This window comes from Oryx dammah, unplaced genomic scaffold (assembly GCF_014754425.2).
Source record: "Oryx dammah isolate SB20612 unplaced genomic scaffold, SCBI_Odam_1.1 HiC_scaffold_29, whole genome shotgun sequence".
NCBI lineage: Eukaryota > Metazoa > Chordata > Mammalia > Artiodactyla > Bovidae > Oryx > Oryx dammah.
This window is the reverse complement of record NW_024070213.1, coordinates 69,931,161-70,075,339: the sequence shown is the minus strand read 5'-3', so window position 1 is coordinate 70,075,339 and position 144,179 is coordinate 69,931,161. Positions and strand designations below refer to the sequence as shown.

The 144,179-nt window shown below is 41.0% G+C and overlaps 3 protein-coding genes, 1 long non-coding RNA gene and 1 other non-coding gene across 7 annotated transcripts; 3 read left to right on the top strand and 2 right to left on the bottom strand.

Annotated features, from left to right (window-relative positions):
- Positions 1-1,046: 1,046 nt before the first annotated feature.
- On the top strand, positions 1,047-1,119 carry TRNAE-UUC. The gene has a single exon. It is a non-coding gene; the product is annotated as a tRNA-Glu (tRNA).
- A 34,681-nt stretch (positions 1,120-35,800) lies between these two features.
- On the bottom strand, positions 35,801-40,043 carry LOC120857702. Its single transcript, XR_005719717.1, has 2 exons — positions 36,682-40,043; positions 35,801-36,546 (listed from the first exon to the last, which is right to left on the bottom strand). It is a non-coding gene; the product is annotated as an uncharacterized LOC120857702 (long non-coding RNA).
- Positions 40,044-40,656: 613 nt separating this feature from the next.
- On the bottom strand, positions 40,657-97,199 carry IRAK3 (interleukin 1 receptor associated kinase 3). The gene is made up of 12 exons (XM_040233392.1): positions 96,899-97,199; positions 79,309-79,491; positions 72,562-72,626; positions 71,755-71,809; positions 70,166-70,317; positions 66,904-66,968; positions 62,174-62,288; positions 61,227-61,345; positions 45,608-45,806; positions 44,303-44,365; positions 44,044-44,208; positions 40,657-41,623 (listed from the first exon to the last, which is right to left on the bottom strand). The coding sequence occupies exons 1-12, from the start codon at positions 97,047-97,049 to the stop codon at positions 41,096-41,098; spliced, it is 1,860 nt and encodes a 619-aa protein (XP_040089326.1). The 5' UTR covers positions 97,050-97,199; the 3' UTR covers positions 40,657-41,095.
- A 17,449-nt stretch (positions 97,200-114,648) lies between these two features.
- On the top strand, positions 114,649-130,567 carry TMBIM4 (transmembrane BAX inhibitor motif containing 4). 3 transcript variants are annotated; one of them, XR_005719716.1, is made up of 8 exons: positions 114,691-114,874; positions 115,788-115,961; positions 120,710-120,818; positions 121,778-121,883; positions 124,025-124,058; positions 125,929-126,046; positions 128,240-128,285; positions 128,798-129,065. XR_005719716.1 is itself a non-coding variant. In XM_040233391.1 (7 exons), the coding sequence occupies exons 1-7, from the start codon at positions 114,778-114,780 to the stop codon at positions 129,002-129,004; spliced, it is 717 nt and encodes a 238-aa protein (XP_040089325.1). In that variant the 5' UTR covers positions 114,649-114,777; the 3' UTR covers positions 129,005-130,567. The 3 variants fall into 3 exon arrangements, 1 of the variants encoding a protein (XP_040089325.1); XM_040233391.1 differs by lacking the exon at positions 115,788-115,961 and having other exon boundaries at positions 114,649-114,874; positions 128,798-130,567; XR_005719715.1 differs by lacking the exons at positions 114,691-114,874; positions 115,788-115,961 and adding an exon at positions 114,877-115,235 and having other exon boundaries at positions 128,798-130,567.
- Positions 130,568-136,128: 5,561 nt separating this feature from the next.
- LLPH (LLP homolog, long-term synaptic facilitation factor) lies at positions 136,129-141,959 on the top strand. Its single transcript, XM_040233390.1, has 3 exons — positions 136,129-136,255; positions 138,101-138,312; positions 141,596-141,959. The coding sequence occupies exons 2-3, from the start codon at positions 138,108-138,110 to the stop codon at positions 141,772-141,774; spliced, it is 384 nt and encodes a 127-aa protein (XP_040089324.1). The 5' UTR covers positions 136,129-136,255; positions 138,101-138,107; the 3' UTR covers positions 141,775-141,959.
- Positions 141,960-144,179: the final 2,220 nt, after the last annotated feature.

Below are 144,179 nucleotides of genomic sequence, written 5' to 3'. Positions count from 1 at the left end.
GATCAAACTGGTTAGTTTTCTGTGATTGTGATTTTCATTCTGTCAGGCATCAGCTTTTCAAGGGCACATAGTGTCTCCATCACATAGTTCCTCTTTTCCCCTTCTTCCCTCTCATCCCCATCCCCTTCCTTTTTTCTTTATTTTCTTCTTTAAAAAAACCTTTTTAAATGTAAAAACTATTCTTAGCTCTAGGGCTGCACAACAACAGGCCATAACATGCACACACTCAGTCTGGCATTTGGGACATTTTACAAGACAACTGACCTGGATTTTCAAAAAAAAATCAGTGGGAAAAGGGCAGGAAAGAGCTAAATGGATCCAGGATTAACAGGGACTGTTAGCTGAAGTCAAGAGTAAGGGGAGAGGGTAGGAGATGAGGCCAGAGAGAGCTGGGCTGGAGCTAGGACTTGCAGCACTTTGGGAGGCCATAGTGAGAAATTTAACCATTTTCTTCTGAAAACATGGCTACTCGTCTCACAAAAACCAAGCTCTCATTTCAATATCCCCTTGAAATCCAGGCAATGTTTGTTAAAAAATCAATTAACCTGCGTCATCAAGCAAAGGATTTCAGCATCTGATTCATATCACTTCTCACGTGCAAGGCTTTTTTAAGTTACCCAGGATGTGTTTTCTGGTTACATTGGAAATCCATTTGTTTTAGTGTGCCTGGATGGTATTAAGGCAGCTAACACACTGTGAAGTTGTCATTAATAAAACCTAAAGATTTTACTAGGAGAGTAGGGAGGGAATAAGGTTTAGTGACCTGTTTAATTAACATGATGAGGTAAAGCATGCAGTTAAGATGTAGTCATGATAATGATGGTTTCACAGTTATGGGAAAGCACTTCAAATTAATTTATCCAGGTGAATGTTTAAATTAGCATTTTGTCTGTTTTGTTTATTAAATTGGGGCCCAAAGGGGAAGAGCAGAATTAAGAAATGAATTAAATAATAGGATTACCAAAGAAATTGATAATTATATACAGAGCAGAAATCCTAATTTAAAATGTGCTAGATTTCATTCAGTCAGGAGATATGCAGGGAACTCCCTGGTGGTCCAGTGGTTAGGACTTTGTTCTTTCAATGCCAAGGGTGTGGGTTCAATCCCTGCTTGGGAAACTAAGATCCTGCAAGCTTCTGGGTGCAGCCAAAACAAAACAAAACGAGAAATGTATCTGTGTGGCAGGAAGTATTACTGTCCACTAATACCTCATTCCCCTCTCTTTCCAAGCACTCAGCAGGGCTGTACTTCACCTATTTGGAGTTGATTGAAACTATCTAACTTGCTTTGACCAATAAAATGATAGCAACACACACTTTAGGGTGGAACCATTTAACTTGAGGTCTCAACTCTCCTTGCTTTGGTGATGGTGAGGGTGTGAAGTGCAACAAAGAGCCATTGTCTAATGAACAGCTGCTCTGGACAGATCCATGGACCTGCTGTAGGGCCTGAATAAATGAGAAGAAATCTTTGTTGTGTTAATCCCCTAAGACAGTGGAGCTCTTTCTTCAGTCAGCAGAACCTAGCCTATCCTTCCTGACATGATACCCAGCACATCCTAGATGATGTGTTTGGTGAGTACAGCAAGAGCCATAAGAAAATAATAATGGTCCTTACCAAAAGCTTCTATTATTTAATTCAGGTATGCAGATTTGCAGCTAATGGGACACAGAGCTGGAACACCATTTTGGGAGACGGATCCAAAGGAGTTTGGAAAGCTGAAGCATTGTGATGGTATTGTGCAGTCCCAAAATGGATTTAAAGAAGCAAAAGGGGAATCATACTCAATATTTTATAATAACCTATAAGGGAAAAGAATATGAAAAAGTATGCATGCATGCTTAGTCACTCAGGCATGTCCAATTCTTTGCAACCCTATGGACTGCTGCCCACCAGACTCCTCTGTCTGTAGGATTCTTCTGGCAAGAATACTGGAGTGGGTTTCCATTTTCCTCCTCCAGGGGATCTTCCCAACCTAGGGATTGAACCTGTGTCTCCTGCTTTGCAGGTAGATTCTTTACCCGCTGAGCCATCAAGGAAGCCCGTGTGTGTGTGTGTGAATCACTTTTCTGTACACTTGAAACAACCACAACATTGTAAATCAGCTACACTTTAATAAACAAGAAACAAAAAGACTCACAATGAGCTGACATCTAGTTCCATAGTTCTCTGATCAGAAATCCAGACTCCTGGTAGGTAAGTGGTGATATGCCAGAAATGAACAAAAAGACTCAAGAGAAAAAGCTCTGGGGAAAAAAGTCTTTTTGACATGTCCAGTTGTCTCACAAAATATTAGTTGATACACTGTTCTAATATTTTTAAAAAGTAATGGTGCACTATATAGAATGAAATTTTGGCATCTATTTTTGAAGTAAAAGATAAAACTTAAGAGTAACGTCACCTTTTTGGGGACAGATTGTGCAATACCTCAAGATCCCATAAGGCATCTAAACCCTGTTCTTTGCCTTATGGGCATTTCAGTAGAAATGCTGATGAAGTTGACTGAATTTGACATTAAACCCTTGTCTCTAAACTCTACAAAGAAATGGCCCCAGTCACCCCAATTCCAATTCAATTTTGTTTGTATTATTACATAAGATTTTGCTGAAGCTAAAATATTTGTAGGGCTAAATCTATACCCTTCTATTTCTGTTTCAGTATATGAGATTTTAAGTTGTAGGAGAAAATGTTGATAAAAAGTTATTGCCTCCTTAGAAGCTCCTTTCCAAACAAACACACACTGAGTAAGGTAAGCACCAAAGCAAAAGCGTTCAGCTCTGTTACCACAGGAAGGTGCTGCTGGGAGGCCAGCCCTAGCCAGTTATATCGGTCTTCATTTGTGAGCCTTTTTATGAAAATTATGGATCTAATCTTGTACAATAAGTGAAATAAAAACAGCAAATTTGGGGGAGTATTCGTAAAAAGATTACAACTCATTTATTCAGTAGATATAGATTTCAGGACCGTTATTGTTCTGGGTGGGCTCCCCAGTGACTCAGTGTAAAGAATCCACCTGCCAATGCAGGAGACTCAGGTTCGATCCCTGGGTCAGGGAGATCCCCTGGAGGAGGGCATGGCAACCCATTCTAGTATTCCTGCCTGGAGAATTTTATGGATGGAGGAGCCAGGCAGGCTACAGTCCATGGGGTCTGACAAAGAGTCAGACGCAAGTGAGCATGCACACATGCACTGTTCTGGGTACTAGAGAAGAACAGTGGGCAAAACAGACCAAGCCTCTCTATTCTAGTGAGAGGAGACAGTCCAAGAGTAAGCGAATATAAATATCAAGAGATGATGAGAACCAGGAGCAAAATAAGAGTAAGAGGATAGAGAATGTCTAGAGTGGTACTTCCCTGGTGGCTAAGGCTACATGCTCCCAATGCAGAAGGCCTGGGTTCAATTCCTAGTCTGGGAACTAGTTCCACATGGTGCAGCTAAAGGTCTCACATGCTACATCTAAGACCCAGCACAGCCAAATAGATAAATAAATATTAGAGTGGAGGCTTGTTGTTTCAGACATGGATTGACAGAAATAGAGGCACAAATATTAAATTGACATTGATAAGACAGTGTTATATTGGCTATGGGATGAATTACCGAACAAAATGAAAGCAAATCAGGGAACAAGTAAAAAGCACTATGCCCATGCAATTCATAATCAGCAATAGAAGATTGACTTCACAGGTTAGAAATATATTTGAATATTCCATAGGTGCCACCTTGTTTAAGAAATCAAGCTGCCTTCAGATTAGCAGGTGTGTTTTCCTGGGTTTATTTTAAATGGCTGGAAAATTTCCTCCATTCGTAAGGTGAATTCACATACAACATGTACCTCTGCCCAAGGACAAAAAAACCCATAAGCTTATAAAGCACAAGAGAAAAGTAAGATATAAAGAACTAGGTTGCAATGATAAGGCACAAAAAAAGGAAGGAATGTCTGAAAGACAAACAAGGAGTAAGATGCAGAAAGGGAATTCAGTTCAGTTGCTCAGTCATGTCCAACTCTTTGCAACCCCATGGACTGCAGCACTCCAGGCCTCCCTGTCCATCACCAACTCCTGGAGCTTTCTCAAACTCTTGTCCATTGAGTCGGTGATGCCATCCAACCAACTCATCCTCTGTCATCCCCTTTCCTCCTGCCTTCAATCTTTCCCAGCATCAGGGTCTTTTCCAGTGTGTCAGTTCTTCGCATCACATGGCTAAAGTACTGGAGCTTGAGCTTTAGCATCAGTGCTTCCAATGAATATTCAGGACTGATTTCCTTTAGGATGGACTGGTTGGATCTCCTTGCAGTCCAAGGGACTCTCGAGAGTCTTCTCCAACACCACCGTTCAAAAGCATCAATTCTTCGGTGCTCAGCTTTCTTTATAGTCCAACTCTCACATCCATACATGACAACTGGAAAACCATAACTTTGACTAGACAGATCAAACTCAGGATAAAGGAAGCAGATGCAGAACAGGAAAGAAAAGAATTTTCAAATTCTCTTTTAAGAACAAGTCATGGGAGATCCTCTACATAGAAAACACTAAAGACTCTACCAGAAAATTACTAGAGCTAATTAATGAATATAGTAAAGTTGCAGGATATAAAATCAACACACAGAAATCCCTTGCATTCCTATACACTAACAATGAGAAAGTAGAAGAAGAAATTAAGGAAACAATTCCATTCACCATTGCAACAAAAAGAATAAAATACTTAGGAATATATCTACCTAAAGAAACTAAAGACCTATATACAGAAAACTATAAAACACTGATGAAAGAAATCAAAGAGGACACTAATAGATGGAGAAATATACCATGCTCATGGATCGGAAGAATCAATATAGTGAAAATGAGTATATTACCCAAAGCAATTTACAAATTCAATGCAATCCCTATCAAGATACCGGCGATATTTTTCACAGAACTACAACAAATAATTTCAAGATTTGTATGGAAATACAAAAAACCACGAATAGCCAAAGCAATCTTGAGAAAGAAGAATGGAACTGGAGGAATCAATCTGCCTGACTTCAGGCTCTACTACAAAGCCACAGTCATCAAGACAGTATGGTATTGGCACAAAGACAGACATATAGATCAATGGAACAAAATAGAAAGCCCAGAGATAAATCCACATACATATGGACACCTTATCTTTGACAAAGGAGGCAAGAATATACAATGGAGTAAAGACAATCTCTTTAACAAGTGGTGCTGGGAAAACTGGTCAACCACTTGTAAAAGAATGAAACTAGATCACTTTCTAACACCGCACACAAAGATAAACTCAAAATGGATTAAAGATCTAAATGTAAGACCAGAAACTATAAAACTCTTAGAGGAGAATATAGGCAAAACACTCTCCGACATAAATCACAGCAGGATCCTCTATGAGCCACCTCCCAGAATTCTGGAAATAAAAGCAAAAATAAACAAATGGGATCTAATTAAAATTAAAAGCTTCTGCACAACAAAGGAAAACATAAGCAAAGTGAAAAGACAGCCTTCTGAATGGGAGAAAATAATAGCAAATGAAGCAACTGACAAACAACTAATCTCAAAAATATACAAGCAACTCCTGCAGCTCAATTCCAGAAAAATAAACGACCCAATCAAAAAATGGACCAAAGAACTAAATAGACATTTCTCCAAAGAAGACATACGGATGGCTAACAAACACATGAAAAGATGCTCAACATCACTCATTATTAGAGAAATGCAAATCAAAACCACAATGAGGTACCACTTCACACCAGTCAGAATGTCTGCAATCCAAAAATCTGCAAGCAATAAATGCTGGAGAGGGTGTGGAGAGAAGGGAACCCTCCTACACTGTTGGTGGGAATGCAAACTAGTACAGCCACTATGGAGAACAGTGTGGAGATTCCTTAAAAAATTGCAAATAGAAATGCCTTATGACCCAGCAATCCCATTGTTGGGCATACACACAGAGGAAACCAGAATTGAAAGAGACACATGTACCCCAATGTTCATTGCAGCACTGTTTATAATAGCCAGGACATGGAAACAACCTAGATGTCCATCAGTAGATGAATGGATAAGAAAGCTGTGGTACATATACACAATGGAGTATTACTCAGCCATTAAAAAGAATACATTTGAATCAGTTCTGATGAGATGGATGAAACTGGAGCCGATTATACAGAGTGAAGTGAGCCAGAAAGAAAAACACCAATACAGTATACTAACACATATATATGGAATTTAGGAAGATGGCAATGATGACCCTGTATGCAGGACAGCAAAAAAGACACAGATGTGTATAGCGGACTTTTGGACTCAGAGGGAGAGGGTGTGATGATTTGGGAGAATGGCATTGAAACATGTATAATATCATGTAAGAATCGAAATGCCAGTCTATGTCTGATGCAGGATATGACATGCTTGGGGCTGACGCGCGGGGATGACCCAGAGAGATGTTGTGGGGAGGGGGGTGGGAGGGGGGTTCATGTTTGGGAACGCATGTACACCTGTGGTGGATTCATGTCAATCTATGCCAAAACCAATACAGAATTGTAAAGTAAAAATTAAAAATAAATAAATTAATTAATTTAAAAAAAATGAAGTACTTGTAAAAAAAATAAAAAAAAAAAAAAAAAAAAAAACGACACCTTAAAAAAAAAAAAAAAAAAAGAACAAGTCATGGGGACTTCCCTAGTGGTCCAGTTGTTATGAACTGCCTGCCAATACAGGGGACACTGGTTTGATTCCCAGTTAAGGAACTAAGATCCCCCATGCCCTGGGGCAACTAAGCCTGTGCTCCATGGCTACTGAAGTCTGGGTACTATAGAGCCCATGCTCCGCAACAAGAAAAGCCAACGATGAGAAGCCCAAGCACTGCAGCGAAGAGTAGTCCCCGCTCGCTGAAACTAGAGAAAGCCTACACATGGCAACAAAGACTCAGCACAGCCAAAAATAATTAATTTTAGAAAACAGAGCAAGTCATACTATTGTAATACCACCTCATTTTCTCAATGGCAGATTTCATAAAGGATATAAAATCTCCAAAAGACCATTTTTGATGGAAAAAAAAAAAAGAGAGAGAATGTGGAGAATGCAAATAAAATTCTTTCAAACTTAAAAAGCAGAACACTTATGTATTTTTATCTTTCTTTAATGATAAACAATAACAATGGCTAATCCTGAGTGTTTATGATGTGTCAACCACAAAGTGCTTTTTGTGAATTAGCTCATTTACTCTTCATGACAGCCCTATGAAGTGGTAACATGAAAATGTCCATTTCATTTTGTAGTTGTATTAGGATTTAAAATCTTGCGTTAAAAATCTCAAATAGACCATATGAATTATGAGGAAAGTGCTCCTGAGAGGTAAAATGACTTGACTAAAGTCAAAAGTGGCCAAGCCAGGATTGGATCCAGGAACTCTAGTGCTCATGCTCTTTGCTGCTATGTGTTCAGGCACAGCTCTGGGTTCTCAACTTCTGTGCACATACCAGGATGCTCTGGGATTCTATGCAGACTCACACTGCAGCAGGATAAAACTCCTTGATTTGTTGCCTCTCTTTTGTTTGAGATTTGTAAAATGTACACATACTTCTCTGAGATTTCAGAGTAGATTTAAAACTTTATAATAGATACCTACAGCCTGATGTCATCAGTAAGTGATAAATAACTCAGATTGCATGGAGGTTACTTATTTTTCACATAGCTTACTGGATTAAGCTGTAAGAATTCTATACTCAGGGGTCTAAGATTAATAGTACATGTGGGAGAAAGTAAATGCTCCTGACTGCTTTTCTGGATGGCTTTGTTTTGGAGAGATCATTGTTGGCTGACACCTTCCCCATAATAGTTGACCATGACCTCACATTTTGAGAAAAACGACTTTCTCACATCTCGCACAATGGTCTTCAGAAATCTCCACCTGTTATTTGCTTAACCATACAACTGTGAAATGATGGGGGTAAGCACAAAACTGAGGTTTAAAAACAGCACAATTTAGTCTCACTCATTTCAGCTGAAGCTCCAATGCTCTGGCCACCTGATGCGAAAAAGTGACTCACTGGAAAAGACCCTGATGCTGGGAAAGATTGAAGGCAGGAAGAGAAGGGGACAACAGAGGATAAGATGGTTAAGTGGCATCACCAACTCAACGGACACAAGTTTGAGCAAGCTCCTGAAGTCAGTGATGGACAGGGAAGCCCGGCATGCTGCAGTCCGTGGAGTCACAGAGTCGGATACAACTGAGCAACTGAACTGAAGTCCAAAATGGGTGATCAGGACTGATTTCCTTTGGGAGACTCGAGAGGACAGCTCATTTCTTACACATCACTCCAACCTTTGCCTCCATCATCATGTATGTTTCTCTGCCTCCACCTCTGACCCTCTGCCTCCTTTTATAAGGACACTGTGATTACATTAAGGCTATCTTTCCATTTCAAGGTCCTTAACAAAATCACATCAACATGTAAGGTAACATATTCAGGGTTCTGGGATTAGGATGTGAATATCCTTACAGGGAGGTGGGGGTGGGGTGTGGTGGCGGTGCTATTTCTCAGGCTTCTTGTTGTTTAGTTGCTAAGTCGTGTCTGACTCTTTGTGACCCTCATGGACTGCAGCACACCAGGCTTCCTTGCTCGTCACTATCTCCCAGAGTTGACTCAAACTCATGTGCATTGAGTCGGTGATGCCATCCAACCAACCTCATCCTCTGTGGTCCCCTTCTCCTCCTGGCCTCAATCTTTCCCAGCATCAGGGTCTTTTCTGCTCAGTTCTCAGTTGCCTTTTCACCTGACCTATTAGGTGCACTTGATCTCTCCTGCCTTGATAAATTTTTGTCCTTTGGTTCTGGGGACATCACAACCTCTTGAGTGTCTACCTCTGTTGTGGCTGCTGCTTCTGAGTTGTCTCCCTTGCTGGTCTCCCCTATTCTCCCTGACCACTTGCTCTTTGGTCTTCTCTCTGTTTAGACTCCATCCAAGTCTTTAAATATCACCTATATGCTGTGATTAAATCTCAGCACCTCCATTTAGGTCTCTGGACTTCCCTGGTGGCTCAGATGGTAAAGTGTCTGTTTACAATGTGGGAGACCTGGGTTCAAGCCCTGGGTCGGGAAGATCCACTGGAGAAGGAAATGGCAATCCACTCCAGTGCTATTGCCTGGAAACTCCCATGGACAGAGGAGCCTGATAGGTTACAGTCCATGGGGTCGCAAAGAGTCAGACAGGACTGAGCGACTTCACTTTCACTTTCACTTTTAGACATTTGTAACTTAACATGCCCAAATGTGAATTCCTGATCTTTCTCCCTGCTTGAATCTGTTCCAACTTCAGACTTTCCCACCTTGGTTGTTGGCAGCTGCGTCCTTTGGTTGCTCTAGCCAAACTCTATGGATTCATCTCCAACTCCTGTCTGTCTCCAAATACCCCACACCCCACCCATCAGCAAATCCCATTGGCTCCACTTACAACACACACCTAAAATCCAGCACATTGCCACTGCTTTCATCCTGCTCCCTCCTCTGCCCTCTTTTTTCTGCCCAAGCTTACTGCAAACACCTCTAGCCTCCTGCTTCCAGTTTTGCTCCCTGTAGGCTTTTCTCAACACAGCAGCCACAGTGACCCTTTTATAAAAGGTCTTGGTGTATCACTCCTTTGCTTAGAAACCTGCAATGGCTCCAAGTCACCCTCATGATGAGAGTGAAACCCTGGAAGTTCCTCCATGCCCTGCCCATCAATCTTGCTGACATTCTCTCCTCTTAGGCTCTCCTCTGATCATTCTGCTTCAGCTGCATTGACCTCTTTCTTGTTCCTTGAACACATCAGATGAGTTTTACCCTTAGAGTCCTTGAACTGTCTCTTCTCTCTGTCTGGAGTTGTCTTTCCCAGGGATCTGTGTGACAAATTCTTTTACCATCTTTAAGTTTTTGCTCATTTAACGTCTTCTCAATGGGACTTTCCCTGTCCACCCTGCCAGAGGCCTTTCAGGGGAATGTGAATTTGAAAGTAACTGCAGAGTGTCTATTAAAATCCATAGCTGCATCCTTTAGTACAGCCATTCCACTGGGAGCATCTCTCCCATTGAAATAGAAAGCACAGAAGCACCACTGTGTAAGTATCCATTTATAAGGATAGTTATTGCACCATTTTTCATAGGCTAAAAAGCAGCTGGAGCAATCTAATTGCTCATCAATAGAAAAATGGTTGAATTAATTATGGTAAATCATATTAAAGAACATTATGCAGCTATTAAAAAGAATGAAGTTAGATATATTGTTACTAAGCTGAAGGATGGCAATGCTGCATAATTAAGCCAAAGCAGCGTGTTGCAGAGTAACGTGTAAAGTATTACTACATTTTTGAAAAACAGAAACAAAAATCCAAGTAACTGCTTTAAGACCATGGGAAAAGTGTAGCTGAATACACATGAAGCTGTTAGCATCAGTTATCTAAAGGATATAAGAATGGAGCAGGAAAAAAACTGACCTTGTCTTGAGACATTTCCACATTGTTTCATTCAATAAAATGGGCACATAACAATTCGGTAATTACAATGAAAAAATTTAAACTGCAAACCACTCAGTAATACCTTGCTTACCAGGACCACTCTGTCCATTTTCACTCACTTAAGTAACAGCTGATCACTTGCTGTGTGTCAGGCACCAAACTGCATGCAAAGCCACAGGAAGAATAAAGGATGACGGGGGGGTGGGGGGGACAGGGTGTGCTTGTTTTCCATCCAATATTTGGGATTTTTTAAAAAATTAAGTTATTTGCTCCAATTTAAAAATCAGAATATTTCATTTACAAGTGTTGACCTCTCCTAAATTGAGAACATATGTCAACACTGGGACTGTATCCCCTTGTGGTGAAAATCTGCTTATACTAAGTTGTCTGCGGTCTTCTTTAAATGAGGCCTGTTGTCTCCAGCTGATCCCAGTCCTCACTGTCCTGCTACTGGCATGTGTCCTATCTCATGTGCTTCTCTCCTGGAGACATTTTAACCTTTGTCTCCTGGTCTAGACTAAGGCTGGGGTCGTGTGGCTGAGAGGATGTGATGAGTAAAGAAACGTTAAGGGGGCAGATATGAGAGGGCTTGGTGACCAATTAGTGAGGGGGAGAGGGACCAGGAGACTGGTAAGTATGATGAGGTCACTACCTAAGACATGAAACACAGGAAGAGAGGATCCAGTTTGTGGGGGAATGATGGAAGAGATGAGGTTTCAGTTTTGGACTAATTATCTGTAGACCATCTGGGAAAAGATATTCCGATAACAGCTGAAAACATAGAGTCCAGGAAGATGATCAGAACTAAAGATAAATATTTGTGAATCAAAGAGGTGGTTTTTAGGGTAACTGCAACACTGGTAGTTGATTGACTGTTCAGGGAGGGAAGGTGAGGGAGTGAACTTTCAGGAACATTCCTTTTTGGAGAAGGCAATGGCACCCCACTCCAGTACTCTTGCCTGGAAAATCCCATGGATGGAGGAGCCTGGTGGGCTGCAGTCCATGGGGTCGCTAAGAGTCGGACACGACTGAGCGACTTCACTTTCACTTTTCACTTTCATGCACTGGAGAAGGAAACGGCAACCCACTCCAGTGTTCTTACCTGGAGAATCCCAGGGACGGGGGTGCCTGGTGGGCTGCCGCCTATGGGGTCGCACAGAGTCAGACATGACTGAAGTGACTTAGCAGCAGCAGAGGAAGAGTATCAGGAAAGGGAGGAGACAGTTAAGGGGGGAAATGGTCACAGAAGACAAGACCTACAAAAGTCTCCTAGGGAAAATGTAGTTACTAGTGAAACATCTCCGAGCCTCATATCTAGTCCTTCAGAACCTAATCTTAGACATATCCAGGAGACTTGGACTCACATCCCAACCCTGGCACAAGCTTAGTGTACCATCTTATACAAGTCTTTAAACTCTGGGCCTTGGGTATCATATTTGTAAGTAAGAAGGTTGGATCACATGATTGATCCCTTTGAAGTACTGACATCCTAGGATTCTTAAAAGCCGCCTCCTCCAGTGGGTTATCACTATTGCCCATTCTTCCTGAAACCATGCAGCAGTGTGTGTGGGGGTGGGGGGTCGGGGGTGGGGGGGGATGTATTTCTATCACTTCTATATCCAGAATAATAACTAGGCTAGATTTTGTCAGTTCTTCCTACATCAAAAGAAGAAGCAAACAACTGCTCTCTGAGAAATGAAGGAACTTAAAGAAGACCCTACTGTTACCTTGCCCAATTTCATGGATCACTTGTAACATACTCATGAATTCTCTTACTCTGAGGTTACACTTCCAAAAGTAAATTTAGAGGAACATGGGAACAGTGATTTTCAAAGGGGCCAGTTGTTCTCTGGCAACCAGGATCAATCACTTCTCAGAGCGAGGATTTCCCCTCTGGTTTCTAATGTTATATTTCCTTAACTAGATTATGAGGTTCTTAATGATGAAAATTTTCCTACACAGTCAGCTCTCAATAAATGTGTATTGAAATGAACATCTTGAATTATTCAATGTTTTCATGTTTAACAATTGGATTAAGAATGGATGTCTCCACTTTAATTAGAGTAAGATACACTTAAGAAGTCACATTTCAGGAGAGGCCAAAAAAAGAAAATGAGTCTTAGGGGAGAGGAAATGTCATAGGAAAAAATATGTGGAAAATGGCAGATTCTGAAATATAAGAGAATTGGATAGTTATGCACGGTAAGAGACCACAAGGTCAAAAGGGAAGGTGAACGGATACAAGTTACCACCGTCACACTACGTGGGGTTAAACAATTATTACTCAGTCTATGCCCACAAATGAAGATGTTGCACATCCTCTTTCAACTGTTACCATCTTTTTCCATCACAAAGCAGGCAGGGACAGAGGAAAGGCCTGTCACCCTGATCACTCCAGGTACAGTCTTTTTTTAATACTGGCTGACCTCGAATTAGCCAATCCTCGTGTGATGAGCATGTCCATTTGACCTTGGTAAGCTCACCAACACTTTTCCCATCCAATTCCTCCTGAAAGATTCCTACTAAGGACCAAGGTCATATCTTGAGCATCAATTTAGTTCACATTCAATGGCACTTAACAGAGTTGCCAGATGAAATACAGGACACCCAGATAAACTGAATTTCACATGAACAATGAATACTTTTAAAATATAAGTATTCTCAGAGGTTCTGTATTTTTATTTGCTAAATCTAACAACGCTGCACTTTGTATTCCTTAACATTTCTGTTTCTGAGGTTTCTGACTTTGACTTGGTTGCAACACTTCAACCATCCCCTCTGGGGTGCTTTTTGTACCTCTAATGGTCACAGTTGGTCACTGGCACCAGAGGGACAAGCAAAGTACCTTAAGTCTAAAAGAAGGCTGAGGGACAGTGGATCAGCTTGTTCATTCAGCAAACAGTCATGGAGCATAATCTTACTTTATTCCAGGTACTGTGCTAAGCTAGGTAACAATTCCACACCCCCAAGGAACTCCCAGGCTAGAAGATGAAAGTGATCTGTACAGAGAGCATACTGGGTTTTAAAATCTATCACTGACAAGCTATGCAACTCTGAATTCACTGAGGATTTGGAGGCTTCTGTTTTCTCATCAAAATAGAATGTAGACAGTAGGAAGGAAAATTTTTACTGTTTGAAAAGTGTAGCAGACTTCATCTGGGAGAGTGAACAGCTTTGGGGAAATTCTTGGCTAAGCAAAGCTTAGCAAGAATCAGAAATATTAAACATAAGTAGGTAAAACTACTGCAGATCAAATGGAAAAGGGCATCGTCCTTGGAGGCCTTCTTTGGATAAGTGGTTTGGAAAGGGGCTGGGAACAAAGGGTTGGGTTCCTAAAGAATGGGGAAGAGATGGGAGACGCATTGTACGTGAGAGCACAGTAGCAATATGGCAGATGGCAAGGTCCTGGAGGTGCACCAGTAAGGCCAACAGTGTGAAGGAAATGTCTGGTTTTCTGAACCTGAAGTTTTTTATTTTGCTGAGTAAATCTGCTCTATATCCTTCAGTCCTTAATAAAGGAAGTTGCAGACAACAGTGCTAGGCTCACAGGGTCTTAGAAATAGAAATCTGGGGTTGTGTGGCCAAATTAAAATGAAGTGCATTTGTTTACTTAACAAATATTTATTGAATGCTTATTTTGCGCCAGACATGGCTGGATAATGGTGAGTAAAGTTATACCTGGAGCTCCAGCTGAGTCTGAAAGTCAGTGATTAATCAAATAATTACCAGTATTTAGTTAAACAAGGAAAACATTACATTGAGGGGATTCTCATGCCATGGCAGACTACAAAAACAAAAATCTAAGCTAGAAACGCCTCAGTATAAAAAATTGAAACATAATGACAAACCAACACAAATAGCCAACTAGGCCTTATACTATAGCTAATCGATAACTTCCATAGTTTCAGTTCAGTTCAGTCGCTCAGTCGTGTCCAGCTCTTTGCGACCCCATGAATCGCAGCACACCAAGCCTCCCTGTCCATCACCATCTCCTAGAGTTCACTCAAACTCATGTCCATCGAGTCGGTGATGCCATCCAGCCATCTCATCCTCTGTCGTCCCCTTCTCCTCCTGCCCCCAATCCCTCCCAGCATCAGAGTCTTTTCCAATGAGTCAACTCTTCGCATGAGGTGGCCAAAGTACTGGAGTTTCAGCTTCAGCATCAGTCCTTCCAAAGAACACTCAGGACTGATCTCCTTTAGAATGGACTGGTTGGATCTCCTTGCAGTCCAAGGGACTCTCAAGAGTCTTCTCCAACACCACAGTTCAAAAGCATCAATTCTTCGGCACTCAGCTTTCTTCACAGTCCAACTCTCACATCCATACATGACCACAGGAAAAACCATTGCCTTGACTAGACGGACCTTTGTTGGCAATGTAATGTCTCTGCATTACAATATGCTGTCTAGATTGGTCATAACTTTTCTTCCAAGGAGTAAGCATCTTTTAATTTCATGGCTGCAGTCACCATCTGCAGTGAATTTGGAGCCCCAAAAAATAAAGTCTGACACTGTTGCCACTGTTTCCCCCCATCTATCTGCCATGAAGTGATGGGACCAGATGCCATGACCTTTGTTTTCTGAACGTTGAGCTTTAAGCCAACTTTTTCACTCTCCTCTTTCACTTTCATCAAGAGGCTTTTTAGTTCCTCTTCACTTTCTGCCATAAGGGTGGTGTCATCTGCATATCTGAGGTGATTGATATTTCTCCCAGCATTGTGGATTCCAGCTTGTGCTTCTTCCAGCCCATACTTTGCTTCTACCTTTTCTCTTAAAAAATCTCTACCTACTGTAGGTGGAGCTCTCCTAGCCACTTCCAGTTTGTGGCTGCCTGATTCTAACCAATTTTTCCTTGAGGAAACTCTTAAAATGTTTAATATGCCTCAGTTTATCTTTGAACATGAGGAAAGTAATGCAAAACTTCAACAGTGATAAGGGCTGCAAAAGAGAAGTATTTAGAGCTAACAGAGAACATTTGAAAACAGAAGTTGGACCTAATCCAAGGGGTCAACCCTTCTGTTAATGTTCAGGGGAAGAAGAGTTCATTTCATTGTAAGCACGTAGGGCATTCCAGGCAGAGGACACAGCAATGTCTTCCCATTACTTCAGAAAATGCATGGATTGGGGAACTGGAGTAGAGCTTGCCAGAAGCATTCATGCAGGTCAGGGTACTCCAAGAATTCTTTCCAAAATCAGCTCATGAATGGGCTTCCCTGGTGGTTCAGCAGTAAGGAATCTGCCTGCCAATGCAGGAGACATGGGGTCTGGGAAGATCCCACGTGCTAGCAGAGCGGCTGAGCCCGTGCACCACAACTACTAAAACTGTGCTCTCAGTTCAGTTCAGTCGCTCAGTCGTGTCCGACTCTTTGCGACCCCATGAATCGCAGCACGCCAGGCCTCTCTGTCCATCACCAACTCCCGGAGTTCACTCAGACTCACGTCCATCGAGTCCATGATGCCATCCAGCCATCTCATCCTCGGTCATCCCCTTCTCCTCCTGCCCCCAATCCCTCCCAGCATCAGAGTCTTTTCCAATGAGTCAACTCTTCTCATGACGTGGCCAAAGTACTGGAGTTTCAGCTTTAGCATCATTCCTTCCAAAGAAATCCCAGGGCTGATCTCCTTCAGAATGGACTGGTTGGATCACCTTGCAGTCCAAGGGACTCTCAAGAGTCTTCTCCAACACCACACTTCAAAAGCATCAATTCTTCAGCACTCAGCCTTCTTCACAGTCCAACTCTCACATCCATACATGACCACAGGAAAAACCATAGCCTTGACTAGACAGAACTTAGTCAGCAAAGTAATGTCTCTGCTTTTGAATATGCTATCTAGGTTGGTCATAACTTTTCTTAAAAGGAGTAAGTGTCTTTTAATTTCATGGCTGCAGTCACCATCTGCAGTGATTTTGGAGCCCCCAAAAATAAAGTCTGACACTGTTTCCATTGTTTGCCCATCTATTTGCCATGAAGTGATGGGACCGGATGCCATGATCTTCATTTTCTGAATGTTGAGCTTTAAGCCAAATTTTTCACTCTCCACTTTCACTTTCATCAAGAGGCTTTTTAGTTCCTCTTCACTTTCTGCCATAAGGGTGGTGTCATCTGCATATCTGAGGTGATTGATATTTCTCCAGGCAATCTTGATTCCAGCTTGTGTTTCCTCCAGTCCAGTGTTTCTCATGATGTACCCTGCAGAGAAGTTAAATAAGCAGGATGACAATATACAGCCTTGACGTACTCCTTTTCCTATTTGGAACCAGTCTGTTGTTCCATGTCCAGTACTAACTACTGCTTCCTGACCTGCATACAGGTTTCTCAAGAGGCAGATCAGGTGGTCTGGTATTCCCATCTCTTTCAGAATTTTCCACAGTTTATTGTGATCCACACAGTCAAAGGCTTTGGCATAGTCAATAAAGCAGAAATAGATGTTTTTCTGGAACTCTCTTGCTTTTTCCATGATCCAGCGGATGTTGGCAATTTGATCTCTGGTTTCTCTGCCTTTTCTAAAACCAGCTTGAACATCAGGAAGTTCACTGTTCACGTATTGCTGAAGCCTGGCTTGGAGAATTTTGAGCATTACTTTACTAGAATGTGAGATTAATGTAATTATGCAGTAGTTTGAGCATTCTTTGGCATTGCCTTTCTTTGGGATTGGAATGAAAACTGACCTTTTCCAGTCTTGTGGCCACTGCTGAGTTTTCCAAATTTGCTGGCATATTGAGTGCAGCACTTTCAAAAAGATATTGAATGGTTAGCCTTGGAAACGAACAGAGATCATTCTGTCGTTTTTGAGATTGCATCCAAGTACTGCATTTTGACTCTTTTGTTGACCATGATGGCTACTCCATTTCTTCTGAGGGATTCCTGCCCGCAGTAGTAGATATAATGGTCATCTGACTTAAATTCACCCATTCCAGTCCATTTTAGTTCGCTGATTCCTAGAATGCCAACGTTCACTCTTGCCATCTCTTGTTTGACCACTTCCAATTTGCCTTGATTCATGGACCTGACATTCCACGTTCCTATGCAATATTGCTCTTTACAGCATCGGATCTTGCTTCTATCACCAGTCACATCCACAGCTGGGTATTGTTTTTGCTTTGGCTCCATCCCTTCATTCTTTCTGGAGTTATTTCTCCACTGATCTCCAGTAGTGTGTTGGGCACCTACTGACCTGGGGAGTTCCTCTTCCAGTATCCTATCATTTTGCCTTTTCATACTGTTCATAGGGTTCTCAAGGCAAGAATACTGAAGTTGCTTGCCATTCCCTTCTCCAGTGGACCACATTCTGTCAGACCTCTCCACCATGACCCGCCCATCTTGGATTCCCCGCGGGCATGGCTTAGTTTCATTGAGTTAGACAAGGCTGTGGTCCATGTGATCAGATTGACTAGTTTTCTGTGAGTATGGTTTCAGTGTGTCTGCCCTCTGACGCCCTCTTGCAACACCTACCATCTTACTTGGGTTTCTCTTACCTTGGGCGTGGGGTATCTCTTCACGGCTGCTCCAGCAAAGCGCGCCCACTGCTCCTTACCTTGGACGAAGGGTATCCCCTCACTGCCGTCCTTCCTGACCTTCAACGTGGGATAGCTCCTCTAGGTCCTCCTGTGCCCGCACAGCCACCGCTCCTTGGACGTGGGGTTGCTCCTCCTGGCCGCCCCTGACCTCGGACGCGAGGCAGCTCCTCTTGGCCGCCCCTGGCCTCAGACACGGGGTAGCACCTCTCGGCCGTTCCTGCACCGTCGCAGCCTGGCACTCTCAGCCGCTGCCCCTGACCTCAGACGTGGGGTAACTCCTCTTGGCTGCCGCCCTTCGGGCATGGAGTCCTCCAGGCTTCTGCCCCTGACCTCGGACGTGGGGCAGCTCCTCTCAGCCACGCTTAGTGCGCCAGTTGCCGAACCTGTGCTCTAGAGCCCAGAAAATGCAACTACTGAAGCCCAGGCACCGAGAGGCTGTGCCCCAATAAGAGAAGCCACCACAATGAGAAGTCTGTGAAATGCAACCAAGAGTAGTCCCTGCTTGCCACAACTAGAGAAAAGCCTGCATAGTAACAAAGACGCAGCACACAGCCAAAAAGAAATAAATGAAAGAAACTGTATGTGTATATATGTGTGTATATATATATAAACAAATTGATATGACCATTCCCGAAATGAATAAGCACACCCTATGAAATGTACTTATACACATGTTACATTTACTTAATGTATTGAGAGGATAGTTTCCCTGACAGTATGGAGAAATAACCCACATCCATATGTAGTCATTAGAGAAGGAAACTTCTGTTAGCGGATGAAGACATTTCATGAAATTTCCCCAAGCTAACCAGAAATACTCCTTGCAGTCCTTCCTGTTATATCAAGCAACCATCCTTCCGCTAATTCCTCCCCTGTGATCCATCAGTGCTGTGGTCAATACAACCACCTCATGGTAATCATTTGTTGATGCTTCTGTGTACTAGAAAGTTGACAGTCAATATAAATTCAATGTTTGACCAAGAGCTGTGATATTACATTTGCAGAGCTGCTAAGAACAATATTTTCCATTAAGAACAAAATCTTGATACCAGGGCTCTTTTGGAGGCCAGTCAAGTATAATATTAATATATTTGAGAGTAACTAAAATATTAAAGCATTATATGTATGATAAGTGTATTTGCACTGTATTCAAGTGGCTCTTAACTGCTAGTAAAATCAGTTTCTCTCTCTTTTGCTTCCCTTGTTAAAATCTCTATGGTATGAAGCAGATCGAGATAATCAGTAGGAATATGCCATTAATATTGCAACTGAGATCAGATGAGAATAAGTCTGGTAAAGAAATAAAGGTTTAGAAGAACAGGCTTTTGAGATAATCTATAAAAAAACATATTGAAATGAACTATCTAAATATTAACCTTATCCAAGGATATTAACCTAAAAATATGGAAGAAACTCTTATATAAATTCAGTGATCTGAATTTTTAATATGCAAAATTAAATGCCATGTTCAATTTTGTTTTTTATACAAACATGAATATTGACATTATCCATACAACCAGAAAGAGCTGGCCTTCGTACAGTGCTTCAAGGCTTGTACATGGCAGAGTTTCAGTTTCCATTAAATAAACAACAAATGACTTTTAAAATTTAAACACAAAGCTGAATTTTTCATAGAGAATTGATTTACTAAGTGCTTGCCCTGTTTCTTCCTAAAATGTACAGAAAGTGACCCCTAGTGGGATTTTGAGGAAGCATTTCTCCAATGTTTTTCATGGATCTCTTTTATCTCTGTATACTCAGATGGTAAAGAATCCATCTGCAATGGGGGAGACCCTGGATTGGGAAGATCCTCTGGAGGAGGGCAGGGCAATCCACTCCAGTACTCTTGCCTGGAGAATCCCCATGGACAGAGGAGCCTGGCAAGCTATAGTCCATCGGGTCACAAAGAGTCAGACATGACTGAGCGACTAAGCATAACACAGCATAGATGCTATGCTGCTGTGTGCCGGGCATCAAGCTAGGCTCTGGGGAAAAAACATGATTGAAAGTGAAGTTCAACGTGGCTGAGAGAGGCAGACATTTCTAGAACCAACCAGAGCTGCGTCCAGATAGACAAAGTGGAAACAGCTAATTTGGCAAGGGGCTGGGGAGAGAGTCAGGTCGTACAGAGGAGTGTAGAAATGGAGACAAGCTACTCGAATGGAGAAGCTGGAGCACTATGGTAGCTTCTGGAAACTGTCAGTGGTTCCATTTGGTGAAGCATGAGCTCTTATAGCAGAGTGGATAAAGTAGAAAAGTAGGCCAGGACCAGGCCTTTATCCTGTTGGATAGGGTCCCCCACACTGTGCTTGATGGGTACAAACAGAGCTGTAACAAATAATGTACCAAAAAACATCAAGAATGTCAGTATTAACTAGGCCTTACATAGTATGGGAGACTATGGGGTTTTAAAAACAGGCTTTTTAAATTCTGCAGCCCACAGAAAGACCAAGTCAGAGAGGAGATTATTCAAGTCAGGAAGTCAAGATAGAGCACCCCTCTCTTTGTGGGTTAGACATGAGAAGAAGCAGAGAGCAGGCAGCAGCTCCAGATGTTGTGATTACAGACAAAAAGAGGTGCCATTGGGCAAAAGAAGTGTTCACGGTCTCTTCAGTGGGAGAGAGCAGGTGTGGGTGAATCTTACAAACACCCAGCAAGGCTTGAATAACAGTTACCCTTAAATAGCATCACCATTAGCAATAGCAGCGTCACTGGCATTTATTGAGTCATTTATATGTGCCAGGAACTGTGTTGTTTCTGCATTATTTGAATCCTCACAATAAGCCCTTAAAGAATTACTCATCTTATCGTACAAATGAGGAAGTTGAGACTTACAGAGATTAACCGATTTGCTCCCAGTCCATTCAGCTGGTCCGAGGAGTGACTGATCAATGTTGAATCTGCTGTGCTACTTCGGTGCAGTGGGCCTGGAGCCTGGCACTGTGGGCTCACCCGAAAATGGAGAGTGGTTACAGCCAGGAGAGCAAGTGAATTCATCAAGGGACGCTGTGACAGGAGAAAAGAAGGGTGGAGGTGGAAGCCCAGAGGATGGGAAACCTGAGGGAAAGGAGGGTGTCTTTTTATTTTTCCATCTGAAGTAGGGAGGAGGGGGAAAGAGAAGAAGAAAGGAAAGAAGAGAGGGATGAGTCAAAATGGTAGAAATATAACCAGGAGAGAAGGGGAGAGAGACAGAGGGAGAGTGAGAGAGTGAGCCCTTCCAGAAGGAAGTAGAATTTGGCAATGTCGGACGCTGCAGAGGAATCAGAGGAGTGGTGAAGACTAACTGTTGATTGCCCTTAGAAGGTAACTGTCTGAGAGAAATTTTCATGCAATGGAGGGCAAACCCTTTCTTCAAGGAGCCGAGGAACAAACAGGAAGTAAAGGAAGGGAGTGAGCCAGTGCTCTCTCCTTTATTAAAGAGCCTGGCTGAGAAAAATAGGAAGTTAGATAAGACATGATAAAGAAGGGGTTTCCCTCCTAAACACGGGGAAAATCTACCTAATCACGTTTCTATGTTGAGGAGAAGCAGACATGGGAAATAAGAGCCTGATGGTAAAGTCCAAAGACTAGCTGACCAAATGCAGGAGAGACAGGAGGTCTAGAGCCCAGAAAGAAAAGGCCAAGAAGATCCACGAAGAGCAGAGGGTACGCGGGCTGTCCGTCAGGAGAAGACGGAGGCAGAGGCAAGCCCACTGTCGGCTTTTTCCTTCTGAAGTAGGAACTGAGGACAGTGGTTCAGAGTCAGAGGATAGAAAGGGGAGGGAGCTTGGAGAAAAGCCTTCCAACAAGTGCTGTTAGGTCGACCTGAGACCCCTAAACCGGGCGGAGCTACAGCAAAGGAGCCGGAGCGGAGGCGGCGGGCGCGCGCCTGCGCGGTGCTGCCCTGGCCCTTCCCCTGCACACCTGGGTACGGGTGCAGAGAAAGCCCGTCACAGGGAACTGCTGAGGAGCTGGGCAGTGTGTCACAGACCAGACACTTTGCAGATCAAATATGGCAGAAAAGAATGAAAATGCTGCCAAGATTTTTTAAGAGAAGTGAAGTCTGGGGATGAGCGCAGGTATCATAAGAAACTGGACAGAAAAGGGGGAAGTTGAGAGTCAGGAATTCTTAGTGTTGGAGGCCAGAAGGATAGGAAGGTGTGATCCCAGAGGAAGATGCTAGCCATTCCTTGTGAACACCCATGTCCCAGGCACCATGCCAAGTGCATTGTTTATGTTATTTTAATTTAACCTTACAGCAAAACTATGAAGTTAATAGCACTCTCCTTATTTTACAGGTGAGGCCACTGGGGCTCAAATACAGCAGCTAATGTGTTCAATGTCATGCAGCTGATTGATCTGCCCCAGAGTTTATGGATTAAATCAGGACTCCGAGGTTGAGACGGGGAGCAGTTGGATAACGCAAAGGAGGATGGACTGCAGCAGCAAATCCCTCTCCTAGACTGGCCTTAAGCGTGTAGATGGGTCCACACAGTAGTAATAGATTACCACACCATGATGGCTAGCAGTGGGGATAAAGAAGCTAGCCAAGGAAGCGAACTGTGTGAATAGAAGCCAGAGTATTGAGGAGAAAGGGTGAAATAGCCAGACTGTACAAGCCCTAAAAGTGCTGACCATTTTGTATGCAGCTCAGCAGGGCTATGTAATTTGTAGGGGCCAGTACAAAATGAAAATGTGGGAACTTTTGTTCAAATACACTGATGTTCAGTTCAGTTCAGTTCGGTTCAGTCGCTCTGTCGTGTTAAGAGTACTGAAATATTAAAAACTCACCTTTCTGTAGTCGCTCTCTCTTGACCAGTCATGTTGCTTTTATTTACTATTTCATGCCTTACTCCCTTGGCCACAGGGAATACCTGCAGAGTGGGTGCAGACCCTCACAAATGCCCAGTGGCTGCTCTGTCCCATGACTCAGGGCATGGTCCACTAGCTTTGGAATTCCACTTGAGATGCTGCATTCCAGCTGGAGGCAAAAAAAAAAAATCAGTCTCCCCTTCCCTCAGCCCCCTGTCCATGGGATTCTCCAGGCAAGAGACTGGGGTGGGGGTAGCCATTTCCTTCTCCAAGGGATCTTCCTAACCGTGGTGGACTACAGTCCATGGAGTTACAAAGAGTCAGACACGATTGAGAGACTAACACTTTCACTTTACTTTTTCACCTTCCCTCAGCCCAACACCCCACCCCAGAGCAGAAGGACAACCCCATCCTTGGTGCCTGGGTTTGCATGGGCAAGAGATTCAAACACACACTGTGGCCCTGCCAGTCTAGAGAGAGGTGTGTTTCCACCCTCCTTGAAGATGGCACAAGGCAATGTTCCCCCAGCCCCACCCTGCCTGCGCCTGCATCCTGTCCATCACCATGGGTGGGTTTCTTCGGCTGACATGACCCAGTCACTGTCCTGGGGAGAAGACAGAAAAGGGAAGGTGGGATCCAGGGTGCTGGGAGTCACGGAAGGGGAGACTGGGAGGCAAGAAGCTAACCAGGGAAGGTGTGGAGGCAGTGGAAGGTGAAACCCCATGTGAGCCAAGGTTCTGAGCCCCTGATATAGGCTTCCCTGTTCCATCAGACCTCACTTATAAAATACAAATTAAAAGGTGAAACTGTTAAGTTAGTTTGCTAAGGTTGCTATAACAGAGAACTATCAACTGAATGGTTTGAACAACTGACATATTATCATGTTTCTGGGGGCTAGATGTTTGAGATCAAGATACTGGCAGGTTTAGTTTATCTTGAAGACCCTCTTCTTGGCTTGGAGATGGCCATTTTCTCCCTGTGTCTTTATGAAGTCTTTGTGTCTGCGTCCTTATCTCCTCTTCTTTTAATGAATCTTGTAAGATTAGGAATCTCCTTTTCTTGCCAATCATACTGGATTAGGGCCTACCCCAATGACCTCATTAAAGGGTCCTATTTTCAAACACAGGCACATTGTTGAGATACTAAGGATTAGGATTTCAAAATAAAAATTGGAGGGAAGTAAAATTCACTCGTAACAATTGTTAAGAATTTCAAGATGACCCCAAGCCTGGGACATTTCTGTGCCTAGGGGCCCGATCAGGTCACACTGCACATAAAGCTATGAAGACCTCTTGGGCTGAGAGCTGCAGTGAGCAGCTGGAAGGGTGGGGCCTCCTCCTCCCAGGCCTGGAGGTGTCAGGTTCATGGAAGAATGAGCATCCTTCCCTGGACCAAACTGTAAAAGAAGCAGAGCAGTATTCTTTGTGAGAGCCAGGTTTTGTGAAGATAATGGGAAGGGTGACAATATCTTGAGCAGGCTGAGAATAAAAAGACGTTTCTTTGCAAGCAAATGAACATTCCATCAGAAAGAAGTGGGGCTGTCTGGGAGGGAGGTGGGCAGTGAGCAAACAGACCTTGGAGGGAAGATGAGTATAGGAGGATGAGAGAGAAGAGAATCAGAGGACTTTACATTTTATTACCTTTAATTATGCTGGTTTTAAATCCTCTGAATTCAGAAATTGAATTAAATTTTAATTGAATTATGATGAAATGTTAACATTCCTTGATCCAACTGCTGCTGCACTTCACCTACAAACTGAGCATGACTGATGGATCAGTGGGAGGATATTTCATCTGGTCTATCCAGGGTTCTCCTGTGGTCTCCCTTCCAATCAAGCAATATTTGCGGGGGATGGTCGAGGAAGAAGTACATTCTGCAGCTTTCATAGACAATCTACTATCTCCACATTAGAAAAAAAATGTTATCACATCACTGTAGTACTGTAACAAATTCAGCTAAGTCCCTTGACTATTTGCTTGGGGGTCATTATCCTCACTATCTTTTAATAGTTTTTCCTAGAGAACAACAACAACAAAAGACTTGTCTGCATTTATACAGATAGAAATACAGGCAATTAATAAGTTTAAAGAGCTTCACCAGTGGAATATCACTACAGGAAATTAATAACATGTGAAGTAGAAAGATAAAAGCAACTTTCTTACATAGAAAGCTACATAATAAAAATATTGATATATTGTTGCATATGGTTTGCTTTTCTGTTCAAATCCCATCAAATAAGATTATAAAAATTAATTTTCAACTACTTAATAATGGCAATCATTTGAAAAATTAAAGTAATACATATGCATTGTAGAAAAAATTTTTTTAAAAATGGAGAACCATCATTATAATCCTACCCATGTTCTTTTAGTACTTTTGTTCGTTTTCTTCTAGTCCTTTTTCTACAATTATGTATGCATATAGTTTCTTTTTGCAAAAAATAGGATCCTGAGACTTCCCTGACAGTCCAGTGGTTAGGACTCCATGCTTCCAATGCAGGGGGTATGGGTTCAATCCCTGGTTGGAGAACTAAGAGCCCACATGCTGCAGGGCACAGTCAAAACATTTATTTAAAAAAAAAAAAAAAGTAGGATCCTGTTTTATATAGTATTGAGTAATCTGCCTTTTCCCACTTAACATTGTAAGATGAACATTCTTTATAAAAATGTTAATAACTAATGTTGCTCAGTTGCTCAGTCATGTCTGATTCTTTGTGACCCCATGAACTGCAGAACCCCAGGCTTTTCCTGTCCTTCACCATCTCCCGGAGATGTTGCTCAAACTCACCTCCATTGAGTCGGTGATGCCATCCAACCATCTCATCCTCTGTCGTCCCCTTCTCTGCCTGCCTTCAATCTTTCCCAGCATCAGGGTCTTTTATAATTTATTTCACAAATTTCCTGCCGTTGAACATTTAGGTTCTTTTCAGCTACTTACTATTGTAAACCACGTGGCAATGAACATCCTTCTAGTTATAATGCTTGCACCTCCATGAGATATGATTTCCAGAGAAATCACAGAAGTGTCAATCATGTGTCAGAGTTTTTAAGCCTTTCAAAAAACTATGTGTTTAATCAGGTGAAAAAAGGCTAAGAACTAGGCCTGCTTGCATAATTACTGGGGATTTCCACATGAAAAGAATAATAGAAAGCATAAAGATTAGAGCCACAACACCAGGGATGAATGTCTGCCTCGTCCACTGACAAGTTCTAAGACCTTGATTAGTCACTCAGCCTTTTTAGGTCTTGCTGTCATTAAACAGGGTTGCCAATGAGGTGAAAATATAGTTGTCCATAGAGTTAAATTAGTTAATTCTGTATACAATAAATATGAACAGGAACAAACCAAGAGAGTACCCATGATTATATAAATGGGAAGAATGGAAACTCAAATACAAACAGAACCTTGTCATCAGACATTTAATGAAATTTCTTTAAGACCTGTCTGGGCCAAGAAATGTTGGTTGACCACAGCTGCACAGGAAATAAGAGTTAGCAGACAAGTTGAAGGGGATCACCCAGGCCCTGCCCAGGGGATGGCAGTCTTGGTTAAGCATGAAGTTTTGTTGGCGAGACTATTTCTCTAGTGCATGAGATAGTCTCAAGCTTGCTTCATTGAGAAACACTTAAGATCAACAAATTCCCCTGGGCCATATCATATTGCTGTAAATATAACTCGCCTGCAGGGAGACAATGCACTAATAGGTTGCCTTGAGAATTTCAGTTCTCTATACAGTTATATTTTTTCATTAGAAAGTAGAGAAGGATTATGCTGATTTTTATAAACCTCCATGAACCTGGTCAATGCAGTTCTGCCACTGAGAGTAAGTCCACTCCAAAGAGACTGATGAATTCAGGTCTCTGAGATGTCAAGGCTAAGATAAATCCCAAAAAACTCACCATGGTCAGTGCCAACCTTGGTGAAGTCAGTCCTATTGAGGGTGACCTGCTTTCTTTAAATTGCAACAAATACTGAACTAAATATTTCATTATGTTTTTAATTTATTCAGTAAATAGCAATGAGCACCTAACTTCATACCTGGAGGAGGTCACCATCTTAACACTGAAAAGAGTGGCTATGATTATAAACAATAAGCAAAAGTTGAAAGTGGAAAAATTTAAATTACTGAAGGAGACCAGAGGAGTAGGTAATGAATCACTCAGGACAGTTTGAGAACAATTCAAGGGAAAGTGATTTAGCTAAGTTATGAATGGTATATAAAGATGCGCCAAGCTGGAGGTGGGGTGGAGAGAGGAGGGCATTCCAGATAGCTGGAATGCATGTGCTCAGACATGGAGATGAGAAGGGATGTGGTATGCTTCAGGAATCATAACAAATTAAGTGGGACTAGAACAAAAGATATAAAGTCTATAGAAAGGAGACAGCAAGCAGGTAGTGATGAGATATAAATGATGGAAAAACAGTATGGGACAAGTTTGTAAGTTCCTCTTGTTCTATTTAAAGGACTTTGGATCATATCTTGCATTCAAGATGGAGAGGTATATTTTTAAATATGACATGAAATCAGAGTTGGTTGACTTTATTCCTAGTTTTTAAAAATTATGGACAGATGGGCTTCCCTGGCAGTCCAGTGTTTAAGACCCCATGCTTCCATTGCAGGGAGCATGGATTTGATCCCTGGTCAGATAAGTTCTGCTTGCCATGTGGTGTGGCCAAAAAAAAAAAAATACTGGAAAGACATTTGTTGCTGTTCAGTCGTGTCTGACTCTCTGCGACCCCATGGACTGCAGCACCCTAGGCTTCCCTGTCCTTCACCATCTCCCAGAGCTTGCTCAAACTCATGTCCATAGAGTCGGTGATGCCATCCAGCCATCTCATCCTCTGTCATTCCCTTCTCCTCCTGCCCTCAATCTTTCCCAGCATCAGGGTCTTTTCAAGAGTTGGCTCTTCATATCAGGTGGCCAAAGAACTGGATCTTCAGCTTCAGCATCAGTTCCTCCAATGAATATTTAGGGTTGATTTCCTTTAGGATTGACTGGTTTGATCTCCTTGTAGTCCAAGTGACTCTAAACAGTCTTCTCAAACACCACCGTTAAAAAGCATCAATTCTTCGGCACTCAGCCTTCTTTATGGTCCAACTCTCACATCCATACACGACTACTGGAAAAACCATAGCTTTGACTCTACAGACCTTTGTCAGCAAAGTAATGTCACTGCTTTTTAATACACTGTCTAGATTTGGTGGTTCAGACAGTAAAGAATCTGACCGCTATGAAGGAGACACTCCCCCAGGTGGCTAAGTGGTGAAGAATCTGCCAGCCAATGCAAGAGACACCGGTTCGATTCCGGGGTTGGGAATATCCCCTAGGGAAGGGAATGCAACCCACTCCAGTATTCTTGCCTGGAGGGTTCCATGGACAGAGGAGCCTGGCGGGCTACAGTCCACGGGGTCACAAAGAGTCAGACATAACTAAGTGACTAACACAGTAGGTTTGTCATAGCTTTTCTTCCAAGCAGCAAGCATCTTTCAATTTCATGGCTTCAGTAACCATCTGCAGTGATTTTGGAGCCCAAGAAAATAAAGTCTGTCACTGTTTTCATATCTATTTGCCATGAAGTGATGGGACCAGATGCCATGATCTTTTTGGATGTTGAGTTTTAAGCCATTAACCCCAAAGAAAGTACTTGGTGGAGTGCCACGTGGTTCTGAAATTGGCCTTATCCGGTAGAGCACTTTTGATCAACAGTTTTTGAAAAGAGAAAGCAATCTCATCAAACTGGCCAATGATACAAGTCTGAAAGGAACTTAAAGGTTGGCTAATCAAACTAAAAATTATAAGACAACTATTATGTGGGATCTTCCTCAGCAATCAATGCAAAGAAATAGAGGAAAACAATAGAGTGGGAAAGACTAGAGATCTCCAAGAAAATCAGAGATACCAAGGAAACATTTCATCCAAAGATGGGCTCAATAAAGGACAGAAATTGTATGGACCTAACAGAAGCAGAAGATATTAAGAAGAGGTGGCAAGAATACACAGAAGAACTGTACAAAAAAGATCTTCATTTCCCAGATAATCACAAAGGTGTGATCATTCCCACTCACCTGTGGACTGTGAAGTCAGGTGGGCCTTAGGAAGCATCCTTATGAACAAAGCTAGTGGAGATGATGAAATTCCAGTTGAGCTATTTCAAATTTTAAAAGATGATGTTGTGAAAGTGCTGCACTCAATATGTCAGCAAATTTGAAAAACTCAGCAGTGGCCACAGGACTGGAAAAGGTTAGTTTTCATTCCAATCCCAAAGAAAAGTAATGCCAAAAAATGCTCAAACTACCACACAATTGCACTCATCTCACACACTAGTAAAGTAATGCTCAAAATTCTCCAAGCCAGGTTTCAGCAACATGTGAACCATGAACTTCCAGATGTTCAAGCTGGTTTTAGAAAAGGCAGAGGAACCGGAGATCAAATTGCCAACATCCGCTGGATCATGGAAAAAGCAAGAGAGTTCCAGAAAATCATCTATTTCTGCTTTATTGACTATGCCAAAGCCTTTGACTGTGTGGAGCACAATAAACTGTGGAAAATTCTGAAAGAGATGGGAATACCAGACCACCTGACCTGCCTCTTGAGAAACCTGTATGCAGGTCAGGAAGCAACAGTTAGAACTGGACATGGAACAACAGACTTGTTCCAAATGGGAAAAGGAGTACGTCAAGGCTGTATATTGTCACCCTGCTTATTTAACTTCTATGCAGAGTACATCATGAGAAACGCTAGGCTGGAAGAAGCACAAGCTGGAATTAAGATTGCCAGGAGAAATATCAATAACCTCAGATATGCAGATGATACCACTCTTATGGCAGAAAGTGAAGAGGAACTAAAGATGAAAGTGAAAGAGGAGAGTGAAAAAGTTGGCTTAAAGCTCAACGTTCAGAAAACTAAGATCATGGCATCCGGTCCCATCACTTCATGGCAAATAGATGCGAAAACAGTGGAAACAGTGTCAGACTTTATTTTTCTGGGCTCCAAAATCACTGTGAATGGTGATTGCAGCCAAGAAATTAAAAGACGCTTACTACTTGGAAGTAGTTATGACCAACCTAGACAGCATATTAAAAAGCAGAGACATTACTTTGCCAACAGAGGTCCGTCTAGTTGAGGCTATGGTTTTTCCAGTAGTCATGTATGGATGTGAGAGTTGGACTATAAAGAAAGCTGAGTGCAGAAGAATTGATGCTTTTTAACGGTGGTGTTGGAGAAGACTCTTGAGAGTTCCTTGGACTGCAAGGAGATCCAACCAGTCCAACCTAAGGGAGATCAGTCCTGGATGTTGATTGGAGGGACTGATGTTGAAGCGGAAACTCCAGTACTTTGGCCACATGATGCAGAGAGCTGACTCATTTGAAAAGACCCTGATGCTGGGAAAGATTGAGGGTGGGAGGAGAAGGGGACGACAGAGGATGAGATGGCTGGATGGCATCACCCACACAATGGACATGGGTTTGTGTGGACTCCGGGAGTTCGTGTTGGACAGGGAGGCCTGGCATACTACAGTTTATGGGGTCGCAAAGAGTCAGACACGACTGAGTGACTGAACTGAACTGAACTGAAGAAATAAGGCAAATGAATTTATTTATAAAATAAAAACAGACGCACAGACATAAAAAACAAATTTGTGGCTACCAATGGAGGTAGGAACAAATTAGTGGGATTAGCAAATACAGATTACTATATATAGCTTAAACAACAAGGTCCTGCTATATAGCACAAGAAACTATAGTCAATATCTTGAGATAAACTATAATGGAAAAGAATCTGTGTGTGTGTGTATATATATATGTATATATATATATATATGTATATATAACTGAGTCACTTTGCTGTATACCTGAAACTAACACAATATTGTAAATCAACCAATTTCTTTAAAGAAAATTCTTGTATTTAAAAAATGTTTATGGAGCATCTGCAATGTTATAGGAAATTTTCTAAGGTGGTAGGAATCTAGGTGTGAACTCTGACTTCCTGGATTTTATACTCTAGAGAAACCTGATGATAAACAAATAAATATATAATATAGTGCCATGCACTGACAAATATATTGAAGAAAACAGACACAATGTAAAAGGTAATAGAAAGTAGTTACAGAGGGAGAAATTCTGGGGAGAGAGTTCCAGGCAGGGGAACTACTAGGGTAAAAGTCCTGCAGGGGAATGAGCCTTGCGTGCTAAAAGGCTAGAAAGGCTGGAGTCAATGCTGAAAGGGGGCGTGATGAGAACTGAGAGTGAGAAGAAATGGAACGTTAGTCAGGAGCTTCTTCAAAAGGTGAAATCAATAAATCAAACAAACAAGATGGCACTGAAGCACGATGCTATGAAGTCATTTACAAATGGTTGGAGAGGGTTATAAAAATACAAACGTAATACACTTTGGGTTTTATTTCATAAAAATCAATTACACAGGGAAAGGATGAAGGAGAAATGTGCTGTCAGTAGTTTATGAGAAAAACACGTCAAGCCCTTCATAGATCCACAGGCTCAGTAAGAGCTGCTATAAAATGATGAATCTGAGACACACACACACACATACTCCAGACAAGCACATAGACACATGTGTATGTGCACGCATTTACCTATACTTAACACAGCTTTCAGTGGTAAAGAATGTGTCTACCAATACAGGAGAGGCAAGTTTAATCCCTGGGTCGGGAAGATTCCCTGGAGAAGCAAATGGCAACCCACTCCAGTGTTCTTGCCTGGGAAATCCCATGGACAGAGAAGCCTGGCAAGTGGATTCTTTACCACTGAAAGTTGTGTTAAGTGTGAGTAAATGCATGCACATATGCACGTGTATGTGCTTGTTTGTGGGGTGGGGGGTGTGTGTCTCAAATTCATTTCATACTGGCTCTCAGTGAGCTTGTGGATCTACCGCTGCCGTGAGGTGTTTTTCACATGGGGTTGCAAGAGTCAGATGTGACTTATCCACTAAACAACAGCACGACCTTAGACAAAATGAACAGTACATACCCAAATTAAATGACAGAATAAACTAATATTCTTTTTACCCACTGCATTGAACATATTACATTTAACTTGATGATACATTTTAAGTTATTGACGATTAAATTTTTTTCCATTTTCAATGACCAGAATGCTGTGAAAAATAAAAATACCCACTCACATATGTTTTTGGCTTTCCATCCATTCTTTCAAGACTCTGAGCTCTGCTAATTTAAAGGTCCTAGATCTCAAGTGAGAAATGATCCCATGTGGATACAACCATGGTTTCACTGAATTGGAATTTGAGGGACTGGCTTTTGGGGCTTTCTTCCACTGAACCAAAAAGAAAGAAGTAGATTATTATACTGTTTCTGGGTACTGATTGCAGGTATCAAGGGGAATCAGATTGGTGAGCACAAGGGCAGGGAGGTCTGAGTAGGGAATCCAGGAAGCTGTGTGTGCTAACAGTTCCATATCCAGGAGTAAAAGTACACGTGCAGTCATCACACACTAATAAAGGCAGGGCTGGTGAAGACTGACACCCTTCAGGAATGAAGGTTTGGTGCACACCCTCAAGGAAGGAAACCCAGATCACCAGGGTGCTGGCTGAGGGCAAAGGGAGCGTGGAGGGAGACTTTTTTAAAAATAAAGCATATTATACACACAAATTGCAGACTTGTGACAAATAATAGAAACAAAAACCATAGCAGCCAAGCATATTTCCTTGGTTTTGTATTTATCTGTGTCTTATTTATCAATTTTTATTTCCCCTCTCTTTTCTCCTATGTAAGAAATGTTGGGGATGATTGCCTGTATAGTCAGAAAATCCAGGTGGAAGAAAAATTAAGATCACCTAGAGACAGAAATGATGACTGATGAGACCTTGGGTCTCTTCTTTGGGGAGAACGACAGCATCTTGGATTATTTATGTGTTATTTGTATGATACTGTCTTTGTCAATGCAAAGTTAAATATAGGGTACGCAGGCGAGGATAAATGCTGAATGACTGAAGAATAGGATTTGTCTGTTGGCTTTTAGCTCCATGCTTGTCCTTCTGTGCTTTCCACTATAGTTCAGACAAAACTGTACATCCTAGATGCCCTTGGCAGCTAACTTCTCATTACGGGATGTGGAAGAAATGGAGAAACTTTTTCTCTCCCTGCTTCTTACCGGGCCCCTGGCAGTGGCAGTAGCCAAGGGTCATGTCCAAGTTCCTGCTTTTCTCCTTGGCAACACTATTCCAGAAGCATCAATAGCAAGTTCTCAGCAGCCTCAGAGGTCAGTGGTCATGAGCTCTTAATTATACATTTTCCTTTTTTTCTCTCTTTCATCTGTAAGAGTGAGAATGGCTTCCTGTAGTATTACTCTCTGGATAACTTCACATTTTTCTCTTTCTGCACTTCTAGGCTTTCCAACTCTTTGATCGCCAATTCCCAGTATTAAACTCCATCTGTTTGAAATAGCTAGTAGGAGAGTAATACTACAGGAAGCCATTCTCACTTTTACAGATGAAAGAGAAAAAAAGGGAAAATGTATAATCATTTAAGTTAAATGTAATACGCTCAGTGTGGTGGGTAAAAAGTAGAGATTCTATTTCTCCGCAAGCACAATCACTGATTACAGATGAACCCATGGCCCAGCCTATGCAAAGAAAAAACTTGGAGTAGATTGGAAGAGGAAGGGAATGGTCACAGACAGGCAGGACAACCTGGAGAGATCGGATAAAGTCTATGAACTCAAGGACAACATACTGTGATTCTCTGGTGCCTGGCAGCTTCGGGGGTTATAGGGTCCAGCATGTGGCCTTGGGAATAGTGGCTGAAGGGGAGTTTAAGTGTGGCTTCAGTCTAATCAATGAGTTCTTTTAACTGTGATGCAGCGATGTTACCTCGTTCACTCACATGACCATAGAAATCAAGACGAAAAAATGCCAGCATACGAAATGAGAAGAAAGACGAACACGTGTCAGACCATGCCTCCTAAAATACGGTGCTGATGTTTTATTAAGGAAATACATTTTAGTGGCCAAAACAGGATACTGATAATCACATGAACTATTTCTCCTTCTTCAAACTGCCAGACAAATGCATAATGAAAGTGTCAGAGAGTGCTCTGCCTACCACAGCAAGAGCCTTAGAGCTGCAGGCAGTGAGTTAACATAAACATGCGTATCTGGGTTTATAAGCATACTGGAAAATAAGCACGCATTTTTCTCCAGGTATATAAAATACAAACAATAAAAGGTCACTGATTAATATGTGCCCTTGGCTGAAGTCATTGCAGCCCTTTTAAAAGTCATATGATATAAACATTCAAAACCCCCACAAGATCCAGTGCTTAATGGTCCTGCAAGTACATTATAATTCACCTGTACACTTTCAGAAGGACATGAAATCATCATCAGTAAATAGTGGGACTAAGAAGACTGCCAGAAAATTATACCTCACTCTAGTGAGCTGTTCAGAATGATTCCATTTTACACTGTATTTACGTATTGGTTTCCTTTTTTTTTGTTGAAATTTTTGTAGTGATGGTGCCATTGGTGTTGCCTGGCATTTCTCTTCTAGGAAACACAAGAATAGCACCAACACATTAATTTGGTATAAAAGACCAAAATTTGTGGCTGTGTTATGCTCTTAAGAAGTCAACACTCATTTATCTTATAGCTAGATTTACTAAGGAAGTTTTTTTTTTATCATATTCATATACTCTGTAACTTCCTTATGTCCACAACTGTCCCAAACAGAAATCACTAGAATTGGTATTTTACCCTGGAGTATATTTTGCTTTTTCCCTTTATGATGAATACATTGCTGTGGATCCCATTAGACTTGTTTCATAACCTCCATGTCTACCTGCTGGAGCACAGCTCTGTGTTCATTCTTACTCTGCACTCTTGCGAGTTTTATTTTCAGTTGGTAACTACAATTAGAGTCTACCAAGTTCAGCAGGTTAAAATGTTTATGTAGGCTAAAAATGGATAGTGGGGCACCAGACTAGGATATGGATACTTTAGGGTGAAAAATTTACCTCCCCAAAGATCTTTAACTGTAGGTTGTTTCTTGAAGTAAGCATAGATGTTAAAAGTAACTTTTAAAGATTTTACCAAAATCAACTAATATTTGATTACAGATATTCTCAGTTGTATACTGTGATCTCTTCTCCATTCTTCCGTATTTCTGCTCATCTGGTTTTCGCTTCTTGGGCTGCCTTTTGCCTTTAAAAACTTGTTACTCTGAGGATACCAGACAAATCTGTATGGAAGTGTCCATATCATGGAGGTTGGAAGACAAAAAAAAGTAAAGGGCATTGGAATAAAAGCAAGATTACCAGTTGCCAGTTGCTATCAAGGACACAGCTGAGCAAAGAGTCAGACAAAGGTAGAAATGTAGAGAATATTTTCTCCAAAATAAAAATAGCTTTATTGTTTTCTGATAATATAAGTGATACATGCTCATTATAAAAATTTCAAATACATAAAAGTCTAACAAAAGTAATGATCACCCAAATACCGCAGCCCGGAAAGAAACCATTACTAACATTTTAACAAAGATTTCTCTATGAAACATATATTATTTAAAAATATCTAGTATTATAAATGGGCTCATATTAAACATGCTATTCTGTGGTCTGCTTTTTCATTCACTAACATTTCAAGGACAAATTTTCCATAGCAGTAAACATAGATCTAAACAATTTTAAATTAGGCAGATGCAGATAATTCCATTATAGACTTGAGCTATAATTTATTTAACCTGTCTTCTATTGAAGGATATGTATGCTGTTTCCAGTATTTTAATATCATAAACATTAAAAAGTACCTATTTCCCCTCATGTTTATACCCTTGTGAAGTTTTTATTCATTAGGATTAATTCCTACACAAATGTCTGGGTAAAAGCAATGGGTAAACAGAACCATTTAAAGTTTTGATACAAACTGCCTTCTAGAAAGGCAAATCTCCACTCCCACGAACAGCGTAGGAGGGTTCCCTTTCCTCCACACCCTCTCCAGCATTTGTTGTCTGTGGATTTTTTGATGATACCAGTTGATACCAGTCATTCTGTCTGGTATGAGGTGGTATATCATTGTAGTTTTGATTCGCATTTCTCTAATATGTTATTCCTCTTCAGAGCAGATATGTCCTGGGCTTAAATAATTTTCACTTTGTATCCCCAGTCCATAATCAGTGTTACTTAGGATGAGAGTCAAGTTCTTTGAACCTCATTTTCCTTGATCTTATAGTAACAGAACACAGCTCAATAGTTTAGATGACATGTGACTGCAGCTCGCACACCGAAATATTAACTGAGTCCGACCCTCCTTCAAGTACACTCTTCCTACTTTCTTATTCTCCATCCCAATTAACGTTAGTCTGCAAGAAAATTTCAAAATTAAGGAGTCACTGAAAAACAACGGAGATGTTCAAATTATTATATTTATAGAAATGACCATAAAAAATTGCAGTAAGGCAGATGACATCAATAAGAAGGTTCTTAAGTGAAAGTCTGGTGAGCAATGAAGGTTTGGGAGGCATCTTCAGAATAAAAGTGCTTCCCAATAAAATACTTGCAATCCAATGGACCATTAATATATCTAAATAAGCTGAGACATAAAGATGGAAGCAAATACAACAAACATCAGCTTCTCTGTCAAAATTCAAAATGTTGGCTTATCATTGCCTAGACATGATTCCCACTCCAGTACTCTCGCCTGGAAAATCCCATGGACGGAGGAGCCCGGTAGGCTGCAGTCCACAGGGTCGCAAAGGGTCGGATACGACTGAGCAACTTCACTCTCACTTTTCACTTTCATGTATTGGAGAAGGAAATGGCAACCCACTCCAGTATTCTTGCCTGGAGAATCCCAGGGATGGGGGAGCCTGTTGGTTGGGCTGCCGTCTATGGGGTCGCACAGAGACACGACTGACGCGACTTAGCAGCAGCAGCAGCAGACATGATTTAGGAATGTTTTTCACCATGAGGCAAATTTATAAGCCGTGTACACAATTTTTAATTCTTCTTTTCAACAATGCCTCAGATATTAATATTTGAAATTAGACTTTCAACCAAGAATGATGAAGTGGAACTATTTAAACAAATGATTGATGGCAGTGTAGATATTAGAAAGACAGACTTTGGGTGCAAACTAAATGCCAGTGTTGAGATACTAGATACCGATGAGTCTGAAGAGGTTTGAAGGACTGATTATTCGAGTCAGTCATTCATTTGGTGGGCCATATTGTGTGTCAGGTACTGTGCTAGCCATTAAGGATACCAAAAAGGGCAGGGTATAGCCTCTACCCCCAGGGAAGTTTCCGTTTTATGGAGCAGAGAGAAGTCAACAGGCAGTTCCAGTGTGGGGTGATGGTGTGGTGGCGCATGTGTAGATGCTTCAGATTTCTTACTGGAAGCCTGCTGAAGATGGCATCGGTACTAGTAATCTCTGCCTCCTCCTTACTCTTTCAGCCCTTACTTTCAGGTCCAAAAGTTTGTGGCTCAAATAACAGATGTTATAAAAGAACAGTTAACTTGGGCAGAAGCCTTTTCATCCTTAATAAAATGTTTGCTCCTTACCAGGTACTCTAGTAGCTAACACAATACCTTGATTCTGGCAGATGCTTCACAAATGCTTCTCATGTAACTTTCACTTCCTAGACTCACTCTATCTCCGGTCATAAAAGCTGTTTTACACAAGCTGTTCTACCATCCCATGAAACTCCACAATGACGCAGTGGGTCACAGATCATTACAACAATTCTCCAGAAGCCAATAAAATTGACTAGGCTAGAAATCCCATAGCTAACTTCAAAAACAAGAAAACACTTTCTTCATGTGTTGGGGGCTATAAAATGGGACAAAAATCTATCAAGTAAATAGGATCTACCTGGAAGATAGCCCATGGTACATTACAAAGATGAAGGTGAATGAAATTCTTTACAAATTTATCTTTACTGATCATAGGGAACACTTGGGGGCTCATTCTTGGTTTCTTCATGTGTCTTAGTCTTTATATCATGAGGCCACTAAAGTATCCTCTTGTTGCCTATAGCAGGATGGGAGATTTAATTCCTATCAGTTAACACTTACTAACAAACACATTAGAAGGCAAATCTAGTAAGGAGGACTGGGTCACTCAATAGAAAATTCTGGTTATTTCTAACCACAGTAGTATCTGCTTACCATATTGTTAATTAGGTTATTGCCAGTTAATCTGAGTTGGTTTTTAAGATGTCCAAAATAGTCACACCCAAGCAAGGTGATAAGCAAACTTCTATGCAATAGACTGGGAGCTAGCAATCTGTGTTTTTAACAAGCCTTCCATCTCATTTTGTTGCACACTAAAGTTTGACAAACGCTGCTTTAAGTCAATTAAGCAAGTTCCAATCAACATCATACCAACAGATTACACATGTGCTGAATAATGGTGTGGGCCTGGTGTCAATCAGAACTTCCTAATGATTTCTCTTTGAAGGTACTGGGGGATTCAGATTCAAAGTGAAGAGCAGTTTAACAAAGAGTCAGTTCTTTATTATCTTGATTACCTCGTTTGAATTATTAGTGGCAACTTCATGCGATTCCAAGCTTATTTGCCCGATTCAGCCAAAATACATTCAGCCTACATGAGACAAGCTAAATTGACCTCAGAAAGGCTAGCTATTTATAAAACCAAATGTCAAAGACTTTCACAGCTTCCTGTGATTAACAAGGAATCAACAGTTGGGTATAATCAAAAGAGTTTTCAAACTAGGCCAGGTCATCACAGGAAGCAAGATCAATGAAGTCTAGTGCAACCCATTCCCCCGACAGTCTCAGCATAGGGGCAGTTTGGGAGCACTGTGAACATACTTCATGCTCAGATGGGGAAGACAGCAATGGGCAGTCAGGATGTGTCAGACAGCCCTCGGAGATGGCCTCTCCCAGCTGCTTGCCTGGGGCTTTTATTTGACTTGTCAATCAGGCTACAGCTTATTGTGGTTTGAACCTCACTTCCTGCCGTAAGATCCTTTTTCCCAGAACCATAGCTCCAGGTTTGGACCTTGGTCTGTTAACCTGACCCTGATTTCTGATGACTTCCTTCTTTGAATAATTGCTCTTGAATCTGGACTCCAATCTGACGATCATTAACCCAACTGTATTGATTCATCAAAAAAAAAAAAAAAAAGGGCCTATTCCTTTGATACAGAGAAAACTAGAAGTCTGCCCTTACATAGTAAACATCCTGGAGAGGGAGATTCTGTAAATCCTCTGGAAATGGTTTTCATGAGTGTTTCTGTCCATCATCATAAAGACACTCATTATCCCTACTTGGTTAATTTACTCAGGAATGTTTACTATAGCTGAATTTTTGATTATGTGGGTTCACAGAGATAATGGCACTCAATTTAACATATAAGGAAACACCTGCTCTGTATAGGATAACATGCTAGGCCCAGAAGAGATGGACCCTACATGGTCAGGGAGTATGATACACAGAGTAATGGTCCCAAAGACGTCCGAGTCCTAATCCTAAAGTTTCTCCTGAACTTTATAGGAGAAATGGGACACTGCAGGTGTGATTAAACAAAGGATCTTAAGATACAGAGATTTTCCTGGATTACCTGAGTGGGCCCAATGCAATCACAAAGATCTTTCGGAGGGCCAAGTAAGAGGAAGAGGTGATGAAGAAGAGATCAGAAAGACAGAAAGAGAGATCTAGATTTAAAGATGTGACAGATACTGGCTTTGAGGATGGAGGAAGAAGGCATGAACCAAAGAATGCAAATAGCATTTTGAAGCTAGAAAAGGCAAAGGAACGAACTCTCCCCTAGATCCTCCAGAAGGAATGCCAAGGACTTCTGACCTCCAGAGCTGTATAATAATTAATTTATGTTGTTTTAACCCGCTAACCTACTGTTGTGATAGCAGTAGGAAACTAATACAGGGAGTTTATCATCTAGTAAGAGAGAAAAGATAACATAGGTAACTTTGATATGATTCAGAAAGTGACAGGTGTAAAACAGAAAGGCAAAGAAATTGTCACAGATGATACAAATAAACTTATTTACAAGGTATAAACAGACCTGCAGACACAGAAAACAAACATTGTTATTAAACAGGAAAGGAGGTTTAGGAGTTTGGGATTAGCAAATACAAACCATGATATATAAAACATAAACAACAAGGTCCTACTATATAGGCCTGGAGGAGGGCATGGCAACCCACTCCAGTATTCTTGCCTGGAGAATCCCATGGACAGAGGAGCCTGGCAGGCTACAGTGCATAGGGTCACAGAGAGTCAGACACGACTGAAGCAACTTAGCATACATGTACCTACTGTATGGCACAGGGAAGCATATTCAATATCTTGTAGTGAACCATAGTGGGAAAGAATATGTATATATATATACGTATAACTGAACCACTTTGCCGTACTCCAGAAGCTAACGTTGTAAATCAACAATAATTCAGTAAAAAAATCTTTAAAAATGGGGGAAAAAAAGAGAGATTGCTGTGGAAATGCTGATAAAGTAAGTAATATTGGCTGGAAAGATTAGGAAAGCTTCCTGTAGGAGGCAATTATGGTGAGCCCTGAAAGACTGGCTAGAATTTCAAAAGGGAGAGATCTGGTAAACACTAGGAGTAAAGGCATAGAGTTGGAATCAAACAAAAAGCTGACTGAGGCCCTTATGACCAGCCAGTTTCTTAGGAACAAGAATTATTTGATTAAAATTTCATCGTCTACTCAGGATATAATAGTCTCTAAGTATGTAAAAAATTATAATACTAGTCAACAACTATATTATATGAAATAAACTAAGAGTTTAAATACAGAAATACAGATCTTGGGCATGTAATGACCAAGGGTGAAACTGGTTCATTTTCACATATGCAGACTTAACAGGGATGAAAGAAACATACGAAGATTCAATCAAAATAAGCAAAAAGATTTCTATTAACATTTACAAATTAGACATTTCCTGCAACCTCTGCAGGCAGGCTAAACCAAAACAACGGAATCCAACTGAACTGAACGTACTTGGAAGATTGGAGGCTCTAAGGACTCACATGGATGTGACAGGGAAGACACTGTAATCCAGACCCTTTCTAGTAGGTTTTGACTGCTCTGTTTGTCTGAAGTCATAGTCCACAATCTTAAGTAATTCTGAATGGTTTTAATTTAGCCCAGGTTGGATCATGAGGCAATGATCCTACTAAAACAAACTTTTAAGCCACTCTGTTCTGCAAGTTGGAAGGGAAGGAGTGGAATGGCATTGGTCGCACTGTTGATGGGCATCAGCCAAATGTATCATCCCTTATCCTCCAGCGCTACTGATGAAGACAGTGGCTTCCGCAGATAAGACCTTACTCAGTGCCTGAGCAATTCTTGCTTTCTTCTTTATCCCTGGCAGAAACTGATGCCTTTTTGTACTGTTCGCATTCATTCCAGGAAAATACGGAGGAACAGCTAGTCTCCACTGGCCTGCTCCTATAGGAATGGCCTGGCGCTTCTGCAGAAGGGTCCGTATGCACACTGGGAGCTCTCAAGTCCAGGGATGGAGTTGCACACTTTGGAGACCAGCTTTCCTCAAAAGGAGACCCAGACCCACTGGGAGAGTCCTCATTCCCCCTACTCCCCGTGTTTTTGTCAAAGCCCAGGAATGTGACCTCAGACTGGCTGCATTCAAAGGGAGTCTTCTGAGTCATTCTATCTTTTCTCAAACTTTGATCATGAGGTGGCGATGGATTATTCTGGCTTTCATCATCTTCCACTGGAATGCTTGGAACATTATCGAAGAACAGAGGAGAAGGACTCCTGAAGGACTTGAGGGATGTGGGAGGATCTTCCGCAAAATACAAGCTGGCTTGAGTACTTTCAAGAATATTTAGGACCTGAATAACCAAGAAACAAACACACACTGAATGAAGTCTCAATAACCTCTCCCTTAACCTTTTTTTCTGTCTACCTATTAAGGAATATTCTCTTTTTTTCATGAGATAAGTTTAACTAATGTGGGAGACCTGGATTTTATCCCTAAGTTGGGAAGATTCCCCTGGAAAAGGGAATGGCAACCCACTCCAGTATTCTTGCCTGGAGAATCTCATAGATAGAGGCTACAGTCCATGGGGTTGCAAAGAGTCGGACACAACTTAGCAACTAACACATTGTCTTTATAGCATTTGAAATGAGAAGGAATTAAAGATTAGCTAAAATTCTTCACGTTAATAACTAAATTAAGTGACTTGAAGTAAAGCAGAAAAGCCACTGAACTGAATTCAACATCAGGAGATCTGGAGTGTCTTGCTGCTCCAGTGGTTAGGAGTCCGCTAGCCAATGAGGGGGAAACGGGTTTGATGCCTGGTCCAGGAAGATATAACATGCTGCGGGGCAACTAAGCCTGTGTACCACAACTACTGAAGCTCGCACACTCTAGAGCCTACGCTCTGCAACAAGAGAAGCCACCGCAGAGAGAAACCTAAGCACTGCGACTAGAGAGAGAGTAGCCCCTGCTTGCTGAAACTAGAGAAAGTCCAAGGGCAGAAATGAAGACCCAGTCCAGCCAAAAATGATAAACAAGTAAATAAATAAAAAATTTTTTTAAAAAAGAGGAGAAGTGACTTTAGGCCAAGATTTGCCACTAACTACTTTGTGACCTTGGACAAATCTCTGATTATTTTTTATTTCAACCTTAATATGTGAAAGATTGGAAGGGGTCAGGGAAGAGTGAACCCAATCCATAGTTCTCAAATACTAGAACTACCTAGGGAAGCTCTCTTAAAATACCTTAAAAACTCTCTCTTAAAGATCCCTTAGACTGACCTAAAGATGCTCATTAAAAAAAAAATGGAGAAATAAAAGGTGGTGGAAAAAAAAAAAAAGGAGATAGGAGCCCAGGAATCTGTATTTTTAAAGCTTCCCAGTTGATTTGGATGTGCAGCTAAATTGAGAACAATTAACCTGATATAAAATAACATACCATCACACATACATGTAATCTTAAAAATACATATAAAGAGCTTTATAATTTACAAAGTGTTTTCACACACATGACCTCATTTAATCTACACAAACATAATTATCCTCACTTTATAGATGATAAGGCTGAGTCCCTTTCAGAAAAGGAAATCACTATCATAAGCCAGTAAGGAGTAGACCTGTGGCTTAACCCCACGTCTCCTGGCTCCCAATTTCATGTTCTCTCCACAATGTATTCAGAGCTCAAAACTGCTAGTTACATAGCTCTTACTGGTGGTGTCAGGTCTAGAACACAGCTCTCCTGATTCCCAGGCCAATGGTCTTTATATTCTGATTATGTCAACTCCTTGTTTAACAGATTCAGAATGGAATCCAAATTCCTAGAATGGAATTCATGTCCCTCGATCACCTGGAACCTCCTATTATTTTAAAACAGTCCAGCATTTCCCTCTCTGTCATCGTACTTCCATGAGGCAGGATTATCTGCAGTCTTGGTGCCATGGAATCCACTGCACCTCTGAGCCTTTGCAGGCATAGAGTCTCTCTGCCTGGAATATCCCTCCATCCTAAGGCCACCTAAATCCAACCTATTCTTCAGATTATAGCTCAGTTATCTCCTCCATCAAGAAACTTGCTCGCTGGGACATATTCTGACCCTATGCTCCGATACTGGCCTGTGTTCTCATCTATCATGATGCCTATCTTCTTGCACTGAAATTCCATGTTTATCAGTCTTGACTCTGCATTTGGACTGTGAGCAGCAATTCAGTATCCTGATCACTGTTGCATCACCAGCACCTAGTCCAAAGTCTGGCACATGAAAGCAGGTACTAAATAAATATTTGTTTATTATAAACAAATACCTGGATGATTAAATTGATGGGCAGATGAATAAGTTTAAAAATCAACAAGAGAAATACATGCTGCATTTAAAAAAAAAATTGGCCACACCATGTGGCATGTAGGATCTTAGTTCCCCAACCAGGGACTGAACCCAGGCCCTGGCAGTGAATGTGCCTGAGTCCTAACCACTAAACCACCAGGGGATTCCCATTTTATTGGACCAGATCTCTTAATGCATGTTGAATAAAATATTCTCTCCAAATAATTCACTTATGTCTTTTCATCAGTTTTTTGTGGTTGCCCTGGTTCTATCAAATGAGGCCCTTTCTCAGAGTACCAAACGTTCTGATTTAGAAAAGCTATCTATTAGGCGAGAAGACTCTGTTGGGGGCTGCATTTGTCACACTGATATTCACTTAGATACACAGTTTATCCAGTTTAGATTTTCCATGGTTCCACAGACTGTTTTTAACAAAATCACATGTATACGCACTTCATCCATCGATGGTCTTAATTTCGCCCGTGTTGCAGCACACTGGCCTGCCAAAGAGAACAGCTTGGCGGAAAAATTCTGTGGACAGGGAGGTACTTTCTTATCTAGAAAGGAGATACATGAATCGAGGCCTCTTTTCTCCATCAATTCTATAAGAAGATCCCGCTAGGAAGAAAAGAAGACAAGCTCATCATTTAGAACTCAGAATCGATCAGAAAAGTGACCAAGAGGTAGGGGCAGAGGTGGAGACAACTCTTACCAGCTGGATATGCTTTGGCTCATCTAACACCACTTTACAACCTGTCAGAACTTCCATTATTACCTACAAGGAATATATAGAAAGTCAGCTACATAATATTAATAATATACACAATAATTATTATATTATTATAAATATTATAAAAAGTGAAGTTGCTCAGTCCTGTAGACTACAGGCTCCTCCATCCATGGGATTTTCCAGGCAAGAATACTGGAGTGAGTTGCCATCTCCTTCTCCAGTCTTCCCGACCCAAGGATTGAACTCAGGTCTCCCACATTGTAGGCAGATGCTTTACCATCTGAGCCATACTCGTAATTAGTTGTGGCTCTTTTTAAAAAATTTTAATTGAGGGATAATTACAATATTGTGTTGGTTCTGCCATGTATCAATATGAATCAGCCATAGATACACATAAGTCCTCTCCCTCTTGAACCCCCCTCCCACCTCCTACCCCATCCCACCTCTAGGTTGTCACAGAGCATTGAATTTGTGTTCCCTGAGTCATACAGCAAATTCCCACTGGCTATTTTGCATCCTGGAAAGGGGAATGGCAACCCACTCCAGTATTCTTGCCTGGAGAATTCTATGGACAGAGGAGCCTGGCAGGCTACAGTACATGGGGTCATGAAGAGTCGGACACGACTGAGTGACTAACACACACACACACACACACACACACACACACACCTATTTTACATATGGTAATGTGTATGTTTCAATGTTATTCTCTTAAATCATCCCGTCCTTCCTTCCCCCACTGTGTCCAAAAGTCTGTTCTCTATGTCTGTGTCTCCTTCGCTGCCTTGCAAATAGGTTCATTAGAACCATCTTTCTAGATTTCATATATATGCATTAATATATGTTTGTTTTTCTCTTTCTGACTTACTTCACTCTGTATAATAGGCTCTAGGTTCATCCACCTCATTGGAACTGACTCAAATATATTCTTTTTTTATTGCTGAGTAATATTCCATTACACTAACATTCCATACGTACCACATCTTTATCCATTCATTTGTCAACGGACACGTAGGTTGCTTACATGTCCTAGCTATTGTAAACAGTGCTGTGATGAACCCTGGGTACATGTGTCTTTTTTCAGTTAACCTCAATACTGAATATAGCTCATTCTAATTAATTACTTTATGTTTTACTGTTTGATTACATAAAATTAATGTACTGATATAAGACAATGAGTAACAGGAAATCAATAGGTCTAAAAGTTAAAGTCTTTAAAACAGTTCTTAGAATTTAGAGCATTCTTGGTGATAAACTCTTCTTCATTAACTGGTAGTTGGTACTTACAATTCCAAAGCTGTAGATGTCTGTTTTAATGGAAAGTTTGCCTTGTCTGATATACTCTTCTGGCATGTACCACACATGCTTACTGCTGCTGCTGGTCATGCTTATGGCAGAGCTTTGAGGTTCTAGGTGAGGTCGGAAGTGTGCCATGGCAAAATCAGTTAGTTTGGGTTGAAACTGATCATCCAGAAGTATGTTTGCGCTGAAATTGTGATTGTAGGCAAACAAGACAAAAACATCATAAAGGTATTCCGGTGGAAAACAACAGGACAAGCTCGCTTTCATATTTGATAAATTCCAAATAGTCATACATTACTTTCCATGAACTTTCTAGAGGAGATTTTCTCATTTTTTCTCAAAGTATAAATCCAAGCATTATATAAAACCTAAAACAAAAACCTGACCTAGGGACAGCAGGTATTTCAAATTTACAGGTCTATATATGGAGTTGGTGGATGAAGTTGATGCTTTGTCAATAGGAGAAACTAAAGTTAACCAAAGCAGCTTTCCTTGTGTTCTACTTACATGTAATAAGAACATTAAATGAGTTTTAATCAGGTAGTAATTAAGTATGTGATATGCACAGGGCTGTGCTGTGGAATGCTTGGCTTAGAACCACCAAGCCAATACATTAGAGCCAGATCCTATCTTTGCTCTAGCTCTAGATTAGAACAAACATGTAGTTCTTAATGACTTCTTCCCCAGATGTACACTTCACTTATTCAGATCAAAGCTGGGGCTTCTGGAGATGCCCTGATCACTGGGTACCTAAAGCAGGAATCTGCCACATGTGCCAGGAGGTAAGGTGGGCAGAGAGGTTCATTAACTCTCATTATCAGGACCCAAGCTTCTACCCCTCCAACTTCTGCCACTCTGAGAGTCTGGCTCTCTTCTGTACCCCTTGCCTTACCTCTGCCCCCCACTTTATTTCAGCAATAAGAGGAGGAATGCAAAGATCGAGTGCCAGATTTTCAATGTCAAGCATCTCATCCTCCCTTCTTTTTCCACCCCAGCTTTAAAGAACCTAAACTTAACTTAAACCATAACTTAAAAGAGAATGCAAAAAGCTGAATTTGTGAAACACTTAGAATCCGTAAAGAACAGGTCTTTTCCAAGTACAAAAGGGGAAAGAAGCAGCAACAACACTCATAATCTAATCCATTCATTTGATCCTCAGAAAAACTGGGGAAGTTTGCAGCAGCTGGTGACTCATACTTCTGTTAAGAGTTAGGCAGAGGGGAGCTGAGTAACCACAGCATGTTACACAATAAAACCCACAGATGACTTTGGGTCAGTGAAAGGCCATCAATAAGAATGCGAAATTGTTCCAGGGCACTGCATTCACACTTTGAATAATGGTATTTGGTGAAAAGACAAGTTGTTTACCAGCAGACTTTAGTGTATAACATAAATTTTAAGTTCAGTGATTTACTCTGTTCTAAATAAAGGTTAATGGCAGCTGAGGAAGAAGGATGTTCTGTTTTAGGAAAGTGGGAATTCCAAAAGGCCCTTCAACAATCAATTCTACTCAAACTCTTTCTCCTGCTTCAACCTCAAATAGAATATTCAGACATAAAGTGCCTTCAGCTACCTTGCAGGTCAACTGAATACATTCTTTCCATAGGAGTAAAAACAGACTAACAAAATAAAGACAACATAAAGTAACTAAAATCATGTAACAATATAATGCAACAAACAGGTGCTGTGCAGGCTATGCTTAGTCACTGAGTCATGTCCAACTCTTTGCAACCCCAATGGGCTGTAGCCTGCTAGGCTCCTCTGTCCATGGGGATTCTCCAGGCAAGAATACTGAAGTGGGTTGTCATGCCCTCCTCCAGGGGATCTTCCCAACCCAGGGATCGAAGCCACATCTCCTGCACTGCCGGTGGGTTCTTTACCATCTGAGCCACCAAGGAACAGGTAAGAAACACCCAATGGCCCACACCTTCGATTTAGTGTTTCTACAACCTATTTCTTCTAGTCTTTCCCACAAGCTACTTTCTGTAGCAGAGAGACCATCAGCTCTCTAGAGAACTCTTCTGGCAGAAGGACTAGTCATGGTTCAGTAAGGTGATGGGAAAAGTCACACAAAGTGGTGAATTTGTATTCTGAATCTGGGGATGCTAGTTCATCTCTCTGTAGCTAGCGGTCTCTAGGACAATTCTTTTTGGGTACCTAAGCCCTTCCAAAGTTATGAGAATTGCTTTCTTTGCTTACATTTGTCTCCTAATTTAAAGTTGAAGTTCTTGGGCCTTAAATATAAAGCAAGATGATACACCTAGATTATAATGCAGGATCTGAATCTAAGTGCAAATTTTATGTTTGACATGTAAGCGCATGACTGGTTTTTAAAGATATATATGTTTAATTTTAGGAAGAGTTATTGGTGCTTAGTAGCCCAGTCCCTGAGTACCTTGCAATACTCCAGAAGAGTCCAGACTTCACTTAATTGGGTTCAGAGATAAAGAGCACCCCACTGGGTTCTAAATGACAGCCTGAGGCAATAGGACAGCTTGCTGTCTGTGTCACTGCTGTTTGAAGCACTAAGACACCCCTCACCAAATATCTTGCCTTCCCTCACCAGATGTAGCAAGACACAGTTTCTGTATAAACCTGCAGATTACTGGGAAAAAGCACACACATCCACCCCCGCCAATATCAGCATGCAGTATATCCAGCATAAATGACACAAAACTGAAACCCTTACTCCCCTTTTGGCATAAACAGCCTTCTCGATCTTTCTCATTGACCTAGGCAGCACTTAGTATTATGGCTTGTTTTTGCTTTATTGGTACCTAATGAGTCCTAGGCTCTCTTGAGTAAAGGCTTAGTCAAGAAGGGGTAAACCTCCTTTCAATGTGAAATTTCATCTCTGATCAAACTAGTGCAACTTCCCTAAGCCTTGATTTCCTTGTAGGTAAAAAGATCTGATAATGCAGACCTCACAGGGTTGTTGTGAGGGTTAAATGAGAAAACCTAAGAAGAGTGCCTGAAGCACAGGGAGAGCCTTGAGATTTGTTCTGAAGGATATAGGCTGCCCACTGTCCATCCTATACTTGTCTCTTTACCTGAAAACACCACTGGACCTGGCCGGGTAACTCAAGAAGTTTAAGGACACTAATCTGATGTAACAAAGGTACAGGGGTTGCAGGATAAACCTGGAGATCTGAACATCTTTGGGTTAATCAGTTTCAATGCATCAGCTGTATTTCAAAATAGTTCTAGAGAAGTGTTGGAAGAACCTGACTAAACTAATATTCTCAGATATTTTAAGACCATGGGGATAAACATATACATATTGTTTGGTATGTATGTGTGCAGGCATGTATGTATCCATGTATATAAGTATACACTAGAGCTTAGAGACAGTAGCGGTAAATAAAATTACTAGGGGAATTTTAATTTATGTAACATTTGTTTTGGCATCCCTTAGAAAAAAAATGAACATATATGGATATTTTAGAAGAAGGCAGGCACTAGCAGGAAAACAGAAAAAATCTAAGGAAAAGAATTACTATATCTAAAATGTTTTTGAAAAACAAAAGTAGTTTTCTTGCGGGGTAGGGGAAAATGGAGAGGGAGGAGACTGATGGTTAATTAAACCACCAGTCAAATAAACATTTGCATTCCCTGCAGGTTTTCTCTCCCTGCTAAACACTGAGCAGGAGCCCAGCAGCCTCACCACACACATCAGGTCTTGGGAGTGAAGGCAGGAGCTTGAGTCCTTCGGCAAGGGTGACACGGTCACAGGAAGGAGTCCCTCTGCGGTACCCCATCCCCTTCCCAACCACTCAGTCTTTCTATTCCCTCACAAAAGAAATTCCCCATGCACTTACTACACCCATACATCTATGATCAATTTCCATTTTTCAAAAAATTCATTTTTAAGCAAATGGCCACTTCCTTCCTTTTTTTCTGAGACCACCTCCCTAGTAAGAGAGTTTGTTTCACTTGGCAGGAGACCCACGGCCATAGCATAAGACAAAATGATCTTGTAGGAAACATTAGAAATGTTCCCCAAGATTATCTCGCTTTGGCAACATGAACAAGAATGAATGTCTGGGATGAAAAATGCCAGGGATAAAACGCATTTCAATTTTAAATCATTCATAAATGTGAAAACAATTAAGCTCGCTGAGGGATACGATGGAAATAACAAGAAGGTTTACTGCTTTCAGATGCTTTTATGTGATCCCGTAATTCAAAAACATCTTTGTTTCCCCCAATAAAAATGTGAGCGTCTTTTGCCAAGAATAAAGACTTCAACTCTTCAAGATTCTTTTCTTTAAATCCTTTTTCTCCTCAAATTCCACCATCTGGAAATGAATTTTGTTTTTATAACATGCTCTTTTTGAAGAGTTCGAGTTACTAAGACATTTTTGGGCTAACTAAACCAGCAGACTTCTTGAAAATAGCTTTGAAATGTGGGCTTGGCTTCCTCCTTGGGTGTTCTGCAGCTGTGTCCCTGATAGCGTCTTCCTTCGAAGACTATTTACTCTCTGCTTGCACAGGGTGAAGATTCCAAATGCAGACCATCAGGCCTTACCTCCCCACCCCCTGCAAAGTCTGCTGCCTGTAGCAGTTCTCACTAGAAGCCCAACATCCACGTTTCCAAATTTGCACATGCTAATTATGTTCTCCTCTTCTGCCCCATTTCCCTGTCTCTGCTGTTGAAACCAACATGCTCCCAGGAGTCTCGGCTTAATGACCTAATATGAGCATGCTGTTTGACCCACACAAGCATGGAACCCCATCTCCTCTCCTCCATCTATCGGCATGTGACCAAGGCAGGTTACTAATCTCTGTAAATCTCAGCTTTCTTCTCTGTCAAACCAATGATAACACCAATGATGTGTAAACTCAGTCCTCTGGCTTTCACTGAGTTCCCTAATACGTCTCTGCAGCCTATCAGTCACAAGGAATGTGCTAACACTTATCAGTGCGGTCAGGATGCCTATGTGCTTGCTAAGTTGCTTCAGTCATGTCTGACTCTGTGCGACCCTACGGACTGTAGTCCCCCAGGCTCCTGTCTGTGGGGATTCTCCAGGCAAGAATACTTGAGTGGTTGCCTATTTCCAGCCCAGGGATCAAACCCAGGTCTCCTGCATTGCTGACAGATTCTTTACCATCTGAGTCACCAGCAGGGAAGCCCAAGAATACTGGGGTGGGTAGGCTATCCTTTCTCCAGGGGAACTTCTCAACCCAGGAATCGAACCAGGGTCTCCTGCAATGGCAGGCAGGCAGGTTCTTGACCACTAGCACCTCCTTGGAAGCCCCAAATAGACTGTGGTTACTGCTGTATGGGGGGCTTTCTCTGTGTTCCCCTTACCTGGAAAGTACTTCCCTCCCACTTACTGTTATCCAATTCCTCTATGCAGCTTGATTAATTCCCTCCAGAAAGTTTTCACTAATCTGAATTCCAGTGGCCCTTTTCTCCAAGTTCGTACTGTACAGCCTGTACTGTTTCACGTGGCACTCCCAGAGAGGCCAGCTTCTGTTTGCATAAGCATAATGCTGAATCTATAGAAGATACTAAATAAACATCTGATGATATAATCAGTTTGTAAATGAAGAGAATCTGAAACCATACGTAGCCTTGGACCACTCGGCATATGGCAAATATGTGGCCCAAACGCTGCCAAGACATCCTCCCACATTCTTGGCAGACATCACTAATTGACTTCAGAAAGTACCCACCCCAGATTCCCTTTCAACTCTGCCCATGGGAACTCATTACCAACCAATCCAAGATGGAATGTGAGACAAAACTGATTTGTCATCACTTCTATAAGCACAATTGCTTTTTTTTTCAGATGAGGCAAATGAGGCCCAGCTGGTTGAAACCACTCATTCTATGCAAAATAGCTTATGCTAAAGCCTAGTGCCCCTAACTCTCTGTTCATGCACTTTCAACTTGTAGTTAACCAAAAAAAAAATCTTTTTATTCAGCTACTCATAAAAGATTAAGAAACTGTTGATGATAAGGCAGAAATGAAGTGAATTTTCTCTCTTCTTTCTTTTAGCTGTAGGTAGGTAATTCTAGCGCCAAAACAATGGCAAATGGGTAAGTCACTGGAAGACTCACCCTAACCCTATAACCCCGCCGCTTCTGGTCTAATGCCCCGCCCCTTCCTGTCTAATACAGAGGAAGTTCTAACAATCAGAGCTGCACCCAAATAGAGCTCTAACAAGGTGCTGTGCCAGGGTCCAAGGACAGGTCAGAAGAGATACCTGAGTATCCATTAGGTGAGAGGAACTATACTTACTGCCAACTCCTAGGCTGTGCTTCACAGAAATGAGCTCATTTCATCCTCACAGCCCTGGGAAGAAGAGCAGAGGTTCCAGTTCCAGACAAAGAGACTGTGCCCCAAGGAACTGATTTACCCAAGATCACATAGCTGAAAAGTGGTAAAGCTGGCCTTTGTACTCAGATCTGGCAGAATCCGAAGGCCACACCCTCAACCAGTGACAAGAGACGGGAGCAGCAATGAGGTCACTGGGGTGGCTGCTGGAGAGGGGGCAGGGCAGGGGCAGGGCAGGGGCAGGACAGGGGCAGGACTGGGGATGTTTCTGGAGAACGGGCGTGTCAGGACTTTGCCTGACCTGCTCCAGGATGAGCAGGTGTCAGAAAGTGCCTCCTGAAACTTGTCTGAGCGCATCCTTGCTCCAAGTTGGCCTGGGTAAGTAAGGCTTGGTCAAGATTTACAAAAACATGGGGTCACATCCTTCTCCTGCAATAACCCCTAGATTTGTGAGTCTTAGAGCATGGGACAAAACCAAGCAGGTGTCGTTGTACATAATTTGAAATCAAGAAGAGGTCCAACTTGAGATGATCTTGGCTGGCTCTGATGCACAAGTGAGGAAACCATGGTCTAAGAGAGGGAGGCAGGACCTGGGCGGGAACAGAGATTTCTGGTGCTCTTCCCAGGGCATTCCCAGTGACGGCATTTCATTTTGCTCAGACAAAAGGTGCTGCTCACACCTTGGGCACCAGGCTGCTGAAGGATGATCTTCCTTACAATCTTTGTTTTTCAAACTATTTTTAAAACCACCAAGGTATGAGATTATCAAGCTTCTCTGTAGATAGAGTGACTAAAATGAAACTTTGGGATATTATCCACTAACTAAAGACTCCTTGAAATTCTGATTCCCTGGTTTGAGATAAAAAGGTCTGATGCTAAGTTATTTTTTTCCCTAATAAATTTTATTTTTATTATAAAAGAAGATGTAATCCTTAAATAAGAATTTAACATCAAGTAGAAGTAAAAAAAAAAAAAAAAACTAAGCCATTAAATGAAAAGCCACGGTCTCTCCATCTAATGAAGTTTTATTTATATTTTGGTCTGTTTCACTTTTAATCTTTTAATTCCTGAATTTGTAATTTTACAGTTATAATTGTATATTGTTTACTATTTCAATGTGTCTTTTTTCACTTACTGTCACTTTATATATACTGTATGTTACTTGTGATTAAAAGCAATGTTTATAATGTCAAATGATGTATGGTAACTCTTCTGTGACTCATTGGTCTGAGGCCCAAATACAGAAGAGAAAACAAAGGTAACAATATTTTCCATGTCTCACTTCAACAAAAACAGAGCCCAGACTTACCCACAGAAAAGGTCACTGTTTAACACAGTTTGAGATGTCCTTTTCTGAGCCAGTTTTCAGGCTATACAAGAAAATGACATCTGTCCTAGAAGCTGCCTTTCCTTGCAAAGAATGAGAAAACGAATATGATGAAGTCAGAAAAGCAGGGATTTCAGACCTTCCTGAAAGCACATGGCTATACACAGAGGAACTCAGAATCAGGGAGGCCCAAGGTTAGAGCCAAGTGAAGGATTCATTTAAGAGATTCAGGAGGGTCATCCAGCTTAGCCAGTTCACGTTTGGCCAAGACTGCTGGGAACTGAATGCATTACCATCTGCCAGATGTTCAGTGCCCTGAATGAAATGAGTTGGTCTCATTCCAGTTTCTAAAGAACAGGTGTGCACATCACCAAAGAAAAGAGGGAAAGTCAACTGTTATAGTTGGCACTAATTAACATCTTCCCCGGCAGGCTCGGCAGAAAGGCCAAGAGTTCAGAGGCTGTGGAGGGGGCTGACTGGCCCTGGAACAGAGAGGGACATACTGACGAGCCCTTGTGAAACCACAGTTCTCACATCAGTGCCCATAGCCTCCACACTCCACACCCTGACACATGCCTGGGTGGGTGTAATCTAAAGATGGTTATGTTTGAGTCCTTGAACCCTTTGGAAAACCCAGAAAGGAAACAATCAGCAGCAGTCCCTTTACCAACTAAAAAATAAAATATACTGCTAGCTGCATTTTCAGTTAAAATCCTGCCCCATCCATGAAATTCTCCCTTTCTCTGATCAGATCTCTCTTGGTACTCATATCTATATTACCTGGTAGGCACTCTGTCTAACAGTGTCATTTAAGTGATATTATAGCTTGGCACGGCTTCCCTGGTGGCTCAGTGGTAAAGTATCTGCCAGCAATGCAGGAGACATGGGTTCGGTCTCTGGGTGGGGAAGAGGCCCTGGAAGAGGGCATGGCAACTCATTCTAGTATTCTTGCAAGGAAAAATCCCATGGACAAAAGAGTCAGGTGGGTTACTGTCCATGGGGTCATAAAGAGTCAGACATGACTGAAATGACTGAGCACACGCACACACACACATACACACACACACACACACATAGCTTGGCATATCTAGACAAATACCTGAGATACTGTTCTGGAAGAAATAGCCTCCTTTTAAACTGTGATACCACCTAAGAAACTTTCTGTTCCCATTTAGACCCCAGAGAGAAGAAGCCTCAGAGTCCATTGTAAGAGCCTAGCTTATCAAACCCAGGTCGTCCACCTAGTAAGTGTTCAAAGTATCATCCAACCCTCATCCCATCACTTCCTTATTTTTATCCATTCTTCTTTCCTTATTCTCCAATCTCTTCCTCTATTCTCCAACCAACCCTTCTTGCTTTCATTACACACCCTGCAATTCTTCACTCTGTTCCCCTGAACAAATTACTGCCTTCCACCAGGAATATTCTCGTCCCTTCTTTCAACCAACCTACTGTCATAACCCATCTCCTCAAAGAGTTGGCTTAGAACTATCTAATTAGCATTAGCCTTCTCAGACCAAACAACATTGGGAATCTTTAGTGTCGTACCATGTATTATATTCTCTGTGTTTTTATTATCTTATCTGATCACCAAGTTGAAGCTTTCAGTTCAAGACTATGATTATCAATGTTTTCCCCTACTGTGGTGTAAGTCAATGCTTTGCACATGGCAGATGTTCCATAAATATTTGTTAACTAAAAGGAAAGTGATTTCAAAATGTTCGATAAACATATGCTAATACAGAAATGATTTTTATTAAAATAGAGCTAGTTTGTGGGTCCACTTTTCAAACACAATAAATTGATGATAGAGGTAAGTGCTATGGGCTGAATGCTTGTTGTTGTTCAGTTGCCAAGTCATGTCCAACTCTTTGCAACCCCATGAACTGCAGCATGCCAGGCCTCCCTGTCCCTCACCATCAACTGGAGTTTGCCCAAGTTCGTGTCCATTGAATCGGTGATGCCATCTAACTATTTCATCCTCTGTTGCCCTCTTCTTTTGCCTTCAATCTTCCCCAGCATCAGAGTCTTTTCTAATGAGTCGGCTCTTTGCATCAGGTGGTCAAAGTGCTGAAGCATCAGCTTCAGCATCAATCCTTCCAATGAATATTCAGGGTCAATGTCCTTTAGGATTGACTAGCTCGATCTCCTTGCAGTCCAAGGGACTCTCAAGAGTCTTCTCCAACACCACAGTTCAAAAGCATCAATTCTTCGGTGCTCAGCCTTCTTTATAGTCTAACTCTCACATCTATACATGACTACTGGAAAGACTATAGCTTTGACTGTATGGACTTTAGTCGGCAAAGTGATATCTTTGCTGTTCATTACACTGTCTAGGTTTGTCATAGCTTTCCTTCCAAGAAGAAAGCGTCTTTTAATTTCATGACTACAGCCACCATCTGCAGTGATTCTGGACCCCAAGAAAATAAAGTCTCTCACTGTTTCCATTGTTTCCTCATCTATTTGCCATGAAGTGATGGGACTGGATGTCATGATCTTAGTTTTCTGAATGTTGAATTTTAAGCCAGCTTTTTCACCCTCGTCTTTCACCCTCATCAAGAGGCTCTTTAGTTCCTCTTTGTTTTCTGCCATTAGAGTGGTATCATCTGCAAATGTGAGGTTGTTGATATTTCTCTCAGCAATCTTGATTTCAGCTTGTGTCCCCCTAAATTCATATATTAAAATCCTAACCCCCATTGTGATGGATTAGGATGTTGGGCCTTTGGAAGTTGATTAGGTCATAAGGGTTCCCCTCATGGATGGGATTAGTGCTCATAAAAGAGACTCCAGAGTGACTCCTGACACCTTCCACCAGAGAAAAGATAGCACCTGTGAACCAGAAAGGGAGCTTGCCTGGGAGAGAGAACTGGCCAGTGCCATGGTCTTGGACTTCCCAGCCTCTGGAGCTGTGAGAAATAAACATGTAACGCTTATAAGCCACTCAGTTTATAGTATTTCTGTCAGAGCAGTCCAAATGGACTAAGACAAGAAGCAAAAGAGTGATAAGTAAAAAAGCTAGCTGGCCATCACAGCTCAGCCTCTGCTTCTCCTACCACTTCCTGACTACTCTAACAGGAGCCAGCTAGCATTTAGTGAGCGCATCCTCTTTGCTAAGCACCATGTATACTTTATGCCACTTAACCTTAAGAGGTAAAAGCTGCTGTGCTCAGTCATGTTCAACTCTTTGTGACCCTCTGGACTGTAGCCCACCAGGCTTCGCCGTCCGTGGAATTCTCCTGGCAAGAATACTGGAGTAAGTTGCCAGGCCCACCTCCAGGGGAATCTTCCCAACTCAGGGATTGAATCTGGATCTCTTAAGTCTCTGCACTGAAGGAGGATTCTTTACCACTGAGCTAGCAGGGAAGCCCAAGAAAAGAGATTGCCCAATGTGGGGCTCGAACCCATGACCCTGAGATTAAGAGTTTCATGCTCTGCTGACTGAGTCAGCCAGGCTCCTTCATTAGCATTTGTAGAGGAAACAAGCTGAGACTTAAAAGAGGCAAGCAATTGGGTCAGAATCACACTTTTAAGTGAAAAGTCGGCTTCTTAAAATAGATCTGTCTGATTTAAACAATTGTGGATACTGAACCAAGAGGAAAGGATTGGAAGAAATGCGAGACAGCAAAAGAGACACAGATGTATAGAACGGACTTTTGGACTCTGAGGGAGAGGGAGAGGGTGGGATGATGTGGGAGAATGGCATTGAAATATGTATCAGTTCAGTTCAGTTCAGTTCAGTCAATCAGCCATGTCCGACTCTTTGCGACCCAATGAATTGCAGCACGCCAGGCCTCCCTGTCCATCACCAACTCCCGGAGTTCACTCAGACTCATGTCCATCGAGTCAGTGATGCCATCCAGCCATCTCATCCTCTGTCGTCCCCTTCTCCTCCTGCCCCCAATCCCTCCCAGCATCAAACTCTTTTCCAATGAGTCAACTCTTCGCATGGGTGGCCAAAGTACTGGAGTTTCAGCTTCAGCATCATTCCTTCCAAAGAAATCCCAGGGCTGATCTCCTTCAGAATGGACTGGTTGGATCTCCTTGCAGTCCAAGGGACTCTCAAGAGTCTTCTCCAACACCACAGTTCAAAAGCATCAATTCTTCGGCGCGCTCAGCCTTCTTCACAGCCCAACTCTCACATCCATACATGATCACTGGAAAAACCATAACCTTGACTAGACGGACCTTAGTCGGCAAAGTAATGTCTCTGCTTTTGAATATGTTATCTAGGTTGGTCATAACTTTTCTTATGTTCGATACAGGATACAGGATGCTTGGGGCTGGTGCACAGGGATGATCCAGAAAGATGATATGGGATGGGAGGGGGGAGGGGGGATCAGGATTGGGAACTCATGTATACCCATGGAGGATTCATGTCAATGTATGGCAAAACCAATACGGTATTGTAAAGTAAAATAAAGTAAAAATAAAAATTTAATAAAAAAGAGAAAGAAAATCATTTAGAGATGTTTTGCAGAACGCCAGCCAGCCAGCTCTTCTGAACTGTAGTGGCTGCAGGGCCATGGGCCCAATCCTCTCTTAGGATCCAGGAAGGCACATGCCCCCTGTGAGGGAGGGGTGGCTGCTGATGGCTCCCAGCTAAGCCCCAACCTGGGAACCACCAGCGGCAGAAGGGAGTTGCCTCACCCCCTGTACAGCCCCGCTCATGGCTGGTAGGGTACAGGGGTGCAAAAATCCGTGCCTTGCCTCCTCCAGGGACAGCTTTGAAGGGCCCCCCAGATTCAGCAGTCCCCCCGGCATCGGCCAAGACCTCTGGTGGTGATGGCGGTTTAGTCACTCAGTCCTGTCTGACTTTTGCAACCCCATGGACTGTAGACCACCAGGCTCCTCTATCCAGGGGATTTCCCAGGCAAAAATACTGAAGTGGGCTGCCATGCCCTCCTCCAGGGGATCTTCCTGGCCTCTTTATAAATACAATACCCCAGCTCAGCATCTCCAAGTCTCCAATTCTGTCTTCCTCTCTTACTCTTATTATTCCTGAGAGCACTCAAAACATTCCCCTGCAGGCACATCTCCGCCACTGCACCTATTTCCTGGGAATTGCCTGAAGACAGTAGCCAATCCTGAGAAAACAGCAGTCGGGGTCACAGCCTGTGCTTAGACCTAAGAGCGGGAGAGGGATGCTGGAAGAGTGCATGCACATCCCCCCGCCCAGCGTCCTTGGGGAAACCCTGTGACTCAGACAGAGCTCCAATCTGTGTCCTTCACCCTAATGTTCCCTTGGGCTCCGATCGGTGGACTTCCCTATCCCCTTCTCCCATCAAGCACCAAATGAAGAAATTGAAACAAAAGAAGAAATTCCACTTCTTTATTTATCTACCCAGTAAGAGAAACCTATATGCAGGTCAGGAAGCAACAGTTAGAAACGGACATGGAGCAACAGACTGGTTCCACATAAGAAAAGGAGTACATCAAGGCTGTATACTGTCACCCTGCTTATTTAACTTCTATGCACAATACATCATGAGAAACGCTGGGCTGGAAGAAGCACAAGCTGGAATCAAGATTGCCAGGAGAAATATCAATCACCTCAGATATGCAGATGACACTACCCTTATGGCAGAAAGTGAAGAGGAACTAAAAAGCCTCTTGATGAAAGTGAAAGAGGAGAGTGAAAAAGTTGGCTTAAAGCTCAACATTCAGAAAACGAAGATCATGGTATCTGGTCCCATCACTTCATGGGAAATAAATGGGGAAACAGTGGAAACAGGGTCAGACTTTATTTTTTTGAGCTCCAAAATCACTGCAGATGGTGACTGCAGCCATGAAGTTAAAAGACGCTTACTCCTTGGAAGGAAAGTTATGACCAACCTAGATAGCATATTCAAAAGCAGAGACAATATTTGTCAACAAAGGTCCATCTAGTCAAGGCTATGGTTTTTCCAGTAGTCATGTATGGATGTGAGAGTTGGACTGTGAAGAAAGCTGAGCGCCGAAGAATTGATGCTTTTGAACTGTGGTGTTGGAGAAGACTCTTGAGAGTCCCTTGGGCAAGGAGATCCAACCAGTTCATTCTAAAGGAGATCAGTTCTGGGTGTTCTTTGCAAGGACTGATGCTAAAGCTGAAACTCCAATACTTTGGCCACCTCATGCAAAGAGTTGACCCATTGGAAAAGACTCTGATGCTGGGAAGGATTGGGGGCAGGAGGAGAAGGGGACGACAGAGGATGAGATAGCTGGATGGCATCACTGAACTCGATGGACATGAGTTTGAGTGAACTCCAGGAGTTGGTGATGAACAGGGAGGCCTGACGTGCTGCAATTCATGGAATTGCAGAGTTGGACAGGACTGAGTGACTGAACTAAACTGAACTGAAGAAGAGAGAAGCCTGGCATGCTGCAGTCCATGGGGTCACAAAGAGCTGGGCATGACTTAATGACTGAACAACAGCAACTCAGTTTGAACATATATTTGAGCACCTATAGTGCTGACCTTCTTGGCTTTTTGGCTAAGATCGTATGGTGGCTCAGATGGAAAGCGTCTATCTACAATGTGGGAGACCTGGGTTCGATCCCTGGGTCAGGAAGTTTCCTGGAGAAGGAAACGGCAACCCACTCCAGTACTCTTGCCTAGAAAATCCCATGGACGGAGGAGCCTACTGTCCATGGGGTCGCAAAGAGTTGGACACAACTGAGCAACTTCACTTTTCACTTTCATAGTGCTGAGCGGGCTACGAGCTGGGTAGAAGAGGGATTGTTTTAGGTTGCAGGTGGCCACCAGAACCAACCTCAGTGGTTGATTCCACTGACCTCTGAGACTTTCACCATCCATCTGTGTCCCAGGTCCCCTGAGGGTGCACCAATTTTATGTTGATTCTATAAGGTCACTGGCAGTTGATGAATTACCACAGTGCAGCAGGAGAAAGTGGGGCTTCCCTTGTGGCTCAGATGATAAAAGAATTTGCCTGCAATGTGGGAGACCCAGGTCCAATCCCTAGGCCAGGAAGATCCCCTGGAGAAAGGAATGGCTACCCACTCCAAGACAGAGGAGCCTGCCAAGCTATAGACCTTGGGTTCGCAAAGAGTGGCACACAACTGAGTGACTAACAGTTTCATCTTCCCAACAGGAGAAGCTACCTAGTGGTTGTGTCCCCAGCCCACCTCTGCCACTCCCCCAGGAAGAAGTAAAATCTAGAGGCTTTTTATATGAAGTTCATTTCACCAGAAAAACAAAGTAAGCAATCAGTCCTCTTCTGCTCAACTGGAAAGCACACTAAAAGCTTTTTCAAAGATGCTAGATGATGGCTCAGAAGAGGCAGAGCCTTTTAAATCCAGTCTTCCCTGCTATTCAGCAAAGGTGTATTTATTTTGGGACAAGTCCATCATGAAGGGCACACAGGAAGAATTCACAGTGGGTGCAGGTTTGGAGGGTATCTACTCTTTGTCTGAAAGATTCATGTCTGCTGAAGAGGGAAAAAGATGGAAGATGTTGTTTCTCATCTTTTCATGGATCAAGAAGGAACACTGGGAGTGCTGCTTGGCTTGTCAAGGGGAATATGTACAGCTAGGAGGCAGCGGGCTCAGTGGCAATGCAAGACACTGGAGACTCAAGGACAAAGAACTTAAATTGCCAATCACTACTGTCAATCTTGTGAAGAATCCCTGTATAAGCCACTTAATCTTTTCTTAGACTTCAGTTTGTTTGTTTTTTAAGTGCAATGAATACAGCAGATTGTTTCACAGTTTGCTATGCACAGTAATTAATAAAACACACAAAACTGTCTATCCTATACTGCTCATCAATAATTCCTAAAAATAATATAAGCTCTCCCATTGGCAATACAAATGTAGCTTTTAAAATTCGATAGACATGTTTTCATTAAAAAGCTAAGATTTTAAGTACTTTCATGAGAATTCTTAACATACAGATATATATCAGGGAAACTACAGATAGAAAATAGGGTGAAGTCTGGCTTACCACTGATGATGAAAGGAGCCTTCAGGTGTAACCTAGAGCTCTGGGATAATTTACCTGGATATACTGCCACAGATGACAGAGCACAGTTCTGTGTTGTGCAAGTACTGGATGGCTTTAGATGTTCCTATTAATATACTGATTCGAATGTGCCAAGAGAGTGGAGCTGTGTTACCCTGAAAAGACAACAGTGGTTGGTTTCATTGTATTTTATGAGTAAAAACCATGTTTGTATTCACTACCTAGGTGTATGCCAGAATAAACTCTAATGATTAAGTGGGGAGAGGTGAGTGAATCAATATTTTAGTTAACCATAACCTATTTTTAATTCAAGGTGGGTTTTCCTCTACTACCCATGCTGGTTCTAGGTCCCTTTATAGGCAATGAAGATACCCAATAATTTTAATGTCATATAAATTGAAATATGGCTAATAAGATAACTATGCTTAAAATTTCATTGTATAAGATTTTTAGATTATTTGTGGCACAACAGTGTGGGTAATTGAGAATAATCTGTTTTTATTCTCATCTTAACTGCAGTTTTACAAATTTGGAATCTGTTTTTTAGCTTATCTTTCAAAAACATCATAAGAGAAACCATGGCATTTATTCAACCTCCTTCTTTTTAAGTGATATAGATATCACTTTTATGTCTACCCTTCATATTGAATGGTACATTGCATAAAGTTATGCAAATAAAAATCACCTGAGAAATAATGGTAATTGACATAAACTCATTTGAGACATGGTACCAATGAACAGTAAGGACCCAGCAACTCTTTTGGCCACCATTTTGCACAACACACAACAATTCGGGTATTTATGCAACCTTCTAAAAGTAAGAAATTAATTCATGGAGAAGTCCTCTACTTCCTTGGGAAACCCACTGTTGGTGTCCCCTCACACGAACACATGTTGGCCTCCTGGTTCTCCCGGAAGGTTTCAGCAGCTCCCCCAGGGCTTAGAGGGTCAGAATATCAGGCAGAGTGATGGATATGACTTACTACACACTGTAATCTGTCAAAGAGTGATCCATTTCTCATATATGGATAAACCAGGCAAAACTTCTCACTCTCTGTAAAATATGCAGCCAACTCCAGTATGTTCGGATGACGGAACCTTGAAACAAAAGAGTTTTTAAAGCTATCAAACTGGTTATTCAAATAGGAAATAAGCAGCACTCAGTGGGGGTAGTAAGGTGGGCTGTGGAACAGGCATAAAGCAGAATATAAATGTGGCCAAGGGAGAGGGAATTTCACTGGACACATGACAGTTTTCCTTCCAAACTGGCTTACAGTGTTCTAACAAATGGGCTTCCCAGGCAGTGCTAGCGGTTAAGAACCCATTTGCCGTACAGGAGACATAAGAGACACGGGTTCAGGAAGATCCCCTGGAGGAGGGCATGGCACCCCACTCCAGTACTCTTGCCTGGAGAATCCCGTGGACAGAGGAGCCTGGTGGGCTATGGTCTACTGAGTGCAAAGAGTTGGATACGACTGAAGTGACACCACACACACATGCACACATTCTAACAAATAATAACTAATATCCAAATAGGACAAAAACGTTCAGAAATGAGAGTTCTTACAATGTGGGGTGTTGGGAGCTTTATAATACCGAAAACAATATTAACTTGTTTTTATCAACATGAAACCCAATATAACTTATTTGTTACATAAATAAATATAATGCAACTAAAATGATCCATTTCATTGCTTTTGGTATACATGTGCAAGTAAAATCACCAAAATAGAAGAGTATGGAAGACTGTTTTCACTTATCCATTTACTGAATGCTACTGTGTCAGGGACTAAAGTACTAGGCACCAAGTCACACAATTAAGAGACATCCAATGCCTTCATGAAGTTTGTATTGTTACCGAAGATTCATGTGACTAGTAAAATCTGATGTTGAAAAACACACCACTGATTTTTAAATCACAGAATTCTATGTCCGTATTGTATACATTTTTCAGGTTCCTTTTTAAACTATTTCTTGAGGGCATGTGTCATCATAGTGAAAGCCAATGTAACCCTTGTAACAGCTATGAAATATAAAGCATGTGAAAGTCACACATACTGTGAACTCAGTTCAACAATTATTTACTGAACACCTTTTATGTCTTAGGCAAGCTTTATTGTTGTTGTTTAGTTGCTAAGTTGTGTCTGACTCTTTTGTGGCCCCATGAACTGTAGTCCACCAGGCTTTTCAAGGCATATTTGGGGATATTAAAACAAATAAAGCTATTTTTTACAGAAAAAAAATGGTGCTATATATAAAGTCCTATTATTCATTTCTTCAATTGTAAAGCTTACCTATGAAACATATGTGTATACACACACATCTATATAATACATACATATATATTCTTGGGCTTTCCTGGTGGCTCAGACAGTAAAGAATCTGCCTGCAATGCAGGAGACCTGGGTTCAATTTCTGAGTTGGGAAGATCCCCTGAAGGAGGGCATGGCAACCCACTCCAGTATTCTTGCCTGGAGAATTCCGGGGACAGAGGAGCCTGACAGGCTATACAGAGGGTCACAAACAGTTGAACATGACTGAGCGACTAAGCACACATATATCCCTTCTGAGTCCCTCTGTTCCTACTTCAAGAAAGGGAGTGTGGGTGTATGTATGTGTGTACGTGTGTGTGTATGTATGTACATAAACACATACACAATCCATTAAGTAGTTCCCTTAAATTATAATACATACATATATATTCTTGGGCTTTCCTGGTGGCTCAGACAGTAAAGAATCTGCCTGCAATGCAGGAGACCTGGGTTTGATCCCTGGGTTGGGAAGATCTCCTGGAGAAGGAAATGGCACCCCACTCCAGTACTCTTGCCTGGAGAATCCCACGGATGGAGGAGCCTGGTAGGCTACAGTCCATGGGGTTGCAAAGAGTTGGGCACGACTGAGCGACTTCACTTTAATTTTATAACAAAAAAACCCTCTTTAAACTATAAAACCTAGAATCCATAAAAGAAAATATAGTTTAAATTCAACTACATGAGAACCATCTCCAAATGGCAAAAAACTAGAATAAGCAAAGACAAATGATAATGGGATAAAAATAATTATTTGTATCTTAAAACATAAAAATAAGGCTAATTTTTTCTACTATATGAAATGCTCTGACAAACTATTAAGAAAAATACCCAACAGTCTAGTTAGTGGGAATGTAAATTGACACAGTTTCTATGGAGAACAGTATGGAGATTTTTTTAAAAACTAGGAATAAAACTACCATATGACCCAGCAATCCCACTACTGGGCATATACCCTGAGCAAACTCCAATTCTAAAAGACACATGTACTCCAATATTCATTGCAGCACTATTTACAATAGCCAGGACATGGAAGCAATCTAGATGAATGAATAAAGAAGTTGTGGCACCAAAAAAAGAGAAGAAGTTGTGGTACATATATACAATGGAATATTACTCAGCCATAAAATGGAATGAACTCGAGTCGGTTGCAGTGAGGTGGATGAACCTAGAGCCTGTTATACAGAGTGAAGTCAGTCAGAAAGATAAACACAAATATCATATATTAACACATATATGAAAGGGAAGGATATCTAGAAAAATGGTACTGATGAACCTATGTGTAGGGCAGTAACAGAGATGCAGATATAGAGAACAGACTTGTGGGCACAGTGGGGGAAGCAGAGGATGGGGTAAACTGAGAGAGCAGCATTGAGACATACACGTTACCATATTAAAATAGATAGCCGGCGGGAATTTGCTGTATGACGCAGGGAGCTCGATCTCCCTCTAGTTACAACCTAGAAGGGTCAGATGGGGTGGGAGGTGGGAGGGAAGTTCAAGAGGGAAGGGACATATGTATAGGTATGGCTGATTAATGTTGATGTATGGCAGAAACCAACACAACATTGTAAAGCAATTATCCTCCAATCAAAAACAGATTAAAAAAAATCCAACAGTCTAATAAAAAATGGGCAAAGAACATTAACAGATATTTCATAGAAAAAGAAATAAATCTCTTTATATGTGAAAAGATTCATTCATCATAGAAAAAGAAATTTAAACTACACTGAAAAACCATGTCCACTTAGCAGATCAGAAAAAACTGATAAAAGAATAAATGCTATATTAGCTAGAATATGGGGAACCAGGCACTCTTATATATGACTGGTGTTAAGTGTAAACTAGTATAGTTTCTACTGAAGGACAATTTGGTGGCATGGAACATGACCCTATAAATTTATTTATATGAAGTTTTCTTAGATATACTTCAACACGTATAAAATAACAATATATAAGGTTTTCTCATTGTAGTATTATTTTAAGTAAAAGATTAGGAAAATCTAAAAATCCATTGATGGGAAAATGGTTAATTACATTATAACACAGGCACACAAAAGTATACATGAAAGTCGCTCAATCATGTCTGAGATTTTGCGACCCTATAGTCCGTGGAATTCTCCAGGACAGAATACTGGAGTGGGTAGCCTTCTCCAGGGGATCTTCCCAACCCAGGAATCGAACCTAGGTCTCCCGTATTGCAGGTGGATTCTTTACCAGATGAGCCACAAGGGCAGCCCCAGAATACTGGAGTAGGTAGCCTATCCCTTCTCCAGGGGATCTTCCCCACCCGGGAGTTGAACTGGAGTCTCCAGCATTGCAGGCGGATTTTTTACCAACTGAGCTCTCAGGGAAGCCACAGCACACAATGGAATACTAAAATAAGCAAAGTGAACAATGTGTGCATGCTGCCTCTTGTGTGAGAAGAGGAAAGTAAGAAAACAAAATACATATATGCTTACAAATAAAACATTTCTGGAAAGATATATAGGAAACTGTTAACACTGTTGCCTTTGGGAAAAGTGGCTGGGTGGCTGGATGAGAACATGGAAGAAAATCTCTTCTTGGCTTACCCTTCTTCCCTTTTGGAATTCTGGCGTGTCCGAATTTATTATTTATTCATAAGCAAAAAAATAAAGATTAAATATAAAAACTTTCTTATTACAATTTTGGTTTTAGTTTTTTTGTTGACTAAATGATATATTTAGTTTTTATGCTTAGCCTCTAACATTTTGATTTCTGGTCTCGGGTATAAAAGGAGAAGGATTTAGGATAATACCTCCCTCCCCTGAATTCACATATTGGTTTAGGAAACATCTGAAAAGAACATTTTCTATTTGTAAAGGGTGATGACTGAACTCTATAGGGTTAGGGGCCTTCGATGAAGCAGGCTGCACAGCTGCAGATATGAATACATATGAAAATGAAGTCATTTTAGTTTGTCTCCAAGGACTTTCAGGCTCATGAATGAATTCCCAGAAAATAATATGCACATCAAAAGCACTTGATTTCTTTGTCTAAACTCTCTTCCAGAAGAGGTTTATATTGATGAAACAGTTTCTTGACTGGAATGTCTCTTAAGAAAGAGGGGCAATGGTAAAACATATACAATTCTAATGTTCTAAGAATCATTTTACATTCAGCCATGTTAGTCACACATGATTTAATCCACTTCCTTGTGACAGTTTCTTGTTAAAATAGGCTCAAGTGAATTATGTAAATAGTATATTTTTAAATGTATTCCAAAGAATATACTAAAGCAGATGTCAAAAATTTACCCAGTGTTCTAACCTCCAACCCACATTTATTAAATGCCAACCATGCCAAGCTCTGTGCTGTAGAATCAAAGATGAACAGAGATGAAAACCAGGCACAAGGGGAGAAATTTCAAGCAATGTACTCACAGTAGCAAAACTTCAAGCTCAGACAAAAACCTCTTCCATTGTTTCTTACATTGCATCTTTTCCCCCTAAATACAGAAAAACAAGAAAAAAAAAAATAAGGAAAGGATCTATTTCTGGTACTCTTAACCTAGGGTCTATGAAATCAGATACTTTTTGGTATAAACGCATATGAATGTTTTTCTGGGGAGAAAATCCTTAGCCTGTATCAGCCTTTCAAAAACCCATTAATGCCAAAACAGATTTAGAACCGCTGCTTCTGAATTAGAAGTTTTTCATGAAATGTATCAGATTGCTGCATTTTACATTTAAACCCTTTCACCGTATTTTGTATACACTTACATAAATTCGAAAATATTTTATGTAGTCAAAGGAAATCTCATGACAGAAACTCCCCACTTGATCTCAAAGAGTCCAGGTTGTGATCCTACTTAGAAGTGATTTCAATAATTGGGCATTCATGACTTGGGTCACTTGACTGTTGGTTTAAGTTTACCTTTGTATTAATTTTGAAAAAATAGGTCCACTAAGAAAATGAAAAATTTTACTCCTTACTTCAAAAAAGCTTCAGAAGCTAGCCCAGTGCCTGACATATGGACAAATTAATGAATTCAATAATACTATCTGGAGGACTTCTTCTGTAGCTGGCACTGTCTTTGATGGCTTCCTACATCTTACAGCGTTGCATGTCTCTGAATCTCAAATGCCTAACTTCTCCCATGAAACGGTTAACGTGTGTTCCAGTTACCAGATGTAAATTGCTAGAAAGGGCAGAGTTTTTAGAGTTCTCTGTCCTTAGGAACAAAGGGAGAGAAAGCCAACAGGAATCCTGGAAGCTATTTTCTAAGTTAACCCAAGAACTCAGAAGCAATAAACTTGGCTAACAAATCATTTTCAAGGACCACATTATGGGAATTTATATTTTTAAAAAACCACGGTACTGAGAACCAAGCGGACTGGGTCTCAGGCCCACCTCTAACACTCACTATTTGTGACTTATTGTCCCTGGACCTCCCTGGGGTCCGAGTTTTCTTAGCCTGAAAATGTGAAGGGTCAGTTTTTGTGTTCATGCTACCCTACCAGTCTTGCTGCTCAAAGTGTGTTCTGTGGAGGAGGAACACCAGCCTCTCTGGGAGCTTGTGGGAAATGCTGAATCTCAGGTCACTACATGAACCCACTGAATCAAAATCTGAATCTGTGCTGTAAGATCCTAGGTGATTCGGATGAATCTAACCTAGTACATGGCCCAGCCTCAGGCCCTCCAAGAAAGGTTACTGAAGTTAAGGTCCCAACTGTTACAAAACTACATTTCTTATTTTTTAAAAAAAAGGCTCTGTGACTAAAGCTTCATTAAATTACCTCGTTTTTTTCCTGATGTGTGTATAGGACTTTGTTCAACCTCTAGGTCTTAGGTAACTTTGCTACCTTCTATCTTTTTACTAATAGTGAATTGCAACTAAATTCATAAAGACAGCATATGTGCTTCTTTCAATTCACCTAACAAACATTTATTGAACAAATACTATAGGGCAGGCCCTGTAATAAGGCACTGAGATACAAACATACATAAGAGCTCTCTAAAGAAAACCATCCAGTCCACTGGGAAAGGCAGATAAAGAAGGTGATACTAAGAGATAGTGCTATTTTGCTGTGGCTACAAGGAGGGGCTTGCCCAGTGGCTCAGTGGTAAAGAATCTGCCTGCAATGCATGAGTCGCAGGTTTGATTACTAGGTCAGGAAGATTCCCTGCAGGAGGGCATGGCAACCCACTCCAGCATTCTTGCCTGGAGAACCCCATGGACAGGGAAGCCTGGCAGGCTACAGTACAAAGAGTCAGACATGACGGAAGTGACTTAGTACACACACAGCTGATATACATACAGCTGATTCACTCTATTGTATAGCAGAAACTAACACAACATTGTAAAGCAATTATATTCCTTTTTTTTTAAAAAAAAAAAAACTTCCTGGTGATTCTAACATTAGACTGGAGAATACAGGTTTCAGCCCTATCCACTTCAGTTTACACGTCTGAAATACCCTCTACCAGGTCTTTCCACCTCTAGTCTAATTCCTGCTGTCTTTCCTCCAATTTCCCTGCCAATTTCCAGTTCATCACCCAGCCTGTAATCAAAGTGATATTTCAAAACACAAATCTAGTCCTTTCACTCTCCTACTTAGAAAGCACCTATGGACTTGACCTATCTTTCCAGCAACATCTGCTGCTGCTACATTCACACCAAACTCTCCCACACTAAATTCTGCTCTACCAGTCTGGTATTTGTGAAAAGACATATGCGCCCATGCATGCCCCCATAGGTCTTGGCACCTGCTATATCTTCCATCTTCCCTCCCTGCCTGGCAAAAGTCTCCTTGTCCTTCCAAATCTAGCTGAGAGGTCACTTTCTTTCATCCATTTTTCCATTTGATTACTGCAGACATGTTTCTTGAGTAGTTACTCTGTGCCGGGCACTCTTCCGGGTGCTGGAGGCGCCGGCCTCTCCTCTGGCTATCTTCTACGTGCTCCCATGACCTCTCGGGCAAATCTCTGCTAAGGTACTTATCACTCTACTACTTAATCTTTTCTTCACCTGTTTTCCCCACAAGACTGGGAACTCTTAGAAGATACAACTGTGCTTTATTCATCTCTGCCCAGTACCCAGCCCATAAAAGTTTAGTAAAAGTTTACTGGCTGCTGACCAGCAATGAAGACCAGCTCTTTCAGTGCACACGTGTGAACCTATCTCCTCCTGACTCCCGAGTCAGATCCCCAACCCCCTTTCTGCTTTCCTGGTTGTTCTCAGCTGTGTTCCAACCTCCTGCTCTGACGGTTGCCTTGCTGCTCTTGAAGCCTCCTCTTTCCTGCTCTCCTGGACTGTAACTGAAGACAATTTAGTAGCACCAAATACCAGCCTATGGTTTAACCTGTGAAGCGGCCTGGAGAGGGCAGGAAAAACTGGAGCAGACCGACACAATCTGACCATCTTAACCAAAGTCCCAATGGCCCTACAAGGCTTCTCAGAAAAGTCTTTCTCAGGCCTTACACCTGGGGAGGGGAAGGATTTAACTCCCACATTCCTGCAAGACAGACATTCATTTCTTAGTCATTTCTCCAGTCACCTGAGGTCATATATCTTATTTCCATTTATGAAATTTTATTCTCAAGTACACCTCCTTTCAATGCTGATGAAAAATGACACATTTTAATATGAAATATGAGCAAATAAATGGAATCGATATCCTGAGATAGTAATTCTTTCCATACCTGTTTAAATAATTTAATGGCATATGTTCGGTTTTGGATTTCCACTCTGTATACCTCAAAAATTTCCCCTTCTCCGATTAAAAAGTCTTTGTGGAAATGTTTGGTTCCTTCTATGATGCTGTGAAAGCTGATGGAGGATTTTAGCAATATTCCTTAGGAAGGAAAGTAGGGAGAAGATAAGTTATCTTTCTGCTTTTTAAGAATCAGCCATCATTATAAAGAACCAAGACTTCCCTATTAGAAACAAATCAGAGTCCAGTGAAAAGTCAGCAGAGACGTCCCAGGAGCCAACACCAGAGCCTATCGTGAGCTCTCTGTACTCTCACTTGGGCCTGGCTCCCACCATCCCACAGAGCAAATAGTTTCTTAGATACCCAGACAATAACACTGTGATTCTATCACCTTTCCAAAGAGATCAGACAGACATCTTAGTTGGGGTAATTTTCCTAAGGTTATTTCCTTGTCATTAGATCAACAGATTACTGGTGACCCATGATGAACCCCAAACCAGTAAATATATATATACAGAGAGAGAGAAGTTGAAATCTTAATATGACTAAATAATATTCACTAAGCATGACTGGTAGAAATATTTTTCATGAGCCAAATCCAACTTACTTCCCCAGAGTAAATTGGGAAGATGCTTCAGCTCTTTAAGAAAATCATCTCAAGCAGAGAATGGGAGGAAACATTTCAGAGGTAACCAAATGCAAATTCAAAGGGAAAAGCCTAAATAAATCCTGCAGAGACCAATTCTGGCTATACTTAACACATTTCATGTTTCATTTGGACCTTTTCGCAAAATCTTAAAAGACCATGGATGGTTCAGATGAATCTGCCTGCAATGCAGGAGACTCGGGTTTGATCCCTGGGGAAGCCCCTGGAGAAGGGAATGTCATCTCACTCCCATATTCCTGCCTGGAGAATTCCACTGACAGAGGAGCCTGACAGGCTACTGGACCATGCGGTGGCAAATAGCTGGATACAACTGAGCAACTAACACTTTCACTTTCAAAAAACCATAACCTTATCTAACTTTTAAAATTCTGTTTTGAACCAAAGAAGCATCAGATTTGGTGGCAAAGATTAGGCAAAGCAGCCTTAAACAGCCACTAAAGTTTATCAGGTTGATTCCCAGACAGAAGGAAATTATTCTCTCAGGATAGAATAGGAAAGTTGATGTGGCAAATAATTTCATAGTGACCACCAGTACCACTTTACAATATCCTCTAAAGATTTCTCTACCAGTGCTATGAAAATTTCTAAAACTACACAAAACTCAACATAATTTTTAAATGTCTTCCTATGACACATTAAAATAGCAAATGTCATGAAATTATAAGTGAGACCACAATTATGCTCTTTATTGGACAATGAATTTGTAATATAATAGCAACATATCATCCATCAGAACAATGGATTAGTCAAAATTGAGAATATTTTGATATCTATGAAAAATTCATCCTGAATCTGCATATTAATGGTTACCATGTTTACTGGATATGTCTAAATTTCACTTAAAGGAATTCATGAATTCACTTAAAGGAAAGCATGATTTACAGAAAAGTTTGTTTGTTTGTTTGTTTTACCTTTTTCATTACGTTCAGGAATAAGAACATTATCCACTGTGACATTGGCTGTTTCCTAAGAGAAGAAATACATATGAAAGTAATTCAATTTCATAAGTCTAGAAAGAATAGAACCTCAACAGAAATCCAAAGCTACCCCTGGGACTATACAGTATAAGAAAGTGGCATATAATTTAGAAGAATCTAGTAGAATGGAAAGTTAGTTTATTCTATTCGACAGTATTCACTGCCATATATATTTAAGGCTTCCACACCAATGCAGGCTTCCACACCAAAGCTAAAGAATCAAGTATCAATGTGACAGTCACTTATAGTTCATTTTAAATGACTTCTAGTCCTATGAAACTGATTATCTCTAATTTTCTTTAATGGAAACTAACAATAACATGCAAAACGTCAACTAGAACAGGAAAACTAAAAATTAAGACAAATACATAACTCACAGTATTCTTCAATGTTCTATGACTCATTTCTGACAGATCACTGAGAGGAGAAAGCCCTCAACTCTTCAAACTGTTACCAAAAAATGGCAACCCACTCCAGTACTCTGGCCTGGAGAATCCCATGGACAGAGGAGTCTGGCGGGCTATAGTCCCTGGGGTTGCAAAGAGTCAGACATGACTGGCTGACTAACACACAATCTCCTGAATTCCCAAATAAGTGAAAAAGAATAAGAACGAAAGCTTTCCTGGCTTTAAAAAAGTAGCTGCGAATAACAGCATTTTTCTGCCTCACAACTTCACTCCTTACACGCGATTATAGATGCAACAGGGTTCAAGGGTCATTATCTAGGCACACACATTCTACCTTTTGTAACATGTTTGGAAATTCTTTTCCCTGATGACTCTGCTCTATAGGATTCAAGGCTGCTCCTGAAAGAGAAATAAGGGAAGTTAGGTATAATAACTGTTATGTTCCTAACAAACATTTTTTTTTTCTTTCTTACATTGTGAAAATAAATACCTTGCTAGTAAGGTTCATTTCTAAAGCTCAGTTTCATTCCCATTGAATGGTTACAAATTTCCATATATGAAAGAGCTTTCTAGTGATCAAATATAAAAACATACCTTTGTTCACTTAAAAGGTGAGCACCTATCTTTTTGTTTGTATTTTTTACTTTTTTAACAAAAAACATGTGGCATGCAGGCTCTTAGTTCCCTGACCAAGGATGGAACCCATGCCCCCTTGCAATAGAAGTGTGGAGTCTCAACCACTGGACTGCCAGGGAAGTCCATCAGCACCTATCTTAAACTATTCTTAGACATCATCAAAAATATTAAAGTATGAAGGTGAGAATTGACAAGAAGAAAGCAACCCTGTTATCGGTTTTCTGTACATATATTTAAAACTTTTACAATTATGGGATTATATCCCTCTGGGTTAGTTTACTTGTTATCCTATCTTGCGCCATAAGGTATTAGAAGGGTGTGTGTGTATGTGTGTGTGTGAGAGAGACAGACCAACCACAAATGCCCACACTCTCCCCAGCTGGAGTATTACTTCTGTCTGTTATGGTTCTGCCTGAACTAAGGAAATCTGTGGTGGCTTCCTACAAAAAATTTAAGCTGCAGCATTTTGCGGTTACTTCTGACGTTTTGATTCGGACTTTAGAAAAGTTTTATTTCATTTTCTAGTTTTCCTTAGATTGTATTCTAGTGTTTCTTAGATTATTTTGCTTAGAAGACTAGCAACAAAACACAATAACAAACCTTGAACAAAACTACAAACCTTAGACCAGACAGACTTTTATAGAACATTCCATCTAAAACACAATATACTCATACTTTGCAATTGTACACTAAACATTCTCCAGAACAGATCATGCATTAGGCAGTAAAATGAGCCTTAATAAACTTGGAAGGATGAAATCATACAAAGTATATTCTCTGACCACCTGGAATTAAAGTAGAAATCAATAACAAAAGGAAGTTTTTGAAATTGACAAACACATGAACACTAAACACCAAATTCATAAATAATGAATGAGTCGAAGAAATCACAGGGAAACTAGAAAAAACTTTATGATAAATGAAAACAAAAACACAACATGCCAAGATTCATGGCATGCAGCAAAAGCAGTGCTTAAAGGGAAATTTTTTTGCTGTTAATGCTCTCCTTCAAAAAAAGATATCAAATAAATAGCCTAAACTTTTGGATTGGGGAATAAATAAGAAGAGAAAACTAAACCAAAGGAAGCAAAAAGAAGGAAGAATTAAGATTGGAGTGGAAATAAATGAAACAGAAGAACAGAATAGAAAAACAAAAGAGAAAAATCAATGAAATCAAAGTCGGTTCTTTGAAAATACAAACATAGTTGACAATCCTTTAGTTAGACTGACCAAAAAAGAAAAAAGGAAGACTCAAATTATCATAATTAAGAACAAAAGACGTAACTACTGACTTACAGAAATAAAATGAATTATCAAGGGAATACTGTGAAAAACTGTTTGTCCAAAACTAGATAAATGATATGGACAGATTCCTAGAAAGACACAGACTACCAAACCTAAGTCAAGAAGAAATAAGCAATCTGAATGGATCTGTAACAAGCGAAGAAATTTAACTAATATTTTAACACTTCTCATAAGGAAAAGCCCAGGTCTAAATGGCTTCACAAGTGAACTCTACCAAACATTTAAAGAAGACTTAAGACCAGTTCTTCACTAATTTTTCCAAAATAGAAGAGGAGGAAACAACTCCCAAATCTCTTTAAGGCTAATATTATTCTTATATCAATGCCACATAAAACAGCACAAGAAAACTATAGACCAATAACCCTTATAAATATAGATGCAAAAATGCTCACCAAAATATTAGCAAATTAAATCCAGAAACAAATAAGAAAGATGAGATACTATGACCAAGTGGGATTCATCCCAGGAATCCAAGGCTAGCTTAATATCTGAAAATCAATCAATGTGTAAAATGAACAAACTCACAAAATTCAATAAGCTATCATGATAAAACTCTAGGGAGGAAAAATTTCCTTAATTTGATAAAGGGCATCTGTGAAAAACCTGCAGTGAACATCATACATAATGGTGAAAGAAAATGTTTTTCCCTTAGATCAGGAATAAGAAAGAAGGTCTGGTCTTGCCACTTTTATTCAATGTTATACTAGAGGCTTCCAGCAGGACAATTAGGCAAGAAAAATAAATAACAAACATTCTGAATAAGGTGTTGCTGTATAGAATAACATTTGAAGTGTTCAGGTTGCAAGGGCACTAAAAGCCATTGTCCTATTGTTGCATATAAATAGACAAGACTTCATTGTCGGATAAAATGGAAGATTCAAAATGGTTCTCCTAAGAAGCCAGCAGAAAGCTGCGGATTTCATGTCAAAACTAAAAGACCAGCCTTTGCTGGTGGCTCAGAGGCAGAGTCCGCCTGCCAGTGCAGGGGATACTGGTTCCATCTCTGGTCCAGAAAGATCCCACTAAGCCCGTGCACCACAATCACTGGGCCTACATGCTGCAACTGCTGAAACCCACGTGCCTAGAGTCCATGCTCCACAACAGGAGAAGCCACCGCAGTGAGAAGCCTGTGCACAGCAACTAGAGTAGCTCTCGCTCAACTAGAGAGAAGCCCGCATAGCAACCAAGACCCAGCACAGCCATAAAAAAATAAACAATTATAAAAAGGAAAATTAAAAGACAACCACTGATCATTGAGGTCTACATGCACAATGTGATATGTAAGGACATATGCACGCATGCTAAGTCACTTCAGTCATGTCTGACTCTTTGGGACCCTATGGACTGTAGCCCGCCAGGCTCCTCTGTCCATGGGATTCTCCAGGTAAGAATACTGGAGTGGTTCGTTATGTCCTCCTCCAGGGAATCTTCCTGACCCACGGATTGAACACACATCTCTTGTGTCTCCTGCACTGCAGTGGATTCTTTACCACTGAGCCACAGGGGAAGCCCATGTAAGGATATGCATGCCAGAAATATAATGACAGCAAGTAAAAATTCTAGTTTCTTAAACAACTTGGTTATGCCCTGAGATCTGAGGGCATGTTTCATGGATGTGAAGACACCGCCTAGTGGCAGCCATTTGAATTGCAGGAACAATGCCTGGGAAGAAATACAAGGCCTTTCTCTGTAACACAGTCAAGTCCTCTACATATGAGCCTTCAAGTTGAGAACTTTCAAAGATGCAAACATGTTCCCTCAATTTCAGGTGTTAATTGCAGCTTGCTGTCCATTTCCTATTGCTAACAATCCTTCAGCTCTACCATCTCCTACCTCCTCTCCGTCTTCCAGTCAGTGACTCTTACCTGTTCACTCACTGCCAGGCCCTGTATGGCAGCTACTGTACTAGACTACTGTACCTTTCAAGGTCCTATATTATAAGATTAAACATACTTCAGTTTTTGTGTTTGTTTGCTTTTTATGTTTTATTTGTATGAAAAGTATTATAAACCTATTAAGTACAATACTTTTTAGCTGATAGTGTGAGTTGGGTACCTAGGCCAACTTTATTGGACTTACAAATAAATTGGATTTACAAATGAACTCTGGGAATGGAAGGAACTCTTTGGTATGTAGGGGATTTACTACTCAAAAGAAAATCCAAATCTAGAAAGTGATCTCTGGAGACTGGAATATGAAATGCCAAAAAACCCTCTAACATGAAAATCACTCCCCTAAATGAAAATTTTAAGGAAAAGTAGACAAAAATAGATTATTTGGATAAGTGATAACTGTTCATGGTAACAAGAAAGAAAGACTAACTCTTTATGCACTTTCAGTTAGGAGCTCCAACTCCTGACTCAGTGAGTTGATGTCATAGGAAACATAAGTGTAGCAAATTACACTTAAATGTTTCCAATGTGGGGCTTTCCTGGTGATCCAGTGGTTAAGAATTCACCTTCCAGTGCAGGAAACTTGGATTCAATCCCTGGTCAAGGAACTGAGACCCCATATGCCCATGGGGCAACTAAGCCCACATGTCTAAGCCCACAATTATAATTGCTTAGTTGCAATTATAGAGTCCACATGCCTCAACCAAGACCTGATATGGCCAAAAATATCAGGAGTCATCACCTGGCTGCTTTTAATAAACTATATAATTAATGTTTATAAGATTATAATTCAAAGCATTTACTCAATAAATTCCAACTAAATAATGCTATTTTCCCTAGCAAAGGATTCAGAACAAAACACTCCTTTTCATGTCAAATTTATCTGTCTTCTGGTATTAGGGCAGTATATTGTCTTTCCACCAATCAACTAATCTCACATTTTAATAAACGAAGGGATTTCCCTGGTGGCACAGTGGATGGGAGTCCACTTGCCAACGCAGGGAACACAGGTTTGATCCCTGGTCTGGGGGGATCCCACATGCCTCGGAGACACTGAGCCCATGCTCTAGCGCCCACAAGTCACAACTACTGAGTCCACATGCTGCAACTCCTGACGCTTGTGCACTTGGAGCCTGTGCAAGAGACCGTACAAAAGAACCCACCAAAGTGAGAAGCCCGTGAGCCAAAACCAGAGAGTGGCCCCTGTTCACTGCAACTAGAGAAAGCCCGAATACAGCAACAAAGATCCAGCACAGCCAAAAATAAATAAACAAAAAGAAGGGAGGAATCAAAAAAATACTCAGAAAAAAAAATGAAATTTTGCATGTGCCACAGCCTAGGAGTCAAACCAAAGATGTGGGATTTTTGTCCATGTAACTCCCCAGTGCATAAATGAACAACATAGAGTGTGAAAAGACATTCTGCAGCTAATTCCAGAAAACAGAAGTATAAAATATACTGACGTATAAAATATATCGGTATGAATCTATACTGTGAACAAGTTGCAGGGGTGGTGAAGGTGGCTGGACAAGGCTCAAATAATGAAAAAGCATTACTTTACAGCTCCCAGAGACTCAATGGCATTTTACTAGATCAGTCAGTGCCATAGTGAAGCATCCTGCTGTATAAAACTCAGTGAAGAAATAGTGTGCAATAGACACAAGGTACGGAGAAGGCAATGGCACCCCACTCCAGTGCTCTTGCCTGGGAAATCCCATGGATGGAGGAGTCTGGTGGGCTGCAGTCCATGGGGTCGCTAAGAGTCGGGCACGACTGAGCGACTTTCACTTTCACTTTTCCCTTTCACACATTGGAGAAGGAAATGGCAACCCACTCCAGTGTTCTTGCCTGGAGAATCCCAGGGACGGAGGAGCCTGGTGGGCTGCCGTCTATGGGGTCGCACAGAGTTGGACACGACTGAAGCGACTTAGCAGCAGCAGCAGACACAAGGTATTAGCCAAGTTATACATGTATCACTAATAGGATAATATCATGCTAGAAACCTATGGGAACTGTCTAATACCTAGTTCATGTGAAAACCCTACAAAACAAAAGTCAGTCTGAAGCTACAGTTTTCTGGTACAAATTTCTCAAGATTTCTTCGCATGTGTGTAAAGCTTCTTTAAGTGATGAGATAGTGGCTTGCCTGAACTAAATATATATCAAACAGTATGTGTGCAAATACACAGAACTACAAATATGCCTGGATGAAAGATTCAAAGAATAAGGCTGCTGATCTAAAGGAGTTTCCCACCTAAGAGTCCCATGTCCATAACCTAAGATCCAAGATCACTCAAGATCATTCTTGTCGATGTCAATGAATCCAAAGTGGAATAAACAGAACAAAGGACATTAGGAGATTATTTTATTGACAAAGACTGTACAAGGAAAACTTCACACGTTTTACTTCTCAGGTAACTCTAAATGTAAGGAATGACACAGCGTCAGAAAGAAAAGACAAAGAGAGGGAAGAAGCAGGACATGGTGAAATAGATGTAAACAGGTAAAGCACAGTTAGAAGCGATGGCATAAACTCAACAGTGAAGATAACAGAGAAATTCCAGGGTTATTCTGGAGGTTATCATTTGCACCAAAATACACAGATGGTTGCTGTTGTTTAGCCACTAAGTCATGTCCAACTCTTTCTGTCCCCATGGACTGTAGGCCACCAGGCTCCTCTCCCCATGGGATTCTCCAGGCAAGAATACTAGAGTGGGTGGCCATTTCCTCCTCCAGGGAAGCTTCCCGACCCAGGGATCAAACCCATGTCTCCTGCATTGGCAGGAGAATTCTTTATCGCTGAGCCACGAAGAAAGCCCTAAAATACACAGGGGAAATTCAATTATTTTTAACTTGTTATTATAGGGTAAAATAAATTATAGCATTATTTTCATTCTACTCATATTGTGGTTCTGATCATGTTTATGACTCAGTTTCAGAGCCTTGGAAAGAGAGCTGATTCTTTTAACTAAGTAAGAATGAACATTTTAAGAAGTATAGCTTGTAAATAAATTTTAAAAAAACAACTATAAAGTGTTGGAAAGGAGTTTGTTGTATAAGTTAGGCAATAAGAAAAGAAAGTGTCACAAAAAGATGAAGCTGCAAACTCCCCTTCAGGTAAAAGCCGTAGGTAAGGAATCACTGACATATCAACACGACCAGTCAATGTCTTGGATAAAATACAATATTTACAAGTTACAATTTATATAAAATGAACCAAGAGCCATATCATTTGGATCAATGCTTACCATAATTTGCAATTAAATGGATAGCCCGATGATGCCCCATCTCCTGAAGGATCTGTAAAAGGTCACCGATGGTCTTGTTTTTCTGAGCCCAGGACCAAAGCAATTCTCTTGTTCCACTTTTACCTTGGTCTACATATTTTTCAATGTGACGAACATCCAGCCAGCTGCTTGAAAGCCGCTCCGCTGTGGAAATTGTAATAGGAAGAACCAAAGAATAGTTTATTTTCATTGGAGTCCCTGGTATATTTTATTACCTTTTATTTACATTTTCGTTTTGAACTAATTTTAGCATGTACTCCTTTAACTTCCCCTAATGTTAGGACCTTACATAACCACAGTACAATGATCAGACCCAGCGGTTACTAAGCTGCAAGTGAAAGTGAAAAGTCACTCAATCATGTCCAACTCTTTGTGACCCCATGGACTATACAGTCCATGGAATTCTCCAGGCCAGAATACTGGCGTGGGTAGCCTTTCCCTTCTCCAGAGGATCTTCCCAACCCAGGGATCGAACCCAGGTCTCCCACATTGCAGCAGATTCTTTACCAGCTGAGCCACAAGGGAACCTAAGCTGCAAACCTCATTCTAATTTCACCCATTTTTCTATTGATGTCTTTTTTCTGTTCTAAGATCCTATCCAGTTTCTCACATTTCAATTACTCATTATTTCTCCATAATTTCCATTAATCTGATGTTCCTCAATCTTGCCTTGTTTTTCAGACAGTGAAATACTTGTATCCTTCTCTGTGCATAATATCAAGAGGTTCGTGATACCCATGTCTTATTACTGCTTATATTAATCTTGATCCCCTGGCTAAGGTGATGTCTCAGGTTTCTCCACTATAAAATTATTATTATTTTAAACTAATAACTATGTTGGGGGAGATACTGGAGACTATGGAAATATCTTGCTTCTCAGATTTTGCCTACAAATATTTGCAACTATCAGTGGTTCTTATTAATCATAATCATTACTGCAGGATTTGCTTAATGGTCTTCTTCGATTTCATGCTTTTCCATCTATGTTCATTAACTGGTAATTCTGTAAGAAAGTGTTGTCTCTTCTTCCCCATTTATTTAGGTAATTAATTTATCAGTGTGGACTCATGAATATTTATTTTATTCTACAAGTTAAAATCCAATACTATCATTATTTATTTTGCTGCTAAAATTGCTCCAGCTTTGTCCATTCAGTTTGGCTTCTGCATTCTTCTGACAAGCCCTGTCATTTTGGGAACAGTTCCTTATTTTCTGGCTATACAAGTTGCTCCAGGTTCATTCTGCATTTTTTCTCCTCCAGTCTTTAAGATATTTACTCTTCCTAAGAGTCCCAGTTCCTTTTCTTGGATAATGGTATTTAGAAAGCAATAACTAGATGCTAGAGGTATTCCTTGTTGCTAGGAAAGTTATGACCAACCTAGACAGCATATTAAAAAGGAGAGACATTACTTTGTCAACAAAGGTCCATCTAGTCAGGGCTATGGTTTTTCCAGTGGTCATATATGGGTGTGAGAGTTGGACTCTAAAGAAAGCACCAAAGAATTGATGCTTTTGAACTGTGGTGTTGGAGAAGATGCTTGAGAGTCCCTTGGACTGCAAGGAGATCCAACCAGTCCATCCTAAAGGAGATCAGTCCTGGGTATTCATTGGAAGGACTGATGTTGAAGCTGAAGCTCCAATACTTTGGCCATCTGATGCGAAGAGCTGACTCATTGGAAAAGACCCTGATGCTGGGAAAGATTGAGGGCAGGAGGAGATGAGGATGACAGAGGATGAGATGGTTGGATGGCATCGCCGACTCAATGGACATGGGTTTGGGTGGACTCTGGGAGTTGGTGATGGACAGGGAGGCCTGGTGTGCTGCAGTTCATGGGGTTGCAAAGAGTCGGACACGACTGAGAGACTGAACTGAACTGAACTGAGGTCCTCCAAGCAAACAGAGCTGGGAAACACATACATGTAGGTTCTCTCACCCATACATGTGTATTTTTCTATCGGTACACATATGAAAAGCCACGATTTTCTACTGATTGCTTTGATCCAAGTCAATACCATATGGCACATTTTAGTCCCGTCTCATGTCTAGTTTTCATTCTCACACAGTGAGAAACTGCTCTCATTACCTACAATATATTTGCTTGTTTGTTCCCTTCTGCTATGTACATAAAGTACTTTCAGAATGGCTAACCCAAATCCCCGTGAAGAACAGATTAGCTAACCAAATTACAGCATTTGTGTACACTTGTTTTTGTCCTCAGCTTGAGTATTCTGGGAAGAGCGTGTTTTCAAAGGTTACTTAGGTTAGTTCTTTTCTTTCTCATTTTCTTCAGTGTGGTCACTGATAATATATCACTAGTTTGGTTCATTTGTGGAAACTTTTATGAAATGCTGTTTTAAAGTTTTATTCTAGATTGTCTTGCTGAACATGTTTGAACAATTAAAACTTATTATCTGGGTAGGGTCTGAATAGGGTCAGGGAAATATGTTCTGGTGGATAATAGGATTTTAATCACTCTAAAACAGTCTCATGACTTTTTTAGGGTCCCATATAAATATCTTAAATGAAAGTATATGACTTTTTTAAAAAGTTTTATTGGAGTATAGTTGATTTAGTATGACTTTTTATGACACTGTGAGATAAGAGGATTCTTTGGGTAAAAAATTATACAAACTTTCCACATAAATTCCAAATTTTAAAGTGTATTTTAAGGCAAAGGAGTGGGGAAATCAAGCAAATGACAGGTGGAAAGGTAGTTTTCTCGTCCCTGGGACAATACTCGCAGGTTAGTCCAACCATCTTGAGTACTGAAATGAACAGTGTGTTTTACGGCCAGTGATGGTAATGGCAGCAACCCTTCATACCTTTATCCTCCAGAGAGTCTTAAAACTCCAGGAAGTCAGATACAGGTCTACAGGTCAAAATCCAGCTGCCACCTGAAAGTGCTCCTGGGGAACCCCAACACCTCACCATAACTGGCAGTGGGAATCAGCCCCCTCTCCCTCTGACACATGCAAATTTGGAAGCTGCCCTCCAGTAGTAACAGAGGCAACCTCACTGAAGGACTCAGCCACCAAAGACGTTCTCCCAAGGCTGATGTCCTTTTAAAAGGTGAACAGGCTCTCAGCTATGGGCAGAGCAGTACGCTCGAGGTGGCTATCTTTTTTTTCAGTCTGCTTCAGACTCCGCAGGTTTTAAAAATTTCTTAAGGAACTATGGGGTCGCAAAGAGTTGGACACGACTGAGCGACTGAACTGAACTGACTGAACAGCAGTTACAGTATTTGAATCAAGACATCAGAAAGGTAAATATCTTCTGTGTACTACGGCATCCCTCCCCCATGTTTTCAGTTCGACACGGGTTTGCGGGACTGTTAATTTCCTTCGGTTTTATGTTTCTGCTGAGATTATAAGCAAATCCCGAAAGCTGAAAGAGATCACAATATGATACCACTGTGCTGTGCTAAGTCACTTCAGTTGTGTCTGACTCCTTGGGGCTCCATGGACTGCAGCCCACCAGGCTCTTCTGTCCACGAGATTCTCCAGGCAAGAGTACTGGAGTGGGTTGCCACCCCCTCCTCCAGGGGATCCTCCTGACCCGGCGTCTCTTATGCCTCCTGCACTGGCAGGCGGGTTTGTTGCCACTAGTGCCACGTGGGAAGCCCTAAATGATACCACTGCTATGCCTCTTTCTGAGAAAACAAAGCAGATCTGGTAGATAGCCCTAGTGCCCATCAGTACTTCCAGCTTCAGTCTCATCAGAGGACAAGATTTTCCTGCTCTAGGTTGGTGGTTATGCCTGTGTGTCTCTTCCAGCCAGAAACACTGGAGAGCCAGGGTGCAATTCTCCAGGCTCCCTGCCCTGCCGCCGCAACGGTAGACGCACATGTCAAGAAAGGAGTGCCCTGAGACGCTGCACTGCCACAATGGACGCTGGCTGTCCTGGACTCTCAGCGCTCTTCCCACAAGCAAACAGGAAGCTTCTCTTAGGCTGCTGCTGCTGCTGCTGCTGCTTCAGTCGTGTCCGACTCTGTGCGACCCCATGGACGGCAGCCCACCAGGCTCCACCATCCCTGGGATTCTCCAGGCAAGAACACTGGAGTGGGTTGCCATTTCCTTCTCCAATGCATGAAAGTGAAAAAGTCAAAGTGAAGTCGCTAATGTCGTGTCCGACTCTTAGTGACCCCATGGACTGCAGCCCACCAGGCTCCTCCGTTCATGGGATTTTCCAGGCAAGAGTACTGGAGTGGGGGGCCATTGCCTTCTCTCTCTCTTAGGTTAACCACTGAGATTTAGCTGCTGTGCTTTTTTTTTTTTTTTTAACTGCAGTATAATTTAGACTAACCCAACTAATAACATACAAAGTTCTTATCTTGAATGTTTTATTTCGGTCACATCTTATACCCGAAATGAGTGAAAGGAAGTGAGAACAATCAAACAAAGGAAGATAAAATTGAAACATTCAATCTGAATGCATGCATGCTTCGGCTTAAGTGGTGGGGTGGGAGAGGAAGAGTTACTACAAAATATCTAACATCATTCATTTAGTTAGAACATCTTGCCCTTCTTCCATATTTTAGGTTCTGGCAAGAACATCCTCCTTTCACATCTCTTTGAACAGATGATGTCTCATGAAGAAGCAGGGACTATCCAAATGCCAATAAAAGTTTGAGACAAAATATCGCTAAAAAAAATAGAAAGGTACCTTCAAAGCAAAATATTTGGCAAGACATGCCAACTCTATTTTAATGTGTTTTTAGATGATGTCATTTGTCTATCTGATTGAGACACAATTTTATGAACATTTGTGGTTCAGTCACTAAGTCGTGTCCAACTCTTTGTGACCCCATGGACTGCAGCACACCAGGCTTCCCTGTGCTTCATTGTCTCCTGGAGTTTGCTCAAACTCATGTCCATTGAGTCAGTGATGCCAACCAGCCATCTCATCCTCTGTAGCCCCCTCTCCTCTTGCCCTCAATCCTTCCAGCATCAGGGTCTTTTCCAATGAGTCAGTTCATCACGTGGCCAAAGTACTGGAGCTTCAGCTTCAACATCAGTCTTTCCAGTGAATATTCAGGTTGATTTCCTATAGGACTGACTAGTTTGATCTCCTCACTGTCCAAGGGACTCTCAACAGTCTTCTCCAGTATCACAGTTAGAAAGTATTGATTCTTTGGTGCTCAGCCTTCTTTATGGTCCAACTCTCACATCTCACAACTCACTCATCACATGAACACTTCAACTCTTTCTAAAAGTTCCTAGAAGTAATACCACAAATCAGTGTCATCCAAACATCTGGTGAGCATCTACTGACTGTCAGCAGTGCAGTAACTGCACATAGCAAGTGTGAATGGAGCGTGAAGACAGGTCCCTAACTAAAGATGGGGCATCGTGGGCTCCCTTGAGGAGCGGTTTCCAGAGCCTGAGTCAAGATTAAAACTTTGAGTATTTCTAAAGAGACGCCAATTCTTAAGGAATAACTGGATAGAGTATACTACCCTGGAGAGAAAAAAAAAAAATCACTCAAGTTCCAATTTGAAAACAAGACCAAAGAATGACCTCTGAGCCCCATGGGCTATACTCTCTTTTAATGAGAAAAGTCACCAGTTCAGACATCATTGTAGCCCAGTGAATATATGCAGGAACACGTGGGTTGAGTGACGGATCTGCCACCAACCTACAGTTCAGCTCCAGACAAGTCACAGCCTCATTGAGCAATCTCAAATTTCTCATCAGTTAATGTCCTTTGACAAACAGTCCCTCCCAAAAACAGATACCACATTTGGTTGTTCCTCACTGGCCTGCTGATTTTTTAAAAATTATTTTTATGTATTCATTTGGCTACACGTAATCTTAACTGTAGCAGGATCATCAGTCTTCGCTGCATGTGGGATGCAAACTCTTAGTTGTGGCACAGGGGATCTAGTTCCCTGGCCAGGGATCGAACCCCAGTCCTCTGCTTTGGGAGCACGGAAATTTAGCCTCTGGACCACCAGGAAGTCCCTGGCCTGCCTTATATAAGCACGGACTTTAAAATACTTTCAGTCTTTAAAACACTTCCCACTATGGAAAACAGTGTGGAGATTCCTTAAAAAATTGCAAATAGAGCTGCCTTATGACCCAGCAATCCCACTGCTGGGCATATACACCAAGGAAACCAGAATTGAAAGAGACACAGGTACCCCAGTGTTCATCGCAGCACTGTTTATAATAGCCAGGACATGGAAACAACCTAGATGTCCATCAGCAGATGAATGGATAAGAAAGCTGTGGTACATATACACAATGGAGTATTACTCAGCCATTAAAAAGAATACATTTGAATCAGTTCTAATGAGATGGATGAAACTGGAGCCGATTATACAGAGTGAAGTAAGCCAGAAAGAAAAACACCAATACAGTATACTGACACATATATACGGAATTTAGAAAGATGGTAATGATGACCCTTTATGCAAGACAGCAAAAGAGACACAAATGTATAGAACGGACTTTTGGACTCTGAGGGAGAGGGAGAGGGTGGGATGATTTGGGAGAATGGCTTTGAAACATGTGTACTATCATGTAAGAAACGAAGTGCCAGTCTATGTTCGATACAGGATACAGGATGCTTGGGGCTGGTGCATGGGGATGATCCAGAGAGATGATAAGGGGGGGAAATGGGAGGGGGATTCAGGATTGGGAGCTTGAATACACCCGTGGTGGATTCATGTCAATGTATGGCAAAACCAATACAGTATTGTAAAGTAAAATAAAGTAAAAATAAAATTAAAAAAAAAAAAAAACCACTTCCCAGTTTCCAAATTAACATTCCAAAAAGGGAATGCTAAATATCAAATTTCAGCAAAAGAAAAGTTTAGCTTTCCACTTTGTCTATTAGTAAATCAACTGGCTAACATTCATAGGAATCAGGCATAATGCACCAAGTGTGGTTTAGTCTGTCATTGTCTGACTCTTATGACCCCCATGGACTGTAGCCCACCAGGCTCCTCTGTCCATGGGATTCTCCAGGCAAGAATACTGGAGTAGGTTGCCATTTTCCTTTCCAGGGGATCTTCCTGACCCAGGGATCGAGCCCAGGTGTGCTGCATTGCAGGCAGTCTCCTTACTGACTGAGCCAGAGGGAAGCCTCTAAGGTACCATAAAAATTAGCAGGACTTTATTTTTTCCTTAATAAAACAGTTCTCTTTCCACTTCAACTGTGTGAGATAAGACCTACACACAACTTCTCAGAGGTGAAGAAAGAAGATGCCCATGCTGGTTGCCACAGCCTGGGAAGGAAAAAGCAGGAGGTCATGGGACATCAGCTCACTTTGCAACAGTTGGGGGATTAAGGCCTCTCAGATGGAGAACTGCTCCAGAAATGAAGAAAAGGACATGAGGGGCCAAGAGGAGCCCAGTATACTTGCAGGAGAGGGTTCACGTTAAAGACAGGGTGAGTAAGCTCAATGAAATCCATGTTACCTTCGTGGGAATGTGCTTAGCACCTAGTCCACGTCCAGGGCATATTTGCTGAATGACAGACAGAGGCCCTGAGTGTTAGCGTAACTTAAAACTTTATCCTGAAAGTAAATGGGACAAATGTAAGATTCCTGAGGAGGTGATGAGGAGATGAAAGCTTTAGTTTTCAGAAGACCCATCTGGTGGCAATAGCAGCAGGAGTCTCATAGACAGTATTTGCACATAAAAAGGTATAAACTTTTTATAGCTCACAATTCCCACAGTAGGAAAGCAACAGTTTATAACTATTAAGGAAATCTGGAGTTAACTTTTCAAGTTCCAGGGCATGTCAGCTTTCCCACATAATTCTATTACCCATTTTTCTTTCTGTTAATTTCTGAATTTCCTTTTTAAAAGTGCAAGAGGCCATGATTCCCTCCAGTTGAGATTTAGCTGGAGGGTGAATGAACAGATGCCAAATGCGCTGAGGTTCTTACAGTTCCCTAACACTGACCTGGGGCAAAGGTTTCTGAGTTTGCATTAAGTCTAAGGAAAGCTAAAGGTGTTTTTCTAACAGTAAATAGTTGACAGTATTGAAACTGACCCAGCTCAGTGAATCCTGAAAGCATGGGTTGCTTCCAGGACTGGAAATGAAATGTATTCTCTTTCTGTAAGTGGTGATTCATGGCATAACCTTAATAGCTTTTCTCCAGTGATGACACATTGGGAATAGAAACACTACTAAAAGAATACTATTAGCATCCATAAAATGCATAATTCATTTAAATCAAATTCTGCAAGACAACATTAATTTGATGTGACAGGAATGCAAATTCTTTAATTAATTTATTTCTTTAAAACCTTTTTATTTCCTATAGGGGACTGACTCCCTGGTGGCGCAGGTGGCAAAGAATCTGCCTGCAATGCAGGCAACCTAAGTTCAATCTGTGGGTCGGGAAGATTACCTGGAGAAGGGAATGGCAACCCACTCCGGTATTCTTGGCTCAAGAATTCCATAGACAGAGGAGCCTGTCCATGGGGTCTCAAAGAGTTGGAGAACTGAACAACTACACTTTTTCACAGCCGATTAATGATGTTGTAATAGTTTCAGGTAAAAAAAGCGAAGGGACTCAGACATACATATACATGTACCCAAGAATACAAATTCTTGATTCCTGTTATGTTCTTCAATATGCAAAGTCTTCTCTAGTCCTTCCTTACTTGTTCCAGAACATAGAAATCTATTTATTTAAACAGTCCTAAACAAAGAGTGAGTTTCTCAATGACCACAGTGTTGTGAAAGTGAAAAGCATTCTAAATAAAAAGATATATTTGGAAAAATATGCTGTAGTTAAACACTGTTTTAAATCATTTTTTGCAAGGCTTTTTTTTTTTTTTCTGGTTGAAAGTCATCTTGGCATAATATAAGCCAAAAAGTACCTGAGAAGTCCAGAAAGAAGTTAATCTGAAGAGACTGATAGCTTAATTATTCAGTGCTCAGAGGTCGTCGGGGCTCTGTTTTGAAAGGGCAGAACTATCTAGGAGTGCTAACCGCTGGGGAATTCAGCTGCAGAAATCACTCTCCACATGCAAATATGTCTCTGAAGGGGTTTTTTAGAATAATGCAACATACCCTATTTGGAATCTTTATATTTGCATATAACCACATGCCAAAACCCCTAGGAAATTATCTACATTCTTGCAAAGTTTGTTTTGAGATAACAAAATGGGAAAAGATGTCTTTTTTCTTTTTTTCCCACTAGCACACAAACAAATTGGAGAAGGAAATGGCAACCCACTCCAGTATTCTTGCCTGGAGAATCCCATGGACGGAAGAGCCTGGTGGGCTACAGTCCACGGAGTCTCAGAGTCGGACACGACTGAGCGAATAGTCTAGTCTAGTCTAGTCTAGCACACAAACAAATTAGGCAAAAAAAAAAAAAAAAACTTTAAGATTGAAATGACATTTTTAATTCCTCCCAAAAGCAAAACAAAACTCAAAAGCATTAAGTGAGCTTGACTCCCCTTACTAGACCATAGCATTAACACCCACTAACTCATACATTTTACAAGAAACAATACTTGTCCATACTTAAGCTTATGTGCACTTTTTATTTCCTACCTGAGTAGGACTCATATTTCATAAATGGGAAGGCCTATGCATGAGGGATCCTTCCATCTGTCCTGATCTCTCAATCCCTGACCCAGGGAATGATCTAACATTAATGACTTCGGGGAGATAATTGAAGAACATTTCACCTTCAACAGCAGTGTTTCTATCTGGAGCTCAGAAGCTGCATCCTTCCACACTCAGGTAATGATCAGTACGATTTTCCTATACTTCCTTCTTGTTAAAATTTATAGATCTATATTGGTCTGTTGTCTATGTTAAACTGGAAAATCCTTACAAGCAGGGACCATGACATTGTATCTAGTATAATGCTTTGTTTAAGATTCTGCCCAACAAGGTTTTCGATGTTTAACAGACATTCTTTAATTCATTCAATCAACAGATATTTACTGAAATGTCTTCTCTATACCAGGTACAATATTAGATGCTCGAGAAGTAAGCAGGAAACAAAGCAAACAAAAAATCCCTGCCCTCATAAAGCTTATTTCTAGATGGACAATAAACAAAGAAATATATGTATGTATATGCATATATATAAAGTATACAAGGAATGATAAGTGATATAGAGAAAAAACAGCACTTTCACTTTTCACTTTCATGCATTGGAGAAGGAAATGGCAACCCACTCCAGTGTCCTTGCCTGGAGAGTCCCAGGGATGGGGGAGCCTGTTGGGCTGCCGTCTATGAGGTCGCACAGAGTCAGACATGACTGAAGTGACTTAGCAAAGGAGCATAAAGGAGCATGTATGAATTTTAAAAGCATAGTCAGGGTACATAATAGTTCATCAAAATCCATGAAGGATGTGAAGAAGGAAGACTCAAGGTTATCTATAGGAAAAAAGTTCCTTGAATGTCCATGGAGGCCAATTAATTTGGAGTTGAGCAATTAAGAAGAAGGAAATGAGAAAAGCAATGTAGGGCTTCGGTGTTTACTGTGAGATGGGACTTCCCAGGTGGCACTAGTGGTAAAGAACTTGCCTGCCAATGGAGGAGACATTCGAGATGTGGATTCAGTCTCTGGGTTGGGAAGATCCCCTGAAGGAGGGCATGGCAACCCACTCCAGTATTCTTGCCTGGAAAATCCCATGGACAGGGAAGCCTAGCAGGCTACAGTCCATAGGGTCGCACAGAGTTGGACACCACTAAAGCAACTTAGCATGCATGCATGCTAAGGGAAGCTTAGTATGAGATGGGAAGCTACTGGAAGGTTCTTAATAGGATAATGGTATAAGACACTTTGGGCTTCCTGCAGGAGCCATAGGATATACAGGTTTGATCCCTGGGTCAGGAAGATCCCCTGGAGGAGGGCATGGCAACCCACTCCAGTATTCTTGCCTGGAAAATTCCATGGACTGAGGAGCCTGGTGGGCTACAGTCCATAGGGTCATAAAAAGTCAGTCATGACTGAAGTGACTTAGCACACGCACACACGCACACACACACACACACACACACATATAAGGCAGTTCACATATTTAACAGGCTTACTGGCTGCCGTGTTGAAAAAAAACGCAAGGGGCTTCCCTGGTGGCACAGTAGACAAGAATCCACCTGCCAAGGCAGGGGACTTTGACCCTGCCGATGCAGGTTTGATCCCTGGTCTGGAAAGATGCCACATACCTTGGAGCAGCTAAGCCCACATGCCACAGCTATTAAAGCCTGTGTGCTACAGTCCATGAGCTGCAACTACTGAGCTTGCAAGCTGCAACGACTGAAGCCCAGGCACCTAGAAACCGTGCTCTGCAACAAAAGAAGCCACCCCAATGAGAAGCTGGCGCACCACAGCAAAGAGTAGCTCCCACTGGCCGCAACTCTAGAAACGTAGCACAGCCAAAAATAAGTAAATAACTAATTGATTTTTAAAAAGAAAGAAAGAAAGAAACTCAAGGTGAGGCAGGGTGACTGACTAGGAGCCCAATTAGGAAACTGCTGAATTATCCAGGTGAGATCTGATGGTGGTTTGGCCCAGGATGGCTGTGGTGGCAGAGATAATAAGAAGTGGTCAGATAATTAGATAGATCTTGAAGGCAGAGTCAATGGCATTTACTGAGAGACAGGAAGTGGTTTGTGAGAGAAAGCAAGATGTCACAGGAGACTAAACTTTTGGCCAGAACAAATGAAGGATGGGGTTGCCATGGAGATGGGGAAAAACTCTGAAGGAGTAGAACACTTCTGGACTGTTGTGGTGAAGACTGTCAAGTAGGCAAGTAGATGGATGGTGCTGATGTTCAAGACAGAGACCCGGGCAAGAGATCTGGGAGCTGTCAGCACATAGATGGTACTGACAAAGACAGTGGGTAGGATAAACAGCAGAGAAGAGGCCCATGGACTGACCCCAGGGGCATTCTAAGAGATCAGGACAGAGCATACGAGGTAAGAAGAGAAGGAAGAGAGTGCAGTGCTCTAGAAGCAAAGCTTTCAGGAGCAAGGAGTGATCAAATGTGTCAAGTAAGATGAAGACTGAGAACTGACCCTTGGATTTAGCCACAGTGACCTTGGACAAGGGGAACGTCAATGGAGCAGTGGGGTAGGGGGAGAAGACCTGATTGGAGCAGGTTTAAGGGAGGATGGAGAAACTGGAGTATAAAGCGCCCTTTTGAGGAATTTTACATAAAGGGGAACAGAGAAAGAGGTGGCAACTTAAAAGTCTGATCTAGACAGAACACTGTAAGATGTGAGAAATGATATAGTGGGCAAAGAACATGGGTTCTACTCCACCTTCAGGGAGGGGAAGCTTAACTCTCTATTTCTTAAGTTGGGCCACACAGTGACTTCCTTCCAAAGAGCATAACATGGAAAGGGGGTGGGGCAGGGTGATTTCAGTGTGGAAACCTGACAGACTCTACTCCAGCCATGGTTAACATCCACAGGGATTAGTCCTGTAAACAGTGTGCTCCCCTGATGTGATGTAATGACAAGGGCATTACATCTACCTCTTGTGGTCTGCCCTTCCCCAAAATCCACAATCTCAGTCTAGTCATGAGAACAATATCAGACAAATCTTAGTTGAGGGACATTCTTCAAAACAGTAGACCAGTCCTGATCAGTAGTGACCAGTACGCCTCAAAACTGTCAAGGTCATCAAAAACTAGAAAAGTCAGAAAAATTATCACTGCCAAAAGCCTCCAAAGGATACACGATAACCAAATAAATGTGATATACTGGGTGGGATTCTGGAAAACAGAAGAGACTTTAGGTAAAAACGAAGGCAATCAGAATAAAGTATGAATGCAATTTAAAATAGTGTATCAATAGTGGAACAAATGTACCATACTAATGTCAGATGCTAATAACAGGGGAAACTGGGTGCAGAGTATATGAGGACTCTTTGTGCTATCTTCTAAATTTTTCTGTAAACTCAAAATTGCTCTAAGCAATAAAGTCTATTTAAAATTAAATAAAAACAACATAAACTCTGGAATCTGACCATCTGGTTAGAATCCTAGTCTGCAACTCATTAGACTATGATTTGAGGTACATGCTAAGTCGTTTCAGTCATGTCTGACTCTTTGCGGATGGCATGGACTATTGCCCACCAGGCTCCTCTGTCCATGAGATTTTCCAGGCAAGAATACTGGAGTGGGTTGCCGTTTCCTTCTCCAGGGGATCTTCCGAACCCAGGGATTGAACTCGTGTCTCTTACATCTTTTGCATTGGCAGGAGGGTTCTTTACCACTAGCGCCACCTGGGAAATCCCTGATTTGAGGTAAATTACCTAAATTCTCTGAGTCCGTTTTCCTGTCTATAAAGTGGAAATAGGACGAGTACCTGGATGATACCTCTCAGATATGAGTATCTGAGAGCTTTTGTGATGAATAATGAAATAATCAGCGAAAGTGCTTAGCACAGAGTCTCTGGCAAATAGTAAGCACTCAATAGGGGCTTCACAGGTGGCTCAGGGGAAAAGAATTCCTGAGTCAGGAAATGCCTCTAGAGTAGACAATGGCAACCCACTCCTAGTATTCTTGCCTGGAAAAATCCCATTGACAGAGGAGCATGGCAGGCTATAGTCCACGGTGTCGCAAAGAGTCCAACATGACTGAGTAGTCGACTGAATATGCACGCACAAGCACTCAATAGATGGTGGCAACTATTAGTATCACATTGTTGCTTTAAATCTTTACTAAATATTCAAATGCACATTTAATGTGATTTTACAGTTAATTTGTTTTAAACAGATTAATAATAATTTCTATGGGAATTTTCTTTCCTTTGTTGAGAGGAAGAAAGTTGAATATAACCTATTACATAGTATCTGTAAGAAAGAAGGGTTTCTCTCATTGTACCATAAGTGTTGAGAAAGTGAAAGTGAAGTCGCTCCGTTGTGTCCGACTCTTTGCGACCCCATGGACTGTAGCCTATAAGGTTCCTCCGTCCAACGGATTTTCCAGGCAATAGTCCTGGAGTGGGTTGCCATTTCCTTCTCCAGGGGATCTTCCCAACCCTGGGATCGAACCCGGGTCTCCCGCATTGTAGACAGCCGCTTTACCCTCTGAGCCACCAGAGAATAAATTATCTTGTGATTACACTATTTTAATAACAATGAAGTAAAAGTGATTTAAAGATTAATGTGTAGGATGTGTTTAAAAATGGAAAGAATTGAGTGGAGTAGTAAAAGACTACAGTAAAATAACTGCTATATTAAGATACTATTAAAGAAGAGAATTTGGCCTAAGTAAATGACTCCCAAACCAGACTGTGCATCAGATTCACCCTGGGGCTTGGCAGAAACCAGAAAGAAGCTGGACCTATGCAGGGGTGGAACCTGGGCATCTGCAGCTTTGAAAGACTTTGCAAGTGATTCCCATTTGTCAACGTCCAGTCTACCTTATCAGTAAACACTGTTCATATCATATAGGCCGCCATAAGACCTGCCTTTGTTGGAACTGCCTTTGTAAATACAGCTTGATATTCACCATCATCAACAAACATGATCAGTTCCAGTGAGAACCAACACTTAGTTCAGTTAATCTTCCCTTTTGCTTTTCTCTTCTCTTGCCTATCACTATTACAGTTGTTTTCTATATGGAATTTTGGACCGTCTGCATCCTTAGGCTTTCAGCTGTCCTGAGCATAAAAGATACTGTCTCCTCGGGGCTTCCCTGGAGGCTCGGTGGTAGAGAATCTGCCTGCAGATGCAGGAGACACGGGTTCAATCCCATATCCAGGAGCATGGGAGCCACAACTAGTGAGCCACGCGCGGCACCTACTGAAGCCCATGATCTGTTGAGCCTGCGATCTGCAACAAGAGCAGCCAGCACACCACAACTAGAGAGCAGCCCCTACTCGCCGCAACTAGAGAAAAGCCTGTGCAGCCACGAAGACTCTGCACAGCCAAAAATAAATTAATAAATAAATTAAATTATATATATAATAGAAACCATCTCCTTGATTCAGTCCTCCGACATTCTCCCCTCTGCCCTCTAAAGTCAGGTTTCCCCTCCCTGCACCTCTCTCCTTCCTTCTTACTTTCACTGTGCCAGTGGGGAAACTTGGTCTATTGAACACAGGCAGTTGCCCTCAACAGCCAGGAACCAATCCAGCCTTCCTTTTCTGCTGAGCCAACAATTCATGAAGTAGCTGGTCCATGCCTGGTCTCATTTCAGAATATGGTCCAGGCAGTCAGGGGCACAGCCACCTGCACAATGAATTATAGCTATAACAGTTTATAGTCTCCCCCTAGGAGAGAACAAATTTACAAAGGAACAATGGTTAGGCTACCTATAAAACAGAACCCTGACCTACAACGTGCATCAGCTAGCCCAGGAAGCCAGTGTGCTATCTAGAGTAACCAGTCTGGGAGGTCAAACTACTGTCAGTAGCAACTAGTCCAGGAAACCAAACAATAGCCCTTACAGCAATTGGCCCCAAATGGCCAGGGCTTCATTAACAGCTGACAGCTTTCCTAATTTTTGCCCCTAATTCCACAGTCAACTGGAGAAAGCCAAATATGTACCCTTATCACACATAATGTCCCACTTCTCGTGGCCTGTGTGCAGCTTCCCCATGCCAACAGCCTCCATTCGGGGCATACCTGAAGCCTTCTCTTTTGGAGCTATAGTTTTTCCACTTCTCAGCTTGCCTTTGCCTCTTGGTCAAATGCAAGCGATGGGGGCTGACTCCCTTGCTTTGAATAAATAGCCTTTGCTTGTTCTCATTTGGGTGGTCTTCATTTATTTCCACTACTAGGAAAATAGGGCTATGTGTTTGAAATGGCTCACTGAATGGTTCTTTCATGGCAGAAGTGGCTGTACTTTAGGGAGGCTGTGAGATGCAGCTGGAAGAACACAGTAATATTTGTAACCCTGAGGAAGTCATAGAGGGAAGTTGTAGGTTATCAAACTCCAAGGTCTACATGTCTTTTTTCTTTTTAATTTCAAATAGACCTTATTGTTTAGAACAGTTTTAAATTTACAGAAAAATTCAGAAGAGAGTATAAAGAGTCCTCATACACTTTATCCTTTCTGTGTACTCTGCTTCAAATTCTTGCTCTGCACTTTCTGGCTTTGGACTTTTTACTTTGTTGGCTTGGAGTAGTTACTTAACCAACTTGCACCAGTTTCCTCAGTTGTTCAAACACTGATGATGATAGCACCTGCCTGACAGGGATATTGGAAGAGTTTATGAGACAACCCAGATAATGAATGAATATCTGAGTTTCATGAGGAGGGAGAGAAAGAGAGAGGGGAGTGGGAGAGACAAGATTCAGCAACATTGAGCTGAACTTCCTGAAAAGGAGCAGTGGCCTGGGGCTGAGTACTAACTGCCCCTTTTAGATGAGACATGTTCTTCCCTTGGGTTTCAAGTGGGTCTACACCAACCCACTTCCCTCATTTATGATACCTGCTCAGCTCTAACATTCTTTAACCATGGACTGAACTAAAGACATTTTTCTCTTCCGAATTTGGTAACTCCAGGAAACCAAGGGATGCAAAAACTGCCATGCCATCATCCATTTCAAAAAGATATGGTGTGGGAGGGATCTTAACTCTCAAATGCATACTGGAAATGTCTATGGTCTCCAGGAATCAGAGTTTTCTGATTTTTTACTGCAGGGCTATAATATAAAATTACAGAGCTTATAATACCTAGAAAATCTTTATACAACTAGAAACTCAATAATGCCACATTTCATAAAGTGTGACCATATTATTCATCAACAACAAATTAAAACTTTTTTACTCCTTTGTTTTCTGCTATTTGGGGTAAGAATAATAGATAGCTATTTCAAAGAATTAAGGCTATACTGTTTTGACATATTGGTGTTTATTTTCAACTAACATTAAATGTGACATCATGCAATATCAAATCGAACCATAAACGCAGGTATTTACAGATTTTTGTCTGAATTATTTCTGTTGATCATACTCAACGCATGGCCATAGGCCATGGCTTAACTTTCCAAAGTCTGAATAAAATGGAGTCTTGGAGGCAACTTACTAAATTCAAGAACCATTCTCTAACCTAAACCTTCATTCCACCAGATTGGGTAAATAAGCAAGGTATATTTAATTAAGAACGCTGGAATCCACATTAGTTACAAATAATTTTTTACTCTAGCATTTCATCTGAAATGTAATTAAGGGGAGTGCCTTGAAAACACTACTTGATAAATATTTTAAAGGTATAAACACATCTTCATACGAAAATTATACTCTCGTGGTCCCTTTACAATGACAGGAGACATTTCACAGGCGTGTCTTTTTAAAATATTCCGAACCAGGCAAGGCAGGAATCGTGGCGAAACGTTAGATGGTTTCACGCGGGTGGCTGGTTTCCCCCACGGGCTCCGCTCATCTCACCCCAAGTTTTTCTGACGAAGGGGGAGCTCTGGGGTGGGTCTCGGGAGTATCTGCGTCCCTCCCAGGGCGAATGAGGAAAGGGCATGTCCGTAACAGAGCCTGGGAGGCCTCGCGGTCCCCGAACACCCAGGGCCGGCCCGCTGTGCGGGCAGCACGTCTGACCGAGCGCGCGCGCCCCTGCCCCGCCGCCCCGCCGCCCGGCCGCGCCCGCCGCGCTCACCGAGGCCGCGCCAGCCGAGCGCGCCGTCGCAGCTGTCCAGGACCGCGCAGAACTCGCCCAGCAGCGCTGGCGGTATATCGAAGAGCAGAGTGTGCGACGAGAGCGCCCTGCGGGTCCCACCGCTCCCCGCCGCCCCCGCCGTCCAGGCCATGGCTGCGCTGCGGGGGACCAGGGACCGCGCCTGGGAGGGATGCGGAGCCCAGGGATCTCCGCGGCCGCGCGGAGCCGTTACACAACCGCGGAAATCCTGCTAGCACGACGACGGCCGAGGAGGCCGCCCGCCCGGAGCCCGGGCCGCGCCGAGGGCGGGCCCCCCGTGACGCACAGCGCGGCTCCCCGGAGAGGCCCCAGCGGCCGCCCGGTCTGGTGCGCCGCGGCTCACCAGGTCCCAGCTTCTCCCTTGCTGGTTGGCTTTCGGTTCCTCCGGCTTTGAGACGAGACTGAAGAGGCCAAGAAAAGAGGGACGGGTGAGAAAGACCAGAAGCGCAGAACTGATGGAGAGTCCGCCATCCCCTCGACCTGGCCTGGATGGATGGGATGATCTGTACTGACTTTTTTTTACAAAGTTATATCTTTTGATCCTCTTCTTTGAGGAAACACTTGGAAAAACCCACAAAAATTGAAAGTGGAAAATAATCACTCATAGCCCCACTCAGCTGAGGACAACCAACCTCTCTAAACGTTTGGCACATTTTCCTCCGACCTTTTACCCAAGTTAGATAAATGGGCATGTCTGAAATGATTATTGGAAAAGACGGACCTGGATACAGACAACAGAACAACAAAGGAGAGAACGAAGTGGGATAAAACTGTGGCCGTCTTCTTCATGAAGTTGTCCATTCTCCAAACTGTTTGGTTTTACTACAGTCTTTTGTCCATGGATTTTCCTGATGAAATATTGTTCGACCACTTTTTCCTTCCTCAAAATGCTTCGCAGAATTTTCCTCTACTTTCAACAAGGAGTTTAAGTAAAATCACATATTGTTCTGAAGTCTTCTACCATTTTTGCTATAATATCCCACCCCAGGCATGATATGAACGCTGTGCCTAGTCGCTCAGTCGTGTCCCACTCTTTGCGACCCGATGGACTTGATACGAATGCTACTGCCAAAAAAAAAAAAAAAAAGGCATGGAACATTGGAACACGGTGAGAAAAATCCCAGCCTGAAGGACTGAAGAGTGGACGATGGCCATTGAACAATTTGTTCTTGTTTAGTCGCTAAGCCGTATCCGATTCTCTGCGACCCCATGAACTGTAGCCCGCCAGTCTCCTCTGTCCATTGGATTTCCCAGGCAAGAATACTGCAGTGGGTGGCCATTTCCTTCTTCAGGGGATCTTCCCAACCCGCGTCTCCTGCACTGGCCAAGGATTTCTTTACCACTGAACCTCCACGGAGGGCATCAGAGGGCAGACACACTGAAACCATACTCACAGAAAACTAGTCAATCTAATCACACTAGGACCACAGCCTTGTCTAACTCAATGAAACCAAGTCATGCCCCGGGGGCAACCCGACGGGCGGGTCATGGTGGAGAGGTCTGACAGAATGTGGTCTCCTGGAGAAGGGAATGGCAAACCACTTCAGTATTCTTGCCTTGAGAACCCCATGAACAGTAGGAAAAGGCAAAATAATAGGAGTCTGAATGAGGAACTCCGCAAGTCAGTAGGTGTCCAATACGCTACTGTGAGATCAGTGGAGCTGAGTGAACTCCAGGAGTTGGTGATGGTCAGGGAGGCCTGGCGTGCTGCGATTCATGGGGTCGCAAAGAGTGGGACACGACTGAGCGACTGAACTGAACTGAACTGAACTGAACCTCCACGGAAGCCGCCATTGAAAAAGATCAGCATCTGTTTGCAACCTTTCTGATTTGGTCTCTTTGGGAATGACGCCCTCTAGGGGTCAACAGTGATAATGCACCATCGTTTGGTAGCTGCCTCAATTTCAAAGTCGTTCTCAGCTAAAGTATTCCACAAAATATACTTGCAAATTGGTAAAAAAATAAATAAATAAATAAATAACATTAAAAATATATATATATCGTTTGGGCAAGGGTTTATGTACCCCTTGTTTCAATGTTCAAATGGCTAAAGTTTTCCTGTCAATCTGCACACACTTAAGAAGCCCTATATTCCTTGAGGGATTACCTGAATAAGCTCAGCAACAGTGGCTAGTAGAGGCGGTCAAGTATCTAGTAGTTCTTGAATTGGTGGAACCGAAGAGCCAAATTCAAATACGCCAAGGAGCCAGGAATTTACTGTGGCTCAGTGAAGCAGTCTGCAAGGCCTGCTTTGCCAGAGCGCCTAATTTACAGAGAATCAAGAATTGTACGTGAAAGCGGGATTATGGGAAACCGATATAGATTATGTGAAATGTCTTTTATTTTCAGTATTGGCAGTTAGTATCAGACCACGCTCCTTCCCTAGTCCTTAAAACTGCCTTTGACTTTTGAATTTTATTTCATCAGGTTGTATGACTAGTACTCTTCACTGTTGCTATCATCCACCGCTCTCCCCCACCTCAATTTCTCCTCCTCCTTTTTCAACTAGATAGCTCCTGCTTACTGTAGTCTTTTTCCAATGCTAATTTCTTCTTAATCCTTGGTGATTTAAAATATATGTAGAACAGATGATAATCTCTAATACCCTGGACTCTCAGTTCCTTCATATGTCTTCTCCCTCAGTAATTTTCTCCTTCACGCTATTTCAGCCACTTACTCATCCCCTAGAACTTGTCATTATCAATAATTGCACCGTGTCTGTAAATTCTACTTTAAGAATCTGTTCTCTGATTACATCTCCTATCCTGTAGTACTCTGACCCCAACAATCCCTACCCTCACCAGAATATCAAATCCAATATCTTGCCACCTCTTCTCTGGCCCCACCCTCTTGATGTTCTCACCTTTCTCTTTATCCATAAAGTTCACACTCAGTTATTATAGTCCCTCCCTTGCACATGCTCTCTCTACTCTTACTCCCCCGTCACTTTGTTGAACTCCCTTGGCAAATCTAGCATCCCGATTGAATCCAATTTTCCAATTTGGGAGTCTACCCATACACCTGATGGAGAAGGCAATGGCAACCCACCCCAGTACTCTTGCCTGGAAAATCCCATGGATGGAGGAGCCTGGTAGGCTGCAGTCCATGGGCTCATACAGAGTCGGACACGACTGAAGCGACTTAGCAGCAGCAGCAACATACACCTGAATGTAGCTGGAAGAGGGAGGGGCAAAAAAACCCTATTTGTTGGACACAATTTAAAATCAAAGCCTTGGCCCTCATGTGGGTTCTTTATGCTGCCAGACAGTCACATCTGTGCTTTTATTTTACTCTGATGAACTCCTTGGCAACCGGTTTATGCCATCTCTCTTCTCAATCCCATCACCTTCTCTCCCATCCTCATGCTCAACTAATGAGCTTGAGAGCACTGATGCATCAGGAGAAAACTTCCGTAGAATCTCATTACCACATACCTACCTACCTACCAGCATCTGTAGCAATATACACTCCCCTCTCCCCAACCTTTTTCATGGATTAATCATCTAGGCTCCTAAATCTAATCCCTTCACTTGGGCAATAGATCCTATCTCCTCTCCTGTACTCCTAGGCATTAAAGACAGCTGTTCTCATGATCTACAAAATCAGCAATTTCTCACTGTTTACTGGATCAGCTCTGTGCTTGTGCTTAGTTGCTCAGTCTGTGCAACCCTATGGACTGTAGCCTGCCAAGCTCCTCTGTCCGTGGGGATTCTCCAGGCAAGAGTCCTGGAGTGGCTTGCCATGCCCTCCTTCAGAAGATCTTCCCAACCCAGGAATCGAACCCAGATCTCCTGCATTGCAGGTGGATTCTTTACCTTCTGAGCCACCAGAGAAGCCCCAAAATACTCGAGTGGGTAGCCTATCCCTTCTTCAGGGAATCTTCCTGACTCAGGAATTAAAACAGGATCTCCTGCATTGCAGGCATATTCTTTACCAGCTGAGCTACCAGGGAAGCCCTATCCATTGTTTATATGTACCACAACTTCTTTATCCATTGTATATATATGTACCAATTCTTTATTGATTCATCTGTTGATGGACATCTTGGTTGCTTCCATGTTCTCTTAACTCTTAATGTCAGAGCACCCCAGGGCTCAGTCCATAGTTCTCTGTATTGACACCCACTTCCTGGTGAGCTCAGCCAGTTCGGAGGCATTAAATACCAACTATCTACCCAGGTCTGCCAAATGTACTTGTTTAGCCTAGACATCTCTCTTGGACTTCAGACTCAGGTCCAAAACTGAATCCTCGATCATGCCTCCTGAACCTACCTTTCGATACTGTTCCTTATCTAGATTACACCATCCTTCCAGTTGCTTGAACCAAAAACTATAGAGTCATCCTTGGCTCCTCTGTTTCATCACAGCCCATGTTCAGTCCACCAGCAGATCCTGTTGACTCACTTCAGAATATATTTTTTCCACTTTCACAACTGCCACCCTGGTTTGAGCCATCATGATGTCTTGTCCAGATCACTGTAGTTGTCTCCTAACTGAAAGTAGTTTTCACTATTGCTTCCTGCAGGCTTTCCTCAACACTGCAGCCAGCCTGATCCTTTTAAATCAAATCTGATTATGTCTCTCCTCTGTTCAGAAGCCAACAATGGCTTCTAATTTCAGTCAGAAGAAAAATCAGACTCTTCCTATGAGCTACATTCTCTCTCCCACTCCCCCTCCACCCTGTTACCCTGTGATCATGTGTCCTTGTTCATTCTACATAGCCACACTGATTCCTGGCTGGTCCTTGAACACAGCAGGCAGAATCCCACATTCGAGCCCTTTGTACTTGCTATTCTCTTGCTTGGTAAACTCTTCCCATATTCTTCCAGTCTTCCCCGACCTCCATATTTAAAATTGCTTTGGTCCTTGTACTTAGATTTAGGCTGGCATGTGACTGGAACTGCCAACAATTTATGCCGTGGGGGACCGAAATCTCATTTAGATTTCTCTCTCGACTGGTCTTGACCTGAAATAAGAACAGGTGGCAGCTCTGGTTGTCTCTGGAACCATTTTGCAACCACACAGAGATAGAGTGATGTTAGTCCTAGGGATGATGGTCTGGTGAGAGAATGATCTTAATAAAGTCATTAACCAGCTCATTTGTTCTATGCCTGGAGAATGTCCTGCTCATGGACTTATATGACATAAATTCCCTTATTAGATCACTTTTTACACCAGGGACCTTGTCATTTGCAGCTAAATGCATCCTAATTGATTCACTGAACAGACATTTGGTAATACTTCCTGATTTTGCTGAAGCCCTGTAAAACCTCTAACCTCTGTGCAAAACTGGAGCTCAAATGGACATATGCAGCTATATCTGTGGAATGTGAGATGAGCATGAAACTGGATTGCAGAGAGAGACAACTGAGCCCCTGAGAGAAAGTGAATGTTAGTGGAGAATGATTCTGGCAGTGGGGGTGGAAGTACCGTGAAGTCCTAGACGTGCATGTGACGTCCAGGCAGACCCAGACCCACTGCCAGCATACATGCTTTCTAGTGAAGAGAGGGCTGTGGTGAAACCTCTGAACTGCTTCACACTGTGACCTAGCCCTTTGCCATAGACTGCTGTCCAACTCCACCCTCTCCCTCAAGTTTTGGACGTTAAAAGAAGAAAGTGTTTCCACCGCAGCTGGAGTGAAGAGAGTAATGAACTGCAAAGATGAACAGACAGAGATGCTAGGGAAACCCTCAAGGCCAGAGTGACAGGGACACAGACACGTGGTGTTATCAGTGGTGAAGCCCCAGGTGAGCACAGGCGTCAAAACCTCAGAAATCTAAAAACAGGTGAGAGAGAAAGTAAGAGAGGCAGATAGTGGCGCTGCATATGTATGAGACAACTACCTTGGCTGCAGCTATTTGCTCAGTATCTCTAGGGCTGAATGTTCAAAGGACACCCAGGCTTGTGGGTTATGGGGGATTTTCTGGTTTCAGAACTTTAAGACAAAGATCACTAATCTGTCCCATGTTTGAGCTTCATCCCATCCCTGAGCCTTATCCTAGAGGGTCATAGGTGCCCCAGGGTTCAGGAATAGGGTAAAGATCAGTAATGGGGTGGGAATGTTTGTAGTGCATATTAACTTGATAATTTTAAAAAGCAGAAGTTCAGTGGTTTCTTGAGCTTTCATCAAAATGACCTTATGAAAATAACATGCAATAATTAGTCCCCCAGGTTTCTTTTTCTCTCTCTCTCTCTGTATTTTTAAAAAACATTAGGCTTACATTGTCATGTAACTCAGGCTTTTCAAAAAATAGCAAAACATTTTTCTAAAAATCTATTATTTCACAACATGATATACACTAAAATTTTAACAATTATCCTTTTAGGGTTGATAGAAAGGATTTGGGGGATTTTATTCTCTTACATTGTGTTCTCCAAACTTACTAAAGTTGGCAGGTATTATTTCTGTGATTAGAAGACCCTCAACTATAGAAAATAATTTCTTCCAGCACTTTAAATAATATTTATTTGTTTATTTGGCTGCACTGGGTCTTAGTTGTGGTATGAGTCATCTTTAGTTGCAGCAGATGGGATCTAGTTCCCTGACCAGGGACCAAAGCCAGCACCTGCATTGGAAGTACAGAGTCTTAGCCACTGAACCTACGAAGAGAAGTCCCTCTTCCAACACTTTTATGATTTATCCTATTTGACTATTTCATTTTAAAATCATTTTCACAGTATTTTTCATCCCAGAATATATTTCTGTAATAACTTTTGCCTAGTCACCACTGTTCTAAAAGTCTGATTTTTATAATGGAATAGTTTTCAGTCAAGGGATTTTCATGATAATTTCAATATTAGCTAATGTTCTATTTCTGAAACATTTATTTATCCTTAGAAGAACCTCAAACGTGAAAAAAATCTGAGGTCATGGCAAAATTTTTTCACTTGCAGTAAAATATCTGCTCAGAGTGTTTGCAATTTGAGACTGGAAGAGTTTAGAGATCCTAACCCAACTCCTGCAAAACAGCTGCCGGTGTAAGAACCCTGGAGGCTATTTGTTGAAAAAATGCCCCCAGCCCAGCCTCATTTGAGATTTCCAAAATTTCCTTGTCAAGTTACAGCATAAATCTTGTTTATTTTTCCCACTCTAGAGGTGGCTCCCTTTTCCTCACTATCCCCTGTGAATCCCTTTATGAAGTCTGTTTGAGCTGGCATTTAGTACCATAGACTATGTCATTTAAATAACAGAAATTTTATTTTCTCACAGCTACACAGGCTACAAGTTCAAGATCAAGGTGTCCGAGGGGTTCAGTTTCTGGTAAGAGTGCTCCTCCTGGCTTATAGATAGCCTTTGCTGGGCTCTTGCTTGTACACAGAGAGGAAGAGGAAAAGGGAGAGAGATGACATTCTGGTGTCACTTCTTAGAAAGACACTAATCTATCTGATCAGGGCCCCACCCTATATGACGGTTAGTATAACTGGGCCATCTTGGGCCTGTTCAGTTCCTCCTGTCCTTCCACTGACCCTACCTAGGGCTGTACTGTGTAGTGAATCTCTTTTCTGCCATCAAGAATTTTGTAGTTAATAGATATTGTTTAGTGATCATTAGGTCCAGATGGCTTCTATGCTCTGTTAGTCTCCAAACAATGATGAGGACTGTTGCTGACTTATTTTCTGTGCCCACAAGGCTAGTTACCTGTTTATAAATCTTGATTTATGAGTTCACGTGCTGTTTCCAAGCATCTACCCCCATGCCCTATAAACCTGTCTCAATGGTCTCTCAACTGTGTGGAGTGCAGCTTTGAATACTTTCAGATTGTTGTCCAACTGATCCCACCCTGTGGGTGAGTTACCCTGTAATAAACTCATCCATTGATTGTATGAAGCTGCCTGACTCACTTTTCAGTCTCAAGATGCCTTCTCAGCTCAGTGGATACTTTTCATCTCCTCCATTCTCCAACACACCTACGACCTCATTTAAGCTTAATTACTTCCTTAGAAACTCCTTCTCTGAACTCAGCCATACTGGGGGTTTGGTCTTCAACATATAAATTGGGATGGGGGAATGACACAGACTTCAGTTCATAATAAACTCTCTATACATAAATTAACGTAAGAAATGACATCATGTCACCCAGGCTCCAGAGTACCCATCCTAACAACACTTCATTAATTAGTTATCCACATCACCTAGCCTTTCATAGTGGTTACAGTTCCTTTTGTTATGAATTTATTTCATTGTTCTGAACTTTTAAAAGAAAAATAAAAGCTTGGATTTTAATCTGGTGCCTTGATAATGAGAGCAATAACAAGTCTGTATATGAAAATACCCAGCATATTTGGGTCTAAAGATATTAGTAATTTTCCAGATAAAATGGCTTTTGTGCTTATTCTGACAGTTTCATAGCATCAGTCCCTCATCTTTCTCGAATTTTGGCCTTTTTTCCCCTATATGATGATGCTTGGTATTTTCTTCGTATATTCCTGATGGTTTCTTCTGTTTTCCTAACTGACATTTCTCTAGCCTGTAATAGTACCCACAGGCTGAATTCTTGGATCTTTTTGTTCCAGGTCTTAGAGATTTCATATAATCTCATTTTCATCCATTATCTCTATGTAGACCACACTCATATTTATGTCTTCAGTCCTGGTCCACCTTGCAGACTCCTTTCTCACTCTTGTCTCCAGTATTTATTTCATTTCAGTTTTTGGTGTTTTTTTTTTTGGGGGGGGGTGGCTTTCATCTCAAATCAGCGTGTCCCAAACTGATCACTTCCCGAAAAATCAATTTCCTTGTTTCTGGTGAAGTAGGCCAACGGAACTCTTAATAATTTAGCTTGATTTGTTCAGAAGAATTTTCTCAGCATCCACTGTGTCAGACATCATGCTTTGTGCCTATATTCAAATCGTATGCTTCTATAATGTCACCCATAAGTGTCTGTGTTGTTTTCAGTTCGTCTTTATCAGTTATTTCATGTTTGTATTTTTTTAGTTTTTTAGTATCTCCTGCCAGGTGAACCCCTACTTATCCAATAAGACCAACGGAAAAATCACCACTTCTGTGTTGTGAATTGACTTGTGTAATCCCAAAATATGTGTTTAAATCTTAAACCTTGATACCTCTAAATGTGACTGTAATTGGAAATAAAGTCTTTGCAGATGCAGCCAAGACAGGGTCGTACCAGATGAGGGTGAGCCTTAATCCAGTGATTGGTGTCTTATAAGAAGAGGGAGATTTAGACATAGAGATACAGAAAGTAGAGGGCCTAGTGACAATGAAGGCAGAGACTGAAATGATACAGCTCCAAGCCAAGAAAATCCAAGGGTTGTTGGTAAATACCAGGGACCAATGAAGAGGCACGAAACAGATTTCTCTTTAAGAGCCTCCAGAGCAGTGATCCCCAGTCTTTTTGGTGCCAGGGACCAGTTTCATGAAAAACAATTTTTTCCACGGACTGGGGTAGCAGGGGATGATTTCAAAATGATTCTCATAAGGAGCTTGCAATCTCACTCACTCACATGCACAGTTCACAGTAGGGTTCGTGATCCTATGAGAATCTGGTGCAGCGAGTGATGGGGAGCAGCTGTAAATAGAGATGAAACTTCACTCACTTGCCTGCCCACCATTCACTTCCTGCTGTGTGGCCCCGTTCCTAACAGACCATGAATCAGTACTGGTCTATAGCCCCAGGGGTTGGGGACCCCTGCTCTAGAGGAATTAACCCTGAGCACACCTTGATTGGCCTCCAGAACTGTTAGAAAAGAAACTTCTACCCAGTTTGTGGTAATCTGTTACAGCAGCCCTAGCAAACTAAGCTACTCCGTGAAGCCATTTATAATCTCCCTAAAGTTAATCAGTTCTTTTTTGGTTCCATAACACTCAGCACTTATTTCCATCATCGTGTTTTTTTGTTGTTATTTCCCTGTGGACTTGTTGAGGCTTGGGGTGTAGTGGGGCAGTTCGTCATCTTTGGGTACTTTGCACTTTGCATACTACTCAATAAATGCCTAATGAATGAAAAAAGTGATGACTTTGCCGCTTGCCAATAATTACAGCTATCATTTATTGAGACCAATAGCTTGTATTGGGCACCGTGTCAGTAATTTACATCCGTGTTCCAATAATAACATGCTTATCCCAACTGAGTGTCTTACTGTTCAGTCTAATTCTAACACTCATTGCTAGAGTTAGCGTGGACCCCACAAGTTAAGGTCAAAGGCCTTCATTTCTGACACTAATTACCCAGAGTTAATACAGGGCCTTTAAGTTGAGGGCTCAGTCCTGCATGACTTCAGATGCCAGTTGCAAGTCTCAGGTATCCCCAAGCTGCCTGTTCTTCTGCCTATTTGGCTATGTATTTGAGGATTCCCAGAATTCACTCTTTGTCCCAATTTGATAATTCACTAGAATGACTCACAGAAGTCAGGAAAGTACTATTCTTATGATGACCATTTTATTATAAAGGGAGCAAATGAAGAGTAAGATGTAGAGGTGAACAGCATGACAAGGTCTGGAAGGGTCCTGAGCTTCCTTGCTGCCTGCCTCCAGGTGTATCATCCTCCCAGCACATGGGTCCTTTTATCAACCAGCAAGCTCCCAGAGCCTCACTGCTTCAGAGTTTATATCTAGGGTTTTATCACATAAGCATGATTGGTTAAATCATCAACCACTTGATTGAATTCAAGATATATGAGGGTGTGGCTGAAAGTTCCAAGTCTCTCTTTCCAGAATGGCCAGCCCCTTCCTTGTAACTATCTCAAGGCCCATTGTAAGCCACCTTGTTAATTAGCATACATTCAGATATGGAGGAAAGGGGGTCTCTGTGAATAACAACAGATACTCTGAACAGAAATTCCAAGGTTTCTTGAAACTCTGTGCCAAGAACCGGTAACAAAAACGAAATACATTTTTTATTATACTACACACATATATATGGGCTGGTAAAGATGCCTGCAGTGCGGGAGACACATGAGATGTTGAGGGTTCAATCCCTGGGTCAAGAAGATCCCCTGGAGGAGGAAAATGGCAACCCACTCCAGTGTTCTTGCCTGGAGAATCCCATGGACAGAGGAGCCTGATGGGCTCCAGTCCATGAGGTCACAAAAAGTAGGACAGGACTGAGTGACTAAGCACTACCACAATAAGTATTCACACAAGGACTCCTTAAAGTAGGTATCAATGCCATCTGCACCTTACAGATGAGGAAACTGAGACTTAACCTAAAACTGTGCTGCCTCTAGCCCAGCTTTCTTCCAATCCAGTTTATTTCCAAATTAATCTACCTTAAACAGAGATTTCATCACATTACTTCCTTAGTGACTCGTGATGACGTACTAAAGTTTTATTGTTCAAGTTTCTTTAAAGTCTGTTTCATGGTGGTTGTGTTTATTTTGACCTCGGGGCATTCTTAATTTCCTGCCTCCTGACATTCTCCCCGTTCCTCAGTAGTTATCAGAGCCCACCTATCTAGGTTCAGTGAGGGAGGGACAAGAGAGCACCTGCTATCGCAGAGCTGAATGCTTTCTCTATGTTGTCTCCAAATTGACATATCTTAATACTCCAGCAACACAGTTCAAGTGTTCTAATTCTTAGCTTACTGGCAGAAAAACTCTGTGCCTGGAGATGTAAGTTTGGGTTGCTTGAAAGTTAGTAAGTGAGTGAGCTAGGATTCAGACTCAAATTTATTTAGCTCTAAAAGCCCATGCTCTTTTTCTGTAATTCCTGAAATTTGTGAACCTCTACTGTTCTGGCCCCTAAACTTGAGTCAAAGATAAAGTGAAAGTGAAAGTGAAGTCGCTCAGTCGTGTCCGACTCTTTGCAACCCATGGACTGTAGCCCACCAAGCTCCTCTGTCCATGGGATTCTCCAGGCAAGAATACTGGAGTGAGTTGCCATTTCCTTCTCCAGGGGATCTTCCCGACCCAGGGATCGAACCCAGGTCTCACACATTGCAGGCAGACGTTTTAATCTCTGCACCAAAGATAAAACTCTATATATATTAAAAAAAAATTTAAGATAGTAGTAGTGTAAGTCCCTACTTCCTTCAGTGTCAAATGCCAAAGATTATTTAGAAGCCAAAAAAAGAAAAAAATGTTCTCAATCTAGGAATAAGGATAGAATTATTATAGTCTGGGAATAATCTAGAAGAGATTTTAGCTTGGAGTTGATAGAACAAACAAATGAAAAGGAGGGGAGAAAGATGAAGAGACAGAAAGAAGAGGAAAGATATGAGGAGAGATGCAGATAGGTCTTTAAAACCACCGAAATATCTTTTTTATTTTATTATTTATTTACTTTAAAAAATTTATTTAATTGGAGGCTAATTACTTTACAATATTGTGGTGGTTTTTGCCATACATTGACATGAATCAGCCATGGGTGTACATATATTCCCCATCCTGAACCCCCCTCCCACCTCCCTCCCCATCCCATCCCTCAGGGTCATCCCAGTGTACTGGCCTTGAGCACCCTGTCTCATTCATCAAACTTGGACTGGTGATCTCTTTCACATATGATAATATACATGATTCAATGCTATTCTCTCAAATCATCCAACCCTCTTCTTCTCCCACAGAGTCCAAAAGTCTGTTCTTTACATCTGTGTCTCTTTTGCTGTCTCGCATATAGGGTCACTACCTTCTTTCTAAATTCTATATATATGCATTAATATACTGTATTCGTGTTTTTCTTTCTGACTTACTTCACTCTATATAATAGGATCCAGTTTCATCCACCTCATTAGAACTGATTCAAATACATTCTTTTTAATAGCTAAGTAGTATTCCATTGTGTTTATGTACCACAGCTTTCTTATCCATTCATCTGCCAACGGACATCTAGATTGCTTCCATGTCCTGGCTATTATAAACAGTGCTGCGATTAACGTTGGGGTACACGTGTCTCTTTCAATTCTGAATAAATCCACTGAAATTTCTTTAGTGACTTTATTACAAAGTACTTCTCTAAAATTGCAGCTTTAAAGAAATAAAGGATCCTGAGTTATCGGATTTCGTATCTGTAAGTAAATGCTTTATTGTCATAACTATCTTATCTAGACTGAGAGGTAGCAAATAACTTTTTTCCACTTTTTAAAATACAATTTAAAATTTTAGTATAATACACAGAGCAGTACACAAACCCTTAGTATAAGCAGCTTGCTATTATCACAAGAAAACATGTGTAATCAGCCAGAAAGTAGAATATTATCAGAATTCCAGAAGTCCTTCTAAGTGCCTTCTCCCAATTATTATCCCTTCTTCCTCCTGAAAGATAATTTCCTGATGTCTTAAGACTATGGATTATTCTTGCTTGCTTTTTAACTTTACATAGAATCTCATAGTATATATTCTTTTGTATTTGGTTTCTTTTGCTTAACTTTATGTTTGTGAAGTTCATTCATGTTGCATATAATAGTGATTTTTAAATTTTCATTATAGAAACCATGCAATTATATGAATATGCCACAATATTTTGTTCATTTTACTAATAGTGGATGGTTGGGTGGTTTGTAGTTTTGCTCTATTATGAATAATGCTGTTATGTGTATTTTTGGACATCTTCTGCAAATCTATGCATGCTTTTCTGTTGGGTGTGTACTCCACCTCAGAGTGGAATTGCTAAGTCATAGACTTTGTTGTGTATGTTCAGCTTTGGTAGACACTGGCAGTTTTCCAAAGTGGTTTCTCTGTTACAGTGGCACTCACAAAGCCAGCGACATAATATGTGGGGCCCAGTGCAGAAGAAACATGTGGGGCCTCTTGTTTCAAATGCAGGGAGAAGTCCCATTAAAAGTGCTAAAACACAAAGCTTTTTCGTTTCTTTTGCAGTTTCTTGACTTGCCATGATTTTTTAACTTGCTATTTAATGTAATTTTAAGTAAAGATATCATTTAAAGCTATTAGCATAAATTTTACTATTGATCTTTTTTTTAATGAATTTTTATGATTCTTTATTATTATTTTTTTTATGAGGTCTTCGTGGCTGTGAGCAGGCTTTTTCCGGTTTTGGTGAGCAGGGGCTACTCTCTAGTTGCTGTGTGGGAGCTTGGGCTTCTCATTGCGGTGGCTTCTCTTGTTGCCAAACAAGGGCTATAGGGTATGGGCTTCAGCTGTTGTGGCACACGGGAGCTTACTTGCCTCTTGAACCTGCATTGGCAGGCAGGTTCTTAACCACTGGACCACCAGGGAAGTCCCTACCACTGATCTTTATATTGTGCAAAGCCAGTTTTAAATGCAAACTGATGTGAGAAATAACCAAAATTACATAATTTGTATTTCATAGCTTCTACATGCAGATGACACCACCCTTATGGCAGAGAGTGAAGAACTAAAGAGCCTCTTGATGAAAGTAAAAGAGGAGAGTGAAAAAGTTGGCTTAAAGCTCAACATTCAGAAAACTAAGATCATGGCATCTGGTCCCCATCACTTCATGGGAAATAGATGAGGAAACAGTGGAAACAATGGCTGACTTTATTTTGGGGGCTCCAAAATCACTGCAGATGGTGACTGCAGCCATGAAATTAAAACACGCTTACTCCTTGGAAGGAAAGTTATGACCAACCTAGACAGCATATTAAAAAGCAGAGACATTACTTTGCCAACAAAGGTCCGTCTAGTCAAGGCTTTGGTTTTTCCATTGGTCATGTATGGATGTGAGAGTTGGACTGTGAAGAAAGTTGAGCACTGAAGAATTGATGCTTTTGAACTGTGGTGTTGGAGAAGACTCTTGAGAGTCCCTTGGACTGCAAGGAGTCCATCCTAAAGGAGATCAGTCCTGGGTGTTCATTGGAAGGACTGATGTTGAAGCTGAAACTCCAGTACTTTGGCCACCTGATGCGAAGAGTTGACTCATTTGAAAAGCCCTGATGCTGGGAAAGACTGAGGGCAGGAGGAGAAGGGGACGACAGAGGATGAGATGGTTGGATGGCATCACCGACATGGGTTTGGGTAGACTCCGGGAGTTGGTAATGGACAGGGAGGCCTGGCGTGTTCATGGGGTCGCAAAGAGTTGGACACGACTGAACTGGACTGAACATACTTATGTATTTCACTCTCTACCTTCTGCTTACAGATAAGGATGGACTGAAAGGAAAAAAAAATTATGGTTGTGAGGATAAGCATCTTTATACGTTTATTAGTCATTGTGCATGCGTGTGTCTATTTTCTATTGACTGCCTGTCTCTCTTTTATTTCTTGATTTGTAACAACTGTTTTTATATTCTGGAAAGGAGCATTATGTGCATTCCATGGGTAGTAAATATCTTCTCCCATTCTATGACTTCCTTTTTATTCTCTTATAGTATACTTTGACTACTATAAAGTTCTTCATTTTAATATAGTTTGTCAATCTTCTCCTTTGGGGTTAACTGCTAGTTTACACATGGCTTCAGAAATCTTTTCTTTACTCAGATCATAAAGATATTCTCCTATATATCATCTTCTCAAAGCCTTATTGTTTTGTCTTTCACATTTAGGTCCCAAATCCATCTGAAATTTCCTTTTTTTGTAATTGGTAAGAGGTAGGAGATCAAATGCTACTTTTAGTCAATAAGACAGTGGATTCCCAGTCCAATCTGGTTAGTTCTATATACTAAATCCTATTATGACTTGATAGTAAAATGAGTAATGTGTTTTTGAAATGTTTATAAAATCATAAAAAGATAAGTTTTTTGCTTGTCATTATGAAAAAGAGGTTAGTTTTTTAGACAAAAGCTTCCAATAAAGTCAAATTTAAGAATTTAATTTCAGAATAGACAATTCCACAACTATGCTGAGTTCTACTTGCTAAGTCTTTTGAGTGTTATGGTTAAAGTGAGGATGGCAAATGTAGGTGGATCAAAGTAAAGTGTTAGTCGCTCAGTCATGTCCGACTCTTTTGCAACCCCATGGACTATAGCTCACTAGGCTCCTCTGTCCATGGGATCAAAGTAAATTTGTTAAAAAAAAAAAATCCAGGGGATCCTGGGATATTACTCTGGGTATATCTACAGGTTGTCTTTGGGTGGAATAACAGCAATACCATAAATATTCACTTTGATCCATCGTGTTTGCCACCATCATTTCTTTCATTAGTAAAGCGCAACCTCCTCTCTTCCCTGCCTGTGGTCATGACTCTCTCCAAAATTCTACATTTGGCATACAGTGATCTGGCCTTTATTGTGCCTCATTCTTTGCTATCTGTGCCCTTACTCCAACTGAGCTTTGCCCCTTGTGCCCTTACTGCTTTGCAGATGTTGGTCTCTTGAGAACCTACCTATATTACTCCACTCTTCTCTGGTTGGCTCTGCACATGTCTGCCAGCATTAAGCATTATCTTATTCAGAAAGCTGAGTTTTTAGAAAGTGATTGATAATTTTAGGGATTATTATTGAAAGTGAAGTGAAGGTCACTCAGTCGTGTCCGACTCTGCGACTGTATGGTCCATAGGAATTCTCCAGGTCATAATACTGGAGTGGGTAGCCTTTCCCTTCTCCAGGAGATCTCCCAACCCAGGGATAGAACCCAGGTGTCCCACACTGCAGGTAGATTCTTTACCAGTTGAGCCACAAGGGAAGCCCATCATTGAAAGTAGTATAATTAAAACCAACTGTACTTCAATAAAAATAATGTAGGGACTTCCATGGTGTTCCAATGGTTAAGATTCTGAACTTCCAATGCAGAGGGCCTAGGTTTGATCCCTGGTCAGGGAACTAGCTCTCACATGCTGAAACCACGAGTTCACATGCCGCAACTAGGACCTGGTGCTGCCAAATAAATAAATATTTTTTAAAAATAATAATTTAATGAAAAGTGTCTCCTCAGTGTGATTATTGCCAGAGTAAATGAATGAGATGGGGGCTTCCCTGGTGGCTCAGTGATAAAGAATCAACCTGCCAATGCAGGAGACACAGGTTTGAGCCATTCCTGGGTGGGTAAGATCCCCTGGAGAAGGAAATTGCAACCCGCTCTGGTATTCTTGCCTGGGAAATCCCATGGACAGGAGCCTGGCAGGCTACAGTGAATGGGGTCGCAAAGAGCAACTAAACAACAACAAGAAAGAATGAGATGGGTATTTGTTGAACGGAAGGATGAAAGGGGACTTCATTTTTATCACTTTTAGCAACTTCTGGTCAGAGGATTTAAGAAACTTGTGGAGGAAAATCTGAGAAAGCTTTCACTTCAGATGACACTGAATATGTAACTCATTTTCTCTCCCGCCCTAATCTGAAGCAAACTCCTTTTTCCAGTCTAACTGAAGCATTTTAAAAAAGCAGAGACATTACTTTGCCAACAAAGGTCCGTCTAGTCAAAGCTATGGTTTTTCCAGTAGTCATGTATGGATGTGAGAGTTGGACTACAAAGAAAGCTGAGCTCTGAAGAATTGATGCTTTTGAACTGTGGTGTTGGAGAAGACTCTTGAGAGTCCCTTGGACTGCAAGGAGGTCCAACCAGTCCATCCTAAAGGAAATCAGTCCTGAATATTCATTGGAAGGACTGATGTTGAAGCTGAAACTCCAATACTTTGGCCACCTGATGCAAAGAACTGATTCGCTGGAAAAGATCCTGATGCTGGGAAAGATTGAGGGCAGGAGAAGGGGACGACAGAGGATGAAATGGTTGGATGGTATCACCGATTCAATGGACATGGGTTTGGGTAAACTCCGGGAGTTGTTGATGGACAGGGAGACTTGGCGTGCTGCAGTCCATGGGGTCGCAAACAGTCGGACACGACTAAGCAACTGAAGGGAACTGAACTAACTGAACGTTCGAGGCGACCTCATCGATTGGTTGGGGCTTGGCTCGGGCGCGGCCGCTCGGCTAGTTGGGGCTGGATCGCTTCCTCAGGAAGTGGCTTGGAGGCCGTTGTGGTGGCGTAGTTAACTTAGCTCCGCGGGGGCCCTGGGGGTTGCTGTGCTGACATGGCGGACTTTCACCCCCGCTACCCCTGCTCCTCCATCGAGGACGACTTCAACTATGGCAGCTGCGTGGCCTCCGCCAGCGTGCACATCCGAATGGGTACGTCGCCGGGTTCCTCCCGACCCGCCCTTGTCGGTCCCGCGGCGTCGCCGGCCTCTGGGGGCTGGTTTTCGGCTTCTGAGGCGAGCATTCTCCGCGACCAGGCCCTGGGGATACCGCCGGTCTCTTGGGTTCAGAGGGCAGCCTTCCCTCCTCCTTCCGGCCCCCTGGCTGGGAAGAAGAGCTTTCTTCCTCCGCATGGGCTCAGAGGCAGAGGCGAGGTGGTTCCCCAGGGGTACGCCCAGAGACCTGAAACTGAGTCCATTCTATCGTCTTCGGTGGAGAAGGGGTTGAAAACCTCACTAGCTTGAATTTGACATCTTTCAGTTAAGAGAAACTTGGGTTATTTTTTTCCGTGAAAGTAAGTTTATTATATGATCATTGTGATGTATATCTGAAAGGAAAATGAACGTGAAGTCGCTCAGTCGTGTCCGACTCTGCGATCCCATGGACTGTAGTCTACCAGGCTTCTCTGACCATGGGATTTTCCAGGCAAGAGTACTTGAGTGCATTGCCATTTCCTTCTCCAGGGGATCTTCCTGACCCAGGGATCGAACCCAGGTCTCCTGCATTGCAGCCTGTTTTTGATATAAGAGCTGATTCTATGTCCTCGTCTGTCTTTGCAGTTTCTGTGTCCTGGTATGAGGCTGTGTTCACCCATCTGGAAGCCCTGCATACCCCGTACTCCTGGGGTTTAATGGTGGCTTCCTCATGAAGGCGTGATTGATCATTACCTCCATTTTCAGCCCTTCTTTCTTCTCAGGAGAATAGGGTGTGGGGCTGAAAATTCTAAGCTTTAGATATATATTTGAAAGGAAAGTGAAAGTGAAGTCGCTCAGTCGTGTCCGACTCTTTGCGACCCCATGGACTGTAGCCTAGAAAATTATAATCATGGCTCCTTTCTTGGTAACAGCTCCCATCCAGGAATTCACCCAGTGTGATCTCAGTAGAACAAATGACACACACACCTATCAAGAAATTACCAGGAAGGAACCCTGCGTCATGGTCATTGGACCTGTGACTAAGCTGACTGCATCTGTAGTTTAAAATGGTATCTGGTCTGTCAAAAATTTTTACGAATTAAAAGGTAAACAGAAATGCCCCCCTCTATTTTTTAAGCAAATTAACCTGCTGATCTAACCAGTGTCTTAAAGGGAGCAACTGTGACTTCCAAAACTTATTTCCTCACTGCCTTTACATGAAGGAAAATGGGGTTGTTTTGAAAATGTAATACGTACGTCTTCTGGAAAATACTTTTGGAATATTATATATTTAAATAGCCAAGGCTTATTGGTAGAAAACAACAAATTATGAAGCTACAGAAAAATGATGTGAGAATGAAAGCCGAGTACAGTCTCTACCTTGAGCACTTTTATAGTACCATTAAGTTAGTTTATATAATTAGTTGTTACAGATGTAATATACATAGTCTGTTAAACTAGTCTGTTTTAGCAGTTTACTATATTTGTATTTTTGAAACACTAAGACATACTGTTTTATACTCAGAAGCACAATGTTATGATTATTTTACATTTCTGCAACTTTGTATTTTTATTTAATGTATCATACTGAAAAATAGCAGTACATATATTTATAGCTTTATCATATTATTTTTAACTGTGGTGATCATCTATAATATGTATGTTCCATAATTTATTTAATCATCCTTTCTTGATGGGTATTTAGATTGTTACTTTTCATTCTTTTTATTCCTTCAAATAGAGCTTTAGGGGCCATTCTTCCATATGGTTGTGAATTTCTCCAATTATTGTTCTATAAACTTTTAGCAGTGAAATTATAGGTCCAAAGAATATGTGCATTTAAAATTTGATGTCATCAACTACCCAAAGAGACTGCACCTGTTGACTCTCCAGCAAACAATACATGAGGGTGCCTTTTACTGACTCTCACCAGCACTGAGATCATCAAACTTCTTAGTATCTGGCAATATGGTAATCAGGGATTAGCAAACACTTTCTCCAAAGAGCCAGATAGTATATATTTTCAGCTTTGTGGAGTCATAATAAAGGACTCTGTGGCACAGTTACAAAATTCTGCCATTGTCATGCAAAAGAAGCTGTACAATTGCAATTAGTCACTCAGTTGCGTCTGACTCTTTCTTTGCAACCCCATGGATTGTAGCTTGCCAGGCCCCTCTGTCCATGGAGTTATCCAGGCAAGAAAAGACGCTATAGAGGACACAGAAATGGCTGTAACTGTGCCCAGGAAAACTTTACTTATAAAATCAGGTGATGTGCTGGGTTTGGCCCTTAGCCATAGTTTACTGCCTCTTGTTGTGGGTAAAAAATGTAATCTTGTTTTAATCTACATTTTTTTAGCCAGGTTAGTGAAGGTGAACATTTTTCTTTTGTTTATACAACTTTATTGGGCTCCCTGCTGATATTAAGGATATAGCAGTAATCAGACAATATTTGAGTCCTCTAAATTTATTATTTGTGTGGAGTAGTAAGGGAGATAGACCCTAAAGAGTTAAGCAAATAAATAGACTACTAGCAGTGTTAAAGTCTCTGAAGAAAAGAAACAGTGATGAAATAGACACTAGAGCCTAGAATAGTAGCTTAGTAGCTATTTTAGTTAAGGAGTGGTCAGGGAAAGAACTTTTAAAGGAGATGGCAGTTGTGTTGTTGAGAAGGAGCTAGCTAGGTTGTATTTGTTATCTATTACTTTGTTAAAAATTATTCCAAATTTTAGAAGCTTAAAACAACAGTTATTCACACAGTTTCTGAGAATCAGAAATCTGGGAGAGGTGTAGCTAAGTGGTTCTGGCTCAGGGTGTCATAGGAGAGTCCACTCAAGGTGTGGGCTAGGGCTGCAGTCAGCTGAAGACCTGACTGGGTTGAAGATCTGCTTCCTGGAAACCCCACTCATGAGGATATTGATACAAGGTGTTAATTCCTTGCCATGTGACCTTCTCCATTGGCTGCTTGAGCATCATGGCGTGGTAGCTGACTTCTCAAGAGCATGCAACCCAGGAGAGATCATTAAGGAAGCTACCATGTCTTTTATGACCTAGTTATGATAATCACGGGCTTCCCAGTTGCTCAGTGGTAAAGAATCCATCTGCCAGTGCAGGAGATACAGGAGGTACAGGTTCAAGCCCTAGGTCCAAAAGGTCCTCTGGAGAAGGAAATGGCAACCCACTCCAGAATTCTTTTCTGAGAAAGCCCACAGACAGAGGAGCCTAGTGGGCTGCAGTCTATAGGGTCACAAAGAGGCGGACATGACTGAGCACGCATGCACATGTCATGTAGGGCCTGTAGGCCCCATAAAAACTTCAAAAATTTTATTGTAAGCAGAAGGGAAACCATTAAAAGTATTTAAGCAGGGAGTCACATGATATGGATGACTTTACAAAAAGATAACTGTCAACAGCTGTGGGACTGTAGGTGGGACCAGTGAAAGCATGCAGACCAATTAGAAGGCTACTGTAACAGTGCAGGTGCTAGATCATAAGACTGACTGGAAATGTAGCAAAGGAGACCAAAGAGGTGGATGACTTTGTAAGTAGAAGGTACAGTAGTTGTTGATGGATTGGGAAAAGAGAGGAGAATCAGGTGACTCCTACATTTTTGGCTTGGGGGAGGTTGGTGCTGGTTACCGATTGGGTAGAAATGAAAAGTTCATGTTTCAGCCTGTCAAGTTTGAGTAGAAAGGGGAGAAGTAGAAGTAGAAAGCAGAAAAGTAGAAAGGCAGAAATAGGACTCAAAAAAAACCACAAAAACAAAAACTGAAAGATTGCAGTTTGACTTGTTTTCTTATCAGATCTTTTTTCTGTGGGTGTGTATGTATATCTTTTGCCACTTTTTATATTAGTTATTCAAAATGGGTGTCAAATGTTACTTTTTGTAGGATTTGATTTAAGTTCTATTTTTAAAGAGTATAGAGGACTTCCCTGGGCATCCAGTGGTTGAAAGTCCATGTTGAAATGCAGGGGACACCAGTTTGATCCTGATCCGGGAAGATCCCACATGCCGAGGAGCAACTACAGCCTCTGCGCCACAGCTCGTGAGCCTGTGCCCTAGAGCCCAGGGGCCACAGCTCCTGAAGGCCGTGTGCCGTAGAGAGTGGCCACCGCAGTGAGGAGCCCATGCAGCTAGAGAGCAGCCCCCACTCACTGCAAACAGAGGAAAGCCCTTGCAGCACTGTACACCCAGCACAACCAAAAAATAAACAGTCTTATATTTTAAAAACATGTAATGGGAGGGCCTTTAAGGATTAAATCTTTAGTATTTATGAACATTCTCTTATTCTTATAAAATATTTATTTTGCTACTTGATATTTGGCAGACATGCCATCAAAGCACTTCATCATTCCTTGAGGAATGAGGTCTTTAGTAGGAATTTTTTTCAAAGAGAACATTTATTGCCTGCATATTGTCATGAGAGTCAAGAGACAGTACCACATCTTTTGTTGGGTAAAAATCATTCCACAGTGGTGGTGTTGCCTAAGAACAGTGCTCTATGGAAATTATGTGGCTCCATTATTGTGTCAGAATAACACCTTTTCTCTGACTGGCAAAATTTACTTTTCATTAGTTCAATATAAGTTTATTTAAAAGCAAATAAAATTTAACGAGTATTTATTCTGTGCCAAGGGCTTCCCAAATGGCTCAGAGGTAAAGAATCTGCCTGCCAATGCAGGAGATGCATGAGATGTGAGTTTGATCCCTGGGTTGGGACAATCCCCTGGAGAGGGAAATGGCAACCCACTCCAGTATTCTTGCTTGTAAAATCCCACAGACAGAGGGGCCTGGCAGGCTGTAGTCCACAGGGTCACAGAGAGTTGGTCCAGAGTTAGCGATTAAACAATATTCTGTGCCATCCCCTTGCAGAGTGCTAGGGACTCATGCTGAGTTGTGTCCTAAAATGGGAAGCTTAAAATGAATATTATCCTATTATTAGGGAGCTCTTGAGTCTTCATAGTCTAATAGTGAAGGACAAGTAGACATCACTATGAAATAAAGTGCTTAGAAGTCTGTTTAGGGTCCTTCAGGAATATGAGGAACTCTTTGTGACCCTATGGACTGTGGCCCACCAGCCTCCTCTGTCTGGCATTCTGCAGGCAAGAATACTGGAGTGGGTTGCCATGCCCTTCTGCAGGAGATTCCTGACTCAGGGATCAAACCCATGTCTCTTAATCTCCTGCATTAGCAGGTGTGTCCTTTACCACTAGCGCCACCTGGGAAGTCTTCTGTGTATCAGAAGACTTCTATAAATATTTTTAGATCATTGCGCTTTGGAGTTGATTTATGCATGTTGGTAATAATGTATTTTGAAAGTAAGAATTTCTTATATAGAAACTAGAGGCAAAGATACGAGAAGTGAGAAATAAAAATAGGTGAGTGAAAGTAAGTTTATATATTATTTGCCTTTTATGGAGAAGTTTCATTTTAGGGAAACATTTGCACTGCTTGGAAATTACGATTTCTTTTTAAATTTGATATCTAACCATATGCTTTTTATTCCTGCTTTTCACTTTCAAGATAGCTTCATTATTTAAAACATGTTCTGGTTTTAATCCTTTGCTTTGCTGTATGTTGCACAAATATGGATTTGATGGTTTCGTTTTATTTTGATGGAAACATTTGTATTCTGGCCCATTAACTTAATTTTTTTAAGCTCATGCTTCCTGTAGTATAGTTAACAAAATTTTTTATTTTCTAGGAGGCTTTTTTAAGTTTTAGTTACAGTTGTGATATTTGGATTAAGAAAGAACTTACATAGTAATTTAATGTGTCTAAGAAGAAACCTGATCTTGCTATACTCTGATAAATGCTTAAGAAAATAGTCATGTGTAACTTTTTTCTCTTTCAGCCTTTCTAAGGAAAGTCTACAGCATCCTTTCTCTGCAAGTTCTCTTAACTACAGTGACATTGGCAATTTTTTTATACTTTGATTCTATACGGACATTTGTGCATGAAAGGTAAGGTAATGACCTGATTCTGAATCATTTTCAGCCACTGCATGTGACTCAAAGGGCATAAGATGAGCAAAGGTAGTTTTTTTTTTTTTTTCCTATTAACTTTTGAGGTTAGAATGTAAAAAAGATTCATTAACTCTTGTAAATAAATTTTTACAAGAAAAATAATCTACAATATGGTATTTACCACTAACCTTTTTAGCTTGGTTTCATAGAGTTAACCCCTCATTCCCATTAAGAATTTTTATTGAATGTAATTTTTTGTGTGTATCTTTATTAGACTTATGCCCTGTCCCCAAAGCCCAAGACAGTGCTTGAAAAGTTACATTTACCTTAGTGTTAGTTCACAGCTAGGAAAATTTCACTGAAAACCTTTCAGAGGAGTTCCATATGGTTCTTCCCTAATTTGTTTAAGATTTGACCTCCAAAATAATTATTTCCATGGGTAAGAGTAATATAGACTTTATATTAAAGAAAAGGGAAAGTAAAGTCTTAGAAGTAGATAATTTGTATCCTCCCTTTACAAAAGGGGAATCTTGAACTATTAGTTTGCTATTTGGAGTAAATTCTTTAAGTTACAGCTATATAGTAAATGCCTTATAAAAGTAGTTAGGTATAAAATTTGCTTATTATTTAATAGTTTTTCTTTTTTGAGTTTTAGTTTTTAAAAAAGGCACTATGCTAATTGAAAAAATTATTCAATATAATAGAAATTCATGAAGTAAAAAGGTTACATTTTCCACATTCATTGTGGGAAAGATTCTTTGTCTTCCTGCTCCTTCCCATCTCACAGTCCTCAAATTTTCCCCATGGAAAAATTTCTTTGGTCAGTTTGGTTTAGATCCTTCCAAATTTTTTTTTCCTATACTTTCATGAACACATAGAGAAATTTTATTATTAAATTGGATGTTATGTATGGTATTTTTTTAAGTTGAGAATGCTTTTAATTCTTTGTCTTTCAGTCCTGCCTTAATTTTGGTGTTGACCCTTGGATCCTTGGGTTTGATTTTAGCCTTGACTGTAAACAGACATAAGCATCCCCTTAACCTTTACCTGCTTTTTGGATTTGTAAGTACTTTGACAATGTGTTCCCTTAACATTTATTCCTGAATTTTAAATTTATTTATTTGAATGCATATATATACGTAACAGTAGCAGAACCAAATTAATGAGTTTTTTAAAAAATCAAGGCATTACCTTTATGATAATTGTCTATCAGATAAAATCTAACTAGAGTAAGCAAATAAAACAAAGATGTAATTAAGAGGAAAGAAGCTTGAGGATGAAGCTCAGTATCCCTAACTTTTATTTAGGATATGAGTTCAGCTACTTTTGACATGGCTTAAACAAGACAGCTTATGTCTCTTTCATATGAAAATCTGAATGACTGTTTAGTGAAGTTGTAGGGGCCCAGACACTGCTATAGTTCAGACATTTCTAAAGTTGCATTGAATAAGATAGCTTGCTACCATACCTGCATTCTGTCTATTTAAAAAATGAAAAGAGAAAGGAGAGAGCAGACCTCTTTGCTTCTCAGAGTTATATGTCTCTCTATTCATATTCTATTGACTAGAATATAGTCACACTATATTCTAGCTTTTAGATCTAGATTCTTGCAGATCTAGCTGCAAGGGAAGCTGAAAACGTAATGCTTAATCTGAATGGGTATATGTTTAGGCAAAATTCTGTTACCAAGAAAGAAAAAAAGAATATTGGGAGACAGTTTCAAGACTCTGCCACACCAAGTTCAGTTCAGTCACTCAGTCATGTCCAACTCTGCGATCCCATGAATCGCAGCATGCCAGGCCTCCCTGTCCACCACCAACTCCCAGAGTTCAACCAAACTCAATGTGTGTCGAGTTGGTGATGCCATCCAGCCATCTCATCCTCTGTTGTCCCCTTCTCCTCCTGCCCCCAATCCTTCCCAGCATCAGGGTCTTTTCTAATGAGTCAACTTTTCGCATGAGGTGGCTAAAGTGTTGGAGTTTCAGCCTCAGCATCAGTCCTTCCAGTGAACACCCAGGACTGGTAGAACTGGACATAGAACGACAAACTGGTTCCAAATAGGAAAAGGAGTACGTCAAGGCTGTATATTGTCACCCTGCTTATTTAACTTATATGCACAGTACATCATGAGAAACACTGGGCTGGAAGAAGCACAAGCTGGAATCAAGATTGCCAGGAGAAATATCAATAACCTCAGATGTGCAGATGACACCACCCTTATGGCAGAAAGTGAAGAGGAACTAAAAAGCCTCTTGATGAAAGTGAAAGAGGAGAGTGAAAAAGTTGGCTTAAAGCTCAACATTCAGAAAAACTAAGATGATGGCATCTGGTCCCATCACTTCATGGGAAATAGATGGGGAAACAGTGGCAACAGTGGCAGACTATTTTTTTGGGCTCCAAAATCACTGCAGATGGTGATTGCAGCCATGAAGTTAAAAGACGCTGACTCCTTGGAAGGAAAGTTAGGACCAACCTAGACAGCATATTGAAAAGCAGAGACATTACTTTGCCGACTAAGGTCCATCTAGTCAAGGCTATGGTTTTTCCATTGGTCATGTATGAATGTGAGAGTTGGACTGTGAAGAAAGCTGAGCGCCGAAGAATTGATGCTTTTGAACTGTGGTGTTGGAGAAGACTCTTGAGAGTCCCTTGGACTGTAAGGAGATCCAGCCAGTCCATCCTAAAGGAGACCAGTCCTGCCACACCAAAGTACTATCTAAATATTATATTCTTTCCATGTTTTGTTTGTGTGAGGTAGTGAGGTTTTTTAAATATGCATGTGATTTGCAGTTTCAACTTTATTTACATTATAAAGAGTGAGAAAAATAGAATTTTCTATATTACTTCTAGAATCTCCTTGTTACAGATATGAAAAATCTAGTTGAGTTTAAGGAGTAATGGTATCACAGTTGGAATCTGTTCTCATGGAAATACCCTGGTTGTCCTATGGTTGGGGAACTAAGATACCACAAACTGTGCAGCACAGTCAAAAAAAGAAAAGAATAAATATTTTCATTTAATACATTGAGGTTTCATTTTTATTATGGTGGGCTTATTATATGTCCCATGTACTTCAAAAGGCTGCTCTGAAGCTAAAATGAGATCATGGGTATGAAATCACCTTGAATTCATGGAAATCAGAACATGTACTTAACAGTATAAATTTTACATGCATCTATGTAATTTAAGTCTCTTTTTCTTAGACACTGTTGGAATCTCTGACTGTGGCCTTCGTTGGTAAGCCATAATTGTGCTTCTGTATATTACAGTAACTTTTTAAAGTGGATAAATCTTTTGGTTAAAAAGTGTTTGAGGCTAAAGCTTAACATCATGTAATGTCATATTAAAAAATGTGGCATAGAATGAAGAATTCCTAAAATATAAGCAAAAAGTAAATGTTTTTATAGTTTAGCTGAGTTTAGAGGAAGTTGAAAAGAATTAGGAAAACAATAGGAACAGAGAACAATATTCATTTTGTTTATCCAACAAGACAACATCAGATACTTCCCTGGCAATCCAGTGGTTAATCACTGCCCTTCCACTGCAGAGGATATGGGTTCAGTCCCTGGTCAGGGAACTAAAAATCTCACATGCTGCATAGCACAGCCAAACATAGAAAAAGACAACTATAGCTAATCTTTTTCCTTGTTTAAAGGGATCTTAAAAGAACTAACATGTTTGGAACCATGCTCTTTCATCACAAGAGCTCGGTATCTCAAATTGCCTGCACTTAACTGTACCTTATTACATCCTCATATAGTCATTTCTCTTTTGTATTTTATATAATATTTAAAAGGAAGTATCTATTATAATTATTTGATGTACCCTATATAATAATATCTCAAGTAAAAAGTTTTGTGATTAACAATAAAAATTCTGATTGTTTCAAAATTATTTATCTGGGGTACCAAAAAAGATCAGAATTTACTGTTACTGTCAGTAGCAGTAAATTGTGGTCCTTATTGTTAAAGTATTTCTCTCTTCTTATTGTGTCATTACTGTTTTTAACTTTTTCATGCTAGGTTTTGTCTATATGTTTTTTGGTAATTCATCTCTTCTTTTTATAAAAGAATCAGAATATAAATAAATAATAACCACCAAACTAAATAGGGTTGAAATTTCTCAACATGGAAAGGAAGTATTATTAGTACTTACTTATTATTAGTATTATTATCTATTACTTGCTACTATGTTATTAAGTGTATCTCTGTCCTCTGTGGCACCCACCATTTGTAAGGGATGTTGGAGAGAGATGGAATTCACCCGAACTTACACTGAAATTTCTGAGAAGCAGGAAGAGTGATTTCATGTTTTATCTTTTCTGCATTCATCTTCTTAACCCTGTACGGGATAAATAAAGTCTAACTACTTAGGAACAGAAGGTACTTGGATAATTTATCCCCCTCAAATTAAAAATTACTTAAATGGATTTGAGTTCAAAACACCCAATTACCTTTAAAGAGGTTATAATTCAGTATTCTGTAAAATGTTGAGCAGTTTTATTACAATACCTATAGTCAGTCTAGATGGTCATTGTAAAATTTCTGAAGTAAATTCGACATATATCCAGTAAACCCCAATAATGTACTCCAGGATAATGCAGACTTGGATATAAAGCAATTCGTGGTTGGTTTCTATTCCCTACAGTGCTGGTGAATGGCAGACAACCCCAGACAGCCTCAATATTTTTCTTGCCTAGGAATTCCCAACCAGCCACAGGACCCAGAACCATCACTATTGATTGTTTAAGCCATAGTTGACAGTCACCACAAATGGTGATAAACTGTAGCTGGGATAGAAATGGGTGAAAATCATTTCACCATATTCCCTAAACTCTTAAACCAGCTAGCTGTGTATTATCTTCTAGCCATTTCTTTAACTTCATAATGATGTGATCTCCTTATGTTGTATATTTTGGAGCTTGCTTACTGCACTATGGGTTTGGTTTTACCGTACAAGAGTTGAAGACTGAATAAGGAATCTTTTCATAATTGTTTTTATTGGCAAGTAGTATAGGACAAAATAAGGCATTTCTATTATATGACAGAAAAAAAAAGCTTTTATATTGTTTATATGTATTTTTAATCAGTGTTTTGTAATTTTACAGTTACCTTCTATGATGTGTATGTTGTCCTGCAAGCTTTCATACTGACTTGTGCAGTATTTCTTGGTTTGACTGTATATACTTTACAGTCTAAGAGAGATTTCAGCAAATTTGGAGCAGGGTAAGTGATATATTTATCATGGCTATGATAGATAGGTATCTTTAATACTACCTAGTTTTGAGAGAGGTGCTATACTGTTAGCTTTGGATACTTTAAAAATGGAGGTAATGAGAAGTCCTCCCTTTGGGTACTAGGGCCTTACTCTCCTGGAGCATACATGATAGGAGATGGAAAGTAGCTTTGAGTTTTTTGCTTCACCTCTATATTGAAAGGGAAGTGAATGCCCTGAAGTTTAAGCCTTCTAGAGAAGCTATAGGCTTGCATGCTTTATAAATGGTATGAAATTTACCTGAATTATTTAGATCTTAACATTAACTGTTAGAAATGTTACCATCCACATCTTTGTGGCAAAAGCAAGGTAATTGTGACCCAGGTGCTAGAGAAGCCTGCATGAACTTTAAATCTTTTTGGTTCTGTATCCTTTTTGACCTGTATCCTTCTTCAAACTAATATAAGGAATGACCCTTTTTATATTAAGATAATGGTACTGTGTTGCCCTTACCTTGGTAAGAATGCATAGAATCTTTCCTAAGCTCACAATGGCTTTCTTTTGGCATATAATCACCTAAACATTTTCTGTTCTTTTTTCCTGTTAAAGCATTAAAAATTTACAAGCAGTCTAGTCTTGTAAAACTTTCTTTCCTTCCTCTTTTTTCCTGGTACTCCAGATAGTGGAGATAGTGAAGGGACTGGGAGGTCTGGTGTGCTGCAGTCCATGGGGTCACAAGGAGTTGGACACGACTTAGCAACTGAACCAGATTATCAGAAGTCTCTACTGGGATAAAATATTAATTGGTCAGCCAATACTGATAATTGTGCGGGATGCATAAACAGTTGTATTAGAATGGAGTTTGACTTAAGGAGAAGCTATATATATATATATTTTTTTTTTCTTCCTGTTTTGCATATGTGTTAGGTTCTGTTATTCTAGGAAGCAATTAAGTTCTTTGGAAATTGTCTGAATCTTTTGAGGCTTGTTTTTAAGCTCTGTTAGCTTGATTCAGAACAGCTTTTAGTTTAGGGCTAATTTGGCCCCACTCTTGAGATAGTATCCTTCTGAGGATTACTCAAAGCCCCATGTCTCAGGTCTTTGCACTCTGGCTGGTGTGAATCAAAACTATTTCTGGCTTTAGTGTGTCTGAGGATTTTTCTGCCTGGTTCTCTCTGGTGGTTCTTTCTCCAGACTTTGGTACTTCCTCACAAATATGCATTGATAAGTACTCAGCTAAAGACTGGCGGAGAACCCTCTGCATGCCACCAGAACTCTCTGTATAACTCTTCTTTTCTCTAGAACTTGGACCTTCAGAGTCTACCACTTTAGCTTCTCTCACCTCTGAATTCTCATCTCTTCAACTCAAGGAAACCACAAAGCTGCATATGGATTCCTGTCCCTGCACTGTTGCCTGGGAACTCTAGCTGGGTCATTTGTAGAGCTCACCTTCTTTGTTTCCCTTATCTCAGGACTCATTGTCCTGTGCTGCTTGTTGTTTGAAAACTGTTGTTTCGTATATTTGTCTCATTTTTATTTAAGGAGGGAGCATAAATTTGGTCAGTGTACTACTTGTGGCCTGAGGCAGCAGATGTATATTCAGGCTTCCAAGTCTCATAAGGTAATAGGACTGACTTCTTAGATGTCCTTGTCATATAATTATATCTTACATATATAATATATAATTTTATTTTATATATAATGAATGATAACTCATAAAATTATAGCAGTGGCAAATTTATGTGCATAAATTAAGTTCTTTAATACAGTAGAATAAAACAGTGTACATTGGGAACTCTAATGGATATGTGTGTTCACAGAGTAATTTGTTATTTGGTTAAAAATGCAATTATGCTTCATTGGTAAATTTATATATTTTTAAGAGGTTTTATAGCTCTCTGAATTAAATATTTCTAATGATATTTTGCTTATGTCAATATTTTCTTTATATTCCAATTGAAAACTTTAAAAATCATACTCTTAATTAGTCTCATATACCATAAAAGCAAATGTTGAATAGACAGCTGTTCTTTCAATTTCTGGGTATTCTATAATATTCATTGTACATTGAAGAATTCTTACATTTCAGTGATTCTTTGCCAAATATCCGGATGGATTTATTTATTCAGAAAATGCTCAATGAGTTTACAAAGGTTTTTGGTTAGGAACAATATTCTAAATTATTAAAATTTTTGTTTTTATAGACTGTTTGCTGGTTTGTGGATTTTGTGTTTGTCAGGAATCTTGAGGGTAAGTTGTTTTAGAATGGTAACTTGAAATATAAATAATCTCAAAAAGCTATGAGAGACATGTTATAGTAGGACACTTGGTTATAATTATCTGGAAAATATGTATGTAGAATGATTTTAAAATGATATTTTAAAAATCAAGGTCTTATGTATTGGTTGAAAGAAAGATGAACAAATGAGTTAAATGAAATAGAAAGAGGTCCTCACTTGCAATTGCTAATCTTCAAGTGGCACATGTAATTCTGAGTAAGAAATAGATTTTAAATAATTTATGTTTGGAATGGTACTGTTCAAAGTCAGGTGGGTAATTTAATAGAAAGGAGGATATTCATTGGTTCCTCCCTTCACCCATTCATCCAACACAAGTGGACCTGCCCTGCCTTTTTCTACGTTTAACATTTGTATTCAAAGTTGTACAGAATTATTAAGTATGTATGTAGAGTATAAGTAACTTAAGTATTCTTCATGCTGTTCTTTAAATATAAAACTATTACAGTAATCTCTTGGCTTTAGTTGTTTTTTTACAGTGAGACAGTGGAGTTGGTCTTGGCTGCTGGGGGAGCCCTTCTTTTCTGCGGATTCATCATCTATGACACACACTCACTGATGCACAGGCTGTCACCTGAAGAGTATGTATTAGCTGCCATCAACCTCTACTTGGATATCATCAATCTCTTCTTGCACCTGTTACGGGTTTTGGAAGCAGTTAATAAAAAGTGATGGAAAGCAGTATATAGAAACTGATTCATTAAGTAATAAAGTTTGAGATATAATTGTTAAATACTTTTAAGATCTTATTTGTATGCTGTGTATTATAAAGTATAAATCTCCTTTGACTAGATTTTAATCTTATTTAGAAAGGAAAAAGTATGGAAGATAAATTACAGGGAATTATTCAGTATTACAATAAAATTAAAATGTTAATTACATTTCATTACAGTATGATGCATTAAAAATTAAAAGTGTGCTTAAGTCAGGTATTTTGACATAAAAGTTAATGTTCTTAGTTTTTAAAGTACAGGTTTCATTTAAAAATTATAGCAGTATGTGACCAATAAAACTTTAGCAAATTCCTGACAGCATTCATTTGCTAGGGTGGCATAACAAAGTACCACCAATTGCATGGCTTAAACAGAAATTTATTTTCTAAAGTTTTGGATGTTGGAAGTGTGAGGTCAAGGTAGGGTTGATTTCTTCTGAGGTCTCTCTCTTGCCTGAATGATGGTCATCTCCCTGTGTCTTTACATGGACTTCTCTCTGTACTTGTCTGTATTCAAATTTCCTCTTCTTGTAAGGATACCAGTCATATTGGACTAGGGCCCACCCTAATGACTTCATTTTACTTTAATTAGCTCAATAAAGATTCTGTCTCCAAATACAGTCACATTCTGAGGTACCAGGAATTGGGACTTTGCACTGGTCGTAAATGTTTGCATTCACTAAAAAATTTGTTGAAACCTAATGCCCCCTTGGATGCTATGAGGAGGTAGGGCTTTTGGGATGTGCTTAGGTCATGAGGATGGAATTCTCACAAGTGGGATTAGTGCTCTTTTTATAAGAGAGCCCACAGACACCCCTCACCCTTTCTGCTACATGAGCTAATGATGAAAAGACAGTCTATGAACCAGGAAGAGGATCTTTAAACTAGACACTGAATATGCCTGCACCTTGATCTTGGACTTCCCAGCCTTTAGAACTGTGAGAAGTAAATTTTTGTTGTTTATAAACCACCCAGTCTCTATAGTGTTTTGTTTTGGCTGCCCAAATAGATTAAGACAGACTTTATTATCTGAATTTTCAGCAGGTACAACTCAGCCTGTAACACTCACTAAGCATAGTTTCCCAGCTACTAACGTGAAATAAACTAGTAGTATATAGATACAGCCTTTGGTGAGTTTTAGATGTAAATTTGACTCCATCACTATCAATTAATTATTGAATATCCAGTTGCATAATGCTATACTCAAGTTAACATAGCATCGTAGGTAAGAGAATCTAGATTGGAATCCTTACTGTGTAATCAACTGGTGATTTGACCTTTGGCACGTTACTTATCCTTCCTTCCTTCCTTAGGTCTTTACCTCATCTTTATAATAGGAAAAACACCACCTTCTTAATTGATTGTTGTAAGGATTAAGTGAGATGAGTATGTCATATAAACTAAGTGTTTATTAATGTCAGCTGCTGTTATTATTGTTAGTCCAAAGGGAGAATGTACTGAATTGTGACTAAAGATAATAAATAAGCAAATGCAGATAATGACATTTAAAAAATGTAAAACAATACCGTTTTTTAAAATTTATTTTTAATTGGAGGATAATTGTTTTACAATGTTGTGTTGGTTTCTATAACTATATATATATATATATCCCCTCCCTCTTGAGCCTCCCTCCCACCCCTGTAGGTCATCACAGAGCACTGAGCTGAGCTTCCCGTGTTACACAGCACCTTCCTACTAGCTATCTCTTTTACACATGGGAGTGTGTATGTCAGCACTACTCTCAATTCATCCCACCCTCTCTTTCCCCATTGTTTCCACAAGTCCATTCTCTATGTGTGCGTCTTTATTCCTGCCCTGCTGATAGGTTCAGCAGTACCAGTACCATATAGATTGCATATGTATGTATGAAAATATAATACTTGTTTTTCTGACTTACTTCACTCTGTAATAATACCATTTTCTTCACTCTGTAACAAGGTCATCTTTTTTCTTTTTACCCAGCAAATCATTGTTTGGTTCAGGAATAACAGTTTTAACAACTGGTCTAGTTATATTTTGTAAAAACAACCATCAGTTCAGTTCAGTCGCTCAGTTGTGTCCAACTCTTTGTGACCCCATGAACCGCAGCATGCCAGGCCTCCAACTCTCGGAGTCTACCCAAACCCATGTCCATCAAGTCGGTGATGCCATCCAACCATCTCATCTTCTGTCGTCCCTATCTCCTCCTGCCCTCAATCTTTCCCAGCATCAGGGTCTTTCAAATGGGTCAGCTCTTCTCATCAGGTGGCCAAAGTATTGGAGTTTCAGCTTCAACATCAGTCCTTCCAATGAACACCCAGGACTGATCTCCTTTAGGATGGACTGGTTGGATCTCCTTACAGTCCAAGGGACTCTCAAGAGTCTTCTCCAACACCACAGTTCAAAAGCATCAATTCTTCAGTGCTCAGCTTGCTTTATAGTCGAACTCTCACATCCATACGTGAACACTGGAAAAACCATAGCCTTGACTAGACAGACATTTGTTGGCAAAGTAAATTCTCTGCTTTTGAATATGCTATCTAGGTTGGTCATAACTTTCCTTCCAAGGAGTAAGTATCTTTTAATCATGGCTGCAATCACCATCTGCAATGATTTTGGAGCCCAGAAAAATAAAGTCAGCCATTGTTTCCACTGTTCCCTATCTATTTGTCATGAAGTGATGGGACCAGATGCCATGATCTTAGTTTTCTGAGTGATGAGTTTTAAGCCAACTTTTTCACTCTCCTCTTTCACTTTCATCAAGAAGCTCTCTAGTTCTTCACTTTCTGCATTCAGGGTGGTGTCATCTGCATATCTGAGGTGATTGATATTTCTCCCGGCAATCTTGATTCCAGCTTGTGCTTCTTCCAGCCCCGCGTTTCTCATGATGTACTCTGCATATAAGTTAAATAAGCAGGGTGACAATATACAGCCTTGACATACTCCTTTTCCCATTTGGAACCAGTCTGTCATTCCATGTCCAGTTCTAACTGTTGTTTCCTGACCTGCATAGCAGTTTCTCAAGAGGCAGGTCAAGTGGTCTGGTATTCCCATCTCTTTCAGAATTTTCCACAGTTTATTGTGAACCATACAGTCAAAGGCTTTGGCATAGTCAATAAAGCAGAAATAGTTGTTTTTCTGGAACTCTCTTCACTTTTTCCATGATCCAGTGGATGTTGGCAATCTGATCTCTGGTTCCTCTGCCTTTTCTAAAACTAGCTTGAACATCTGGAAGGTCATGGTTCATGTATTGCTGAAGCCTGGCTTGGAGAATTTTAAGCATTACTTTACTAGCGTGTGAGATGAGTGCAGTGGTGTGGTAGTTTGAGCATTCTTTGGCATTGCCTTTCTTTGAGATTGGAATGAAAACTGACCTTTTCCAGTCCTGTGGCCACTGCTGAGTTTTCCAAATGTGCTGGCATATTGAGTGCAGCACTTTCACAGCATCATCTTTGAGGATTTGAAACAGTTCAACTGGAATTCCATCACCTCCACTAGCTTTGTTCGTAGTGATGCTTCCTAAAACCCACTTGACTTCACATTCCAGGATGTCTGGCTCTAGGTGAGTGATCACACCATCGTGATTATCTTGGTCGTGAAGATCTTTTTTGTACAGTTCTGTGTATTCTTGCCACCTCTTAATATCTTCTGCTTCTGTTAGGTCCCTACCATTTCTGTCCTTTATCGAGCCCATCTTTGCATGAAATGTTCCCTTAGTATCTCTAGTTTTCTTGAAGAGATCTCTAGTCTTTCCTATTCTGTTGTTTTCCTCTATTTCTTTGCATTGATCACTGAGGAAGGCTTTCTTATCTCTCCTTGCTCTTCTTTGGCACTCTGCATTCAAATGGGTATATCTTTCCTTTTCTCCTTTGCTTTTCACTTCCCTTCTTTTCACAGCTACTTGTAAGGCCTCCTCAGACGGCCATTTTGCTTTTTTGCATTTCTTTTTCTTGGGGATGGTCTTTATTCCTGTCTCCTGTACGGTGTCACATACCTCCATCCATAGTTCATCAGGCACTCTATCATTAATATATTATTGCATCAATGAATTATATATGGCTCCTTTTTTACTATCACAATCAGTACTGCCATGTACATCCCTGTATTTCCCCCAATGTGCACAGATATGAGAGTTTGCCTAGGTAGGGAATATACCTAGCAGTAGAATTGTTGGATAAAAGGGTATATGCAACCTCAGTTTATTACTGTAAGTAAAGGTGAAAATATGCAGACTGCACAAAGAATAAGAAAGGTGAATCAGCAGGACTTTGACAAAGTGACAGACACCTGAATATACAAAGTACAGCGGGGAAGTAGGAGGAAAATAGGAAAGAGCTGTATCTGAGAACTGTTTTTATTGAATATAATTTGGGGAGAAAAAGTGCAATAGGCCCTTCTGCCCACATTCATTTCTTTTCTGCAGATCGCACACCTGGCTTTTATCCACTTGATCCACTTCTGGGGATTAGTGGTATAAGCAGTCGGTTGTCGGTCTTTTTGGAGCAGCTGGGAAGTTAGGTTCTTCCTGCTTGTTCTCTTTGTAAATCTTTGTCTTGAAATCCCTGTCAACTAGTGCCTGGGCAACAAGGAGTTACCATCTGAATCCCATTAGTCTTCCTGCTGCTAAGTCGCTTCAGTCATGTCCGACTCTGCGACCCCAGAGACGGCAGCCCCCCAGGCTCCACCGTCCCTGGGATTCTCCAGGCAAGAATACTGGAGTGGGTTGCCATTTCCTTCTCCAGTGCAGGAAAGTGAAAAGTGAAAGTGAAGTCACTCAGTCGTGTCTGACTCTTAGTGACCCCATGGACTGCAGCCCACCAGGCTCCTCCACCCATGGGATTTTCCAGGCAAGAGTACTGCAGTGGGGTGCCATTGCCTTCTCCGATTAGTCTTCCTAGTCCTTCCTAAATGACAGAGCAAGAGTTCCATGGGTGAGGTCTGACTGTAGAGGCACCGTTTGCTGGTGTAGCATGGCTTTGAGATGGGAAACCGTTCTGCTTGCCAGGTATTCAAGTGCCTTCCATCCCATAGGCGTCTTCTGGTTCTGTAATGGAGCTGAAGCAATGTCCAGTTTGATCCTTAAGCATTATCACATCAGGGGTTAAAGTTTCCTAAAGACAGTAGTTTGGTTCCCATCATCTTTGTATCAGAGAAGGCAGTGGCACCCCACTCCAGTACTCTTGCCTGGAAAATCCCAGGGACAGAGGAGCGTAGTGGGCTGCCATCTATGGGGTCTCACAGAGTTGGACATGACTGAAGAGACTTAGCAGCAGCAGCAGCAGCAGCATCTTTGTATAGCGAACACAGTGCCTGTCACAGAATTCATACTGAAATGTATGAATGAGGGAATGAATTTAGGATTTTTAAATATACCAAGGCCATTTAACTCTTCTGTTGGAACTGCTCTTATATGAACTGGTGAGGAACATGTTAAAAAAATTTTTTCCCTCAATAATGCAGTCTAGTGTAAGTGAATGTTGTTCAGTCATGTCCATCTCTTTGTGACCCCGTGGATAATCCACTGAAGCTGGTAGCCGTTCCCTTTTCCAGGGGATCTTCCCAACCCAGGGATCAAACCCAGGTCTCTCACATTGCAGGCAGATTCTTTACCAGCCAAGCCACCAGGGAAACCCAATGCAATCTAGGATTCAATCTTTTAAAGAACCAGTTGTGCAGAATTATGGCATATATTTAACACCATGACATTTTCATAACAGATAGGCTTTTTTACAAATCTTTTTTTGTGCCAAGTATCTATTCAAAAGTTTTGGCCTGGTATTTTAAGCAAAGTGCTGTCAATTTGGACTGTCAGAAAGTGAGCTCTAATTTAAAATGCAATGTGAACATTATTTTTGGGAGAGGTGGCTAAGATCTAATATATAGTTAACTTTATAATAGAAATTCAGTTGTTGTAAAGGAATTTAATCTCTAAAGAAAGCAAGTTTTTCAAGGTTTTTTTTTTTTAAATACCATATGTTATGAGCTTTTTCCAGCTTCTGTTCCATAAAAAAAAAACCCTGCTGTATTCATATGGAGTTTAGTAACTTCCATATGATGCAGTTTCTTCAGGGGTGGAAATTTAAAGAAAGAAAGGTACCCATAAATTCTTAGAACTCTTACAAGTAACCTGACAGGAGTTTACTAGGCTATGATTATAGAATTTATTTACTGGTTTTAGGTATATGTTTTAAATCTCTAGAAAATACTGCTTGCAAATAGTCCTGTGCATGTTTGAATTTATTATGTAAAAATGATAAGAGTGGCCATTTGCTGAACTCTTATATCCCCTACCTTGGATTATTAGGTTGTATTAGTTTCATTCTATAGATAAGGAAGTCCAGGCTCTGAGATATTCATGTCACTCACAAGAAGTGTTAGAAGCATAAATACCACAGACCTGTACGGTTCCAAAGCCAATACTATCAGAAACACATGTAACGCAATCAAAAAGAAGTGGTGGTGTTTGTGATCAATGTGACCACCACCTATGCCAAGTGTCCTAGGCTAAGCACAGTGTCTGGTATACAGTAAGTGATCAGTCAGGTACACGTGAGTTGAACTGAATTTGTTTGATCATTTTACCCTTTGAACTTGTATTTGGGGTGAAAAGGGGTTTTTTTTTGGTAACAGCTTTGAAGTATAATTGACATACAATGAATTGCTCGTATTTAAAGGATATAGTTTGACAAGTTTTGACGTGTACAACGATGAAGCCATCAGCTGGCATGGGGAAGTTTAAGGGCAGCAAATAAAGATGATCTTAATTTGGCATCTAGAAGAACAGGTGACAGTGGTGAAGGTCCTGCGAACGGGGAGGCGTGACAGGAAACCTAAAGGTCGGCTCTGAGCTCCCTACCTGACGGGCAAAGTCGTCTGGCGGTTATCCGTCCGTAGGTTAGTCTCAGGGCTATCCCGCTCACGCTCAGGACGCAGGCTAGCTTGTGTCAAGAACCCTTGACTCGGGCACTCCGTCGCACTCTCCAAAACCAACTTCAGAATCTATCTGGGAGGAGCCCAGCTCCAGGTACGCAACTTACCCAAAAATCAGGAAGCGCGTCAGCTTAGAATTCCAGAGGACTCCACCTAAGACATCCGGGACATTTTGGCTCCCGGCAAGCAGCGCGCCGCCCGGGAGGGGCGGGCCAGAGGAGCGGGTTGGCCGGAAGGCGGAAGGGCAGAGAATTCCGGCGGCGTGAGCATCGTGCGTTATATGAATTCCTGGGTTTTCGCAGGTGGGTTCTTTACCGCATGGCTTCAGTGAGGCATGGGCCGTGGTACTTGATTCCGCCGCCAGTGGAGCGTCTCCTCTCAAACCTTCTCCCGCTCTGGGCAAGCTTGAGCCCTGTCCAGAAAGGCAGGCCTCTCCTAGGGTCTCGCGTCGTCTTGGCGGCTCTGGTCGGGCTTCCCATTGCTCTGTGGGAAGTGGATTCCTCCTTCAACTCAGCTCAGGTTAACCTCGGCCCTCAGAGTTGTGTTCCGTAACCTTTTTCTTCCTGCTTGAGTTGTACACAGGAAGACAGTTAGTTTGTGAGTGCTGGCGTCCAGAAATGATAACTCCGCCAGTCATCTGTTCAACGAGTGTTTGCTTAAGCTTTACTATGTGCACAGCGCTAGGCATTGGGGGATCCAGCAGTGAACCAGATCTATTTATCCACTGCCTTCGTGGAGCCCACAGACCACCGGGAATGACAGAAAATAAACAATTTAGAAGGAAAGAAAAGAATGATGTAGAGAATAAAAGGAGGCGAGCTTACAGGGGTCAGAAAAACTCTTTCCGAGGTAATGAAGGATTAGTTCTTAGGCAAAAGAAGGGTAAATGTAAAGATACTGAACTCAACGTCATTTGGACATTTTTCTCTTTTTTTTTCCCCCAAATGTCATTTAACTGCTTTATTGATGTGTAATTACCACAACAAACTGCACATATTTAAAGTGTATAGAATATTTTGAAATCTATATACACATACAAACGTAAATCTGTCAGCACAATTAAGATGATGTTATAAGTCATACCTGCAAGTTTCCCTCTAAATTCTTAATAATCCCTGCAATCACTTCCCAGCTCTCATCACATTCCCACACTGTCCCTTGGTTGTCATTGATTGGGCTGTTTTCAGATGTAATTGTGGAGGGGTGGAGCATAGGAGATAGAAGTTGAAGGAGGCAGGAGCCAGGTCACAAATAACCTTGTAGATCTTGAATATGTGAGGCAGAAAATCGTTAATTTCAAGAAAGACTGTATATGCCCTTCAAGTTTTTAAAAGCTCACGTTGACTATGGGGGACAGGCTGGGACTAAGGGGTGGAGAAAAATCAAGAATAGAAATATACAAGTTTGAAATACCTGCTGGTTTAGTCACTAAGTCATGTCCTATTCTTGCGACCCCATGGACTGTAGACTGCCAGGCTCCTCTGTGCTTGGGATTCTCCAGGCAAGAATACTGGAGTGGGTTGCCATTTCCTTCTCCAGGGGATCTTCCTGAGCCAGGGATCAAACCCGTGTCCTTCATTGCAGGCAGACTCTATCAGCTGAGCTACAAGGGAATCCCTTGAAATACCTAGATTGACTTAAAAGGGGGATAATGAGGAAAATTGGGGTGGGTAAGATCACCTGTAGGTTTGGGGGAAATCAAGATGCAGTTAAAAGATTTATAAAATATTTTATAAGTTGTTACATGAATGTAAGGCAACGGTGCTCTTCGTGTTTTGGAGGAAATTAAATTTCTACATCATGTATGGTTAAATTTCTACATCTCGTGTGGAAACTAGGAGCTTTCAGAATTGGCTTACATACAGTACAGTGTGCCAGTGGCCACAGGGAGTTTGGTTTGCTATTTGTGTTATTTAGTGGCTGTCGGATTTGGTGTTCTTAATTGTTATTTAGTGGCTGTATATGCCTTATTGATCCTCACATAATTTGCACATTATGCCATCATAATCCATGAACAGAGTGAAGAGTTTACTTTCCAATTGTTCATGTGGTGCAGAGATACCTTTTGACATGGTTTTCCAAAGAATTGCCTTTTTTTTTAATAGTAAATAGTTGCTTTTGAAAATGTAATTTTGTGAACTTTCCAGGTAAAATATGGCTAAAAGTTTACGGAGTAAGTGGAAAAGGAAGATGCGTGCTGAAAAGAGAAAAAAGAACGCCCCAAAGGAGCTCAGCAGACTTAAAAATATTCTTAAAATAGATGGTGATGTTTTAATGAAAGACGTTCAAGAGATAGCAACTGTGGTAGAACCCAAACATTGTCAAGAGAAAACGCAGTGTGTGGTGAAGGATGAAACAGGTGAGATTATGTTTAAAAAAAATTTTTTTTAATTATATCAAACTTCCCTTTGTGACCTTTTCCTTTTCAACTATCTTCCATTCTTTCTCACACTTGGCTCCTCTACAAACCTGCCATGCCACATAATTCTTTGTAGGTGCTACTGGAGATTCTATGTTCAGCTATTTTAAAGCCAGTTCATGTGAGTAAGCATGTTTTGGATTATTCAGAGCCTTTAGTGCTTATACAGTAGCCTAGGTGAAGTGAAGTCACTTAGTCAGGTCTGACTCTTTGCGACCCCTTGGACTGTAGCCTACCAGGCTCTCCTGTCCATTGGATTTTCCAGGCAAGGGTACTGGAGTGGGTTGCCATTTCCTTCTCCAGGGGACCTTCCCAACCCAGGGATCTAACCCAGGTATCAAAGCCAGGTCTGCCCACATTGTGGGCAGATGCTTTATTGTCTGAGCCACTAGGGAAGCCATTACAATAGCCTGCGTGTCTCAGAAATAGACAGTACTATGGGAATAGACAAACCTAGACACACACTTGTTGGAAGGGTACACACGCATCAAGAACTAGGCAGGACAGAAGGAGGTCTCCTCATTTTACCCTTTGCATGATCTAGGTTCCATTCTGAGAGTCCTCTGTCCTTACTACCGTAAAGATCTGTTTCCCGGTATTTGATTTTGACAGATTCTGGGTGCTCTGTGTTTGAATATAGTCTGAAGTCGGAGGCTGTATATAATGTGTCATTATATAATATGTATATGTATTATACATAATATATATAATGTATATGTATTATATGTGTATTATGTTTGATATATGTATATAATGTCTCTATATGTAGTCATTATCCCTGGTCTCTCTTTGCTTTATCACCCACCTGTAAACCATCAGCACATCTTGACTGTCCCCAAAATACATTAGGAATCTATCCATTTTTCTTCTGCTTTCACGCTTTTACTTTAATGACAGTTATCTCTTGCCTGAAACACAGTAGTAGCCATTTTACTTCTGTCTCAGCTTTTGCTCATTTCTGATTTGTTTTTGTGACATCACCCAGTATGATCTCTTCAGGATATAAATCAATTATGTCATTCCCATGCTTAAATCACCTCATTATCTTTCCATGTGTTTACTACAGCCTGCCTGGTCCTACTTAATCTCATTCCAATACTTCTCTTTGAAAAGGCTCTAACCACAGGCTGAAGTTTGCTTTGTTATTCTCTCCTCAACAGACCATTGAGAAGTCCATGAGGGCAAAGCTTATTTGGACCACTAGAACAGAACCTAGAACAGCATCCAGAATAAACATTCACTGACCAGTTATTGAATGGCTAGTGTATATCAGGCACTGTTCTAGGTCCTGAGACAACAATGATGAATAAACAGAAATGGTCTCCATCCTAATGAGATTCACATCACATTGGAAGAGACAGACAGTAAACCAGACAAATGAACTAATGTCAGGTAGCAGAGTTCACACAAAACCTGTATACCCTGGTGAGTTCCCAGAGGAGGACATTCTGGACATGTCCTCCACAACAGATAAGGTTGATGATAGATGGACCACAGCATTGCTGTGCTGAGCTTCCTGTAGGAAGAGCTGGATACCTTGAGTGTGACCTGGGTAAAGAAGTATGGCAGCCCCAGGGTATCAGGTCTGCTCTGTCATCAGAAGCTTGCTGCTTGCTACTGTACCTCTTCTAGGTACACTTCATTGAAAGTGACCAGTCATTCCTAATAGTTTATGTTCTTCTTAAGGCCTCTCTGTTAGAAGGTTGAGTGTACTTCTTATTGACACAGCTATTTTAGTTAGCTCAAGAAAGCAACTAATCTGAGAAGTGTTCTTTTAACTCACATGTTTTCAGAACCATATACTTAGCCCTAAGGCAGTAATTCAAATCCGTATCTCCTAAATGTTTCCTATTTAACTTTTACTATCGTAAAAGAACAATCGTAACAGTGTTCTTTTTTTTAAATTTATTTTTTATTGAAGTATAGTTGAAGTATAGTTTAATTGCCATGTTATGTTAATTACTGCTATATAGCAAAAGGGTTATATATATATACATTCTTATTCATATTCTTTTCCTTTGTGGTTTATCACAGGATGTTGAATATAATTCTCTATGCTTTACAGTAGGACCTTGTTGGTTATCCATTCTATATATATGTGTTTGTATCTGCTAATCCCAAATTCCCAATCTAGCCCTCTCTCACTGCCCTGCCCCTTGGCAACCACCAGTTGATTCTTAATAGCCCTGATTCTGTTTCTGTTTTATAGATAGATTCATTTTTGTCATATTTTAGAGTTCACTTATGAGTGATATCATATATGTCTTTCTCCATCTGACTTACTTCACTTAGTATGATAATCTCTGGTTGTATCCATATTGTTGCAAATGGCATTATTTCATTCTTTTTTTATGGCTGAGTAGTTTTCAATTGTGTATATGTACCACATCTTCTTTATCCATTCATCTGTTGATGGACAGTTAGGTTCTTTCCATGTCTTGGCTACTGTAAATAGTGCTGCTGCAAACATAGAGGTGCTTGTATCTTTTTGAATTATAGTTTTGTCTGGACATATGCCCAGGAGTGGATTATATGGTATATAATATATACATAACTTTTTGAATTATAGTTTTGCCTGGACATATGCCCAGGAGTGGATTGCTGGATTATATGGTAATTCTTATTTTTAGTTTTCTGAGGAACCTCCATACTGTTTTCCACAGTGGCTGCACCAACCTACATTCCTACCACCAGTGTAGGAGAGCTCCCTTTTCTCCACACTCCCTCTAGCATTGGTATTTGTAGACTTTTTAATGATGGCCATTCTGACCAGTGTGAGGTGGTAGCTCACTATAGTTTTGGTCTGCATTTCTCTAATAATTAGTGATGTGAACATCTTTTCATGTGCTTATTGGTCATGTGTATTTCTTTGGAAAAATGTCTCTTTCAGTCTTTGCCTATTTTTTGATTGGATTGCATATCAGCCTTCTTAAGAAAGTTTCTCAGTGATTAAATAGATGATGTTTCTAGTTCCTCACAGATAGTTTTTATGTCTTTCATGGTTGTGGGGACACATGGCATGTGTGTGATTCTCCTGAATGTGCTGTAAGGAGTTCTTTGAGTATTAGTCAATGAGCATTGCACAAATAAAGGATGTGTGTTTTTTTTGCTTTTATAGTTGCATGCCACTTTTAAATTCAGTGTCCTCATTACATTAATGTGCTTTATCATGGGGCTGTTTGTTCATTTGTGAGTATTAATAGTTTTTCCATTTTTTATTCAGATGACATGAAAATGGAGACTGATATTAAGAGAAACAAAAAGACTCTTCTAGACCAGCATGGGCAGTACCCCATATGGATGAACCAGAGGCAAAGGAAAAGGCTGAAAGCAAAGCGAGAGAAAAAGAAGGGAAAAAGCAAAGTAAAAGCCATGAAGGCAGCAAAGGGTTTGACCTGGTAGACTCTAAAAACTTGAAAAATGCAACATGGGACAGGTCTTTGATTAGAATGTATACATGGATTTCAGCTTCCACCAAATGAAACGTTTATTTCCATTTTTCAACTTGGCGTTTTTCTTCAAGCCCAACATAACTCCTCAAATTTGGTAACTTGAATAAAATATTTGATGAGTAAAAGTACACTTGATATTTCAATTGAATGTTGTCCTGTGTGCAGGGATTATCAGACATCAGAATTCTCTCAAGTGTTAATGCAGTTGTAATCGTTCGGTCTTAGAAAAAGTAAAATATGACATCATGCTGACAAATTTAAGATAACTCAGATTTAAAGTAAATTGTATCACTTGAAAAATATGTCAGTGGATCATATAATCAGTACTTATTTGGAGTTTTGATTTTGTATAATTCAGAGTAAAAGATACATCTAGAGCCTAAAGATCTGTTCTTTCATATATCCTTAAGGTTTCCTAGTAGTAGAGAAGACCAGATTCTTCACTTCAGTTTTTAAAAAATCTTAAATTTTTAGGTGGAATATTAAGATGTACAAATTCGTGTGTTCCATCTTTTCAGAAGATTTAAACATCCTGGGAACTAGTTTAATGTTCTTTAGTTTTCATATTATTCTCAGAGTATAGTTCTCAGATTTTCTGGATGTGTTGTGAAAAAAATACATTACATGGTCACATCAGTTTGGGAAGTGCTACATTCTTGAAGATTCAAAGAAAATATTAGCTTAGGACAGCATATCTTGGAGATATTGTACATTATTCCAAACCACCACAATAAAGAGAACCACATGAGTTGTTTGGTTTCCTAGTGCATATAAAATTATGTTTATATTAGTCTATTTTGCAGCAGCCTTTTATGTTAAAAAAAAAGATATATAACTTAAAAAAATAATGCTGTTGGGAAAATGGCACTGATAGGCTTATTTGACAGAGGGTTGCCACAAACCTTCAGTTTGTTAAAAAAAAAAATTATATGCAAAGTGCAATAAAATGAGGTCTGCCTATGTGGTCGTGTAGAAATCTAGCAGACTTCCAGGTGTTAGGGACCCAGGGAACAAGGCAAGGTGTTCGCCCTCATGGGTGAACTCAGAAGAGGCTGTTAGATTCTTAGGAAAACCAAGTTAAAAGTGAGACCTATTAGAATAATCACTTAATCATAAGGACACAAATGTTATACTGGGCATGTTGCTAGGCTGGGACACAATACAGAAATAAAAAGGACACAACCCAAATCTTTTAGGAGATGTGAAGCTGAAATTTAACACTAGTAAATTCTTAGGATTATTTTATATAATAAACTTCTCAATCTACTTAGTGGTTAGTTCACCAAAAAGTGGATTATTTTTAAATACTTAAGCTAATAGAAGATGTGAGTTGAAAAGTTCAAAAAAGTTCCTGGCCTTTTTTTGCCTTTTGGTGTAATTTTGAACAACAGAGTTTGTGAGGAACAGGAAATACATAATGTTAATTCATGAAATAAACAGTCGCTAACGTTGTCTATTTAAGCCATGACAATATCAGCATAAATATACCAGCTAAGTTGTTTGCTCTTCTCACCCATCACAGGAATTGTCTACATCAGGGGCGTCACACACTTGGTGTTTATTTAAAATTCGGCAGCATTGTCAGGTATGTTTTTGGCAGATTCTCTTTAAGTTGGAGGTTAGAGGCCAGTGCTAAGTATTTGTTCGTGTTTTTTGAGACTGATAATCTCCAGTTGGACTCCCAACGGTAGACAGTAGCTTTTTTTTCATCCAGGACCTTCCAGTGATGTTAGGCTATTCACTTAATGTTTGTCTACTCATGAAGTTTGTATAGTCAGGATTTAACATAAAGGTTAACAGGATCAAAATAATATAAAGATGTATTTGAGAAATATGTTCTCAAGAGTCCTGTGTCCTCTGACAAGTTGGCTATCAAAAACTGGCAGAGTTTGTCACTGAGTTCCTGAACTGTGTGGTCAGCAGGATTTTTGCTACCTAATATCGGTGGGAACTGTAGCATTCTGAAATAAGTACAGCATATGATCACTTCTTTATTGCTTTTCCTGAAAGTTGTAAATTAGGAGGTATAGCAAAGTCCTCTAATCCCTTAAATGATTTAGCCTAGCTTTTTGTCATCTCTTTGACTGATGTCTTTCAGATAATTCCGTAAAACCACCAGGTGGAGCTCAAGCTAAGCACCAAACCTTTTTTTGGAATGAGATTGAGTGGGCTAAATCACATTAGGGATTTAATGTGACGTTTTGTTTTTGCTTTTTAAAAAATCAAGTTTAAAATATTATCTAAGGACAATAAAAATTGCTTTCATTTATTGATTCCATATCAGGCCTTAGTCGTTTAGTCCTCAGTTCATTTCAGTCGCTCAGTCATGTCCGACTCTTTGTGACCCCATGAATC

Bases quoted from the DNA above. Each gene is read 5' to 3' on its own strand.
- IRAK3 (XM_040233392.1), bottom strand. From the start codon at position 97,049: ATGGCCTGGACGGCGGGGGCGGCGGGGAGCGGTGGGACCCGCAGGGCG. The intron at 62,289-66,903 runs GTGAGTACATTG...TTTTGTTTCAAG, and splicing joins GAGCTTGAAGTTTTGCTACT to GTTCCGTCATCCGAACATAC. The intron at 44,366-45,607 runs GTAAGTACCAAC...TATTCCTTGTAG, and splicing joins ACATCTACAGCTTTGGAATT to GTAATAATGGAAGTTCTGAC.
- LLPH (XM_040233390.1), top strand. From the start codon at position 138,108: ATGGCTAAAAGTTTACGGAGTAAGTGGAAAAGGAAGATGCGTGCTGAA. The intron at 138,313-141,595 runs GTGAGATTATGT...TTTTTTATTCAG, and splicing joins TGTGGTGAAGGATGAAACAG to ATGACATGAAAATGGAGACT.
- TMBIM4 (XM_040233391.1), top strand. From the start codon at position 114,778: ATGGCGGACTTTCACCCCCGCTACCCCTGCTCCTCCATCGAGGACGAC. The intron at 121,884-124,024 runs GTAAGTACTTTG...TCTTTTTCTTAG, and splicing joins TTTACCTGCTTTTTGGATTT to ACACTGTTGGAATCTCTGAC. The intron at 128,286-128,797 runs GTAAGTTGTTTT...TCTTGGCTTTAG, and splicing joins GTTTGTCAGGAATCTTGAGG to TTGTTTTTTTACAGTGAGAC.